This window comes from Zootoca vivipara, chromosome 3, assembly GCF_965207765.1.
Source record: "Zootoca vivipara chromosome 3, rZooViv2.hap1.1, whole genome shotgun sequence".
In the NCBI taxonomy this organism is placed as follows: domain Eukaryota; kingdom Metazoa; phylum Chordata; class Lepidosauria; order Squamata; family Lacertidae; genus Zootoca; species Zootoca vivipara.
This window is the reverse complement of record NC_142586.1, coordinates 29753136-29895521: the sequence shown is the minus strand read 5'-3', so window position 1 is coordinate 29895521 and position 142386 is coordinate 29753136. Positions and strand designations below refer to the sequence as shown.

The 142386-nt window shown below is 42.5% G+C and overlaps 7 protein-coding genes across 16 annotated transcripts in view; 6 read left to right on the top strand and 1 right to left on the bottom strand.

Moving 5' to 3' along the window:
• Positions 1 to 2882: 2882 nt before the first annotated feature.
• GCM1 (GCM transcription factor 1) lies at positions 2883 to 17503 on the top strand. The gene is made up of 5 exons (XM_035110606.3): positions 2883 to 3053; positions 6082 to 6334; positions 7847 to 7959; positions 10094 to 10213; positions 14956 to 17503. Exons 1-5 carry the CDS (start codon positions 2952 to 2954, stop codon positions 15688 to 15690), a joined length of 1323 nt encoding a protein of 440 aa, XP_034966497.1. The 5' UTR covers positions 2883 to 2951; the 3' UTR covers positions 15691 to 17503.
• Positions 17504 to 36056: 18553 nt separating this feature from the next.
• FBXO9 (F-box protein 9) lies at positions 36057 to 57057 on the bottom strand. 5 transcript variants are annotated; one of them, XM_088665754.1, is made up of 15 exons: positions 56521 to 56908; positions 55342 to 55401; positions 54602 to 54679; positions 53286 to 53444; positions 52793 to 52873; positions 51966 to 52023; positions 46391 to 46490; positions 44038 to 44168; positions 43031 to 43145; positions 41184 to 41302; positions 40616 to 40706; positions 39816 to 39911; positions 39446 to 39539; positions 38072 to 38226; positions 36615 to 37191 (listed from the first exon to the last, which is right to left on the bottom strand). In XM_088665754.1, exons 1-15 carry the CDS (start codon positions 56521 to 56523, stop codon positions 37083 to 37085), a joined length of 1449 nt encoding a protein of 482 aa, XP_088521880.1. In that variant the 5' UTR covers positions 56524 to 56908; the 3' UTR covers positions 36615 to 37082. The 5 variants fall into 5 exon arrangements, with proteins under 5 accessions (XP_034965693.1, XP_034965694.1, XP_034965695.1 ...); XM_035109802.3 differs by lacking the exon at positions 52793 to 52873 and having other exon boundaries at positions 36057 to 37191; positions 56521 to 57057; XM_035109803.3 differs by lacking the exons at positions 52793 to 52873; positions 55342 to 55401 and having other exon boundaries at positions 36057 to 37191; positions 56521 to 56970.
• CILK1 (ciliogenesis associated kinase 1) lies at positions 57016 to 86042 on the top strand. Of its 3 annotated transcripts, none has more exons than XM_088665751.1 (14): positions 57016 to 57434; positions 63030 to 63296; positions 67647 to 67701; positions 68052 to 68173; positions 69180 to 69259; positions 71155 to 71287; positions 72657 to 72828; positions 73698 to 73865; positions 75076 to 75378; positions 76599 to 76786; positions 76902 to 77044; positions 78925 to 79053; positions 79890 to 80012; positions 81980 to 86042. In XM_088665751.1, the coding sequence occupies exons 2-14, from the start codon at positions 63196 to 63198 to the stop codon at positions 82132 to 82134; spliced, it is 1872 nt and encodes a 623-aa protein (XP_088521877.1). In that variant the 5' UTR covers positions 57016 to 57434; positions 63030 to 63195; the 3' UTR covers positions 82135 to 86042. The 3 variants fall into 3 exon arrangements, with proteins under 3 accessions (XP_088521877.1, XP_034965690.1, XP_088521878.1); XM_035109799.3 differs by lacking the exon at positions 57016 to 57434 and adding an exon at positions 59024 to 59206; XM_088665752.1 differs by lacking the exons at positions 57016 to 57434; positions 75076 to 75378 and adding an exon at positions 59024 to 59206.
• Positions 86043 to 87910: 1868 nt separating this feature from the next.
• Positions 87911 to 102594, top strand: LOC118082368 (glutathione S-transferase alpha-4). Of its 2 annotated transcripts, none has more exons than XM_035109806.3 (7): positions 87911 to 87943; positions 94306 to 94412; positions 95937 to 95988; positions 97586 to 97718; positions 98933 to 99074; positions 99279 to 99410; positions 100886 to 102594. In XM_035109806.3, the coding sequence occupies exons 2-7, from the start codon at positions 94326 to 94328 to the stop codon at positions 101030 to 101032; spliced, it is 693 nt and encodes a 230-aa protein (XP_034965697.3). In that variant the 5' UTR covers positions 87911 to 87943; positions 94306 to 94325; the 3' UTR covers positions 101033 to 102594. The 2 variants fall into 2 exon arrangements, with proteins under 2 accessions (XP_034965697.3, XP_088521881.1); XM_088665755.1 differs by lacking the exon at positions 87911 to 87943 and adding an exon at positions 92944 to 93160.
• Positions 102595 to 105050: 2456 nt separating this feature from the next.
• On the top strand, positions 105051 to 116503 carry LOC118082369 (glutathione S-transferase A4-like). 2 transcript variants are annotated; one of them, XM_060272484.2, is made up of 7 exons: positions 105051 to 105322; positions 107082 to 107189; positions 108152 to 108203; positions 108748 to 108880; positions 114169 to 114310; positions 115070 to 115201; positions 116079 to 116503. In XM_060272484.2, exons 2-7 carry the CDS (start codon positions 107103 to 107105, stop codon positions 116202 to 116204), a joined length of 672 nt encoding a protein of 223 aa, XP_060128467.2. In that variant the 5' UTR covers positions 105051 to 105322; positions 107082 to 107102; the 3' UTR covers positions 116205 to 116503. The 2 variants fall into 2 exon arrangements, with proteins under 2 accessions (XP_060128467.2, XP_060128468.2); XM_060272485.2 differs by having other exon boundaries at positions 115796 to 116503.
• A 2331-nt stretch (positions 116504 to 118834) lies between these two features.
• On the top strand, positions 118835 to 136326 carry LOC118082370 (glutathione S-transferase 3). Of its 2 annotated transcripts, none has more exons than XM_035109808.3 (7): positions 118835 to 118950; positions 128667 to 128773; positions 129419 to 129470; positions 131391 to 131523; positions 132719 to 132860; positions 133636 to 133767; positions 135992 to 136326. In XM_035109808.3, exons 2-7 carry the CDS (start codon positions 128687 to 128689, stop codon positions 136115 to 136117), a joined length of 672 nt encoding a protein of 223 aa, XP_034965699.1. In that variant the 5' UTR covers positions 118835 to 118950; positions 128667 to 128686; the 3' UTR covers positions 136118 to 136326. The 2 variants fall into 2 exon arrangements, with proteins under 2 accessions (XP_034965699.1, XP_034965700.1); XM_035109809.3 differs by having other exon boundaries at positions 118911 to 119024.
• Positions 136327 to 139081: 2755 nt separating this feature from the next.
• Positions 139082 to 142386, top strand: part of LOC118082859 (glutathione S-transferase-like) — a 10086-nt gene continuing 6781 nt past the window's right edge. Inside the window, exons 1-3 of the mRNA XM_035110693.3 lie at positions 139082 to 139304; positions 140958 to 141053; positions 142212 to 142263. Of these exons, the coding sequence (XP_034966584.3) occupies positions 140967 to 141053; positions 142212 to 142263 (139 nt within the window). The 5' untranslated portion in view covers positions 139082 to 139304; positions 140958 to 140966. The remainder of the gene's footprint in view (positions 139305 to 140957; positions 141054 to 142211; positions 142264 to 142386) is intronic.

Below are 142386 nucleotides of genomic sequence, written 5' to 3'. Positions count from 1 at the left end.
ATCCGCAGGGCAGTAATAGCATTCAGCACTAGTACACCAGGTCACTCGCTTAAGGGTACAGAGTGCCCAAGGCAGTCGCTCTGCTTGCTTGCTTGCTTAAATCTCTTTGAAGTTCCTCTGAGTGCTGGACATAGTTATGCACTACAAGATCGCCAGGCCTGTAGGTTGCTTGTCCTGGATTCCAAAGAGTTTCTGCTTAGAATCATTGACTTGAGCCCATACAAGAAATCTGCTGCAGGAAACCGGAGACGTGGCCACCATCCAGCCTCTGCTTAAATACCTCTAACAAAGGAGAGCCCTCCAATTTCCAAAGCAGGTTGATTCCTATTTTGAAAAGCTTGTACCACCTGGAAATCAAAATCCTTTCCCCTATCATTCCTACCCTGTTGAACAGGCATCCCCAAACTTCGGCCCTCCAGATGTTTTGGACTACAATTCCCATCATCCCTGACCACTGGTCCTGTTAACTAGGGATCATGGGAGTTGTAGGCCAAAACATCTGGAGGGCCACAGTTTGGGGATGCCTGCTGTTGAATAAGAGAGAACGGATTGGTTGGGTCATTTATCTCAGAGGTTGGGGACATCAGGTCCAGGCCTCAGGACTCTCCCAGGGCCCCACCACTTATAGACCAAGTTCCATGCCCTCTAAGAGGACTTTTGCCAAGCTGAACAGAGAGGGGTGTGTGTGTGTGTGTAGAACAGGCATAGGCAAACTCGGCCCTCCAGATGTTTTGGAACTACAACTCCCATCATCCCTAGCTAACAGGACCAGTGGTCAGGGATGATGGGAGTTGTAGTCCCAAAACATTTGGAGGGCCGAGTTTGCCTATGCCTGGTGTAGAAGCATATGACTTTTGTGAGGAACGTCTACTGTACAGAAGTAGGTGCTCATAACCATTATTCCACCTGCTTTTGCCTCTGGCCCCGTCCATCACTAGGCTGCCCAGAACATTGCCCATGAGAAAACACATCGCTCAGGCAGAAGGTTCCCTACTCCATATCTGTTATTAATCATTTATTACCTACCTCTCACAGGGCAGGCCAATCCCAAAATCCAGCATTAAAACCAGTTACACTCATGGGAATAGGGTGGGTCCCTGAAAACACACATCTCAGGCGTCAAAGTCCTCAGTAAACAGATGGGTTTTCAGCCTCTCAAATATTTTAAGATGTCTATCGTTGCCTTTTAATCACTTCATCTCCAGAATTGATCTGTCTAACTCCTTAAGCCGTAAATCATAGGACTCGATCTTCAGATCCCCTCACCATCTTTGTCACCCGAAGGTGAGTGAGACCATCAGAACATCCCTGATGTGATCCAAGGCTGAGGACCCATCTAATCCAGCACTCCGTTCTCACCGTGACCCGTCAGATGGGAAGGCTGCCAGTGGAACTTGAGCAAGACATGGTTCTCCTCACCTGTGACGCCCTGAAACTGGTATTCAGGGGCATGATGCTTCTGACCATGGAGGTGGGTCACTAGTGCACTGGCCAGGCAGGTATGTGGCTGTCACTGGCACTACTGCCAATAGCTTAGCCAAGCAGGAGTCCTCAGCTGACAAAGTCTCCCACTCAGGTGTCCTCAGTGGCTAGGAGTGCCTTTTTACCAACTGGTTGGTTAGACAGCTGTGGCCGTTCCTAGACGAGGACACCTTGGCCATAGTTTGGATTGGATTACCACAGTGCACCCTGTGTAGGGCTACCCTTGTGGTTGGTTTGGGAGGCTACAGCTGGTGCAGAACATACAGTGAGCTTACTACCACCAGCATATAACAACTTGCTTGCAGGATTCACCCGGGCTGCCACTCTCCCTACCAGGCCAAGTTGAAGATTTCGGGACTAATATTGAAGGCCTTTTACAGCTTGGGGCCAACTTACTGCCCTATCTCTCATGCTCCCAGTAGATTGCTGCAATATGTAGGACAGTATTCCCTAAAAGATTCAAAGCCAGCTCAGGGCATTTACTGTGGCTGCTGTTGTTCTGTGGAATAGCATTCCCATCACAATGCGACAGATGCCCGTTATCTGAACTTTCCTGAAGCAACTGAAGACTTTTCTATTGTCATTCCGACAGGCTTTCCCAGATGGTAAACGGGACTTTACCATGAGTTTCTACTTGTTAGGTTCTTAGTCTTCTCTTAAGTATATTTGCTGTATTTGTGTTTTTAACTGCTTGCAATAATCTTATATGTAAATTGCTTTGGAATGATTGCATAGAATACCATTAATAAATCAAAATAAAAAAATCCCTTCCAGTTGCACCTTGGAGACCAACTAAGTTTGTCATTGGTATGAGCTTTCATGTGCATGCACACTTCTTCGGATACACAGATATTACTTCAATGAGTAATAATAACAACAATCATATTGAACTCGACGGGGCTTATCTCCAGGTAAATGCGGTCAGGACTGTAGCCTTAGTCACAATTTTCTTTCGGGACATTGAGGCCAGCATGTGAAACATTTCCTCCCACCCAGAGGGAATGAGTAAATAACTGTTGTTTAAATTCTTACGGTATATTTCTAGCACAGAGCAGAACAACAAATGTCCTTTTATAGTGTACTTTCTTTTGACTACAATGTGAAAGTTTAACTAGAATGAAACAGGTGTGCTTTGGCTCCATAAATTTCAGAACGAGGACAAGGAGTTGCATTTGGGGGGGGGCTTTGCTTTAGTTCTGCTACAGACATCTCCAGAAGGCCACGCTCTTGTTGTCTTGAAGCTATACTTTCCATTATCGTTGCCGCTTGCAAAACTTTGGATGGAACGAGTTTTTCTAGCAAAAGAATACAGATTTTTATCTTTAATGGTGCTTGAGCAGCCTATCATTTGGCTTCAGGAAACAGCTTCCTGGTTCTAAACACTTGCGAGCCGAGTGGCTGCCAGACAGACAGCTTCAAAGGCTGGCAGTAGAGACTGCTGTTGCCAAGTCTAGGGAAGGGATTTTGAAATGCTGAGAGCTGCAGAGGATGTCAGCATGGAACAGGAAGCCTTGGGTTCTCAAAGTGGTGAAATGGTCAGCTGGGACATCAATGACATCAAGCTCCCCAAGGTAGGTATACAGAATTCCAAGAGTTTTGTAGAAATTGCAGCTATTCTAAAAACCATCATATTGTGTCATTATAATATATTATTATATATTATTGATTTGCTTACTTGATCATTCATTTGCATAATTCCATCAGTGTATGCACAACAGATGATACCTCTTTGCTGCTATTGTACTTTATAATTCCCTTGCAGTTGAAAACTCTTGAAACTTAAGTCAGAAGTTCAGCAGTATTAGCTCAGCCTGGATAGCTCAGTTGGTTATAGCATGGTGTTGATAATGCCAAGGTTGCAAGTTCAATCCCTGTGTGGGACAGCTGCATATTCAGGGGGCTGGACTAGTTGATAACAATATTACTTACTGTTTTCATTTCTTTACTATATTATTTATTTCTTTAAGTTATTTGTATACTGCTAAATTATTTGTAACTCCAAGTGGTGTACATTTTTTTAAAATCCACAGACAACGGGATGATGAAACAAAAAAAGAATTATCATAAAACCCAAGAAAAGATTTTTAAAAGATTATATCCACCTTTAAAAAGAAAATCAAGGTGACAAACAAAGCGAAACAACAGCAATTCAATGTTTAAAAGTCATGGGTGGTCATCAACTAAGTTTTACTCAGAGCAGACCCATTGAAATGGATAAGCCTAGCTTAATTGTGTGCATTAGTTTTCATGGGTCTACTCTGAGTGAGTAAAATGTAGTTGCATGCCACCCAGTATGCCACCCACTTTTACTTATTGCAACAGTAATAATAATAATAATAATAATAATAATAATAATAATAATAATAATAATAATAAACCCATGTTACTATAACAGAACATCAACAATGACGATTTCTGGAACCAGTCAAAAGGCAAACTGTGCTTTATAAAAGGCTAGAAAAGGAAAGATTCATGAAAAGTTTTTGAAGATTCAAATTTTTGCCTGTTACCTAAAAGGAAAGAGCAACAAGTCCTAATGGATTCTGGTGGGCAGGTTGTTCTGCTATAGGGTGGGTACAACTGCCTTTCACTGAGTTGAATTCATTTGGTCAAAATGGGTCTGGCGGTAGCTTGAATGAGATTCTCACCAAAGGTTGGTCATTCAGCACATATATCGTGTTACCTTCTTTGACCGCATCCCACCAGGGACTTCTGGACATTGTGGCGCATGAAGCGCATGAAAACCTACCACCCATAACTGCTCATAACTGATGTTATACATGTAACCTTCAGCACAAATCATGCACAATATGCAAATATCCACAAACCACCAACAAGCATTGTTGCTCTCCATATCTGCTCTCCTTTAGAATATATGATCAGCTGTAGCACATTCCTATTGAAGGAAAATCATCAGTTTTGTCCCAGGAGACATCTTTGATGTTCTAGAATTAGGCTTTTGGTTCATTGGCACAAATTGTTGAGAGTGTTATGCAAATGTGCACATCCAAACAGCAAGCATTGCTATTGAAGCACATTCTTTCCCTCAAAGAATTCCGCGCACTGTAGTTTACCCCTCACAGAGTTACAGTTCCCAGCAACCCTCAAGAGTGCCCAGAATTCTTTGATAGAAAGAATTATGCTTTAAAGGTAGAGTGTATACGCAGCCCTTATCTGCCTCAGTTATCCTCCTCCATTCTGTTCTAATTAAAATATGTACCTTCAGCCATTCATCAGCCCTGAACGTTTATAAAGTTTTATTGACATTAGGCAGAGACCCCCATATGTTATTTTAGACATCTTCTGAGACTTTTTTCTAATTTCAGCAAAGTCTACCCAGACATATAATTTAGTGACCTACCTTCGTTTGGAAAGTTTAACTTACTGTGTCTGTCTTTGCATGATAATTATTTTATGTGTAATTGTTTTCTTTATAGTTTTGTGGGTTTCAGTGTTTCGTCTACAGTATTATTATGCACATCTCTTCAAGAGCGGTTTCATTGAGCAGTATAGAAATATTTCCAAATTCATTACAGTGGTACCTTGGTTCTCAAACTTAATCCATTCCAGAAGTCCATTCCAAAACCAAAGCTTTCCAAAACCAAGGCGCACTTTCCCATAGAAAGTAATGCAAAACAGATTAATCCGTTCCAGACTTTTAAAAACAACCCCTAAAACAGAAATTTAGCATGAATTTTACTATCTAATGAGACCATTAATCCATAATACGAAAGCAATAATCGAACTGTACTATAAAATAAAGAAGACAGTATTGTAGATGATAAAAATTAAAAATAAATATTTTTCATACCTGCACCGATGATTGTCATTGTTTGGATGGGGGGCTTTTATACATTTCCGCAGTCACACAATCAGTCAATCAATCAGTAGCTGAACTGGGTTCCACACAGTCACAAAACAAATTAACCAAAAAAGCCTCAAAAACAAAAAAGGAAAATAAATAGCAAAAACAAAAGTGCCAAACTTAGAATCATAGAATCATAGAGTTGGAAGAGACCACAAGGGCCATCCAGTCCAACCCCCTGCCAAGCAGGAAACACCATCAAAGCATTCCTGACAGATGGCTGTCAAGCCTCTGCTTAAACACCTCCAAAGAAGGAGACTCCACCACACTCCTTGGCAGCAAATTCCACTGTCGAACTTAATCTGTTCCGGAAGCCCGTTTGACTTCCGAAATGTTTGAAACGGCTTCTGATTGGTGCAGGCACCCCAGTAACAATCAACCACATTGGATGTTCAGCTTCCGAAAAACACTCAAAACTGGAAATCTTACTTCCAGGTTTTTGGTAACCAAGGCGTTTGTGTACCAAGGTACCACTGTAAATAAATAAGGGTCATGCGCTGTCATGTGGAATCTACCATGAAATATAGAAGAATATTCAGCCAGGTTAATATATTTGCTAGGGTGGAGGGTAGCAGATAATTGTTTCTGCAATAAACGTAAAGTAGACTTAATAAATGCAAACAAATAAGGCAGCTCTGTATTGCAGACTTGATTCAATTGTCTTTGAATTGAGGTGGTGTGGTGGGGACTTGTTTCCTAGGTTTGAAACATCACATTCTTTGGGTTCCTTACAGGACGTGAAACAAACAGATTGGTTTCAGGAATGGCCAGATTCCTATGTGAAATGCATCTATAGCTCTGATGACAAAAATGCTCAGAGGCACCTAAGTAGCTGGGCAATGAGGAACACCAACAATCACAACTCGCGCATCTTAAAAAAGTCCTGCCTCGGAGTCGTGGTCTGCAGCAATGATTGCTCAACTTCGGATGGCGGAAAGATGTATCTGAGGCCGGCTATATGTGACAAGGCCAGGCAAAAACAGCAGAGTAAGTATGCCTCTTTGAAAAGGGCTTACATTAGACTTCTTGCAGTTAAATTTGGGTTTCCGTTTGGAATTGTGCTGCCACAAAAAACATCTACTGGGTAATCCTGGTTCAGAACATGACTTGCATTAGACTAGTACATCTCCAGCCACATGTTGGAAGTATCACATCGTGACATACATATAATTGTAGGGATGGACAGATATGGCCAATTATGTTTCTCTGTTTCTCTTTTTTCCAGTGCACATTTCCCCTAATAAACACATCTTGCAAGTGGTTTTCTTTCACAAATGGATGCATTTTTTAAAGTACACTTTCCCCCATATATAATATATGTGCTTTTTAAAAATTAAAAAAGTACACTGAGTTTACTTTAACGTAAGTGAGCCTAGTTTACAAGCTGATCCTGAGTATTCTTACGTGAGCCCCGTGTAATTCAGTAAAACAGATCTGCAGGTGTGTACAGAATAGAATTTGTACCTGGAAGGTAAGGATTAGGACAAAGATTAGGACAATCATGGAAGAAAGATTGTGACACTCATAGAAGATATATTAATTTCTGGAAGTCTTAATTATTGGATGAAGTTTTGGGGAGAGAATATTCATGCAATCTTTGAAATGGAAACTTTCCCCAAAGAATGCAATTTATTTGGGGTGGAAAGTGAATTACTTCCACTAAGGATAATATTGTATCTACATCTAATGAGAGGGATCATATATTGGTCCTTTACTGAGGAATACCAAAATTATTCAGGCTAAGTGAACATGTATATATTTTTGATGGTGTAATAACAAACATAAGAGGTTACAGTCTAAGGTAATAAGCACACTCAGAAAATCTCAATAAAATCAAATGGGACTTTATTTCAAGTAGAGGTAAGTAAGGTTGATCAAGATATTATATTACAATTTGAAGCTGAGAATCCTACATCGCAATCTAATTTCTACACAGAAATATGTTCCATTGAGTTCAATGGGACTTACAGTGGTACCTCTACTTACGAATTTAATGTGTTCCGAACACACATTTGTAAGTCGAAAAAATTTGTAAGTCGAATCCCATAGGAATGCATTGGGAGAAAAAAAATCGTAAGTCGTAGCAACCCTATCTAAAAATTCGTAAGTAGAAAAAATCCTATCTAAACCGCATCCAAGATGGCGGACGGAGCTCCATTTGTAAGTAGAAAAATTCAAAAGTAGAGTTATTTGTAAGTAGAGGTACCACTGTACTTCCAGGTAAGGGGACATAGGTTCACAGCCTTAGACAGGTTTGGGTTTTATGTTTCATCATTCATTTGTGCCCACAGCACATTTCACTTTCCAAAGATAGTTTACCTGGACACAAGTCCCATTGCTTTTATTGGAAGTCACTTTTGCTACAAAGCAGAGACATCTGCTGTCAATAACCCAACATGAAAAGAGTATATTGTACCCTACACAATGAACATCTAACATGACATAATCTTAAAACTAAGTTCATTTAAAATAAAATATTTAATGGCACACTTGTTTCAGGAAAATCATGTCCCAACTGCTATGGGCCCTTGAAGCTTATTCCCTGTCGAGGTCATGGTGGATACCCTGTAACAAACTTCTGGAGACATGAAGGACCATTCATATTTTTTCAGGTTGGTAACAGTATCTGATCTATTCAAGGCAGGCCTGCTGTTAAAGCTGAACTGTGCTTGGAAGATGAGCAAACCAGGAAATGTTTCACACTGAGCTAAAGAGAGTATTTAAATTGTTAGTGAGGTATGACACCTCAGGTAAGGGGATCCACAAAGGTTATCCAGTTGACCATGCTTATACATAAAAACAAGCCTTCTTTCCACCTCTTAGGTGGGTGCCATTGCCATTCTAAGAGAACACTAAGAGGTGTTCATGATGAGTTACGGCATCTCTAGAAAAATAGCACTGCATAAAAACAACCATTTTAAACCATACCAACTGCAAAAGAACTAAGAAAGAGAAACATGAAAATAGTAGGCACGTAGAACATTCTCAGCTGAATCCAGGAAAACATCTGCCTCAGTTTTTTGAACCAGATGGTCAAGTCCATAGCACATGTCACAATTCCATTCCTTACACATTTACTCAGAAGTAAGTCCCACTGGGTTCAATGGTGTTTACTCTTAAATAAATAAAATAACAACCGTTATTAGGATTATTAGTATTACATATTATTATTTTGTATCCCACCCACCTGACTGGGTTGCCCCAGCCACTCTGGGCGGCTTCCAACAGCATATAAGAAAACATCAAACATTAAAAGCTTTCCAATATAGTCGTACCTTGGAAGTCGAACTTAATCCGTTCCAGAAGTCCGTTCGACTTCCAAAACATTCGGAAATCAAAGCGTGGGTTCTGATTGGCTGCAGGAAACTCCTGCAGCCAATCGGAAACTGCAGGAACCTGGTCGGATGTTTGGCTTCCAAACACAGTTCGTAAACCGGAACAGTCACTTCTGGGTTTGTGGCATTCGGAAGCCAAAATGTTCAAGAATTAAGCTGTCCGAAAGCCAAGGTACGACTGTACAGGGCTGCCTTCAGATATCTACGGAAGGTCATATAATTGTTTATGTCCTTGACATCTGACGGGAGGGTGTTCCATAGCACGGGCATGACTACGGTACCGAGAAGGCCCTCTGCCCGGTTCCCTGCAACTTCACTTCTCACAATGAAGGATCTGTCAGAAAGCCCTTGGAGCTGGACCTCACTGTCCAAGCTGAACAATGGAGGTGGAGACGCTCCTTTAGGTACACAGGGCTGAGGTTGTTTAGAGCTTTAAAGGTCAACACCATGGCATGCAGAGCACTGCAGCCACAAACAGGCAAAAATGAACTATTGATATTTAGAAGGCAACTAAACATCCACATAGGACTCATCATGGGAATCATGATAGCATTTTCCTGCAAGATAGAATTTCAAAAAAAAAAGTTATGTCAGAATTTAGTCACATAACCTTTTGGGGAAAATAGGAGTAAAAAATAGAAATAGAAAACTCAGGTTATCATTCCTGTGCCTTTATAGGTGACCATGCTCTTAATTTTGACTAATTATAAAGTAAAGGTAAAGGGACCCCTGACCATTAGGTCCAGTCATGACCGACTCTGGGGTTGCGCGCTCATCTCGCATTATTGGCCGAGGGAGCCGGTGTATAGCTTCCAGGTCATGTGGCCAGCATGACAAAGCCGCTTCTGGCAAACCAGAGCAGCACATGGAAACGCCGTTTACCTTCCCGCTGTAGCGGTTCCTATTTATCTACTTGCATTTTGATGTGCTTTCGAACTGCTAGGTTGGGCAGGAGCTGGGACCAAGCAACGGGAGCTCACCCCGTCACAGGGATTCGAACCGCCGACCTTCTGATCAGCAAGCCCTAGGCTCAGTGGTTTAACCACAGCGCCACCTGGGTCCCTAATTATAAAGTATAAAGTTGTTTTTATTGCAGTCAATGACCAGTATCAGGATAAAATCACCAATTTTGACTAGTCTATGAAGCCAGATTTTCCCTGCAGAATAACATAGTCTATGCATGGATCTTTTGAGATGGTTTTGCCATTTCAGCAAATTCGGCCATCCACTTCCATTTAACTTGAAATTTTAATCTAAAATGGAATGCGTTGCCTGAAGAAAGACTATGCTATGCATTCCAATGAGACAAGCAAGCCATTTTGGATTTTACACCCCTTGTCTAGCGAGCATTGTGTTGAAAACTACCTTGTGGTTTTATGCCCCTATGCCTTCTTCATTTGCTGTTATAAAGTCCAAGGGGGCTCACGATCATCCAAAGCCGGAAACGAAATCAGAAGCCGAAGCAAGACGATCAATACAAAAAGCACACGCCCCAAGTTCTCCGAGACTTAAACGGAGCAGAGATGCTGAGGTAAATGCTTGGTTTTTTAAAAAACTAGCAGCAAAATGTCTGCCATTATGGCAGGTGGCTTGAAAGAGGGTAATGCAGACTGTAAGAACGCCTGAACCTCACCTGAGGAATCTCTGTCAATGAGGGCTAGGCAGGTTTCTCCCTCACTGAAGCAGTGTTCTCCCAACCCCAGTGGTGTACTATTCCCTCATCTGAATGAATAGTAACCATTCATTCATATGGAAAATAGCAATTTGGGGTAGAGTGAGGGCTCTCTATCCCTAGTGCAGTGATGGCGAACCTATGACACGCGTGTCAGACGTGACACGCAGTACCCTCACTACTGGCACGTGCCCCATCGGCCCATTTGCGCTGTTGTTGTTCCCCCCCACCCATTTGTTCTCCCGCTCCTCCTACAGCTTGTCTCCGCTAGAGACTAAAACCCAGATCCTTTTTTGTTGTTGTTGTTGCTGGTAGCCAGAGATTGGTTTTTTAAACCCTTTCTGTGCTGTTTTATTTTCTGGCGCTTTGGCAGACTATGATTGGGTGTAACAGCATTAATTTTTTAACCCGTTCTGTGCTGGGGGTTTTTGCGCTTTGGCAGACTATGTCGGTGCTGCGTGTTAGTTCCAGCAAAGGTATTATTCATCATTTATTTCTGTTCTCTTCCCCCCCCCCAAAAAAAGCGCAGCAGCTTTGGGGCATCACCCCCCAAAAAGCAAAGCAACTTTTGCACACACACCCCAAAAAAACTCCAAAACTTTGGTCAGCAGCTCTCCCCCAAAAGCTCAACATCTCTGGGCACTTTGTGATAAATAAGGGGTTTTTGGTTTGGTTAGGTTAAATAATTAGTTTTTGGTTTATTGAATACAGTTACATATTACAATTATACATTTTTGTGATTTAAACTATAAATATCGTGAAATTATGGGTTTTTTTCTCGAAGTGACACACCACCCGAGTTATGCTCGGTTTTTTGGTGAATTTTGACACACCAAGCTCAAAAGGTTACCCATCACTGCCCTAGTGACTCTCCATAGGCCTTTCCTGGGTTCTGTTCTTTGGTCACACTGGAGAGTTGTTGTAGATACAGATATATGTTGGGATACTAGCTTTTTTCCTGTATAATAAAAGCCAGTATCCTGCATATATCTGCAATTTCAATTTGTATCTGTGTCTTTTTGTCTTCTAGTTTTATTATTACTTCACTTTTGGGGGTCCTATACTAGTATAGACAGTGCAAGAACTGTGAATCATTGACAGAGTAGAGGAGGACAGTTCCCTGCCCCAAGGGGCTTACACTCTAAAAGAAAAAAGAAGAAAAAAAGAAAAAAGAAAAGAAATCCAGAGAAATACAAAATTAAAAAATTCCTTCCAGTAGCACCTTAGAGACCAACTAAGTTTGTCTGTTTATCTGAAAAAGTGTGTATGCACACGAAAGCTCATACCAATGACAAATCCAAATCCAAATCACTTTATTTCAGCTTTAAGCTCAAAGACATACTAAAACAAGAACAGAAACATGCACGATTTGATTTACAATTAAAAGGTAAAATAGCTTAAAGGGTATACAGAATTAGATAAGGATATAATAAAAGAATTTCAAGTTGTATATAACAGAAGTCAAAAAATTTGCCATTAGTAGAGTTGCAAACGGATTTGTGTCTTGCAATAAAAAAGCAAGGTGAGAATCTTCCAGATGCCCGGGGTGTTTTTTGAATTAGTGGGAGCAATAAATTCTTACGGACAGCACAATATAAAGGACATATAAACACATGACAAACTTAGTTGGTCTCTAAGGTGCTACTGGAAGGAATTTTTTTTTTAAAAAAAATTTGACTCTAAATTCAGACACTGGAGAAACAACGGAGGAAGAGAAGTGATTGGGTAAACAGAGAAGCAATACAGTAGGGGTGGGGAAAGCTGTGGCCCTCCAAATTTTGGTGGTCACCTCCACAACACTCTTGGACAACGTTTAACAGGAATGGAGAATCTTGGGAGCTGTAGTTTGTTATAGGTGCTGGGAATTGTATGTCTAGGAGGCAGCACCCTTAAACTGCAGCCACGACTGTTTCGGTGGTGTAAGAGTGCTTTAAAGATATGGCACGACCCTACCACTTCCATTATCCTTGACCATTGATGATGCTATTGGGGGATCTAGACTCCAACAACATACGGAGGACACCAGCTTGCCGAAGGCTGACCTACATCTAACTAAGCCTACTTGGCTTTTCAGTGACACGGGCTTAGGCGTAGCTATAGGCTGGGTTTGAGAATTCGGTTTTGTGAAAACAGCGTGTCATTTCCAACCTACCAAAGTCTTTCCTTAGACCTGTGACAGACAGTCAGGAGGAGAAGGAAGGAAAATGTTTCTGTATAGCAAATGCCTTGACAAAAAGATATCCGTATCAATGTAGATATGTTGCCTGCAGGTTTTAAGTTATTTTACCTAACTTCAGTCCCGTTGATCTATATTTATGTTGATTTCAATGGGATTTTACTGCACTTTAATGCACCTGCAGCAAGTTGAGCGATCGCTCTGACATCTACCGGTAAATGCTGTCACAGTGAGAGAATACTGACTTCCGATGTGGAGCAACTTAGGAAAGGGAGTGGGGGAAATCACCCCAAAATTATGCACAAGGAAGGCGACTACCCTAGTATGTTTCATGACCTAAAAAAAGAACAGGCTAAAATTAGATGGATTTTCAACATTTTTCTTGGAGTGTCACATTACTTTTTAACTCAGAAAGGGATGGTCTCTAAAGAATTTGCCACTAGCAAAATGTCTTCACAAAGTCCCCATACAGCAGAAGTGTGTTTCGCTATGTCTTCTGCAAGCAGTAGTTTACTACTAATTATCAAAATACACTGATACTGAATAATAATGATAATAAAAATACAAAATAGCCACATGTATCTTAACAGTGGCCCAATGTGTGTGTGTTTTTGGGTGGGGGGGTTAAATTCTCCCCAGTTATAACCCTACAGCTGTGGTGATCAAAGCAAATTCATTGTTCTGTGCCCAAGAGAGGTATTTAGCAAATGACTGGTGTTTGTTGAAACCATATAGACTGCCCTGAAATGTGGAGAACTGAAGATGCAAAATATGTGAAAAATGAGAAAAATGAGAACTGAAATTGATAGGCTTGGCTATCCCTAATCCAGACACGGGTTTCTAGCCGCAGTGAGACATTTGTCTCTTTTCATACATTTAGGTCAAAACGTCTCACACAGAGGATGAACAAGGACCACTGTAGGGAAGAAAGAGCTCAGAGAAAAGGAAAATGAATGAAAGGAATTGGGGGGGGGGTGGCAGTTTGAAGGAAAGAATGAATGAAGCTTAAGGAAAGGGTTTGAAGGCAAGGAAGAACTAATAAAACAGAGAGGTGATGCTGGATAAACATGACTGTGTTAAAAGTGAGAAGGGGCTGCGTGGTTTGGTTGGAGAGAAAACAGAGTGCTAGAAGAACTGGTCAACTGTCCCAGCTACTAAGTGACAGTTGAGCAAAGTAGGCAGTGGCCTGAGGAAAAAAATAGTCAGCAGAGACATGAAATGAAATAAGAGAGGGGCCAAGTAGAAGTGGAGCAAAACTCCCATAGATGAAGACAGGGGTGAGGAGGAACGAGTGGCCCTCCAAATGTTGTTGAATTACATTATCCCTGACTGTTAGCCCTATTGACTGGGGTTGATGGCACTCTTGTGTAACAGCATCTGGAGAGCTACTGCCTACTTTGCTCAGGTTCCCCATCCTTGGCCTAAGAGATAGGAGGAGTTGTGCACTGTTTGCAAGATTGAGAACCATAAGGTTTGCAAGAGAGAAAACCATAAGGACATAGGGACAGGACTGGCCCACCCCTGAGGCTCAGTGAGGCAGTGGCAGGTTAAGGTCAGCTGTGAGGGGTCACAGATCCAGGCCTCTGAGGAGCACACAGCTTGCTAACTCCTGCATTTCTCACCTGCCTCCTCTGCCACTACCTCCCCAGTTCCATTTGCTCCTCTCTGGACTCCTTTTTTCTCCCCCCACCACCTTCAGTTCACCAGGGCTTCCCTGGGCTGCCTCCGGTCGCCTCCAGTGGAGGTGGATGATTCCGGGTAGAGAAGGAAGTAGCGCGGGGGGCGCCATTTTCTATTTTGCCTCAAGTGGTAGAACATCCTGGGATGGCCCTGCATAGGCATGTCAGGCTAAGACAGGGGTCCCCAAACTAAGGCCCGGGGGCCGGATGCAGCCCATGCGAGCCAATTGTGCGTCCCCCGCTGCCCGCTCTTATCGGTGCACCATGGTGCGGTTGCCCATCTCCAGGTCGGCGCAGCACCAGAAATAGCTTGTGCGCACGCACAGACCGGAGGGCGGGGGAACGCGCTCCCACACGCATAAGCTATTTCTGGTGCCGTGCATGCACATGCGCAGAAGCAATTTCTGGCACTGCAGCGCGCCAGAAAAAGCGATTGCACATATGTATGGGAGCGTGTTTCCCCGCCCTCTGGCCTGCCATGCAATCGGCACCGGAGAAAGCGGCCCAAAGCCGGGTAAGTTTGGGGACCCCTGGGCTAAGGGAAGTCTGCTATTTTGTGACCTGGCAACTTCAAGGGGGCAAAAAGGGGGAAGCAAAGAGGAAACAAGGTGGATGGATTTCAGAGTTGAACAACCCAGCTAAAGTCCTTTAGCTGCAGCCTTCTAGTTCAACAGTATCAATCTGAGAAATTAAAAGGGCTTTTTTGTTTGGCTGCATGATATTATGATGCATTTTTCTCTCTTAAGTCCCTGACAGGTGAGAAGCCAAACCAGGACACTTTGCCATTAATAGTCTCCAAACAGGAAGACCTTATGTCACAAAGTACCTTCTTGGGACAAGAGCAGGTGTTGAACGATTGCTTGTCTCTTGCCAAGAGGTACAGTTCGAGAAAATCCTCTTATCTAATAGAGCACACTCCGGACGTAGACTGCAGCAAATACCTGGACAGGTGCAAACAGATCAGAAGCAGAGAATATAGCTACAGAGGCCCAGCTGAACCCTCAGTATTTGCATATTCTGAATACAGAGAGCAACAAACCTGGAATAAGACCATGGGCCTGGGAAGAAACCCATTGGCAGAGAAATGCTGCAGCGCCTCTCCGGCAGCCCTGGCGGGTCTACACTGCGAAACCCTGGCTTCCATAAGTGCGGTTGATGCAGGCATCCAGCATGCCCCAACCAAGTGGGACCCGATGGCAAAAGTTGGCTACCAGTCCTTCAGATCTAACGTGGGCACATTTGGAGGAGAGGGCATGTGTGAAGGAAAGCCGCACCTGCATTATAACAGCAGCCATGCTCCTTCCTCCTGCTGCCCGATCTCTCCAGAGGAGCCCTGCCTCCTTGCAGATGCTGACCACCACTATTACCAGAGTTCCTTGCCCCTGAAAGGAAACGAGTGGCACTTTGAAGAAGAAAGGAAATACACCAATCTGGACCAATGCAACAATGAGATGTTTTTTAACTTATTCCCCTTGCGATGACACCGACACCTTTCCATTGTTGCTCACCTTCTCTGTACCTCTCGGCAGTGCCACGGATTGTCTGCTATCCTGAACCTTGGGTGGTTACTTATGCTTTGCTGTTGCTGTTTAGTCGTTTAGTCGTGTCCGACTCTTCGTGACCCTGTGGACCAGAGCACGCCAGGCACTACCTGTCTTCCACTGCCTCCCGCAGTTTGGTCAAACTCATCCTTATAGTTGAGGCAAATAAAGTTGCTGATGTTGTAGTGCTGTTCCCTTCACTATATAGAAAAGAAGGCGGTTTGGGTTTGTCACATCAGAGAACAGGTCCCCTTTCCTATATAGAGGAAACCTTTTCTCCAAAGGTTGCATAGCAGTGCATAGGCACATTCCTGTTATAAGATGCGTAACACACTCAGAGAGAGTTGCTCTTCTGTATACATTGGCTCTTCAGGTCCTTTTCAGTGGTTCATGTACTGGAGGGCAGGACCAGTGAAGTCCCCCGCTTACATTCCTCTCTTGGGTGCAATGTTTTGCATGGTTTCAGCACATTGGGTCAGCTACTGAAAATGCCGACTGCAGCTCGTAAACAGAGCCATGTAAACCAGTACAATTGTCCTTATTTTGACCTGAGTGGTGATCTTAAAAGAGCTGACCTGGCAACACACTTTACTAAAATAGATATTCTCGCTTCTCAATAATATGCACAGAAAGCACAACTACGCTGAGCGAACAAACGTGTGATGACCTTAAATCAGTTTGGATATATGGAGTGAATGCCTAGACGTGTCTACTGAGACGTAAGTCCCATACTTCAGTCCAAAGAGATTTACGGCCAGGACAGTGAGTTTAGGATTGCAGCCCCTGATTTTAAGAGGCCACAGATCCCACTGCATGAGAGATCCATTCTTTTATTTTTGCCACCAGAGGTTTCTCCTTCCCCGTCATCAGAAACTGCCCTTTCTAGCTGAAATTTCCTTCCAGTTTCAGCTTGACTATGCTCTAGCCCCTTTGTTAGAACAAGATTACATTGAGGGCATTTCCCATACCACTAGTGCATCCATTAAATGCACATTTAATGCACACTACTTTCCCCAGATAATTCTGAGAACTGTTGTTCATTCAAGATGCCAGGAATTGTAGCTCTGTGAGGAATCACTTCTGAGGGTTTGGAAATGCTGCACATTTCAAATCCTGAAGAGATTCAGACTCCCCCAGTTTCTGGAACCATACCTATTTTCAAATAAACTGAGGTGTGCTCACGCTATAAAGTTTTATTAATACAAGTCTGGGATGAGAGTGTTTCAGACCTTGCAGCAGTAAACTACTTTATAGTACCTCACAGGGTGCTATTATTTGGCTGTTCTCAATTGGGCTCAGTCAACTACAATTTGTCTTTTGTTTGCCGGTCTCTGCCTTCTTAGATCCCCTTTGCCTCCCTCCCAAAGTACCTTGTTACTATGGGAACCACGCTGTCAGCAGCAAGAGTAGCATTTAGTGACATTGGCAGGAGCCGGCTAAGTTGGATTTATGGGATATTTCAAAATTTTCACGGCAATTTGCAAGCCTGTAATTGGTTTCACAACTACAACAGGTGCCTCACAGTGTGACAGTGGCTTTTCCTAGCTATAGGTCAACACAGGGAAATGTAGGTTAGTCTGCCAACTTATGCCTCAGCTCCAGATAACCTCACATTTTGTGAAATTTCCTCTGTTCTGTGAAATCTACGAATATGTCCCTTGCCAACACCACCACTCATGAAAACGTTTGCAACTGTGTGGGTCCAAAAATGTTAAAACCTCTTGCACTACCAGAACATGAATGTTGGATACCACTCACAATAATTAAATTGAATAAACAAATTAAAAACACCTTTTTATAACAAATTTTTATTGGTTTTTAGACAAATGCAAGAACCATCAAACACTTATCCAGCAGTACATCTAATACTCTTTGTTAAATGCATTGATGCTACTGATAAGAAAACGAATGCAGTTGTACCTTGGAAGTTGGATGGAATCCGTTCCAGAAGTCCATTCAACTTCTGAAATATTCGAAAACCGAAGTGCGGCTTCTATTTGGCTGCAGGAAGCTCCTGCAGGCATCCGGAAGCCATGGAAGCCCCGTTGGACATTCGGCTTCCAAAAATAGTTCACAAACCGGAACAGTCACTTCTGGGTTTGCAGCGTCCGGGAGCCAAAACGTTTGAGAACTAAGCTGTTCAAAAACCAATGTATTGGGGATTTGTTGGGGGAAGGGATAGGACCCCACCCCACCCCAGCAAATTGTCACGGTCCGGTCGGCGGGCGGTTGAAGCCCTGACTGGGGACGTCAGGACCAGAGGCAAGATGGTGATGTAGAAGCAGGAACAGGTGCAGGGCTAAGGGTCCAGCAGCAGGCAGTCGCAGGGTCAAGGAGCAAGGCAGAGGTGAAGGTCTGGGAGTCAAGGAGCAAGGCGTCGGCAAGGCAAAGGTCCAAGGGTCGAGGAGCAAGGCGTCAGCAGGGCGAAGTCCAAGGGTTGAGGATCAAGGCGTCGGCAAGATGAGGGTACAAGGAGCAAGGCATCGGCAAGGCAAGGGTCCAAGGGTCGAGGATCAAGGCATCGGCAAGGCAAGGGTTCAAGGAGCAAAAGGCCAGAGGCAAGGATAGCATTGCTGTGGCAAAGAGCTGAAGGGAAATGCTGAGCTTTTATCCCTCCCAGCTCCTGCCACCAGGTGCAGTGAGGTATCAAGTGGCCTCACCTGAGTGACCACTCCTTGCCTCTCCAGCACAAGCTGAGGTCTTCACCTGAGTGACCACTCCTTGCTTCTCCAGCACAAGCTGAGGCAGGCCCCAGTCCTGCAAAGCACTACAGGCCCCAGAGCCTGACTCCTGCCCATACTCCTGACACAAATGATATTTCAATTAATGAATACTGAACATAGTTCAACAGCTACCAAGGACACATCTTTGATGACCTTCATCTACACTGAGACACAGCACAAGAGGAAACATCAGTGGGGTGTAGACTATGACCTGGAAGACCAGGGGTCAAATCCTTGCTCAGCCATGAAACTAACTGGCATAGCTGCCAAGTTATCCCTTTTTTACAGGGATTTTCCCTTATGCTGAATAGGCTTCCTCGCGAGAAAAGGGAAAACTTGGCAGCTATGCTAACTGGATAACCTTTGGGCAGTCAGTCTCTCTCTTGGTCTAACCCACTTCATAGGGCTGTTGTGTGGCATAAAGAAGCAGAAGAACACTGTGCGACCTTGAGCTCCAACAGCTGGGCTATAAATAAGAGTGAGATATGAGAAGCCTAAATGTTATCACTGATGGTTTGTAACAGGAATAAGGAAAACTATTCAGTCTCCCACTTAACTCCACAACGAGAAAGCACACACTAAAAATCAGCGTGCAACACAGGGAGCATAGTTTTGAAAAAGGACAACTGCCCTTTAGAGTTCTTTGCCACCACATAGTTGGATCAAATTAATAAAAGACAGTAGTAATATGAGTTGATACTCACAAAGCTGATCAGGTCACTCAATACACTTTTCTGAAAACTGTAAAAGCCTGAAAGGAAATGGTGTGAAAAAGAAGCTTTGCAGAACTCAGTGCATAGTGAAATTTAATAGGTCCAACATGGTGATATTTCTGCCCTTTCTTACAGTCCAGGGTAGACAATGGGATGCATTCTCAATGTTGTTGGACTACAACTCCCATCAGTCCATGGGCAATGGTCAGGGATGATGGGAGGTGGCAGTCCAAAATATTATGAGAGCACCATCTTGGCTACCCTTGTTATAGTCCATCGCACAGACAATCCCAGAGGGAAAAGAGCAAAGTAACATAAGATAACAGGTTCCGGCCCCTTTGAAGAAGACAGGTATGGCTTGTCATGTCATATTGCTGCATGAACAAGTTATAGCTGCTACCATTTTTCTTGTGCACGGCTAGGAAAGGTCTGAGAGTCTCTCACTGTATTTTAAGAAGTACGGTTGTATTTCCCTGGTCTTATTACTTCAGTTTATCTACCTCATTCATCTCTTTTCAAAGACATGGATGTCTGTGAGTTAACTGAAGAATAGGAGGTAGAGCAACAAATTCAAGTCAGTCCAAGCAGGGATGCTAACTTGAATAACATATTGGAGGGGGGGGCAGGTAAGCCCTGCCCTGCAAAATTGACCACATGATGCAGTGCACACACACCATTTGAATGGCAATGCCCATTAATTTGGGGTGCCTGGCCCCCTCTAATATTTTACAGGGGGAGCCGAAGACCCCTCAGCCCCTAGGAGCTGGCTCCTATGAGTCCAGGGTAGTGCTGCTGATTTATTTGGGATATAACCTTTTGAGCCGACGAGCTCAAGACTATCAGTGACAACTAATCTTGATGTCGGAGCCAGGGGCGTAGCGAGGTGCCGCGACACCCGGGGCGGCAAATTGCCATGCCCCCGGGGGGTGCGGCATCGCTACATAACAACGCATGCGTCGCTACGTAGAGGGGGATCACCCCCCCCTGTGAATTCAAAACGGAGCCTAAACGGAGCGTCCAGGCTCCAGGTAGATAGCACCTGCCGCACCATTGGGCTATCTGCCTGGAGCCTGGGCACTCCGGTTAGGCTCAGTTTTGAAGTCACGGGGGGGGGGTGCGATCCCCTCCACGTTGTACGCATATGCATCGGGATGCTGCACATGCATGCCAAGTAGAGGGGGATAGCGGCACACCGTGACTTCCAAACGGAGCCTAAACAGAGCGTCCAGGCTCAGGCGTCAATAGTGGGGCGGGGCGCGGCCCTGAGTGCCACCCCCCCCAGCAGGCACCCACACGGTGCCCAATCACTCGGCTGCCGCACCTGCAGCTTCCCCCCCCCCAGGGCTGCCGTGCAGGGGCGGGGACATGGCCCTGAGTGACACCCCCCTCCAGGGCGGTACCCGGGGCGGACTGCCCCCCACCCCCGTTTGCTCTGTCCCTGGTCAGAGCTCTCTTTCCCACTGTCAGAAGAAAGGACTGCTTCACACAGTCCTCGATTAAACTGCGAAATTCTCTCCCACAAGATGGCCACCAACTTAGATGGTTTTCAAAGAGGAGTCCACAAATTCATGGAGAATAAGGCTATCCAACTCCGCTAGCCTTGAGGGCTACGTTCCACCTCAACTGTTGGTGGCAGCAGGACTCCAGATGTCGGTTTGCGAGTGGAGAGAATGCTGTGGCAGTCAGTTCCTTCTCGCCATCTTAAAACAAGTCACCAAAAAGCAGCTTCCAATTTCTGCTGGCTGCCATGCTTAAATCACAATCTATTCAGGGAGAGTCCAAGAAGCGACATTCAAGGAACTGGTGTTGAAATATGATGGAGCAAAACTGATGGTTGAGGGGCGTGCCTCAAAGACTAGCTGCTTGCTCCTGCTGCACAAATTCACCGGGAGGCCTTAGGTGAGCCACAATATCTTAGCCTCAGGACTCCTTTCGTAACATGGAGATAAGTCACATTGGCCCACTTTATATGGTTGTTGCAGGATTGCTGCCAGAACAAATGTGCAGCCCTTGAAACACTGAAAGAACACTATTTAGTGGTAATTACTATTCTTAGGGTGCCTCCAGACAGTGGTGGCCAGCGGGGCTGTGCGGGTGCGGCTGTGCTGCCCTGCAATCTACCCAATGCCACACGTCCCTCTGTTTCCTGGGAGAGACGGGGGGGAGGGAAAGGGTGCTGGGGTTTGATGCAGTGTAGGCCCAGCGGCAGAGCCAATCCAGCGCTCCTGCCACTGCGCCCACACCACAATGAGCTCGCCCTGCCCCTCTCGGTGAGCAACATCAACACACAACATTAGAAAGAAGGGAGAGCAACACAGCTCTACCTACTGCTAGTGCCTCCAGACTGTCGCTATTTTGCATGAAGGATTCAAGGGCATATAAAAATAATTTAAATTTGCTCTGTCGCCCTACTACAATAAAATAGAAGTAAGAACACCCTGCACAGCAGCGTCCGGGGCAGAGCTTTTTTTAAGGAGATCTGCCAAAGTTGTTGAGCTTCTTTTATGAAATCAACAAAAGTTGCTGTTGAAATTTTTGGGAGCGGCGGACAGTGGCTCTGCAGCCCTGAAGTGCCAGTACCGCCAATCAACTCCCGTGGTGCCCTGGCAGCTCCAGTGCCGCCCATCAGTCTCCCAGAATACCCCGTGGCACCCAGTGCAGCCCCACCCCCCCGCCTGCCCCAGTCTTGCTATGCTACTGATCCTGCAAGCAATTCAGGGTGAATGCTCATTGTCATATGAACAGCCTGCAGACAAATGAGAAGGAATATCCTGTAAGCACGGGGCATAATCTAACCTCTGCAGAATCGTGTAAGCAAACCGGGACGAATGTTTGACAAACAGGCTGTTTGGAGGAGCCTTTAGATTAACCATAATTGCAGGTCATAGCTGGTACCCCTGGAGCACAGGCAGATTTAGAGCAGTGCAAGCGGTGTGGCCGCGCGAAGTGAGCAGCTGAGGAGGGCGCCTTCTCAAAGTGCTTCTCCAGCTTCGAGAAGGAGGCAGGAGGGTTCTGGCAGGGTCCTAGCAGCCTCCTTCCCCCTTGCCAAAGCCAGGCAAGTGCTTACCAGGCTTTGGGAAGGAGGTAGGAGGGCTCTAAGACCCCGCCGGAGCAAATACCACCTTCCCAAAGCCCTGTGTAAGCCAGCGCTGAGATGACTGCGGGGAGGGTGTCAAATGTTGGCCTTGCACAGGGCAGCATATTACCAAGCATATTGCCAAGGTCTGCCCCTGCCTGTAGGTCAACCTGTCCCCTCTTATGGGGAGGGGTCCCACTGCTTCTGGGCTGAATGTACATACCCATTATTGTACTCCCCACAGCAAAAGGAAAAGCTCGTCATTGTGCGGAACCCATAGCTTAAAAATGCTTTGCAATATATCTATCAAAAGGCTTCATTTATATGTCTGGATTGTGTTGTCATAACCAGTCGCACCTTTCCCCCAACCAGCATGTTTATTACTCACATTCATTGCACGCTATAAGGGGATTGTTCTTTATTGTGAAACACAACCTTACACAATGTACTCTTTCCCTGAGGACAACCCATCGTAAACAGAAATTAGTGAGGACATAAAATCATTTGTATTTACAGCCGGTAACTTTCTGTTCTTGACCAACTTACCAAGCATTGGCTGCCATATGTACTACATAGCAAAATGCTGTTCCTCGCACTCGAGCAAAGACGACTAAGGCTGGCTGTTCCACTTCCACCTTGCGATCCCATGTTTGGGATTCACAATGGGAGAAATGCTATGTCAATTTCTTGACTAATCCCTCGTGACATTAAGCCAGCATTATGATCTCTTATGCCATTGCTAAGAATACCAGATGGATGCATGTCAACTCCACGGCTCACAGGTTCTGACAAATAGATGTTGAGAGTTCAGCTCCATTAATCTTTATTATCATCCTACCTTCCCTGTATTACCATGCTATTGATTTTTCCAAAATGTTTCCAATTAAGACTGTGTTCTTCATATCCCAGATGTGATGTCAGACCATGATAGCAAGATTAACAGAAGAACTTGACACATGCAACACATTGAACTGCTAGCTTTTGTACGGAAAGTAATTAATGCAATTAGTAATAGCATGATTAGAAGCATTAGGCCAGTCAACAAATTAAAGGAGTTTGCTTAATTAACTGCTTGACTTAACTCTAAATTGACAGTATTTTCATTAATGATGTCAGGCTTCTCATGTAAGAAGTTACCCAGATACATTTCTGTCTACCAGATTCTATAAAGATCAGAATCTGTATATACTGATATGCAGACATGCTTCATGCCAGTGTCCACTGAGGTCAAAGGCAAAATTTTTACATATCTAAATGGATCTGGATTGTAACATCCATTGCATAAGAAAGCCCTTGTCACCATTACTGAATATACTTTCTCGGTTGACAGCTGTACCTAAACCGGATGTGTCATGAGTGATCTAAAGTTCAATAAATTAACTCTGCTTATTAATCATTTGTATTCCAAAGAATACCACCCATAAAGGAGTCACCAGTAAATGTTGCCAAACAAATGCTTATCGAAGAATTTATTATCTTCCTTATTAAGAAATATTGGGCACAATCCTGCCAAAGGTCAGCATTTTTAGGTTCAATTGATTTTAGTGAGAAATTTAAGTACGCGTTGATGACTGGATATGCACCATACCTTTAAAGCATGTTTGAAGCACATTCTTTCCCTCAAAGAATTCTGGGTACTGTAGTTTACTCCTCACAGAGTTGTGATTTCCGGTGACCCTTCACAAACTACGGTGTCCAGAATTCCTTGAAGGGAGAGGAATGTGCATCAAATGTACATAAAAAGGTCAGAAACTGTCCCATTAGAACCAATGGGCTCTAGGAGTGTCATCCAGAGAGACACTGGGGATGAATGTCCTTGGCAGAACTGCACTTCGACAGCTAATGGATGTCAATTCTTAACTCGGAATAAGTCAAAATGTCAGTTTTTCTCAACTTCAAGATCCCAGTCAGAGAAACATTTTAAAAAAAACTGCCCCGAGGAGGAAATTTTTACACCCAAGAAGCATGTTAATCATATGCATTTACATTTACTATCTAGTTGGTGATCTTTCACTCATAAAAGCTCTTTTAATTAGCACCCCTTCAAAACAAAGAGGAAAAACCAGATTGAGATCTTCCCTGTCCTGCATTCATCTTCTGTCGTCATATTTTCTATAGCTTTTCAGGTTCAACTAGATTTGTCTTTAGAAGGCAATCCTACACACAAGAGGAAAGTAGTTTGGTTATTTTTTTAATTTGATATGTTTTCCATTTAGACTCATCAGAAATCAAGGATAGCAACTCTGTTTTCATTATCTATTACTGTTGATGAAATCAGGGTTGGAGGCAGAGAGGTTTTAACCTATTCTTCTTCACCTTTCTGCATGTTCAGATGTAAGTGGGCATTGCATGGGAGATGCAGGAACAATATCCTCACTTTTAATGCATGTTTAAATATTTAGGCCCTTACAGGAACATCAGCTGCACCTTAAACTTAGTTTCCTATTTGAATTCTTCCCATAGTTAACTTTGGAAGAAGGGCTGAAAGCAGAACCTAGTCAGGACTCAGAAGGAGATTTCCTCACTTCAGCTGAAGTTGACAGTTCCTGAGAAAGCCAGCATCATGGAGAGCCAGGGACAACTGTTGCAGAGTTTTTATTTTCGCTTCCCAAAGGCCCTTTGCATCTATGCTCAAGAATATTCTTTGGGTCACGAGTACTAGTGCTTTGGTGATGCAAACTGGTCCATCAGAGTTCCGGGCAGAGGTTTAGATCTGGGCCGATGAGATCATACAGCAGGGAATTAAATCCTCTGGGGTCCAGATACAGCACAAAAAGAGATGCTTTGCGATATTAAAAAACCTTCAGAGGCTATGTACGATTCTGGGCACAATTCAAAGTGTTGGTGCTGACTTTTAAAGCCCTAAACCAGGCACCCCCAAACTTCGGCCCTCCAGATGTTTTGGACTACAATTCCCATCTTCCCCGACCACTGGTCCTGTTAGTTAGGGATCGTGGGAGTTGTAGGCCAAAACATCTGGAGCGCCGCAGTTTGGGGATGCCTGCCCTAAATGGCCTTGGCCCAGTATACCTGAAGAAGCGTCTCCACCCCCATCGTTCAACCCAGACACTGAGGTCCTGCTCTGAAGGCCTTCTGGCGGTTCCCTCACTGTGAGAAGTGAAATTACAGGGAAGCAGGCAGAGGGCCTTTTCGGTAGTGGCGCCCTCCCTATGGAATGCCCCCATCAGATGTCAAGGAAATAAACAACTATCTGACTTTTAGAAGACGAATTTTTAGATAGGGTTGCTTCGACTTACGAATTTTTTCTCCCAATGCATTCCTATGGGATTCGACTTACAAATTCTCGACTTACGAATGTGCGTTCGGAACACATTTAATTCGTAAGTAGAGGTACCACTGTACTTAAAGGTATCCTATATAATAATATGCAAGTGTCTCTGCGTCCAAGTTTTCCGTGTGTCCCTGGGTTACTGCGCATGTGCCCCAGGGACACAGGGATTGGACAGCAGAGACTGCACGCGCGCACTCTCCCCGCCCCTCTGCCTCCTCCAACCGCCGCTCCCGGCCGGACACCGCCTCACTGCAGGGCACGTCAGGGAAGCGAGGGTGGAGGCCGGCAGAGACCTCCTCCTCACAACCCTCCCTGGCCCGTAAGAGGAACGGCGGGAGGCCGCGAAGCAGCGGCGGCGAGGTAGGCATTTGTGTCCCGCGTCCTTCCTGTCGGTGGCTGGGGGGCAGGAACGGAGAAGGTTCCTGCCCCCCTGCCGCCGACAACAAGGACAGGTCCCAGGGTTCGGAGAAGTGCTGCGCAAGCGCTTCTCCGAACCCCGGGATGTCTCCTTCCTCTCGGTGGCTGGGGGGCAGGAACGGAGGAGGAGAAAGCGCTGCTTTCTCCTCCTCCGTTCTTGCCCCCCTGCCGCCGACAACAAGGACAGGTCCCAGGGTTCGGCTGTGATGATATAATAATACTAGTGTATTTCAGCCCGTTCAATAACGGGCGCTAGAATCCTGGGGTTCGGAGAAGCGCTTGCGCAAGCGCTTCTCCGAACCCTGGGATGTCTCCTTCCTCTCGGCGGCTGGGGGGCAGGAACGGAGGAGGAGAAAGCAGCGCTTTCTCCTCCTCCATTCCTGCCCCCCTGCCGCCGACAACAAGGACAGGTCCCAGGGTTCGGAGAAGCGCTGCGCAAGCGCTTCTCCGAACCCCAGGATTCTAGCGCCCGTTATTGAACGGGCTGAAATACACTAGTATTATTATATCATCACAGCCACCAAACTGCAATGGCTATGATTCTTTGGAGGAAGTAGCAACATTTAAACTGGTATAGAACTAATGTATCACTGTAGCTTCAGGGAAACAATAGCCCCTTTCATCTCCTTCCACACGCCTCAAACTTGCAGAAGGTAAACAAGGCTGTGCCCACTGGTTCTCCTCCCTGTCCTCTGGGTGGTGTCCAATTGCTCTGTCACAACTTGTGTGTGCAGTGCGGATAGGGAGGAAATTCAGTTCAGCTTACATTTAAAGCAGAACATGTCAAATCCACAATTTCTGAAGCAAGGGGAGAACTGAAACACATCCAACCTTTGAAATTCGTACAAATCTGAATTTTGTGATACAATTCTCCAACCAACCAATGTACAGTGGGACCTTGGTTTTCAAACGCCTTGGTACTCAAGCAACTTGGAACCCAAACACTGCAAACCCGGAAGTGTTCCGTTTTGCGAACTATTTTCGGTATCCGAACGTACTTCGTTTTGAGTGTTTTGCTTCCGATTTGAGTGCCACACTTCCGTTTCGAGTGTTACGCAGAGGTCTGTCTGTTTTTGCTATTTATTTTGCGTTTTTGTTTTCCTGGCTTTTTTGTGTGTGACTGTGTGGAACCCAGGTCAGCTCCTGGTGGATAGGGTTGCCAGACTCAATAGAGGACAGGACTTCTGTGCCTTTACTTGCCCTGCTCTCTTTTGAGTCTGGAAACCTTAAAGAGAAACCAGCAGACCATTTGTTTAATTTCCAAGCAAAGGGTCTGCTGGTTTCTCTTTAAGGTTTCCAGACTCAAAAGAGAGCAGGGCAATTAAAGGCACAGAAGTCCTGTCCTCTATTGAGCCTGGCAACCCTACTGATGGATTGATTGTGTGACTGCAGTACATTGTTTATTGCTTTTATTTTATGGATCAATGATCTCGTTAGATAGCAAAATTCATGTTCAGTTGCCATTTTAGGGGTTGTTTTTAAAAGTCTGGAACGGATTAAGTCATTTTGCATTACTTTCTCTTGCGCCTTGGTTTTGGAACGCTTTGATTTTGGAACGGAATTCCGGAACAGATTAAGTTTGAGAACCAAGGTACCACTGAATACACAAATACATATATTAGGGGGAAGGTATGCATAAAAATGAACTCATTGGTAAAAGACAACACACACAAATGCATGGTATTAGGAGAAATGGCTTGCAAATAAAAATATGTTCATCAAAACTGCATATGTGCTCATTAGGAGAAATTTGCTCTAAAAAGCTGGAGGATTCTCATGAGGATTTAAAAAGAAACAAATTGCTGCAGAAATGTGGATAACTGAATGTAAAGTTGGAAAAACGAGAACAGCCACTGGCAGATCCTTCCATCCCTAGTGTGTGGTACAAAAGACTTCTGTCAATCTTCTGCTGAGCTCATGGAGGTGAGGGGACAAGGTCAGCTGATGCAAGAGAATGGAGAGAAGCTCTTGAAAGGGAAGATAGCCAAGGCTAGATTGATGAGGAATAGCTGTGTGGCAAATGCAGATGCTTCTGGACAAAGGAAAATTCGATGGCAGGTCATGTTCCTTCCAGTATCATGCCTTTTAAAGAGAAACTGGATGAAAAGCATCAAGAGCATCAAGGGATATATGCATCAAACCTCTTTGAATATTGAGTACAAAAGAGGAGCATATCTGGAAACTGACAGAGTACCCAAAAATCGCTTGCTGTTATTACACATAGATAGTGACAATGGTTCCATAGTCCTTATCTATTCTTCCTGATTAAAAATATAGGATTGCGGTTTTATTTCCGCCCTCCCCCATTTATATTTGCTCCCTCAAATAATTAGCATAGGAATTCCCAAAGAATGAGGCATGATCGCTTCTGATGAATCTCAGTCTCAAGAAAGATTAAAAGAAAATGTGGGACCAGGGCCAAGAATCTAGTACAGGTGAAACTCGGGAAATTAGAATATCGTCGAAAAGTGCATTTGTTTCAGTAACACAATTTAAAAGCAAATTAAAAAAATTCCTCCAGTAGCACCTTAAAGACCAACTAAGTTTTTATTTTGGTATGAGCTTTCGTGTGCATGCACACTTCTTCAGATGTATTCTTCAGATGTATTCTTCAGATGTATCTGAAGAAGTGTGCATGCACACGAAAGCTCATACCAAAATAAAAACTTAGTTGGTCTTTAAGGTGCTACTGAAGGAATTTTTTTATTTTGCTTCGACTCAGACCAACACGGCTACCTACCTGTAACAATTTAAAAGGTGAAACCAATATATGAGATAGATGCATGACATGCAAAGCAAGGTATGTCAAGCCTTTATTTGTTGTAATTGTAATTATTTGTCATTAGGCGGGTCAATTATAAATGAAATGTAATTAATGAAATGTAATAGTGATGCTTATTTTATTTTATTTTTGTATTATTGTAACTACCGTATTTGTTTTATTACTGTGGAATTTCCAAAAGAAAGCATTTGTAAAAATTAAAAGAAAAATAAAAAATAGTAAGTTGCATTACTGAAATAAATGCACTTTTTTGACAATATTCTAATTTTCCAAGTTTCACCTGTGTGTGTGTGTGTGTAGTCAGTCTGGTTGCACCCAGGATAATACAGTGCATACGGTTTCAATAAGTGCTTGTAGATAGGATCAGAAAGGAAGAGGGGGCAAGCAGATTCACATTTAAGTTGATGTTGTGATATACACAAGTGTGGTAATTGGTGGGATGGACATACCTTTCATATGTAGTTCATTGTATACTTTTCTCCTTTGTGATTAATTAGCACCAATAACCTGGTATCTTGCCTCAAGGCTCTTGAACAATTTAATGGCTTAATGACAGGCAAAAATGAAGAGGAAGAGGAAGAGGAAGAGGAAGAGGAGGAGGGGGAGGGGGAGGAGGAGGGGGAGGGGGAGGAGGAGGAAGAAGAAGAAGAAGAAGAAGAAGAAGAAGAAGAAGAAGAAGAAGAAGAAGAAGAAGAAGAAGAAGAAGAAGAAGAAGAAGAATGTCCTATTCTGTGTATTTCTGTTGAGGAAAGCAGCACCTGCTGAATTTTTACCTCTGATGCAGCTGTTAAATGCAGGTGGTTCTGCCAGGAAAAAAAAGTGGAAATCTTTGTCTTATTTTCAGGGTTTGCTCTTCACGACACTGAGTGCTAGACAAAACAACACCCTGAGTCTATTTCAGTAGGACCCAAGTAAGAATGCTTCAATGTGAGTTTAAAGCAGAAACCAATACTGTCAATTAATTTGCCTAACAAGCAAGAAGTAAGGACAAAGGACAAGATTCTCTGTTTAGTCCCCACCACTCATGATTTTAGGTACCTTTCCATAGGTACCTTTCCATTCCAAATGACTCAGTGTGACTACGTGTGACTATTCAGAAGTCAGTTCAATAGGGGTCACATCCAGGTATGTGTGGATGGCATTGCAACCTTCATTACTTTTTAAACATGTCCCTCCCATTGCAGAAGCACAATGATACAAATCAAGTTGGCCTATTTGCAGTATAGCTGCTTAGTAAATGTTTTACAGTCATACCACGGTTTAAGTACGCTTCGGTTTGAGTACTTTCAGTTTAAGTGCTCTGCAGACCCGTCTGGAACGGATTAATCCACTTTCCATTACTTTCAATGGGAAAGTTCGCTTCAGGTTAAGTACGCTTCAGGTTAAGTACGGACTTCCAGAACCAATTACACTCATACTTCGGGTTAAGTACGCTTCAGGTTGAGTACTCCGCGGACCCGTCTGGAATGGATTAATCCACTTTCCATTACTTTCAATGGGAAAGTTCGCTTCAGGTTAAGTATGCTTCAGTTTAAGTTCTCCACGGACCGTCTGTAATGGATTAATCCACTTTCCATTACGGTACTTTCAATGGGAAAGTTCTTTTTTTTAAAATAAACTTTATTGAAATTCAAATTAAGATAAACACGTACATAAACACATACACACACTTGAAATAATAATAATAACATAAAAAATCATATATAATAAAAAAAATCAAAATAGAACAATACTGACAATAAGGATATAACTTGAAAATTAAATTCATATATTCAACTTAAATCCAACTTAAATTGCAATACCCGTTTGCTTCAGGTTAAGTATGCTTCAGTTTAAGTACTCCACGGACCGTCTGGAACGGATTAATCCACTTTCCATTACTTTCAATGGGAAAGTTCGCTTCAGGTTAAGTACAGACTTTCAGAACCAATTGTGTACTTAAACCGAGGTACCACTGTACTCTGATTCTGCTGTTTCCCTCGCCCCCTCGATAGATTTAAAATATAATGCCCACCCAACAATTGAAATTCTGCTAATTTCACACACACACAAGCATGATTTGCAGAGCTTTCCAAAAATCCCTTTTGTGCTGGGGTATTGAAAAACATTTCCCATTATTCGCTTGTGTCATTTACAGCTATGGAAATGACATTGCTCTTCCTTTCTTTGGGGGGGGGGGTTACGCTTTCCGCAGCCTGAGAAAAGACCCACAGGTAAAACCCACTGGGTGGTGGTGGTGTGTGCTCTGTTTGATGTGACTGAACCAAGGAGGCAATTCCACGTTAAATGTCGATGTCAGCCACCAGAGACAAAAATAAGTCTTCCATTTTCAGTGAGCCAATAAACAAGATATTCAAATCATCAACTGCCACCTAGTGGCAAGGAAGAAGTATTTCCATTTATATCTCAGGTTAAAAGAGACTCAACGTTCAAGACAAAACAGCTCCTCTATGACACCCAAACACATCTGTGCCCCTGTTTTGCTTGCTAGTCTTCCAGTCTCTTTGTTCATATGCATGGCCTCTATTTTCAGCTCTTCTGTTTATGCCATTTTCACTCTTTAATCACCCTTTGAATTATGGTGCTGGAGGAGACTCTTGAGAGTCCCATGGACTGCTAGAAGATCAAACCTATCCATTCTTAAGGAAATCAGCCCTGAGTGCTCCCTGGAAGGACAGATCGTGAAGCTGAGGCTCCAATACTTTGGCCACCTCATGAGAAGAGAAGAATCCTTGGAAAAGACCCTGATGTTGGGAAAGATTGAGGGCACTAGGAGAAGGGGACGAGAGAGGACAAGATGGTTGGACAGTGTTCTCGAAGCTACGAACATGAGTTTGACCAAACTGCGGGAGGCAGTGCAAGACAGGAGTGCCTGGCGTGCTATGGTCCATGGGGTCACGAAGAGTCGGACACGACTAAACGACTAAACAACAACAACAACAACAATCACCCTACACCTCGTTTCTTTCCATCACCTTTATCTGCTGACTGTACTCAAACTTCTTTGAATGACAAAGCCTCTCTCCGATTTTGCCACGTGCTTGTTCACTATTCTTCCTCCTCATTCTGTCTGTTAATCAAATACCTTTCTCTCTCTCTAAATTTCCATTTCCTTGTGCCATTTCTCCTTTGGGGTGCTCTCTCTATTGTAGCTCCTTATACTCTTTTCCTTTATACAGTATTTCCATCAGGCCTCCTCTCTGCCCTCTTTTAGGAAACTATTTTAATCTTCCAAAACTTGCATTTTCCTTTTGACAACATTCTATTTTAAGCTTCTTGTTTTATTTCCCTAATACGTGGGCTTTGTTTTTAAAAACAGATCCTCCGTTGCAGGAGCAGCCAACAGTGTCTGGAACTACAATTCCTACTAGCCCCAGACAGCATAGACAATTGTCAGAGATGATGGGAATTGTAGTCTACAGCTTCTGGAAAACATCCTGTTGCCCCCCCCCCCGTAACTCTTTTTAAGGTTCCTTTTAACGTCACCCACAAAGTGTTAAGGGCTTAGCAAAAATCACCTACCTAAATGGGGCACTTTGCCAAATACTTGTGGTTTGGGAGTGAGATGGAAATCTAGAGTTTTTCCTTAGAAAACTCTCTTTTTGCCCCATGTAACGTTGAATAAAACTATTTTTGGTTCATACTGCTGGATGAACACAGCTAATGGCTAATGGCCCAAAGTCAACTGGTGAACTTCATGGCTGAGTGGGGATTTGAACCCTGGTCTCCCAGTCCAACACTCTATTATGCAACACTGGCTACACCATTATCACTGCTGCCTTGGGGGCAGCACTTGTCATACTTTGTGTTGTATAATCCACTTGTCATGGCAGGGATACAGTGGCTGATCTTGGAAGGTGTTCCTTTTCACATACGAACCACCACCTTTTATACCTTGAATGTTGGCGGTAGATTCTTCATCAGTAAAAACACGTCTTAAGGTTGGAATCTTCACAAAGCCAAAACTTTGTGGAAAAGCTTTGATTTTTCTGGTCTATGACATAGGGAGGATCTACACACAGGGGGGGGAAACCCTCTATAAATAAGTCAGAAATTAGACAGTTATAACAAAATTCAATAAAAAACCCTATGGGAAAATGCATATAGTTTTTTTCCTGCTCTCTGGCCCCACCTGGTGTTGCATGTTTATAGCGCATGCAAATCGTTGTTTCTTTACTAATGTAGCTGAGTCCATAGTTGTAAATGAAGCTTCTTAGTTCTCTTCATAGACCCTTCATTCATTTTCTTATCCTGTAGCCCTTCCGTCATTCAGTAGATACCTTGTCTGTGACTGGGTATACCAAAATTCTTTCTGGCAGGCTTTATCTGCCTCAAGTCTAAAACAAGGATCAGGAACTGGCAGCCTTTTAGTCAGGAGTTCAACTGGTCCTATCAAAGGAGGGTGTGGAAGGGCAAACCCTGGAATATTGAGATGCATTGAGCAGGTCCATCCAAACAATGGAGGTGTGGAGCACGGACTTCCTATTCCCTTGTCACTATGGCCTGCTATCAAAACTAATTGATGAACAGTGCCCTATAATTTTCAAGTAAGCCTAGTATGTTCCACATTGTGTACAGCTTACAAGGACGCCTTTTAAATTATACAGTAGCTTGAAGTTGTTCTTTTTTGCAACCTAGCAAATATATATCCATAAAAATAAATCACAATTTTCCAGGGCAATTTCCCACGATAAAAAGCTTAATCAGGGCATAGTTAACAGCCCTGTGGCTGCATTCTCAATGCAACAATAAATTCTACAGCACAGCATTTATTGGTTTATTTCCTCCAGATAAGGTATTGCACAATGAGTTATTTTATCATCAGAGAGAACCAGACTTATCCCAAGGGCAACGTGCTAGAAAACACTATTAAATGGTAAATACACATTATATCCTATTATGATCCCTTTTCAAAGACTGGTCTACTTGCTTGCTTTTTCAAGTTCTTCAGCTTATGCAATGAAAACAGATGAGTGCCACTACTATTATTCTTGAACGTTAAGAAAGCCTACTTCCAAATGCCATGTTTACTTTTAGGGTGGAATCCAATGTATGAACAGACAGGACTTCCTTCTCCATTCTTTCTTACAAAATCTACTCTAGAAAATGCCCCAACCTGCCTGTTTTGGGGACATGTAAGGAGTGGCTGGGGGAGGAAAAGGAGGAGTCCCATTGCATGAGCAGAAGTCAGTTCCACTCATGCACAATTAAAACGCTCCACTTTAAAGGAATACATTTGTACAACTCAAGTGCTTCAAATTTCTTCTTTAGAACAGGTGTGTTTTTATAACACACTGTGTAGAATTGATCTGATTTCACTTTGATTGCCAGTTGGGCCAGGATTGATGTAGCATGTTTAAACTTTCTTGTTCTGGTGAGCATCCTGGCACAGAATTCTGCACCAGCTGGAATTTCCAGTCTTCACATTGCAGTAATCTAGCCTAGAGGTTAGGTAAAAGGGACCCCTGACCATTAGGTCCAGTCGTGACCGACTCTGGAGTTGCGCGCTCATCTCGCATTATTGGCCGAGGGAGCCGGCGTATAGCTTCCAGGTCATGTGGCCAACATGACAAAGCCGCTTCTGGTGAACCAGAGCAGCACATGGAAACGCCGTTTACCTTCCCGCTGTAGTGGTTCCTATTTATCTACTTGCATTTTGACGTGCTTTCGAACTGCTAGGTTGGCAGGAGCTGGGACCGAGCAACGGGAGCTCACCCCGTCACAGGGATTCGAACCGCCGACCTTCTGATCAGCAAGCCCTAGGCTCAGTGGTTTAACCACAGCGCCACCTGGGTCCCAGCCTAGAGGTTACCTGAGCATAAATAACAGGCTATCCCTGTCCAGACAGGGGTGTAGCAGGACCACCAACTGAAGCTGATGAAAGGCACTCAGTGTCACTGAGGCCACCTGAGCCTCAAGTGACAGCAAAGGATGCAGAAGTACCCACAAGCTGTGCACCCGCTCCTTCAGAGAAAGTGTAACCCCATTCATTTCATTTCATTCCATTATCAGTGCCTAAGCTTTATATGGACTGAGCTTGAATTGGTTGGCTCTCATCCAACCCATGATTGAGGCAAAACAACGGTCCATCACATCCACTGCCTCACCTACAGATGTAAAGTAGAACTTTGTCTCATCAGCATATTGCTGACAACGTACTCCAAACCTCTAGATAACGTCACTCAGTGGGTTTATGTAGGTGTTAAACAGCAGAGGTGATAAACTCGAACCCTGAGGAACCCCCACATTGAAGGCTTCATGGGGCAGAAGGGCATCACCTTCTTGAAACGTCCAAGCAGGAGCAGAACCACCTCAAAGTGGTGTCAGTGCCCGAAACTTGCAGTTGCTCCAGAAGGGTTACCATAGTCGATAATATTGAAAGCCGCTGAGAAGTCAAGGAGAATTAACAGGGATACATTTCCCTTTGTCATGAAATTGGTTCTAAATTAACAACCAAGAGAGCAAAACATTGTTAAAAAATACAGTGACTCCCCCCCCAGTCTGAGCAAATACTTCTGTCTGCTTGGTTTGAATGTGAGGATGGGTCAAAAAAACTGACCCTGAGCACTTCTCCTTGAACGGAGATTGCAGATGTGTGAATGTAAGTTGTGTCAATTTACTCAAGAGTTCAAAAGTGCACTGGCAATTTATGTTTAAAGAAAAAAAACCTGTATTTGCAGTCATATAATTGGACCTTACAACTCTAGCAATTGAATTCAAAATACTGCTAGAATCCAGATCTAAGCAGACTTACTGTATCCAGAGGGACTTTGGACTTATTCTTCTCAAAAAGTCTTCCACAACAGCATAGCAAAGCACTTTTGAAAACAGCACAAGACATCAGCACAAGACATCTGGGGACCCAAGCCATTGTCTCCATGTTTAGGCTGTGATCCCCCAAAACGTTAGTAAAGAATGCATTTAATTTTACTGTATAAAATATTTTGAGATTCTGCCTCGTAGCTATGAACCATAGCCCTATGCTTTGTCCTATAAACTAGCAATTTGTTTTATTTTACAAAGCCTGTCTGGTGTACTGAATAAAAACACGGTATATAGGCTACAGAGACTTGAGTTCAAATCTTGCCTCAACAATGAAGATCACTGGGTGGCCTTCAATAAAACATCCTTCTTGTGTAACTTACTTCATAGGGATGCTGTGTGGATAAAATGACAGCAAAAACAAGCATATTGTTCTGAAGTTCCTGGGAGAAACCTATGATCAATAATATACAGTAAATCGGCATTTTAAAGGGATGTGCTCGAATGTAAATAAATAAATTTAACAAACTGGGAGAAGAAAAACATTTAGAAACTTTAGTTTTATTTTTGTAAGTACATATTTATGATAAGCATCATACAGCAGTTGCATTCAACTCCCAAAGTACATACGCAGGAGAAGCAGCACACAGTACCTGAACATCTATGGGAGTCCCCAAAAGCAAAAAAATCAAGTTTAGTGTGACAAAACACCCAAGGGGTGTGCAGTATTCTTAGCAGTTAGGTGAAGGGTTAAACAAAGAAAAGACAAATGTACTTGAGTACAGCCCTATTCTCATTTGCATAACATAATTCAAACAATGCACTTTTCAAGTTCAGTGCTCCACATTGCTTTCTTGAAATCCTTTCCTGGATCAAGAAGAAGAGAGAGGCAGTCAGTTCCCCAATGTGACTTTTCTCTCATCTTCTACCCCTTGCAATGCAATAACTACTAGTTGTTGAAACAACGAGATGCCAAAACAGATAGCAACAACTGAAGCTGAACTTCTAAACTTTGCTTCCCTTGCTTATTTTTTTTTGTAAGGCTTCAGCTTACAACAAAGTCAATGTCTCTTCTTGAAAGGCAACCCAAATACATGTATTTCAAAGTAAACATTTATTTTACATTTGTGTAGGCCACACACAGATGTAGGACAATTTCTTCACATTTTGAGCCTTCCCCCAATGCACGCACACCATGTCTTATGTACAGCAGTAGTTTATAACGATTCCTGAACTTAAGGTGCATAGGCAGATGAAGCCTTACGCTGGAAAGAGAACAGCTTATAAATTTGCTCATAAAATGACATGGCAAAAATGCCTTTTATGTTATCAAAGTCTTTTCACAACATAAACAAGTTTAAAATAATGTGTAAACTTGACTCCAGAACCAATAAAATAACCCTGCCACCCTAAATCAAATTATTTCCAGTATATATCTTTCAAAAAGATCCCCCATTTTTAAAATAAAATTCATATATATATATATATATGTATATATATACACACATTTATAACTTAAGTGCTGTTTGCTGTAATTTTTCATGCAAGAGTAAGAGATGTGACCTTCTTAGAGAGGTCTTTCTGAAAATGCAGTAAAGCTCTTCACTCGTGCAAAGAACAAAGGGGTGTACATCTTGTCGATGTCAAAAGAAGAGACTGCTGTTTCACCAGTAGACCTATAAAAGATATTACAGAAACACATTAGACCCTGCAATACTGCAGAAAATGGTACTGAAGAAAAAATTCAGCTCCCCAAAATCTTAAGATTTCATTTCATTACATTTCTGTAACTTATGGCTGCAGCTTATAGTTGCAAAAATGAATCTGAAAGCCATGTGGGCCAACACCTTGTAAATGCCCGGGGTGGGGGTGGGGTGGAGTAAGAATTCCAGTAATCTCACGAGGTGCTGAGTAATGCCACCTCATAAAGCAAATAATTATTTGAACCATTACGATTTACAAAAAACAAAACCCTGCAACTGTTAAGCATTAAAATGATTTAATCTCAATTTGTAAAAGCCTGGGGAAGCAAACGTATCTTCAGCTGACATCTGAATACTGTATATAGTTAAGAGAACAAATTTATCTTCAAGGGAATGGCATCTCCAAAACCAGGTGCCACTACCAAGATGACCCTGTTGTGCATTCCTGAAGCATGGATTAATGCAGGGCAACACAAGCAAAGCATCTTCCCCATCTTAAGGACTGAGTTGACTGTACCAAGCCTCATCTATTTACAAATTCTTGTAGTGAAGGAAATCAAATTGTTTTTCTTTCACTAATGCACCCATCAGTGGATTGGGCACAAAGGCAATTTTTAGCAATTCCTCCCCCTGTCCCACAGATTGCTCTAGGACCATCCCTAGGGGCTCCACCATGGCAAAGCCCCCACCATCACCACTCTTCCACACTGCTGGAGGCTGATGGAGGGGCACTGCATCCTCACCTCCTCCAGGCACCAAACATGAGGAGTGGGACAGAAGGACTGACTACTCTCTGTTATCAATCCCAACCAAACAGTATTCTTTCCTCTCCCTTTTGTATCCAAAAACTTACTTGTAAGTAATGTGACAAGAGTGATGAATCCAAACAAGCTTGTTGAATCTCTGGCGGCCACTGGAACACAGCTGTAGCCCTACATGAAAGCTGTGGTCAGTTTCTTGCACAGGGACACGACAGAAATATCTGTACTTGTGGTAGTCAATTGGTTTCTACATGGAAATAGAAACAATATAGTGCTGTCAAGAATAAGTAGCATTAAAGATAGTTGCCAAAGCTGAAAATCAGAATTAAGGCTGCCAAAGAAATGACACTGCCTGTATATTTCCATTTGTGAAAATATGTAGGTTCTATAAATGAAAAGCGATCATTATCATAAAAGAATCACAACATGATGGTCAGAACTGAGAAACTGTAAGCAACAGAAGGCTTTCTGGGTGAAAAATCATCACCCAAAATTTATTTTACAGAAAAATGGATGCTCTTTATATTTAAACAGCTTATAAAGATCAAAGTATCTAAAAACCAGACTTACAATAAAAAGCTCCTATTAAAAACATAGCAGCGGAGGCGTGCAAAAACAATTACTGGAGAAAGACAAACAGAGGAAACAAGGTCCTTCTCGGCACCTCTGCTGCCTTCAGCTTACCTCCCATAAAGTCTTACCTCCACCTGACTTCAACTGATCCTTGACCACTTTCTCTTTCTCCCTGCCCACTAAAATTCTGATCTACTATTTCTTGCCCTTAAGCCCACATTCCTCCCCCTAAACCCGCAGCTAACAATCATTAATTATTTGGTTCAGAGCAGCAGCGAGAACACAGAGATCACAAATGAGGCATAAACCAAAGGCATGAGCAGAAACCATGTATTTGCCCAACCCTTTTCATTTATCTCCCTGAAAACAGATTACAATTTGTTTTTTAACCCCGTCTACATTTAAATAGCATTTTAAGTAATTGGTAATTAGGTGATACCAGAAGGCAGCCTAGCATAGCAATAACAAAAAAACCCCTAAATTTATGGGTTTTAAAAAGGAAATTGAGGGCCTTTGTGGAAGTATTTGGGAGGTGTATGTATCTTCTATTTATTTTGAAAAGTTTTTTGTCTATCTGTTCCCTATGCATCTTGATACCTCTTAAGATATTGTAACCGAATTTCACATAACGGTTCTTGAGATTAAGAAGCAGGTTTTTGTCTATGTTTAGATAAAGTTTGATAACATTTTGAATCAAGATGGCAGGCCGATTTTATCAAAAGTGCACTGATTTTTTTCTGTGTGTCTTGGAATTTCCAAGCAATGCTGGGAACAAGGCTGATAGCTTCTTTTCTACTAAGAAATTGTGTTAAAGAGAGCAATACAAAGCATTTACTGCTTTCCTGCTATCTTAACCAATGTCTCAGTCCTCTAGCATTTTGTTTCATATGTACCTCTTCCTTCTTCTTTGTCATTACAGCAAATACTTTGGTTTGATTGTCCGTATCCTGGGAAAGGCGATAATGGCCAAGCAGGATTGCATCCGTTCTAAGGTTTAGAAGGAAAAGATTCCATTAAAATATACTTCTCAAAGAGCTGACAATACTTCACAGATACTGCTTTCCTCTCTTTAAGTGACAACTTGGGGCTGCAACTCTCAAACCACTTAATTTGTATTTTAGTTTGTCCCTGAATGTTAATGGTACAGTATTTTAGTGCTCACACCTTACTTTAAATCCTGACATCCCCCTTAATTAAAAGATAAGGCGCCAATCCTTTTAATGCATGACAAATAAAATTCTGTGATACATAAACTTAACACACCTTGTGTTTTTAGTTCGTAAACGAGGAACAATAGACTGAGGTTCTTCCGGAGTTGTTAGCATCATTACTTGGCCATCTGGGAAGAATCTCATGTACCTACAAAATTAAGCAACATTAACCCGGGAAGGATGATGATTTTCCTTGTGTAAAAACACGTAAATTTGAAAACAAAACAAAGAAATACAACTTAAACCAAGTTCCCATATATGTTTACATTTTTCCTACTTAAAAACAGGTGATTATGCTGCAAGGGGCTTGTAGCTGCATACAAATGTCTGTGCAGGACCACCATAAGTTGTCTGACCTCCTATTTCAAATAGTTTGTTATGTAACGACAGACTGCTCCCAAATGTTCCCTGTTTGGGGATGTGAGAGTCTTGAGACCAGAAAGAGGCTCACCATACAATGTTTTGGCTCTTGGTGAGGGAATGCAGCAGAAAAGCAAAGGTCCCCATAATTTCACAATCCCAGAGATTCAATGGTGCTACTGGAGCTATAGCAGCAGCAGCAGCAGGGGTATCAGTGTGAAGATTTAGCACTGGGGTGTCATATCCAAGAGCAGTTAATGCTCTGTATGCTCATAGTTTGAGAAACATGGAAGGGTTCACAATGTGAAATACTGAGTCCAAGTGATTTTCAGTGGTTTCCAAATATGTGGAGCACCACTGAAAATAGAACTATGAAGACCTTAATCCTTACGAAATTATACATGAGCATTATTTGTCAAGTTAGGGTCTTATCTGCTCCAGTTATTAATATTAAGAATAACCAAGCTGAACTGCACGAAGAAGCAGTTGTACCTGTAATAGTCCACTTGGTGCCATGCCCTATAGAAGCCATCAAGAGACTGTTCTCCTTGACGTATGTATGTTGTCTTGCTAATGTATACGCCTATCGAATAGGAAGTAAAAAAAAGAGAGAGATATAATCATCCATAAATTTATGAACAATGACCCACTGAGTTCTTAAATGATTCATGCTTATAAAGTGATAATTTTTTTAAAACTTTCAATTATATTATTCCATTAAACAACCTCTTTGAAATCCATTGGATCTCCAATATAGAGGTCACATAGTGATCCTCAACTTTCTCTTCTTAATTTACATGCTGCAGTCCTATCCATTGCAACACAGTTGTTGTTAATCTAGTGGCATGAGGTCAATGCAGCAAGCATGGGATATAGTCACACCAACTCAACCATTTCAGTTTTATCAGTCATTTAACGCCTGGGCAAACTAACACTCAAAACACTTCACATATCAGTAACTGAGCAGCTAATATATTACACTGAGATATATTTAAATAAGAGAGAAAATGCTGCTGCAATTGTCTTAAGTGCTGCTTTTCTTGGTTAATCATTGCCTTACCATCAAATCGAACTCTAGGTCTTTCCAAAAACATTTCCCTCCATGAGGTATAAGGAACAAATTTGTTACAGGTCCTGCCCCAAACCTTCAAACAAGCCTGCCGCCAGATTTCAGGGTCCCTAGTAAAAGAAAAGCATAGGACATAAGGAAACACAAGGAAATTGAAAATACAGGGATGTATTTGGCTGTGATGAGAAGAGACTATTTATAAATGGCATTTATGCTACAGTTTATATTTGTTGACCTGTATTTTCCCCACAGTAACAAAGCCTGTTTGACTAAAGTTTGGTAAAATGAACCCTACACACATTACCTGGGAATAAGCCTCAAAGAACACTGTGGGACTTACTTATGAGTAAACTTGCATAGGGTTGTGATTAGGAAGTTCCACCTGCTCAGAGGTAAAAGAGCAGTGGTGTGGGTTGTTGCTGCGTGTGTGTTTTTTGAGAGGTGTAAGATTCATGACTACTGGGGGACAATGCAGCACAAACCAGAATGGGAGCTAGATGGGACAGCCCCAGTTGCACCTTAAGTCTTAAGACCTGCAAAGCAGGAGAGCCAACCACCCCAGAAGAAATAACAAGAATGTCAGCAGCCAGGTTCATGCTGGAGGGAAAAATCCCCTAAATTTGCTAATAGTCACAAGTGGCACCTTTGCCATAAGCAGTGAAGTGGTCCACTTTTTTGGATCCTCCTCATCCCCACCCCCAAAGGAGGTATTGTAAGGACAGGCAACGATTTTCACTATTTATCTCCCTTCCCTGTTTGCCCCCCAAATACATAAACAAATCTGTAAATAATTTAAATAAACAATGGAGCTGGTTGGCCTCCTCTCTCCCCCACCCCCTCTGTAAATCAAAGACTGTTCTGTTCATGTTCTTCCTGGTTGGTTGGGCTGTCAGAATAGGCAGCTGCTACTGTTGGCATTGAGAGTCATTTGGCTCACATGTGCATTGCAGAAAAGAACTGCTAAATCCAATGCAAAATAGAAAGGATGGAGAACTTCAGGGTAGAAGGCAGCAGGGCAACATACCACAGAGCAAGCAGGCAACAGAGTGATCCCTGTCACTTCATACTTCAAACGGGGGCAAACACAAAAGCACAGTTTCTCCTGCTGGCCATCTCCTATAAATTCAAATAGCTGGCAATCTAGGACTAGTCACTACTCTCATCTTGTTCGTTGCAGGAAACAGGAAGCTGAATGTGACAATAAACTGGTCTGCTCTATACTTAGCAAAACTACCTTTAAAATATGGCTTTTGTTTTTCTGAGTTGCTGTTATTTTGCTTTATTTTTTATTATTATTACTAAATTTGTATAGCGCCCCTCATCCACAAATCCCAGGGCAGTTCACAACATAAAAGCACAAAATATATGACAAAAACAAGCAAACACAAACCAATACTCCTCTCCTATTTTTATTCCAAGATAAAGGTCAAAGAAAGAACTAATCCATGAATCAATCATTACAGAGCCCTTAGCAAGCACTGTTAACACTATAACAAATTATTACCATTTTTAAAGAAGTAAATTTCATGCTTTCACAGTAAGTTCTTAGTCTGTTTTTGTACTTAGCACAAGTTTAAACTCTGTTTTTGATTAAAATATATTATTTGTTGCTCTAATAGTTATAATGTTTCTGAAATTTTCCATTTCTATGTATATTGTCCTGGAATTAATTTATGTGTGAGGGAGGTGACACTATATAATAAACACATGCTTTAAAAATACTTGATCTTTTGCCCAGTCAATTTACCAAATATTTTTAACCAGTCAAATACCCAACCCCAATTTAATCTAGACTACTAAACTATGATAGGTTTCTTAAATGATAGTTGTGTTTGTACCTGGCACAAATGTAGAAACCTCTGCAGACCAATGATAACTGTTCTAAAGACCTCAGGTCCAGATCACTGGAAACCACCCATCGAAAAATATACATCATCAGCTCCATTGGCAACACTTTGGAAAAAAATAGATAAATAGTAATTATATATAATTACCCCAAGCCTATTTTAGTTACTTCCAAAATAAGTGGTTCTTTGGATGTGTCTAAGAATCATTCGCTGTTGATTTAGAATTGTACTATATTTTAATAAAGATATAAATATATAACTATCTTTAGCTACATTAAGCATAGTGTGTTAATTCCAAACAGTTGTTTCTCCAGAGACTGCTTATATCTCTAAGGAAGTTAAAAGTAATGATTCTGCATGTCAACAGTGTACATGAAGCATGCAGCCCTCTTATCACCTGCAACAAAGAATTTCAGCATCTATAACAGGCTTCCTCAACCTCAGCCCTCCAGATGTTTTTGGCCTGCAACACCCATGATCCCTAGCTAGCAGGACCAGTGGTCAGGGATGATGGGAATTGTAGTCTCAAAACATCTGTAGAGCCGAGGTTGAGGAAGCCTGATCTATAAAGTCAACTCTTTTCTTCTGATGACAGCTGTATTGGATGTATCACATACTATCACCACCATACAAGGAGAAAGAATAAGTAACTATCAAGAATACAACCAAGCAAGAAGTCTTTACAGTGTTATTTAAAGGGATACGATTCTTAAAACCAGAAAGAAAAAGATGGCAGTGTAAGTTCTTACAGCGACTACTAACAAGCAGCAGATCATGGCCTTTACAAATAGGCCTCCAATCACTTGGGTCAGAAAGCCTATGAAATTAAATGCAAAAACAAAAGGTAGGATTAAAAAATAACTGTAAACAAATTATAACAACGAAGGGCAGTCCAGACACAGGTTTACCACTTCAGTGATAACTAGGCCAGGCTCAAATGAAAACCCATGTCTACCTTTTTGCTCTGCACACTATTTCAATATGAAAACTTCCCTTACCTGAGATATGAGTTTGATTCATATCAAGCTCAGGCTGACACAGTTTGATGGATGATTCCTGAAGAGTAAATTGCTGTTGAAAGTAGGACAGGAGGTCAGCCACCTTGCTATCATTCTCATTATCTTCAATGCTAGAAAGAGGAAGCATAAAGAGATTAGATTATCATACCTGTAAGGGTGTTGTTGTGGCTACTCTTGAGTAACAACGTCCGAGTCTGCTCTGTCTTTAAGAGTTTTATTGTGCATAGTATTTACAATGCAGATAGCCAAAAAACATGACCTCTCAGTCGCTCGCAGAATCTGGGAGTGGACATTTCCGGCTACGGGACCAGCATGTTTGGGCACCCTGAAACGCCTCCTCCCGACCTTACGTTTGGTGGCACGTCTTAACTCGGGCCCGGAAGGGGCTGCCTGCTCCCCTCCACCTCTTGGTCCTGGTGGCGCAGGGGCTCTCCCACATCGCTGAGCCCTGACATCTCCGTCCCGCTCACTTCCCGATTCCCCTCACCTGACCCACTGCTGCTGCTCTCACTGGGCGAAGTGCTGGTCAGCAAGAGGGGAGGCGGCTCCCTTTAGGAAGGCCCCCTGACAATACCTTAACCATGTTTATGCTGAACCTATTAATTTCAATTAATTTACTTCCATGCGTGTATATATAGAATTTCAGCCTTGTTCCTGAAGGTGATGTCTTTCCTATTTACATCATATTCTAGAAACAACCTTTACAGTATTGGTTTCTGTCACCAATATTCATACTTGCCAATTTAAATGAGGGTTTTTCACCAATACTATTCTATATTTTTCTAAGTAAATTTCCAGACAGGCTCTTAATTCTGGGAACTATTATGATACAGCTCAAACCTACACCTATCTACAGTACTTAGATGTAAGTACAATTGAGCTCAATGGAACATACTGTACTTCCATGAAGATTGACTCTTAAGATTGCACACTGATTTGGGGTCAAGCTGCATCAAACTCAGTGAAATTTATGTTTTGAGTAAACAAACACAGGGTTGTACTGTGCAAACTTAAACAGGATTTCTTGCATATGAAATAACAAATATGCATTCCTTGTACAGACTATGCTTACTAATGAAATGTGTGGAAAATCATGACCATGGACATTAAAAAACTGAGGCACATAATATTTATCAGTACAGCTCTTGGAAAAAGCAGACAAAATGCTTCCAGAAGAGCAACTGAGATCAGAAATCTCTGTTCAAGATTGCTCCATTTCAAGTTTTCTTGCCCTGAATTGACAGATGCGCGTAAACATGTATTTAGAAATTGGGGGTGGGAAGAGGTATTTCAGTTGGATCAGGAAAAAGCACGTAAAGAACATATAAACTACCACCCCTACTTCCGTAATGCAACTGTCCTGAAGTGTTTTTTTTTCTGATTTTATTAAAGAGAGTCACTGGATTATATCACACCTGTCTATGTATCAGGTGCAGTTTGAACCCTAGATACGTCACAGAAAACATGTTAGAATGATAAATACAAACTGTTTGTGAATTCTATGCCCTCTTGGACTCTCAACTTATCATTTGGCTTCTAATTTTTGTTTCAATGTAACTATGTGGGATTGTTGTTTGTTTGGTTACAAGTTGCCTTGAGCAAAATAAAGTGACTACAAAATTTAATAAATAAAACAAAAATAAAAATAAACTTTGATCTAAGGTAAGTGTGCACAGTGCACAACCTTGCAGAATACTTCAGAAGAACAATAAATGAGATCTAAATAAAGGCTAAAAACACACACCAGATTTTCAGTTAATTTATGTCTTGGCATTAAAAAAGAAAAGGAAAAAACAATTTTTTTTGTTTACAATAAACAATGGTTTTTTTGTGATGGGCACAAGCCATAAGGAACCTCAGGCTCATGCTGATAAACCTTGGTTTATCACAATGTGCAAATGTGGGTGATGGCTGTTGTATTTGTATGAAAAATATATTTGTAAATTCTTTTGTTTAAAGATACATTATATGACACCTTTGGAGATCCTTTAGCATGAAGGATTAAAATGATCCAATCATGTCCAAAACACTGCAAAATTATATTTCTTTCAATGGCACTTGGTAGCAGCAACTGTGCATAGACTTGGAACTTTACAGAGTGATTTTACACGTTTACTCAGACATGTAAATGTCTTACTGAGTTTGATAAGAAATTCTCTCTAGTAGCAGCTTAACCCTCTGTAGTTAGGTGTATTTCAACCTACTGGTTTCAGAGCACTTAGGCACATCTCACTACATAGGACTAGGGTTTAAGCGTTGAGAATTGCAGCTATTCGGCATATTCCCTCATCAGCACCTTAAGCTTTCAAAATAATAAATATATTATACTTACTAGCTTTTCCCAATACTGTCACCATCTGGAGATCGGGTGTAGGTGATCTTAAACTCAATATCTGGGACCAGTTGCATAGCCAGACGATAGAACTTAATAGCTAAAAATAAAGTAATGTATACTTAAATGAACTGCACTTACTTTACTGAGCATCTGCATGAAAAGTGTGCTTATTGCACATCTCTCAGAAGGCTGTATCTAACAAGGCTGAAAAAACTGCTCCAAAGGTTTGCACCCCCCCCCCCGAGCACTCATAAAATACCAGGAGGCAGTAGGAGAGGTTGACCAAGATCAATATTTGTTTCTGTAAAATAAATGCATCAATCCAAGTTCATTATCATGAATGGTTACCATGAAATAAGCAGTGTGTAAAACACATCTTGGGGACAGTCTATTCCCATGCACTAAATAAATTCATACAATTGTACCTTGGTTTTCGAACAGAATGCATTCCGGAAGTCCATTCAACTTCTGAAACGTTCGGAAACCAAGGTGTGGCTTCTGATTGGCTGCAGGAGCATCCTGCAGCCAATCAGAAGCCGCAGCGGATGTTCGGCTTCTGAGGCAAAGTTTGCAAACTGGAACACCTACTTCTAGGTTTGCGGTGTTCGAGTTCCAAGTTGTTCGTGAACTAAGCTCTTCGAAAACCAAGGTACGACTGTATACACTTCTAACACCAACAAAGACCTTAAAGCTGAACCCCTGAATCATTAAAACTGTCTAAGGACCTATAAAAGTACTCACAATCAACCAAAGATTAAAATGTCAGCGTGTTGCCTTCTATCAGTCAGGAATAGGCGCTGTGCCCTTATTTTTTCTGGTCCAGTCAAGATCTGGAATAAGGTGAAATGGGAGACCAGAGAGGAGAAACAATTCCCCTGGCAACTGTAACTTCCTAGGGAAGGCTACCTCACACTATTAATCAATGCACTAGTGCATGTTCAGCTATCATTTTTAACTGACATCAATGGAAAAAACCCAAAGAACCATGTAACTAGTCCTACAGGTCTAAGAGGGACCCTAACCCTAACCGCTTTTCAAACTCAAGAAGTTTGCAGTTTGTAACACACAGTAGCAGCTTTGCAAAAACAACCAAGTCTTTGGAAAACAAGCAAAATAGGTGAAACATGGTTTGTGCATAGAAACGCATTACAAGATGGGCAGATAAGTTGGCCGTCCCCCTTAAAAGTTGCAGGTATGCAATATGTCCATGGCCAATGTATAGCATCTATACATAAGCGGTGCTTGGATGGAGTGAAGATTCTAGGGTACAGAGGCAGGCCTGGGTGTGGGTACCATCAGCAAATAGACACTGAAAGCATTTTTCACCACAAGGCCTATTTTTGCTCATATTAGATAATAGTGTTTCTTGAAACCTGTATAAATCCACCAGTTCTTCAATGTATGTTGGTTACTTACTATGTGACTATCCTAAAAAACAAAAAACAGCACTTGGGAGCCACCAGTAAGAACAGGGACAGGGAACCTATGGCGCTCCAGAAGCTAGTGAACTACAACTCCCATCATTCCAGCCCACTGATCATTCTAGCTGCGGCTGATGGGAGTCAGGTGTTAATCCTCTGCAGAACACAGGTTAGTCTTTATAAATTTCATCTAGGCCTCATATATATATCCTGTGACATCTTGTTGGGTTGGCCAGTTGGCACTGACCCATTAAGACATCCTTTGCAATGGTAGTTATTGAGTTGTTGAATGACTTCCTAGTGACAGTCTCCATCATTATTAACCTGCAGAAGGAACTTGAAAACGTTCCAGTTTACAAGGCTCTTGCTGTCTGAAGAATACTGTTCCTGGAAACCCTAAGATCACTGAACGGAAGAATGTTTTAACTGCTTTTAGAATATTTTTCGCTGCAACAGATTTCAGGTTTTTTTTTAAAATGGTAATCATTTTTGCAATGGTTAAATCTGTTTCACAGTGATTCATTTGTTTTTAAATGGTTTATTTCTTTGCAGCCTTGGGCTCTGTGGAAAGACTAGGGCATAAATTCAATAATAATCTGCACTATACAGTACATTTAAAGCAGCGTCACATCACTTTAAACAGTCATGGGATGAGGGACAGATTGCTAAATTACTCTGGAAACTAGCTCTTTGAAGGGAATAGGGGTTTCCTAACAAGTGTTCTCGAAGCTACCAACATGAGTTTGGCCAAACTGCGGGAGGCAGTGGAAGACAGGAGAGCCTGGCGTGCTAGGGTCCATGGGGTCACGAAGAGTCGGACACGACTAAACAACAACAACTACTCTTAAGTGCCCTTAACCACAGTTCCCAAGATTCTTTGGGGGATGTTATGACTGCTTAGAATGATTTAGTATGACTTTAAATCTATAGTGCAGATGGGGCCTTACTGACTGTAAAAGGGAAGTACAGTCGATGTCTCAACATGTCAGTGAAAATTATGTACTCTTATTCTCACTTCTTAACCTTCTGTTTGAACGAGGGGAATGGATCAAATGCAGCTAGATTATAACTATGCTTTATTGGTTAAAGCATGGTACTGATAAGGCAAAGATTGCAGGTTCGATCCCTGTATGGGAAAGCTGCATATTCCTGCATTGCAGGGCGTTACACTAGATTCTATGATATCAAATCCCATTGATTTCAAGGTAATTTATTTCTTGATCAATCAGTTAGGATCCCCGTCTTAGAATGGTAGCTCCATTAGCATCTTTCTCATATTATTCTTACTGAGTAATATAGCATCTTAAGGTCTAGCTTAATTTATTGTAACTTTTATAAAATTTATTACTTTTTTAACCAGGTCATTTAGTAAATGCTAGGACTGATATGGTATTCATTTATTTATTTTAAATGGTAACAGCAGCAGTGATTTTATAATGGGGCAGTTAACAAATGAACTTTTTCAGTTTAGCCATGTCCAAGTCCCAAACCCCACCCCAAAAACCCAGGATCAATTTAGGAGGGGGTTCAATACAATGTGAACTGCCCTGAGACCTGTGGGTATAGGGCAGTATGTAAACTTAATAATAATAACCCTTCCACACTCTTTCCAAAATCTAGACGGGGAAAGAAAAACATAAGCAGTTAAAGCTACACACTCCTCCAACGCTATTGGGAATCATGAGAAAACATACTTCACCAATGCTTCCCAGTTCAATCCATATTGAATTATTTCCCATAATCCCTTACGACAACCAATGAATGATTAGGCTTCTGCTATCAGGTGGCTTCCTTGCCATGGTCCTTGATAGCCTAAGTTTGGGAAGAAGGGTTTGAGGCCTGCAGGCCGCCTATTATTCTCCCACTACCAGCAACAGGTGTAAAATCTGTTTCGTTTTATACTTAGGTCCTTGGAATTCATCAGATGAACTCTAAGTGTGCTGCCTATTGCATATATATCCCACCTCCTATCCAAGGAACTTGGGTTGCAAGGTTCTCCTCCTCTCCATTTTAGTCTCACAACATCCCTATGAGGTAGGTTAGGATGAGAGACTGTGACTGGCCCAAGGTCACCTGGTGAACTTCATGGATGAATGGCCAAGTCTCTCAACATTCTTAACCATGCTGGCTTATAAAGGCCTATTGACATGCAATGTCCCGTACATAAAAGTTGTTATAACATGAAAGAGGCTGTATGATACATGAAAAAGGATATAGTGTGCAAGTCATGACTCACGGAGTGTCCTACAAAAGGGTGCTATGGATATCATCAGAGTTGCAGCAATTAAAGAGATCATTTTTGTGAGCATCTCTTAAAGATTATGCTTCCCTTCCAGGAACCTTCTGTGTTGAGACTGTATTGTAAGGACTGGCACTCTACCATATGTTTATGGTATAGGTGCATCTCATCAATCTCTCTTTTATAGAATGGTACATATTGTTCCAGTGCATCTTCTAGTAATAAATGCACTTTCTCCAATCATCACTCTGTCCCATTTTGCAGAAATACCAAGTTATTCACACACAAGCATTTTATAAAGTTTTTTATTTAAAAGACAAGAAGGGTTAATATCACAGAACCAACAAGACTCAGGTGAACTAACCTGGAGTGTAGAAACCAAAATAGATGAGGCTGAAATATGTGAAGTTGCAAAGTCTTATGCAGCAAATGCAGCACAGCCTAATACAGTCTTAGCACGTCACTGAAACTGGATAAAATTTTATTATACGGGGCAAGTTGCTTTCTTTTTATAATGTGGTATTGGTATATGGCTACTGTTCTAGCAGTATTACATATTAGTGCAGCATCCCAACTGAACAAAGACAATATTCTATTGTATTTTAAAGGGTATACAAACAGTGCAACTCTATGTATATTTACTCTGGACACAGTAAAACTTTAAGAGTTTTACTCACACGTAAGTGGGCATAAGGTTGTAGCCTAATGTTCTTCTTTGACAGGAATATCAATGTTAGGATCATTAGAAGTCATTCTTGAGTATGAACATTTTTATATAAAAGCATAACTTCCTACAGCAATTCACACAAGCAGCATGTTTCAAAGCAAAGCAACTATTTTAAGGTTCTTTTTAAAAATGGAATTTAATAAGCATGGAAACTGGGACAGAAGCTGATTTGTGTTTTTCAATATCAAAGCCTCAGAAAACTAGAGATAAGAACTACCCTCAACAAATAGAATAGTATGCTATTTTGTTCCGGTTAAGTTTAGCAAGATCCTCAAAGACCACCCACTACTGCCTATTCTATATGTCAAGACTACTTCTTGAATCAGAATGCTGGTAAAAATCTGTTTCACACTGAACAATAAAAGTGAAGAGAGGGATCCTTAAGAGAAATCTTATTCAAGTCAAATTAGACATCACTTTGTGCCAATTGGATATCAAGACACTCAAAGGTGAATTTGCATGTGGGAAAGCTTGCTTAGCTATGAAAGCTCAACAGTGTCAATAGCACCTGACACAGACAATGTTGAGTTTCTAAATATAACCAAATTCAGTACTTTATATCATGGTGGCATGTTAGCACACCACAGTTGAGACATTCTTGGATTTAGAATCCTTCCCAAGTAAAGGAACAAGGCTCCTGACAATTAATAATTTTCTGTCAAGGAGTACTTGTCAATTCACACGTGCAGTTCTAATAGAAAAACGTAGCAACAAGTTCTATATATTCCAATACATACTTCAAAATGAAAGTGTCAGTTAAGCTTAAAAGTTCTTAAAAAGAAAAGGGCTTCAGAATCATTTATTAATCCTCACAACACCCCTGTGAGGTAGGGTATTGAGACATCTCTTCCCTCACCCTAAGGCTACCTAATTAAATTAATGACTGAGCAGGGCATTTAACATGGTTCACCCAAGTCAAAATCAATGTTCTAGCCAAGGCACTGGAGGCCCCTGGTCATCTGAACTGTAGTTAGTGGTCCTTCGCTTTTGCAACAGGATTCATAATCAGCAGATGAGAAAACAAAACTGCCTAGCTCTCAGCTGTGTTCACAATTTTCTTTCCTCCCAACAATTACTGTACAAATAGTAGTTTTTGCCCACAGCAGCCTATGAATTCAGTTCATATGCAACAGTTAAGATCCAGAAATTTACTGTATAAATATTAAAACACAAATATTAGATTACCTTCATAAAGAGCCCCATTTTGTTCTTGTTCCACTGCTTTCAGGAACAGTTCTCTTGCCTGTACAAAAATTAGTCAATTGTTTAAGAGTTCCTTGCCAGCAAGCCAAATAAAATTACTACTCAATTATAAAATATGGCATGTTTTATCAGCATTAAATATAAAATTAAGACACACAAAAGTGAAGTTTTTCTTGTCTAACTAAATTTAAATAAATGGATTGTGTTTGTGATAGGTTATTTTCTTAACCTTAAACTTTCGTCACCTCGCAATACCATTCTACTTCTACTATTTGTTTTGCAGTTTTACAATTAAATTGTCCATCTAGTTCTGAAACTGGCAATAATTCCACTCATCTGAAAATATCTCAATACAATGACCACAAGAGGATGTGCCATTGTGGATCTTTACAGCAGTTTTTCCAAGAGTGAGATAAAATTATGATTTGATACTATCATGATGGCTAGCATCTGTTGGAAAAAAAAAAGTAACTCCTTGTAGATTCTACACCTAGAGCAAAAATCTGTGACATATTAAGCAAGAAAGCACCTGCGGGATGATTTCCAAAAGTGATGTCTAAGGCAGTTGTGAGAGAAAGCACAGTTGTCAGAGCACATTACAGCTGCAATATTTCTGCCAAGTCTTGCAATTAAGAACAGAACACACAAATCAGTGAAAGAGCAAGTTTTTCCAAGACGTGTTATTTTTCATAAATAAAATTTGCTCCAAAATTTCCTAGAGCACCAAATGAAAAAGACACAGGAAAAAAGAAATGGGAAAGGCAGATAGTTATTCCACTTTCCTTCAAAAGAAAAGCTGTCTAGCTTACTAGAAAAAAGTGATTGAGGTGAATCAAGTTCTTCATCATTTTCGGTTTTGACATGCATCTTCCTTCTGTTATGAATTCTTCCTATTTACACATGCAAGTTAAATTAGTAGGATTTTTGTCATTTTTATCTTGTTAATTTATCTATCCTAATCAAAATTTGTCCCCATCATCTTACTAATTTACAGTATCTACACTAAACATGGCCGGTCCCTTTCCTTCATTGAACTTGGATCCAGACAAGCATTTTAGGAACTCAGAGCAACATCTTCCAAATAAATATTATAAAGCATCTTTCTGTATTTCCCAGCTTTAAGGGTAATACCTCCATACTGTATTCTGTTAATTCAGAAGATGAAACGGAATGAGAAAGTAGGGAGAGATGGCACAGCGTTAAGAACAGAAATAGAAAAAGTAGCCCATGCTTTTTAAGTGCTTAGCCCGTGGAGATTGCATTCCATTAGCTCACTGAAGATAAGAAGCTCAAGTTCTTTACCTTTTCCTCTTTTGCTAGTTCCAGCTTTCCTTTGGTATCTACAGCCTTTACTGAAGGCCCTCTTGCCGACGTTCTGCGGGATCGAACTTCCAAACCCGTAGAGCTCACCCCTGGGGTAAGTTCAAACATCCACTGTGCTCTGAACATCTGGAGCTCTGCCTAGAAATCCAGAAACTAAATCCAGTATATGGGTAGACGTGTCTACAAGTGCAAGATATTTAGATAATTTCTTCCATTTAATGAAGCAAATGATTCTTGGTATTTTATTTTTTAAAAAAATTGAAGGTATTATTTATTCCAGTCAGTAACTGACATTTTGCTGCTGAATTTTAGTGTATTCATAGCTACTAATTCTAGAGTCTCTATGTGAGAAAGAATCACTTTGCTGTGTGCCTTCCCAGGACAAATTTGCAAGTTTGGAAACAAGCAAAATAGGTTCTGGTACATCTTGTCAAACCCAGTGCAACTGAAACATCACAAAAAACATGGAATGCCAATAAATGGGTTCTGACAATCGTCTAAACAAACTATTTCCTATAGTTAAGCCATCTCAGCAAGTGCTTTCTGAACAAGATTGCAAGGTCATAATTATTAATGAATTTCAATTATTTTCCAAGCCAGTTTCTAAGTAAATATGGTGAAGAACTATTTTGGGATATTTTCATTTTGTGAAAGTAATTGTGCTGGATCATTTAACTTGCTGAAAAATGAAGTGAATTCCTCAATCATTATTGCTGCTGAATTATAAGCTGTCCCATTTCCTATTTATTGTAAGAAAACTAAGAGTTGCAACATTCTTCAAATCCTTCGGATAAGTATGTGGCAGGTGTCACAATAAGATGCCAAGATGTCTCAGTCTACACAAAAAAGATAATACCCTGAAGGAAAAGTCTATTTGCAGAAAGAGCTTACTATACTGTATAGCTCATTCTTCAAAGAGTGACCAATATACACCGTGTCAGTATTTTAAAGCTTGGAAGTTAGAAAGAAGCCAGGAATTACAGCATTTTGTATGAATTAATGTGCTCCCTCAGATTGTGAAGTATTTCTTATCCACAGATAGAACTTACTTCTACTGCCTCTGGAATTACCTATCTTTATGAATATTTTAGCACAATAAAATCCTTAAAACTTTTCAATCCAAAGAAACAAACGAGGCACGTTATCAAATTACCTATCTGTTCAAAGCATTCATATACATTGGCTCTAAAGTGCTGATTGGAACAAGTGTACCAACGAAAGGGGGAAAAATACACGGACCAAAGAACTAAATTAAGCAGGCGAGTCCATGCCCTAAAATACAATAGCATACATACCTGAAGATTTGCTTCCCCAGACCGTTCATTGTCATCTGCTCTTACCATGTCAGAGTGACAATCTTCTTCACCTTCTGCCTGAGAGAATAAATCACATGAAATTAGTATTTAAAGTCACATTTTAAATGAAATTAGTATTGTCCCATAATTTGTTCTTCTCCTACAAAACACGTAATCTAAAATCATACAGAATTTTTAGCAGATGTTATAGATGAGCCACTATTCATACTCAAAGTATACCTTCTGAAATTATTAAATATTATTAATCTTATAATAATAATAATAATAAATGCATGCATGCAGGATTCTATGTCATTGCAACTCTGGGGTTTGTTCACCACTGCTTCATACTAATGAGATGAATATTAATTGGATAGTTTACTAATGGGATTGTTTACTAACTTTAGATCATGCTCGATGGTTGAACTGTCTTCTGAAAGATAACACCTGTAGCTATTTTTAAAACGAGATATCTTCATGCAACAGATCAATAAAAAGAAAAACATAAAACAGGAGACATAAAACCATTTACACAGCCTTGCAGAAGACAACCAAAAACATTTAAAAAACATTTAAAGATATGTTTCCTAAGATAAACTAACTTTTGGAAGAAAAGGTAAGCGTACAAATACTATTATTTACTATTAGAACTAAGACATGTGTAGCTAAGCTCTGAAACAAGAACTTTTCAAGTGAAAATTTAACTATGTGGCATTCTAGGTAAAGAATTTTATATTCACCTCATTTGTATAAAGCAGTGATGAACAAACACCGGAGTCACAGTAACTTGACGTACAATCCTGCATGCAAATACAAAACCTTATCAGACCATGCATGAAGTATTACTGTACTTAATCTGTTCCAGTCTTATACTCAATTTGCTCCAGATGAAAACATAGGGCAGTTTAAAACAACAAAATAAATAATATAAAATATAAACCAAAATGAAGTCATTCATCCATTTAAAAAACAGCAACACTAAGGCTCAACCCCGAACAGTATCAAGAACATCAAGGCTTGGATAAATAAACATGAAAATAGATTGTGTTTATGGAATTAGTGTAGCGGCTGCAACAAAGAGCTGAAGGTGGAAAAATAAAAAAACCATTTCATGAAAGTCTCCTACTTCCTTTCACAGAGCCCTTCAGCCACACTCACAAGAAAGCACAGAATCAAGATTTTTGAAACTAGTTCTTGACAGGAACTAGTGGGATCCTAAAACTAAGAAAAATCTTAATTGCAACCTGCTCAAAAGCAGGTTCATATGCAACTTACTGGCATAACTGATGTGCAACACCACACCCAGCTCAGGAAATGGCTCATTCTTGATAGCTTCAACTAGACCCATCCAATGAACAGATTCAAATTTTGGGACCAAAGTGCTTTCAAAGTGGCTCAAATAACAGATTAAACATTCTAAAAATATCTTAATGCTAATGTTTCCACTACTGTTTCATATACGATCTTCCTCGAGTTCTGTGGGCATTCAAGGCTGCTCCCTGTATGTTTGTATACACAGTAATTCCATATATGTACCTCTATATGCATATATGCACATATTAATATGCATAAATGTGCATATACATGCGCGCACACGCACACAAAATAACAGCGGTCATATGCTTAATTTTGCATCTCTGTGCTCGTATAATCTGCCCCGGACTTCAAACATGATGGGTCACTGGGGAGAACTAAGAATTTTCCCTCCTACATTTCTCCCAATGACAACAGGGCTGCTGGATCAAGTCAGAATCCCGGGATTAAGTCAGAAACCGGGATGGCTTCTGTAAATCCGGGACGGCCCCTGACACCTGGGAGGGTCTGCACACGGGACGAAAAGCAGGCAGGGAGGAGGGAGGCGCGTTCTGCCCCAACGTGCCCCTCCCCCGTCACGCGCCGCCAACGCCCCCCTCCCTTACCATGCTGAGGCCGAGGCAGTTCCTACCCCAGGCCGTCCGCCCGTCCAACGGTCGTTCTCGCGCGGCTGCGGGCGCTGTGGCTGTTTTAAGGCGCGAGCGGCCTCTTCGGCTGGTTCTTCGCGAGCCTCGCTGGCGACCGGCAGCCGCGGGCCCCGACTTTTGGGCCTTTAATAATTTCTGGTTTTTAAAGTTTTCTTCACCCCCTCCTCTAACGAGCGGTTAAACAAGCCGGGAAGGGAATTTAGTAGAGTTCTCGGTCGGAGAAGCGGACCACGCAGCGGGAGTCACTGCGAGCGCGGCGTACGGCAGCCATTTTCTCAAGGAGAGCGAGCGAGAGTGAGTCGCAGGCAGGCAAGCAAGCGCGCGAGCGAGTGTCACCAACTGAGCCGCGTAGCAGACGAGGCGCGCGGTGCCAGATGGGACGCCGCTGTGCGCACGCGCGCAAACCCGGAAGGAAGGGCTCCTTTCCCCTCCTCCCACTCGGGACGCTGAACCAGAGCGGGTGGGTGTGGCGAAGAGGAAGGACCTACTGTACCCAGAAGGCAGTGCTCTAACGGTTTTTTTTTTTGTCTTCCGTTACTGTGTCCTCCCTGCCGGGAAGTGTAGACGGCGCAGTGTATGCCGGGAGCTGCGAAAGCGCTCTTTAAGCATTCAGCTGGGCGGTGATTGGCTGGGATGTGGCTTTCAGACACGTCTCTCCGTGGTGTGCGATGGGGATTGTAGTTCCTGGTAGTTGAGGGCCGTTTAAGCACACGGGGGTGTTGGGGGGTGGGTGTCAAGTTGTAAACCAAAGCAACGATTTGGGCTTTGTGTGGTTTCAAGCCTTTCGCTCTCCCCTTAAACTGAGTAACGTGCGTGACCTAAGTATGGCCCACAAGCAAATCCCAGGGGCCTCGGTAGCACTTCCTTGCCTGGTAAGTGGCGAAAGGAAGGCAGCCTAAGCGACAAGTGTTTGCCAATCTCCAATTGCCTTCCCACCACCCGAGCTACTCCCGTTTCCTATTGCTCCCCCCCCCCTAAAAATGTTTAGGGATACTCTCATTTTCCTACTCATGTTGAAATACTGCCCCTCAATGAGGCCAAACTTAGATTCACCAAATGTTTAAGGCGCCGTGCCGGATTTACGTATAAGCTAAGCAAGCTTTAGTTTAGGACCCCATTCTTTTGGGGGGCCCCCAAAAAAATTAATGGGGAAAAAACACCTGGATGTACATTTCCAAAATATAAGATAAAAAACAAATAAAATAAGACCTACATACAGCAAAAGTGTTTTGTGTAGTCATGTATGGACCTACAGTATTAGGTCCATAAACTACCATATAGCATATATTCAACACAAAAAACTGACAATTTGTTGTTGAGAAAGGACAGCTGGACATATAAAGGGCCCCATTACCTTCAGTAGTTTAGGGCCTCATCAAACCTAAATTCAGCCCTGTTTAGGGGTATGTGTCCGTCCCCCCCTCCCGCCAGGAAAAAAGCACTGGGTGCAACTAGGGAAAGCGGGCTGGCTGCACGAGGAGCCGGCAACAGATTTGGATACAGCATCTCGGGAGACAGAGAGACCCAAATATATATTCCCTTTTTTAAGCCTTTGGACTACATTCATGGAGAGACTGATAAGCCAAACAACTCCCTCTCTTGACAAAAGAGTTTTGCATCCATCTTTCAGTTTCCGTCTCAAGTTCTTTCCCATCGCTTTCTGCTGCTTGCTTCCTGCAATCCTCATAAGCAATGCTGTTAGGTTTAGATCGTCCACCCATCGTGTGGGTGGCCGTTTCCTTGGCCTTTTAACATTGTAGGTAGGGTCTTCCGCAGCGAAATTTATATCTTCCCAATACTATGGCATTCGGCCACAATTCCTGTACAGGCAAGGAAACGATAAGGTTGTTTAAAAAGAAGGCAAAAACTCTCTTAGACTGCAGTGCTAAATATAATTATGTCTGGTTGGGTGCAGTGGGGTTTAGTTCCAAGTAAGCATAGAATTGCACTGTCCAGCCTTCATCCTTTGCTGATACTAGCCTAAAGTACTCTGCCTAACAAGACAGGACTGAACTGAATACCTGCTCATCCCTTGTTCTCCATCTTCCTCATTTTTATTACTTCTCCTGTGTTGAATTTCAGGTTATTCTTCGGGGCATGGGCCTATCATCTTTCCTTGCTCTATGAAGAAGTCATACACATTGATGGCACTAGTGTTGTGCATAGCGATATATGAACAAACACTGTTTATGCTGCGCTTAAGTTCTACAATGATATGTATCAAAGCTCAAGCCTTTCTGTGCATTGCTGACCGATCCTACCACTGTTCCCTCAAAGCCTGCTGTGTTGGTTGATACATTGACATGTTCAACGTTCCCAGTTGTTGCTGCATGTTTGAAAACAAGTCCAGGGGCCAAGCTTTGCTCATCTTAGGCTTGCATGCATTGAACTTGCTGCTTCTCCAGGAAATAGGACAAAAGTTGTGCTTGCCTAACTAAATGCCATATGGGGGAGCTGCTGAGTTGCTTTTACCAGGGAAAGCTCTTGGTTGTCCCTGTTCAGTGGCTGCGTTTTCCTTTTGTGTGTGTACAGTATGTTTTTCTCTTGGTGGGCGGAAAGCTTCCCCTTGCCCATCTGAGTGTGATGAGTCTGCCTCTGCTCTGGTTTCCTTCTGATGGAAGAATCTACGGCTTCCACTAGCAGGGTTTGTACTGGCTATACAACTGTAGTTTTTAATCTTGCAGAAGCGTTATTTCCAGCAATTGCAGGATTTGCTTCTCCTGAAAGGGTGCATGTGAAGCTAACAGACTTCTTTTGGAGCACTGATGTAAATTTTGTGTGTCGGTCCCACAGACATGACAGCTTTGGGGGCTTCAGAAAATCAGGTTAATCCTCAGGTTTTTGTTTATTGACCAGATTCCTGAGATCTTAGCCACCCCTCCATGTCTGACTAAGGAGTAAAATAAGAGTAGAAACTTCATTTGTTGTTTACATTTTGAATTGTTAAAAGATGACTTTTGCTACGATTTTGACATCTCAAGAAGAGGCCTAAAACTTGTCTGTTTGCGAGAATATTCTGATTTGGCCTATTATCTACTGTGGGAAAGGATGTAGAGACATTGATAGTTTTTTGTTTTTGTTTGTAGTGTAGCCTTTTAATGTGATTTGTTGGCAGTATTTTAATACAAAAGCTTATTTTGTGATAATGGTGGATAAAAAATAAAAACTGATCTAAAAAAACCAACTATAATGTAATCACTAATTTTCTCTTAAAGAACAGATTAAATAATAATAAAATCTGTTTTGTTTTTTTAAAAAAACTTTTTAAAAAATAATAATCTGAATGATACAGGTCGCCAGCAAAGTTATATATTGGGCAGTATCATCTGTAAGATGTTCTAAGTTTAGTAAAAATCCAAATAAAATATAGAAAAGCTGTCTATTTACAATACATAAATCATACTATATTTGGTTGTAAATTTACATAGTTTAATAGATATTCACTATTAATTAGGTAATGTGGGGAAAGCATCAATTCAAAACCTTTAAATAGCATTTTCCCTTGCATATTTAAAGCATGATCTCTGAGAGAGGGTGGGTTATACAAGAGAAGGCCTTTTTGTAATGAGTTATCATGGCCCATATACTGCTCACATTTAGCTGTTGCTGTGAATACTGAGATTTTTGTTTTATTCATTGCATTTATATGCTGCCTTTCTGCCAAGGCACCTAAGGTAGTTTACAATTTACTGTACAACTGGGAGGAGAAGCAAGAGAAGGAGACTGTCTGGTTGGAGCAGGCTGCTAATGTTGCCTTTGCCTGCCTCCCTCACATGCTACTTCCTCCTTACTGAGCAGATGGTGTCTGTGGGCCCTTTGGGGACAGGGAAGGGGCAGAAATGTGACCATGCCATCCATTCATTCTCCACTACGAAACCCTCATTGTACTCCCTATGGAAAACTGACTCGGTAACCTCAAATATATCTGGTACATCTTCTTTGCCTATCTATCTGTCTGTCTATCTTGCAATTATGAGTACTGTGTTTTGCTTTGTGGTCACTTTCATTTATGTACTGTACTTAGTTTTCAGGTAGGAGTCACTTTAAAAATAAACAGGAGGTATCCTGCATTTCTCTTGATTTCCCCCTAGTGCAAATTAATCATATTGTCTGTGAAGGGATTGAGCTCATTGTTTTGTTTTTCATTTGCATGACTCTTTGCTGTGGGAATTGCCAGAAAAGTTCAGCTTTCTCATGGTTATCTACTACCGTATATATATTGGAAAGCTTATTGTTTACCAGATCACTATGCATTTGAACACCTTTAGTTATTGTAACCAAGGTTCCTAAGATGAAGGAGCAGGCTTTCATCTGTGCTTGGATAAAATTGGACATGCAAGTTGGTGGACTGAACTTTTCAAAACTGTGCTGATTTGAACCTCTGGTCAGCAGCTCAAATCTGCTCAATGGTGGTGAGCTCCTGTTGCTCTCTCCCAGCTTCTGCCAGCCTAGCAGTTTGAAAGCATACCAGTGCAAGTAGATAAATAGGTACCACTGTGACAGAAAGGTAAATTGTGCTTCCATGTGCTCTGGCTTCCATCACGGTGTCCCATTCCGCCAGAAGCAGTTTAGTCATGTTGGCCACATGACCCGGAAAGCTGTCTGTGGACAAACGCCAGCTCCTTCTACCTGAAAGCGAGATGAGCACTGCACCCCATAGTTGCCTTTGACTGGGCTTAACCGTCCAGGGGTCCTTTGCCTTTTACCTTATGTAGCCATTTTCACTTTCAGATTTGCAAACCAGTTAACTTCAGAATGGTTTGGCTAAGATCCTATTGAAACCTGCAGAAATTTTACACTTGTTTTGAGCGCTTAGACTCAGAAGCCTCATTTCAACAATAGGTCTTATTTTCATGAATATCAATAAACCTAGGACCAGGGATTGAATCATATATGTTTTCATGTTATACACCAAACAAGAAACATTCGTTTTGTATCCTCATCACTGACTTTGCTTTTGCTTGCTACCTTGATGCTCAGCTCTTGATGCAGGTGGGGTTAGAATTAAAATACTAAGATGTCTCCATTACAGCTTTCAAAATGAGTGCTTTTAGACATTAACACAATTTCCATTTGCCAATATGCTATTTGACATTTCTGAAGCAGCATCCATTACATTAAAATGACAAAAGCTTTCTTGGAAAATTAAGAATAATTAAGACCAGGGGATAACTATGTACCTTACCTGGAGTCCTATGTCTGTGCAAAGTGATATATATGTAGTGTGGCCCTCTATTATAGACTGGAGAATCCATGTGTGAGGCAGAACTCCAGGTGTGCATTGCTGGACCAAAAGAATTCCCGCCTGGGTAGCATAGGGAGGATATGAATTACTTTTGTTCTCTGTACATAGAATCAGATGGTCACTTATCACACAGCAGACACTTTAAACCCCTTCCCTACCTCCTTCCCGCTGATGCTTCCAACTGTGCAGAGTGTCAGTCTGTAGCCTCTGGCCATGGATTTGGCATATCACACAATTATGCACAAACATCACATAACAAATGACCATGCTCCACAGTTTCATCAACTTAAGCAGAATTAAAAAGCAGTGAGTGATACCTCTATTAAGAACCATTTTGAACACACTGTTTCATATCAAAAGCACATTTCCAAAGAAAAATGACAATGCGGGTTTTTTTCTTAGAACTTCCTCCTTAAATATGAAGGGCAGGGAACAAATAAATGTTGAAAATTTATTAACATCTTACAAAACGTTTGAGAAGAAAATTTACTGTGCTCTGATTCAGCGACCCATTGCTAATCTTTTAATAATGAAGGCTGACATAGGTTCCTTGTGGCTACAGGAAAACAAACACTGGTGCATGAATTTTCCAAGTGCCCCCCCACTGTTTTTTTTAAAAAAAACACTATGGAGGTATTATTTGAATATGATAAGATGATATTTAGCCTTCCTGTAAGTAAGCTGACCTAATCATAAAGAAAATGATTGACAGATGGTAGACAAGAGGGAATAAGTCTCTTTTTCATCTCTCTTCTGAACCTGAGACAGGGGCAGCTGGTCTTGTTGATAATCCTAGTATAGTAAGCCTTCTGGAATCAGATTAATCATTGGTCTATGTTATGCTGGGATAACATTGTCCATTTATGTCTTGCCTCTGTCTGGTCGATCCATCTAAATATGATTTTGACTATAAGAAATTATTGTAAATTAAAGTGCATGATTTTATCAGAATTTACAGGACTATGTCTTTGTCATTAACAAACTTTCTCTTGAATTCATTATTCCAGTTCATATTTTTGTGCCTATAATTTTGTCAGTTTCTGGAGCTAGTATAAATTGCATTAAGTAGTTCATGTGGGCCATCTTATCAATATTTGATCCCCTGTCTTCAGGCAGACCAGGAAAAACACAGAGAATGATTATGAGCCACATTGCAGGGAAATGAGAATATTCAGACATTTTGGGCTTGGAAAATGGTTAGCATTTCCCTGTATTTTTACAGACGCAAAGCCAATCCTTGAAAATATGAGCCCGGACAACATTCACACTGTTCCAGATGCTTTGTGTTTGTGCTGCCACCGGAAAAACTTCACTCTGAGAGGAAATGCAGCTGTGGAAAACGGCATCCTAGAGACTGAAATGAGTTTGCATTCTGGAGGATCTCCATCATGAATAGATATACAACTATTAAACAGCTGGGAGATGGGACTTACGGTTCTGTTCTCCTGGGAAGAAGTATTGAATCAGGGGAGCTGATCGCCATTAAGAGGTAAGAGGCTCATGTATCTGTTGTTGTACAACTTCAACATTAACTCTTTGTAGACACCGGGCAGCTTAAACAGTACGTGACTACAAGTTGACAACTTCTTTGAAGATTGTGGAATCCAACTTTGCTGGCTTTGAAACTGGGCTGTTGTGCCCAACCACTCAGCTGTCATAGTGAATCTGATCCATTGGATGGGGGAGTCCGAAGCAGTGTGATGTGGTACAAATATCAACGCACAACCAGGCATCTGTGTTTGTTGCTCTTCAGCAGACCTGTAGGATTTGGTATTGAGTTAAACTGCAGCTTCTTGAGAATCTCTACTTTCCAGCCTTTTGTGGCTAGGTCATGCCTGTTGAAATCTCTGAAGTTACTGGAATTTTGCGGTGGGGTTATTCTGCCCCTAATAATAATAATAATAATAATAATAATAATTTATTCTTTATACCCCGCCCATCTGGCTGGGCTTCCCCTGCCCCTCTGGGCGGCTTCCAACAAACATTAAAATACATCAAATATCACAGATTAAAAACTTCCCTAAACAAGGCTGCCTTTAGGTATTTTCTAAATGTCAGGTAGTTGTTTATCTCTCTGACCTCTGATGGGAGGGTGTTCCACAGGGCGGGTGCCACTACCGAGAAGGCCCTCTGCCTGGTTCCCTGTAGCTTTGCTTCTCGCAGTGAGGGAACCGCCAGAAGGCCCTCGGCGCTGGACCTCAGTGTCCGGGCAGAACGATGGGGGTGGAGACGCTCCTTCAGGTATACTAGACCGAGGCTGTTTAGGGCTTTAAAGGTCAGCACCAACACTTTGAATTGTGCTCGGAAACGTACTGGGAGCCAATGTAGGTCTTTCAAGACCGGTGTTATGTGGTCTCGGTGGCCGCTCCCAGTCACCAGTCTAGCTGCCGCATTCTGGATTAGTTGTAGTTTCCGGGTCACCTTCAAAGGTAGCCCCACATAGAGCGCATTGCAGTAATCCAAGTGGGAGATAACCAGAGCATGCACCACTCTGGTGAGGCAGTCCGCAAGCAGGTAGGGTCTCAGCCTGTGTACCAGATGGAGTTGATAGACAGCTGCCCTGGACACAGAATTGACCTGCGCCTCCATGGACAGCTGTGAGTCCAAAATGACTCCCAGGCTGCGCACCTGGTCTTAGCTTCTCATATCACCGCAAGTTAGTGAAACTGGAAATAAATTATGGGAAAAGATAAATTTACAGAATACTTTGTGCAAAATATGTTCAATTTTCCACATTCAGCTTTTCAGTGCAGAATTTGGTTTCCTGGGTGCAAGTTTATTTAGCACAGAATATGGAAAGCCGTGGCTGTAACCAACCAGTATGTTGCAATCACATCTGTCTAGCTGACCAGATGGCTTGTGATGGGATTTTGACTCCCATGTCAATGTGGATATGTTGTCTGTGCATGCATTGTTTATGTACAGCATGCAGTATTTCACAATGTACTTGTTCAGAACCACAATAACAGATGAATAGGCTGGAGAAAAATAGCAGCAATGCATTTGTATTGGGAAAGTCTGCAACAGATTAATCCACAATTCATGCACTGCAGATTAATGCACTGTGCAACCAGGAAGCTTTGTCTTCACATTGAGCTAGTTTCAGGGTTTTGCCACATACTCTTTGCCCAAATGTTATTTAATTTCCTGATCTTCAGCTTTAGTTGGATCACAAGTACTTTTAAAAAAATGTCCTGGCTCTATGATGTTTTGATGGGCAGAGATGACTAGAACTGCAGGCGTGTTCCAAATATAATGTTAGCCACAATCCAGCTATTTTTTGGTTTGTTTTAGGGTGGAAGATTGTCAACAACTGCACATGAACTAGTAGAAGGCATCATATAGTTAGAATATGTTTAGTAGCTGTAGTTTAGGTTGAGGTTTGCTTTGAAATATTTTTTGAACTGCTGCCAGAATGCCTTGTTTCAGCACAAATCAGCAATTTCTCTGGCATTTTTCTACTAGAGAGAGAAAGAGGTTCTGGTTTTTCCCCCTTCATTGAGAAAAATATTCCATATTTTTTCTTGTGCTAGAGGGTGAGAAGGAGCCACTGACCCAGTTATATTTATGGGTTTGGGAGTATGTGGCACTTACATCACCATAAGGATTGCCTGATCATCATTTCACAGGCTTGTTTGAATAAGATGCTGTTCTTTCAAGTCTCATTTTGATTGAGCAGCAGTGGGAAACCTGTGACCCTCAAGATGTTGATGAATTACCACCATCCCTTACCATTGGTCATGCTGGAGTCCAACCACATTGGGGGGTGCACAGGTTCCCAGACTCTGTGCTAAAGGGTGTTTGGCTTATTTTCCAGCTAGAAGTGGAAATTTGTGGATAGGGAGAACATTTTGCTTGCATTAAATGAACTAGCTGGCCCGGCCATGTGTTACTGTGGGTTTTTGTGTTAAATGGACCTTTTCCTGTTAAATTGACCTTCAGAGTCTCCCTTCAGAGTCTCCTCACCTGCCCCGTCCCAATCCTGACTCCCCTACTGTAAGTTTCAAAAATAAGACTCCCCCACCCACGCATGTTCCTGAAAATGTCCCCACCCCCCACTGCTTTGGCTGACTCAGGGTCCTACCTCCCCCCCCCCCATGGCTATATGTCCCCCCCTTTGTTGTGCCTCATCCCTGTGAGCCCCCTCTCCCATTGTTGTGCCTCATCCCTGTGAAAGGCCCATATTCTGTTTGTTTTTGCCTGTGGCCTACAGGGCAATGGTGAGACCTACTCAGTTTTACCTTTACCAACCTACCCCCTACTGCTTTGGCTGACTCAGGGTTCTTCCTCCCCACCCCTTGGCTATGTGTTTCCCCCCTCCCTTTGTTGTGCCTCATCCCTGTGGACCCCCCCCGGTTGTGAAAGCCCCATATTCTGTTTGTTTTTGCCTGTGGCCTACCGGGCAAAGGTGAGGCCTACTCAGTTTTCCCTGCTGGGCAATGCTGCGGCCTACTCAGTTTTCCCTGTCCTAACCCACCCACCCCCCACTGCTTTGGCTGACTCGAGGTTCTCCCTCCCCCCCATGGCTATGTTTTTCCACCCCTTTGTTTTTGCCTGTGACCTACTGAATGGTGCGTCCTACTCAGTTTTCCCTGCTTGGCAATACTGCAGCCTATTGAAAAAGCTGGGCCTTGTTGCTGCAAAAGGACTGTTTTCAGTTGGTTGCTGTGGAATTTTGTAATGTCATCTGGCGGCGCAACTTTGGAGGCGGCAGGGTGCAATCTGTCTTTCTATTGGATGCTGCTGGAGTTTTCAGAGCCTCTGGTGGTGGCGTCTAATTTGGGTGCCACTTTTTTGTGTGTTTAATCATTATTTTAGGCGTGAAAGGTGTGGTTTTTTTGGGGGGGAAATAATGCCAGATCACTCCCTTATGGGCATGGAACGTTGTGGGCAAATTTGTTACATTACGGTTCAGCAATTATGGAGAAAGGCTGTGACCTCCGTGCACGCAATGCCTACATATATATATATATATATATATATATATATATATATATATATATATACCCGATAGCTTGCATCTGGTGATGGGCAATGCTGAGGAGATGGTACAGTATATTTGTATACATGTTATAGAACTGAAGTATCATATAAGAAAATACTAACACTTTAGACAAAACCTCCAGATCTCCAGAATGTGGAATGGACAGGATCATCTGATCAAACCCTTTACCCTGAAGATAAAACAGCCAAGACCTCAAGACCCTTATGCTGAAAACCTCATTATAAATTGCAGTATAAAACAATGCTTATTTAGAAAAAAAATCAACAACAACAAACTTTAAGAAATAGGGTTGTGTGTTTTTAAAAAATGCAGCAAGCTGACCTAAATCACATGCAAAGAAGAATACCATGTTCTCATTTTGCGTAATTCTACTTCTGCAAGTCATGAGTGGCAAGCAGCTATGCCTCAATGATCTTACCAGAGGTTTGCATGCTGATGTTTAAACCTCTCTAAAGCCAAAAGTAGCAAAACTACAGATTAATTAATAAAACCAAAATTTAAAAAATGTGCTGGCCTAGCATATGGGTGGAGTGCCAAAGAGCTACCATTTAGACCTGTGCACAGTGGGATTTTTTTTTCCTCCCACCACCACCACCATATGTGCTTTAAAAATCCTCTTAATATTGTAAATGTGTTTCCATGTGACAGTGGCAGTGTTCAAGAAACACAAGCCCAAAGACCCTGTTGGGCATGCCAAACTAGGGCGGTTGTTGGATCCCAGCCACAAAAGAAGCACAGCTCTGAGTGTTGTAAGCTTCCATTTATTCCTTCATGGACCTAGAACATGAGTAGTATCAGATTGTGATACTGACTTCCTTACTTTGTGCTTCACAGGATGAAGAGGAAATTCTACTCCTGGGAAGAATGTATGAATCTTCGAGAAGTTAAGGTGCGCTAAACTGAAATTTGCACAGGATTCCTTCAGCTTCGGGTAGAGCTGTGGTTGAAAGTCCATGGTCAGATGCTGTCTTGGGCAGCATTGCACATTCCTCCGGGGAACTGGAGTGCCTCTCGGATGAAGAACGGATTGTGCAAATGTGCCCCACTATCAGCATTCATCTTTACAAGGCCAGAGAAACATTGGTCATATCTGACTCTAAGAGTCTGAGCACTTTTTAACAGCCAGGCGTGTAAATTTAGCAGTATCTCAATTTATGTTTCTGGGACAAGCATTCATTGTCACTTATCTTAAAGCCCTGTTTCAACAGTGTCTGTAATTGTCTTATCTTGCATTCCCAGTCCTTGAAGAAACTCAACCATGCCAATGTGGTGAAACTGAAAGAAGTTATCAGAGAAAATGATAATCTGTACTTTGTGTTTGAATACATGAAGGAGAACCTTTATCAGTTAATGAAAGAAAGGTATGTTGATTCCCCCCCCCCAAAAAAACCCACCATCCAGTATACCGGTAGCTTACCAAAACTAACCAAAACACCAAGCACTATAACTATGCAACCATAATTCATCGTAGCGAAATCACATCAAATACATTATAAGCATGATATTTAGGTTTTTGAACTGAGATTGCTCAGCTCCCACTCTCTTATCTTGGAGGTCCTTGATTGGCAACTTCTGATAAGTAGGCCATGATCCAGTGACAATGCCCAGAAGGACCAAGGATGGGGGACAGGAAACGCTGCCTGAATAATCCTGGCACCACATGTATAGCATGTAATTTTGTTCTGGTACTCTTAGACTTGAGTGGTTTTATTGTGAAAATCTTTTATAAGATGCTTCTAAGAGCCTCTTGGTGCTATGAAGTAGAATTTTGAGCAGAGCAATTCAAAAGTGGGGAGGAACAGGAGGACGAATCAAAGGCAGACAAGGTGCCAGAGCTGATTAAGGCTGAAGGCAATGATGGGTCACTTTTCCTTTTCTGGTTCCCCATCAGCATTGCAATTTACAACAACAAAAATCCCTTCCCATTGCTATCAATGGGAGAGAAAATAAATATGCTAGTTCCAGGTGGGGTGTACTTTTCTCCTCAAACCGGGATTGTGTTAGAGGAATGGGAAGCCATTAGATCCAGTGGAGCCCACCCATATCCACTCCTGGCATACTCTTTTTTGCCTTCTCTGCCATTGCAGCAGTGGTGGCAGAGGAGGAACCACAGATCCTTCCATGGGTGCAATGAGGATGCCTCCTTCTTGGGCACAACACCTCTGCCTGCAGATTTCCTGCTCTGTGCACTATCCTGTGGCACCCAGAATGTCCTCCTCCAGTAAGGGATATATAAAAGCATGCTTATTACTGCTTGTATGACACTATCTATTCTAGCCTTCAACTATATATCCAGTAGATAAAGAAGTACAGCTAAGAAATCCTGCATGTGAACATAAATCCCCCTCCTCTACTTTTACCTTACAGAAACAAATTATTTCCCGAATCTACTGTCAGGAATATTATGTATCAGATTCTTCAAGGGCTTGCATTCATACATAAACATGGTAAGGCCAAATTGGATGAGTATCTGTGACTGTATTGATGGCGTGGTAGGAAGTGATATTAACAAATACTTAAGAAATATTTGAGCAGGCACTAAAGGTTTTTTGTTTGTGTTCAGGAAGGTAAACATGACTTGTTGAGAGTGGTATGAGTGAGGCTGAAAACACACTCTTCTCCAGTGTGCTCCACAAAGGCTAATGTTCATTAAACAAAATATATTTATTGTAGAATTATAGCATTTAATGCAATTCCTAATTGAGGCTGCAGCTGGAAACACCCTTGCTGTTGGGGTGTAGCCCCCAGTGAAGTCAACAGGACTTGCCTTTAGGTAAACATGCAACAAGTCTGAGCTGCACAAAATGTATCTGTAAAGCCTGGTTATTTGAATGAACAGTTCTATTGTTAAACTGACCTCCTACCCCTGTTAGAGGATTATGGGTTGATCATGGGATGTCATCCCAGGCAGGAGCTGCTGGGTCCAAGGAAAGCTGCCAAGACTGTTTTGCTGGAAAAGAAGATAGAAAGTTGTGTGGCCAGATGCCGTTTCTGAAGCCAATGCAGACCACAGTAGTTCTGTGTAGTTCTGGCAGTAATAATACTGACCTTGTATTCCATCTTGTTGTTAAGTCGCTTTGAGACTTTTGTTTGTATAAAGTGATAAACAAATGCAATAAATAATAGTACTGTTAGTAATAATACAGTTGCATGGTTTACTGATACAGTATGTTTGAAATGTCTTGAACATTTGCACAATAGTAATGCCAAGTGTGATTATCATTGTTTTCTTCATGTTTAGTGAGTGTGAGAGAGAAATTCTTACCTTTCACCCCCCCTTTTTTTTTAAAGAAAGAGAAGATATTTTACCTGCTCAGATCTTCACCTCAAAATATAAAGCAGTATTAGGGGAGAACATTTTGTGGTTCAAAATAGCTCAATTTACTCTCTTGGCACCTTCTCTTAATAAAGTGTTATAATGGCAGCAATGAAAGGAGATGGGGTCAGATATTATGTAACCAGAGTGAGAGCTTGTTATTTCCTGAATAAGCTCATTCCTTGTAACTTCCAAAGCACTGCAGTTTCTGAAACATGAAACAGTTTCATAAAGTGAAAAAGAAGTGGATGATTTGATAGAACAGCTTTGTATAATTAATTGCTGCTGTGTTAACTAGATTGTAAAGCAATTCAAGTGTGCCTTGATAGCTCTTTTTGGACTGTGCCACTTGGTTTGACCCTTTCCGGTGGCATGGAAGAGTTTTTAATGTTTGATTAATGAATTTCTAGCAGGGGGTCTTTTGAGCAGGGACCTGACTGCGGATTCTGTTTGCTGTGCCAGGAATCAGCCCTGGAAGATTAAGTAATAATAAAATACAGAACCTCATGGCATATACAGAGTACACTGAGTCACCTTTGCCAGGTGCCACATTTTGGGGTTAGGAAACAGACCATCCAAACACGTCTGAGCAGTAGCACCCCTCTCTCAAAATTAACCACTGATGATTAGGGTTTCTAGATCTTTATTTCCCCCACCTCGGCTCCAACATTCTATGCTTTAACTGCTTTTGCTCTGTGGACATGAGCAAATTATAGCATTTGAGTGATTCCCCCACTATAAGTCAGAGTGGGCCCACTGAAATCAATTAATTTAAGCCTCTCAATTTCAATGGGTTTGCTCTGTGTATGACTAACATTGACTATCACCCTTTATCTCCATGCCATAAAAAGCTTCCATCTACAGTACTGGTTTTCTTCCACTATTTGAAGAGGAGTGGGAAAGCCAGATATTTTTTTTTCCGGTCAGTCGACAAGCCTGCTGGTAACTAACCACACAAACATGCACAATGAAATGAAAATGTGGGCGGCAGAACAGACTGACTAATGTTTGTTTTCACAATTACAGGGTTTTTCCATAGGGACCTGAAACCTGAAAACCTCCTTTGCATGGGACCGGAACTTGTGAAAATCGCAGACTTTGGCCTTGCACGGGAAATCAGATCCAGACCTCCCTACACAGATTACGTATCCACAAGATGGTAAACACTTGAGCTTATATGCTTTGAGCTGTGTTCACGTTACTCATGCTCAGAGTAGATCAAATGAAATTAATGAACATTTCTCATTTAGGTCCATTAATGTCAGTGGGTCTACACTGAGTAGGCTATGGCTCTGTATGTGGAGTTAAAGATTACTTCTATTCCTACTATGATTGTGATTTTGGGAATACAGTAATCAAGAGCCATCTGACACTTAACAACTTTTCAGTGCCAGGTTAAGACTTTTCTCTTTAGCCAGGCATTTGATGGAATTTGAGTTCAATGCTTTATGTTACTGCCAATGTGGATTACTGATAAATTCACCCACACGCCTGGAAGTTGGTATTTCATGTTTTAAGTTACTGGTTTTATTGCTCACATTTTGATGGCGGTGGTTTCTAACAATTTTGGACACTTTAAAACTTGATTGTAAGTTTTCATGTTGGTGACATACTTTTTAGACGTGCATCAATTCTCAACAGTAATTCAGTTATACTAGCAAGACGGAGGTTAAACTAACCCCTGTCCAGCCCTGGGAGGAGCATGGGGTAAGGTAAAAGGTAGGTAAAGGACCCCTGGACAGTTCAGTCAAAGGTGACTATGGGGTGCGGCGCTCATCTTGCTTTTAAGGCCGAGGGAGCCGGCATTTGTCCATAGCTTTCCAGGTCATGTGGCCAGCATGAGTAAACCGCTTCTGGCACAACAGAACACCGTGTTGGAAGCCAGAGTGCACAGAAACGCCGTTTACTTTCCCGCCACAGCAATACCTATTTATCTACTTGCACTGGTATGTTTTCAAACTGCTAGGTTCACCGGAGCTGGGACAGAGCAACGGGAGCTCAGCCCGTCGTGCAGATTCAAGCTGCCGACCTTCCAATCGGCAAGCCCAAGAGGCTATGGGGTCTTAGACCACAGCACCACCCGTATGCGACACACCTACACATTGCTGCCAGTACACTAGTGTGTCACAACACACAGTTTGGAAAGCTCTATCCTAGAGAATGTCCTGTGTTAGGTGATTTACAAATAAAATAACAATTGCTCGGCACCTCACCACTTTGATTATAGTTTAGAATTTCAAGGGTTAATTATCCCTGCAAGACAGAGGATATATTGGGGAAGATCTAAGCCCTAGACAGGACAAGCAACCCTTGAATAAAATTGTTTCAGCTTCTTACCTTGAGCAGTGCTCAGGGAGGGAGGTTGGGTTGGGAAGTATTTTAGAGGGCTCTTGTTTCCATGCTGGCAGAGAGAAAGGGACCTTTTGCAATTGCTGTCCAGTGCAAATGTACTAGTCTGGTGTAAGGTTCTGCTTGGCATATTTTGTAAACGAACCCCACTGTGTTTCCCCCTTGCTTTTGGCTTTCAGGTACAGAGCTCCTGAAGTGCTTTTGAGATCCACGAACTATAGTTCTCCCATTGATATCTGGGCTGTTGGTTGTATCATGGCAGAGGTTTACACACTCCGGCCGCTCTTCCCAGGAGCTAGTGAAATTGATACTATTTTCAAGATTTGCCAAGTGCTGGGGACGCCAAAAAAGGTAACTGTGAGCCTGTCTTCAGTGTGCATGAAGGAGTATAACTCTGAATATGTTCTGTTCTCTCATCCCCGCTACTACTCTACTTCTTTTCTGCTATTGACACTGGATAGCTGATTGCTAAGATGTCTCCAGCTTTATACAGTCTCGATAGAGAAAATAGCAACTTGTACTAAAAAGGAGACATTGTATGGGATGGTGGGGAGCAAAGGGAAGAAAAAATTGCTGCCTTGGAATTAATTCCAGTGGAATTCAGCATGCGTGAGAGGAAGCTGTGACCGCTCAAACTTTAGGAGAGCATTCTGCAAAAGCTTAGAGTCATTCTTTATTGTTAAGTTGCTGTCCATAAGAATTCTATGCCAGGGACCAGCTGACATTATTACTGTGCCTTGGTGCTGCAAAAGAGAACACACATTGCTTAAACGGTGTACAAGCATATACTGTACTGCATATTGATATGAGAAAGAAAGATACAATAAAGGTACAATGAATACAGTAGAATAACAGAAACAAAATGCCTGACAACGGTCTACCTATTGAGTGGCCTGGCCAAAATATGGTGATGATCAGCTAACCTAGGACTGCCTGTCTTTGCCTTCACTTCACCCTTCAGCTATCTAGTTATGAGTTAGGACTCCCTGGTCTTATCATGTGCTCTTGATTCTCTGGGATCACTTCAGCCTCTTACCTGCCCCTTGAATTGTGTGAGCTGATCCGCTTGCTTCAGTTATCCCAGGATCAGTTCACTAGTCAGCCAGACCTTTATGCAATGTTGGAAATGTTGCTTATGAAGGCATGAGGGTGGCATCTTGGGCAAGGCTGCACCAGCTACACGTTCATGTCCTGACCAGGCATGCTTCCGTCCTTTTCAGAATGACTGGCCCGAAGGCTACCAGCTTGCTGGCACTATGAATTTCCGCTGGCCTCAGTGCGTCCCAAACAACCTGAAGACCCTCATCCCTAACGCAAGCAGCGAGTCAATACAGCTCATGAGAGACATGTTGCAGTGGGACCCCAAAAAGCGGCCAACGGCAAGCCAGGTTTGCTCTTCTTTCATGGATCTGTCTTTACAACTCTCTGCCTTGCTGACAGCTCACTCTCTCAGAGGAACAGAGGAACTTCCAAAGGTTATAAGGAGGAGTGGGTTCAAAACATGTGTTGCAGACTGTTGGTTCTGACCACTGTTTCCCATCACCAGCCCCAACTCAGTGGAATATTTTTCTGATTCAGGGAAGTCTCAAGTCTCTTCATCCACTGCTGACACATCTCTGCTTTTCTCTTATTTCTTATTGCAGTTTCTATCTCTATACCTCGCTTTGTTTCTTCTATGCATTCCCATCCTTGCTAATCAGAAAAGGAGCACAGGGAATTGGATTTGTATTCACATCAGGACCTCTTAAAAACTGCAGCAGGGTGGACAGCTTTATCTGATCCTTTATTCGTTTTCAGTGGAAATAAAGCAGTGAGAACAAAACTCACACTTTGAGAATAAAGGCTGCCTGGCCCTAATTGATTAGCATGCACTACCAATTGGTTTAATCAAAGGGCCCCAATAAAGTGAGATAAGTTGTCTATTATGTTTATGATTTCTTACCTGCCCTTCACCATAAGGTCCCAGGGCAGGTTACAGCAATTTAAAAAACTGTGTTAAAAATAAATTGCAGTCAATAAATTGCACAGCATGTATCCTGAAAATATATACAGTATCTCAGATGTCAAATACCATGGTAAAAAGGTAGCCCAACAGATGAGTTATGCCAGAGAGAAGTCTCTGGGCATACAGCCTGTGTGGGAAGGGTTGTGTACAACACCATTAAAAAAAATTAAATTAAAATTTTCACCCAGACATCCCAGATTTTGCCTATGATTTGTAAATTGTGCAGATTAAACACATTATGCAAACTACAAAATTGTTTGTGGCATGGATGAGTTGCTTTTCATTTTTGCATAATTCTGGCTTTGTTGTGGAGGGGGGGGAGGGTTGCAGAATATGGAAGACCCACCCGTTTGGCTTTTAAGATTTCAACAGGAATATATTTGTAGCATTAAGAAACCTACTTTTATATATATATATATAAAACGAAAGCAGCAACTACTAGAAAGTTGAATTTTGCATGTGCTATCATATTTTGGCTCTTCCCTGCCCTTGAGTGGTATTGTGGCATGCACAGAACCCTAGATATTGGGACTGAGAAACTGGCTGTTGCTTGACTCCCTGGGTTAAAAAAAATTCTCTCCCTTGACTTTTAGGCTCTTCGATATCCTTACTTCCAGGTTGGCCAATTACTGGGCACCTCTCGCTCTACTCAGGAGCTGGGAAAGCAACAGAGAGACCTTCCTGATAAAGCACAAGTCCACATGAAACCCATTCCACCAGCACAGCCTCCTCCTAAAGCACAAGTTCGCCTTTCCTTCAGACCATTCCAGCAGAACCAGTCCTCCCACTCCCTGATATACCCTTACAAAACAGACACCACCGTGAGTGACCATTTAAGAGAAGACAAGCCTAGCCAGGTGGCTTTGCCAGAAATTCACAATAAGATTCCTCAGCAGGTAAGGCACAGTCTTGGATGAGATTTTTGCCCTTCTAAAATGTGGACATTATCTCACTCTTGTATTTTAAATAGGATTGGCTGTGTGGTTTTAAGGGCAAATGCAAAAAAGAATTCTACTTTTCTTTTTTGTTTCTGGATGCTAGGAGCTTGTTTCTGTTGAGCTGATATTTCCACAGTTGCTCTCAATACAGAGGCTACATGAATGCAGCATCTATTTTGCATTAGTCTTGGGAACTCTTGACTTGGTCTCCAGTGAATTGTTCCTTAGTGTAGAGCAGGCAGGCGGGACAGACCTTGGCTCCAGTGATACATGGGGAATAGTTATTGAAAGATAGGAAGGAGTCAAAGTTCTACTCATTTGAACATCTGGGTACGGATGGTTATACATGACCTTCTTGGGGAGGAGGTATGATACAACCATCAAGTGAAGTTGGAGGTCTCCCCATTTGGATGACGCATGCAGACCCAGCTTCTCAAGATACATGCTACACCTTGCTCTGAGCGGGCAGTTATGTCTCTCCTGCCCATGGTGAGGCAGTAAGAGCATACCTTCCCTCTGCCTGCCCTGTCTGTTTCCAAGCCTACTTGGGCGTCCAAGGAGGGCCATGACATTTGGAAAGGGCATCACACCACTCAGGCATATTGGAGTTTATGCCCATATGAAAGCGTGGCTATCCCTGGATGTCCAAAGAACTGAGTGTATACGTAGCCAGGGAGGGAAGACCCAGTGTCACTTACCCACCATGTGTGAGACAGCGTCTTCTGAACTAAGCCATTCATATAATGGAAGCATTGGTAGGACTGTATTTGCTTCCTCCTCAAACCCAACATGAACCTCCTGGGCCCCATCCTTCCCTGCCTCTTTTCTGTAAGCTGCTTCTGCATAAACACTTTTCTATTTTTCCTTTCAATTCTCTCCCCTCAACCTCTGCTTTAGTCCTATTAATGTTTGTTTGTAATTCAAGTTGCTTAGCTGCCGTGTATGTTTGTGAGACAACCATCTCTTAAATTTAAATTCATTTGGAGTAATTTTGCTTGACCACATGTTGGAGTAAGTACACACAAATTGTGAAATTTTGGCAGTAAAATCACAGCCCTGTTGCCAAAGGCCCATTCTCTGCCCATTGGAAGCACTTCCAATATTTATTTTGCTTATACCGCAGTTCTGATCTTCACATGCTTTTCTTCTGTTTTCTTATTTTCCTCCCGCAATGTCAGAAAGCAGACATTGGTACAGAGAAGACAAATGGGGAACTCAAACCAAAGAGCCGTCGTAGATGGGGACACATTCCCGGGACACTAAAAGACACTGAGGATTGGGAAGATCTGGAAGATGGAGGTGTTAACTCCTCATTTGCCAGAAAAGAACTTAAAAACAAAGGACAGAGTGATGAAGCTCTTTGTGGGCAAGTTACTGGCCTTATTTTTCTTGATTTGCCCATAAAAGTATTTCTGTACTGCTGTATCATACATACTGCTGTATCCGGCAGTATAAACATGGCTGGTTGATTTTGGTTTCAGATTTGAAAGTATCTCGGATCTCAAGCCGTCAGCCTGCTTAGGAACTGGGAACAGCGCACCTTCCTACCTTCGGCAGGACACACCAACATTGCAAGTTTCTGCAGCCAAACAACATTACTTGAAACATTCTAGGTATTTACCTGGTTAGTAAAAAATAAATATTTACTATGATGCTTCGTAAAATATGATAATCCGCTTTTGACCTGAGTGAGTAACCTCTAGTCCCAGACGTCCTGCTGATTATTAGCTGCAATCCTAACCCCACTTACAGGGACTTCAGTGGGATTTGCTTCCCAGAAGACATATTTTGTTTTCATTAAGCCATTTCCCTTAAATTGGCTACAAAATGCATTTTTGGAAACTTTCTATTCAGCAACAAAATAACTTTTTTATTACTGACTGTTGATTAGGTGTTGATCAAACTGTCTTCAGTTTATGACTGGTTGTAAAATAATGTTACATTTGTATACCAAGTTGCTCAGAGCGCGTTTTATTTGTGTTTTAGCTTCAAACAGTCCTGTGAAGTAAGCTGAACTGTGGCGTAGTGAATTGCTCAAGGCCATATATTGAATTTCATTGCCTAGCGTAGGTTTGTCCCCGAGTTTCCCATATCCAAACCCATCAAGTATTGCAGCTGGTTCTTTTCTGGTCTCTCACTAGAACATGCTCAACTTACATTCTACGTGGACAGCAACCACAATCGAATGCATGTTTAACCTAATTGTGTGGAATACCTATGAAATTAACTTACAAAAGCAAGGTATAATACAACCCCCTTGGACACTGCAAAACACTTGATCAATGGGCAACTGAGGAGAGGAACAGGAAGGCCTCTTATACTTCCTGGAGGGTGTACATGTTTGTGGGTCAGTTTGTACACAGCACTACTTGGACATGGTGGGCTACAACTTCCATTAGCCCCAGAGGATGGCTAATGGTCATGGATGATGGGCGTTGTAGTCCAGCAACATTTGGAGGGCACCCTGTTGGCAGCCTACATGACTCAGTAGCTAGATATTTGTGGCATCCAGTTGCCTAAAGTGGCATTGTGATACAGAAAAGCCTTTTGCCACTCTAGTTCATCACTCCTTCAGGGGCCCCTGTTTCCTTCCTCCCTTTACAATTACAGACTTGCCTAGATCAGTGGTTCCCAACAGGTGGTCCGGGGACCCCCAGGGGTCCGCGAGCTATGCCAGAGGGGTCCGCAAGATGCTATTAGAATAAAATAAAAAAAATATATATTTCGTATGATAACAGATTTTTTGTTTTGGCCGCTTCCTGCATGAGCAGAGTCTAGCGCAAAACTAGAATTAGATAGAGGCAGTAGTTCTGCTGTATGCCATTAGGTGGCGCTTTACAAACACTACTGTTTTGCAAAGAGGCAGCGTGCGCATTCTACTAACGCTCACCTCCCCAAGATGCTTTGCGCGCGTCGGCTTCATTTGTGCGCTACTGTGCAGGTACCCTGTCTTCTCCATTCCCCTCCCTCCTCCCTGGCGCCCGCTGCCTCTTTGCAAAACAGTAGTGTTTGTAAACAAAGCGTTGTTTTTCGCGGAAGCTACAGTTCGCGTAGTTAAAAATGGACCGTTGGTTAAAAAGTGGTTCGTTAAAACGACAAAGGCCTACAGATGAAGAGGAAGATAATGCATTTGATGTTCAAGCAAGTAAGTCAGTGACTCTCGAACCAATTATAAAATATAAAAAGACTCTTAATTTGGCTATCACTTTTTAATTTTAGGATTAGGAATTAATGGGGGTCCTTGTCACAATAGCGGCTCGATGAGGGGTCCTCGAGAAAATTTTGTTGGGAACCCCTGGCCTAGATTAACCGTCCTAAACATCATGACAGCCCTATAGGGGGTGTCTTCCTGTACCCCTGTTGCCTAATCTAGCACTGACATTTGCAGGTAATTATGCTAGTAGATGGGAATTACTGCATGATAGAAACAGAAGGGGAGCAAGATATGTATATAAATAAATGTATTCCTGCTGCATTTTTACAGCATCTCACTTCTTACTCTAGGAATAAGCACAAGAAATAATTTAGTCTCAAGTTCAAGCAAAGATTCCACCCCGTCCAATCCATGGCCCAGTTTTAATTTACCTGGAAAGACATCGGTGGTAGCAGGAGGGATCACCAGGCTGAACTCCAGTAAGGAAAAGAAAATTTGTCTTCTTTTTTAGACCTGTTTGCTGACTGCACTTTGTGATAGTGAACCAGTGTTTGATGTATTGACATCATTTACTGCATAAGACAGACAAAATAGGATAAAGTGGATGTGATCCTAAGTTTATTCACAGCTTTGATCCATGCACATTTACTTGGAAGTAAGTCCCACTGAGTTGAATGACATTTCTTCCTTAATACTTCTGCATAGATTAAAGTCAATTCCTGCTGGTTTTACACTGAAGATCATGAAGTCATATACGTAAAATATCAGATTTTTTCGAAGATAAAAGTCTTTGAAAGATTGATTCAGGTACTCGGGATTCATCCCACTGCTTTCCCCTGGGGAAAGCCACTCTTTAGTGCTCAGTGAGAGCAAAGGACAATCCAGGTTTTCTCTGGATTGACATTTGCTCCGATTTAGCAGTAAGCAGTGGGTTTTCCCTGGTAAAGGAGCGGGGCAAGAGGGAAACTGCTGGGACCTGTGCCTAGAAAGTGCAGGTCAAGCAGAAAGCCACTTGGACTCTAGGCACAGGACAAGAGGAAGTGTAGACTCCGTTGCTGGTGCAGTTTCAACTCTTTCTGGTGACAGCACCATCTTATCACAGAAAAAGAAGCTGTCACATGGGGTGGGACTTTAAGGCAATAACTGGATTAAGCATTGGCTGGATTATTAACTGGATTGTTTTGTTTTTAAGGAAAATTATTGGATTGATTTTTAAAGGAAAAAAATAAAGGTTGTTTGTGGTGCATTGTGAAATTTTGTACTGGTCTACTGCATTGACCTCAATTATGTCCTCCGCTCTCTGATTTTCTTTCAGGCAACACAGGAGCGAGTGGGCTAAGGGGTGCTTACATCCCTTCGTTTCTGAAGAAAGAAGTTGGCTCTGCTGGCCAGAGGGTTCAGTTAGCGCCGATTATTGATGCATCTTCAGACCCATCTCGTAAGCTCTTTCTGTTTCTGGGGAGCACAGCAAGAATGCCACTGCACTGCAAAATGGGGGACGCTGCCTGGGCTTCAGCCTTTATCTTGTTTGTATGACTAGGGCTGCATACACACCCAACATTGAAAGTGCGCGTGCACACACACACACACACACACACACACATCCCAAGAATGCCAGGAACTGAAGTTTGTGAAGGCTGCTGGGAATTGTAGCACTGTGAGGGGTAAACTACAGTTCCCAATGCTGCTTTGGGGTGGTGCTTTAAATGTATGGTGTGCATACAAAGCCCAAGAGGGGCAATTGTTCAACCAGCTTTCCCACCATTGATTAAAGAGTGACGCCAGAAAGAGAGGCACGCTTTCTGGGATGCTTCCCACGTTTTGCTTTCCAGTACCCAGTCAGATACATGGAGTTGTACCCCACACTGTGTGATCAGCGAACCACTCACACACTGGGAGTTCCCCTTCCTCTCCTCTTCCTACTCCCCCCCCAAAAAAAAAACCTGCTCCAGAAAATCCTCCAACACTCTGGAGCTGATTTTGAGAGTATACAGAAAGCTGCAGGGGAGATCAGAGGAAGGGGAAGTTCCATGGCAACCGAGGGACAGGGCCTATAGTTGCTAATATTTCAAATCTAATCTTTTTTCAGTAGTTAAAAATGGCTGATACAAAAGAGCCACTGTTTGTCCGAATACCAGCAGACTGAATTTTCTCTAGGACTACAGACCCTGTTTGTTCTGCAGTTGTATACCTCTCACACAATAATTCAGTGTCCTAAGGATTTTGGATTTATTATTATTATTATTATTATTATTATTATTATTATTATTATTATTATTATTTCTCCTGGTAATCCTATTTCTAGACCTTGTGATGGCAACAATGTTAGACTGTAACTCCCATCATCCCTGATAATTGACCATGCTGGTTAGGGCAGATGGGAGCTGAAGTCCAGTAAAATCTAGAGGGCACCATGTTGGTTACCTCTAGCACAGACAGTACTTGGGTTAAACTTTAGGATTCAATAACATAAGCAGGGAATTGAGAGCATCTCAAAGCTCTGTGTTCCTACCCACAACTAGTGGTAGCAGAAAATAAGCCACTTCAGTAAAAAAAAAACCACCCAAAAATACTCCTTTCTTTGGCCCTTTGACAGAACCTAGAGCAGTAGCTCAAAAACACCGTAACTTATTATTCCAGAGAGGCAACTCTTTGTCCTATTTTATTTTTTTATATGTGAAGTGAGAGAGCAGGTCTTACAGTATCTCAGTTGACTTCTTCAGAAGCATTCAACCAAGATAGTTTAAAAACATCTGCATAGAAAGTTGTGGATTGGATTCTGCATGCTAGTTAAAGTATATTATTATTATTATTATTATTATTATTATTATTATTATTATGCTTATCATATTGGTATACAGTGGTACCTTGGTTTAAGAACAGCTTAGTTTATGAACAACTTGGATTAAGAACGCTGCAAACCCGGAAGTAGGTGTTTTGGTTTGTGAACTTTGCCTTGGAAGCAGAATATGTTCCGCTTCCTGTCGAGTGTGTTCCATTTGTAAATTGAGTCCCTTGCTGCTATGGGAAAGCACGCCTTGGTTTAAGAACGCTTTGGTTTAAGAATGGACTTCCAGAATGGATTAAGTTCATAAACCAAGGTACCACTGTATTCATTCAGATTCAGAATTGGTGACAATGGTTTGGATGCAGAAAAGCTTTCCCTTAATGGAAGGGTCAAGTGGAGCGTTCTGCAATCACAATTTTTTTCTGATTCCCTGCATTCCTCACGCTACTCTGGACAGCCTCCTAACTTCTCAGAGCAAGGGAACAGAGGAGCTCTGAATCACCCCTCTTATTTGAAATTTTCTCAGGATCCTTTGGTCAAAGTCACCAGATTCTGTATCTGAATTTAACCCCTGATCCATTTTCTCCTTTCACACTTCTTCTCTTTTTCCTTTGTAGAATACACTTCTCTGAAGTCTGTCAGACCTCATATTGGGAGGCCGTCATTTAACATACCTATGAAAAGCACACCAGGGCTGCTGCCCCACCCACCTCCAGTTCAACCAGTCCATGGACGAATTGACTGGTCTTCAAAATATGGCGCTCACCATTGAACTCTTGAGCTGCAGTATGCATTTCACGAACAGTGACCAATGATAAGACTGTCTCCAGCAATATTTTATACGCTGGCAGTTCTGCCGATCTTTTTTTGTATGACCAAGAAATTTCAAGACCGCCGAAGAGGGTTTATTTTTAGTTGTATGTATTTGAAAGCAAATCTTGGACCTTTTTTCTATCATTTTTATTATGTGATTGGGGCAATTATTTTCATAGAACCAATACACATTTGTATATCAGGTTTAGTATTGTGGGTCCCTTGCTTTATTTGGCATTTTTATATGACGAACTTGTAACTTTTAAAAAGAAAACTATTTTTCCTTTTTTGGCCTTTTTTAATATAAGTGAATAAATGTAGCAGGTTGAAGCAGTATTTAATATAAATAAGGTGCAGATAGACATAAGGGCATTTACCAAATACTTTATAAAGTTAAATTTTCAACCTGGTATGTTGGAAAAATAATCTGTTAAGCTTAGTATCCAGAGCCGCCTTTCAACTTCATAATTCAGCAGCCACAGTCATGTTACTGGTCTCGTCTTTGCAGAAGCAAAACATAAAAACAAGTGGGGCATGAACTCCTTGTTCTTCATGTGACTGAGAATTGTTAGGGCTAGTTGATCAGCAAGAATAGTAAAGCTTTTCCTTCAGGCTGCAGATAAGAGTTTTGTATGTTCTGAACAAACTTGAAAAAACAAACCCTTGCATGTAAAATTTGGCAGAGGAAAAGATCCAGCCTATTTTTTCAGTGTTCATGCTGGTTTATTTGTTCCCTACATACAGCTCATATTGGTTTGGTCCAGGATAAGCTTCTCTCTGCTGACTATGTAAACTGGAAAAGGGAAAGACGTGTGACAGCAGGAAATTGACTTGACCACATGCTTCTTCATTCTAGCCTCTTTCCACAATGGAAACTAAACCATCTACAGATGGAATCATCCTGCAGTGGGGAGCAATATGGGTTGCAAGAGTAGCGAGGCCCTTGGATAATATTTAAAGCAATATTAAGTATGACAAAGCTGGTTTGTAGAGTAATATAAATGGAGTATTAAGATAAACACCAGCAGCAAAGTTAAAATATTTTTTTAATATTCCGCACAGCCTACATTTCATTTTTATGGCTTGCCTTTTTGCAAACGCAGCTCAGCGACTTCTGTTACAGGGTTGACAAAATTTATCCTTTATATAATTTGAGGTTTACATTAAGAAATGAGTTGACATGCATATTTATATACTGTAATTTTAGGATCGAGTTCCAGCCTTTCTAGAATGGCCAGATTTTAGCAGATGTCAGTAAGCCAGAATTTTAAAGATTGAAGCTATACAGCAGAACATAGTATAGAAAATGGCAGATTCAAACATATGCATTGGTTTAAAAAAAAATGAAAACAAAGAGTTGAAAAAGTTTTAAGGAGACTGCCTTGCCTGGCAAGTGTTCAGCTGAAATGATATATCATTTTTAAATTGAGGTGGGAGGAATGGGGATTAAGATCTCAGCTCACAGAAAAGGCTCAAGTCAAGACGGTCTTTTACTCAGGGAGAAATAATTACCCAAAGCCAGTAGCTGGGTGTTTCTGTCTAGGCAGTTTTTGAGTATAGAATGAGCATCTTTTCTACGTCTTTGTTTCCAATCTGTGGTGGGAATCACGCTGTGTCTTGAGCCATATTCTGCCATTGCATCTTCTCTGTCATTCATGAGGGCAGGGCATGCTAAAATTGTGTGTCAACATCTTCCCAGCATTTCCACACAGCCAGCGAAAGAGGTGGGCAGATAACAGAACAGCAGAGGGAATTTGAAAGCAGAGCTGTGGATGATTCTCTCACAGAAAGCATAGGGTGCATAGGGTAGAGTTGGCAGTCACAACAGCTGGGATGGCAACAAAGGTGCTGTCAATTTTTTAAAAAAGCATAACAGCTGCATTGTTCTTTAAATGCATGGATGTGAGACCTACAGCCCTTCAGATGTGGCAGAACTCCAGTTCCCATCAACACCTGCCAGCATGGTGGTCAGTAATGGTGTAACATGCATTCCCCAGGTTGCCTACCTCTGCTCTAACCCGTCACAGGCAACATCCCAACTCCATAACTTTTGGGAAATTAGCATCCCCCCCCAGAAGGTAATAGGATATGAACTCATCACCTATAACACCATTTGGGTGTTATCCCACCAACTGTTTCAATTTTCCCTATTTCCTTTGTTATTGAGGGAAAGTATGTAGTTTTGGTTTCAGCAACCATGGAAACACAAGACTAACAGCTATTTCCCTCTCTCCTGTACATGAGCTATATTTGACCAGTATTTCCTATTTGTAGTGAAGCACAAAATGGACCAAGAAGTCGTTATAATCTCTTATCACAAAGCCTACACAAAGCCTTGCTCTGTTTATTGCAGTCCTCAGTGGCTGCTATATGAGACAGATGAATTAGGAAGGAGATAAATTTGATCTATTTTTAATTCTGCAGTGACAACGTAATTTTCAAAATTCATTTATCAATGAGATAACTATAACCTGTTAAATCAGTTTACTACTGACATGGTATTTGTAAATTCTCTGTTGTGGTATTTGTATACCCCTCCAACAAAAAGCAAAATTGCCAGTATTTAATGGAGGATTATTTCATTTAGAACTTTTTTTAAAAAGGAGGACACTAGAGTTACTAATTATTAAATGGTTTAGCTTGTCTTTAATTTTGCTAATATGTTTTCCTTATTAAGCTGCAATTTTCAGCACAGTTCCTAAGGAACCAACCACACCGGCATTTACTTTTGAATAACTGCTTAGGCTGTAATCCTGTTAGCTCCCTTACCTGAAAGTCCTTTTTAGTTCAGTACATGTATAGGATGTTCAGGCATGTAAAGGATTGCAATGTAAGAATCATGATTGATAATAGCCCAGAAATATTGTCTGATTCCTTAACTCTGCAGTCCTGTGCAAAATTACCTGGCAGTAAGGACCACTGAATTCAGTGGATCTTACTTCTGAGTAAGCACATATAACATTGCACTGCAAGTTTAACAGATCAGTCTGGAGTAGTTTATAGTGACACATCTGTCACTGAATTCATATGGAGTACCTCTGCTTGAAGTACCTTTTCATGAATTCTTACTCTTATAATTTGAATTGACAACGTAATTCCCTGGAGAGCAATAAAATGGCCTTATTTCCACTTCTCTTTGGTTTGTCACAAAAAATGATTAAAACCACAAGCCATAATCTTACCCCGAGATCTGACCAAAAGCAACATCTCTGCCAAATATGCCACATATTAAATGTTTTCCCTTAGTGATGTTTGTGGCCTCTTCATGTTTGAACCATTTGTTTTGCATGCTGTTAGAGTAACTGGTGGGTGAGAAGAGCATGAAAGACACTTTATTCTGAAGTAAGATACACTCACCTGTTCCATTTCTGTACTACAGGTTTGTTTTAAATTTTCTGCACTTAAATGAATGGGCACCTCGACCACATTGAATTCGTTTTTCTTCAGGTGATTAAGGCTTGAAGAGTAAACGTACAGTTTCCTACATTCAACACCACTACACTGGCTTATAAAGCTGTTGAGGGTTATAAAAAACGGTTATTGGTTTATATTTGTGATGATTAGTCAATAATGTATCAGTGTTGAATAGCTCCACTCTACTCACACGGTGACTCTAGCACAGTTTGTGGATCACTACAGCCAAGGAACGCTTTAGTAAAAACACGAAACATTGTGTGTCCTGTAGCCGAGAAAAAATATGTATGGAGAATAAGTACAAAGTTAAATGTGAGTCAACGGGTATAATTGGGTATTGAAAACCTAACATGTTTTCTACTTGGGGGTCTTTTGTGGGTTTTTTAAACAAATGCTTGTTTCCTTTTGTGTCATGAGAGGCTCCTTCCCGAAATAAAGTGTTTCAAAAAATCATGTTTTTGAGTAGTGGATTCACTGAAATTTGGTTGTGCCCAGTGCTTTTTTTTTCCAGCTAAATGTAGCACCTCTCAATGGGTGCCATGGTCATTCAAAGAGAATGAGGGAAGTGTTCATGGTGAGTTCTGGCACCTCTTTTCCTAGAAAAATACCACTGGTTATCCCCTCTAGTGTTCAGTGCCTTTCCTCTTCTACCTTTACACATACTGAAACTGGTAAAAGGCACAAGTATCTAGCCAACATTCAACTCTTAATGGCACCATTGAGACTATTAAATAATAAAATAATAATCTGGATAGCACTCAAGGGCCAGATCACCTCTCACCAGCTTTGAACATGTACCACAGTCATGTTCTACATTCAGCACGCAGCTGACATTGTATTATTATTATTATTTTATACCCCACCCATTTGGCTGGGTTTCCCCAGCCACTCTGTGTGGCTCTCCACAGAATATTTTAAACACGATAAAACATCCAACATTAAAAATTTCCCAAAACAGGGCTGCCTTCAGATGTATTCTAAAAGTCAGGTAGTTGTTCATTTCCTTGACATCTGATGGGAGGGCGTTCCACAGGGCAGGCATCACCATAGCTGCCAAGTTTTCCCTTTTCTCGCGAGGAAGCCTATTCAGCATAAGGGAATTTCCCTTAAAAAAAGGGAGAACTTGGCAGCTATGGGCATCACTACCGAGAAGGCCCCTCTGCCTGGTTTCCTGTAACCTCACTTCTCACAGTAAGGGAGCCACCAGAAGGCCCTTGGTGCTGGACCTCAGTGTCCGGGCTGAATGATGGGGGTGGACGCTCCTTCAGTATAAGCTCTCCTCAAGCAGTTGGGATGAATCCTCAGTAAGTAGGCTGTCAGGAACAGATCTGAAACACTCATCCCAGTGACTGAGAAGAAAATCCCTAGTCCCACCCCTAACTAAGACTTCTGTGGACTCTTCTTCCTTGGAGTTTTTTTTAAAGCAGAGATTGGATGGCTGCCTGTCGTGGGCGCTTTAGTTGAGATCCCCTGCTTTTCTGGTCCCTTCCAACTCTATTAACACATTTATTTGGAAAACTACAGGCAGATCTATGCATATTGTGCTTCATAAAATGCTTGTGTTTCTCTTCCCGTTTTGAACATACAGGAATGGGGAGGGGGAAATAGGATGGTATATGCTGTGTACATTTCTAAAATCCCATTTTAAAATGTGAAAAGAATGGCAAACTGCCACATGCAGCGCCTTACTTGGATGTGTCTGGAGTCTTGGAAGCTTGACTACCCTACGTTCTCCTACAAATGGACCTTGAGCTTGTTTGGAGGTTCTAGCAGGGGAGCGCAGCTATCGTATACCCTTGACCGAAGAACGGTACACTCCTTCTATCTGGGAAGGTCGTCCTCTTCCACCGAGCGCGCAGCTTCGGGAGGGACGCACATGGAGCGGTGAGGGAGGAAGGGGACACCCGCCTAGCCAGCCAGATCAGCCGAATCAACCCTGGCGATCAATGGGGTGACAGATGTCGCAGCCAGATCGCCCTCACATCCAGAGAAGAAGGAGTCCTAATATCTATATATACCTCTCAGAAGACTGTTGCTCTCAAGTCATAGTGACTCTAGTCAGTGTGTCTCGCTATGCAAAAGTGAAATTCTTGCTCGAACGCTGAACAGAAAGAGGACATAAAAGAGCGTTCCGTAAAATCGGGTTGGCTTTACTTATTATATGATTATTTTGGCCCCAAACCTCCTTCCCAGATCGCACTGAGCGACATGCAAATTAAATATCTTGCTACTGGCTGGGCCCTCTCGGCTTGTCCACGCCCTCTTGCCTGCCGTGCACAAAACGGCGAGGGAGGCGTTGCCTGCTCCTGGACTTGCGGGCGCCTTCAGCATTTGCAGCTACCGTATCACCGAAGGTAGGGTTCCTTGTTCGCAGTTGCAGCAACCATGCACGTGCGCAGGCGTGCATCGTGTGATGCTGCAAGGGGGGTTGGCACGGGACGAGAGGCGCAAAAAAAATTCCCGGTGTATGATCGTGATGGAGAGTGGTTAGCAGCAGTAGCCTGTTGTGTATCCATTCATCGGGGGTTGCCTTTGCCTTTGAAAGGCACCGTGAACAGAGGGATGGGAGCTAAGCTGCAGTTTGCCCCAGCGCTGCTTTTGCTTTGCGGATTTGCTTTGCTAGATTGCAGGTTTGGAACGTGCAGAGCCATTCCGGGCAGGGCGGGTCCGGGTGGGAATTGGGCGTTCGAAGTTCGAAGACTTGGATGTGCCCAGATCAAAGTGCTCCACTCCGCTGGAAGTGGGTTGCTAACATGGGTTGGTGGACTTCGCGATCCAGCGCTTAAGCAGCAGCCCCAAGTCAGAGTGGCAGTGAGTGCCCTTTTATTTCCCTCCTGCTTTCAGCTTACCCATATGAGCGGGAGAATCTGTAGAAGATCCACAGGGCTTCTCACCTGTATGCAGCGGCGCCTGCGACGGGGGGTAGCCAATGTGTCGCCCTCCAGGTGTCGCTGGACTACAATGAAAGGTTTATTAGACTAAAAACCCATATTTGTGTTACATTTGTAAAATAAATAAATAAATGTGCAGCCTGCTTTGAGGGGCGCATTCATGGCGCCCTGCAAACCAAGCACAGAGTGGGGATGGCATGCCTGTTGCATCATTCTCAAGCTGCCCTCCAGCTAGAGGGCGCGTGAGAAGGGCGCAACAGGGCAGGCCGCAAAGCTGGGCTTGCAGGGTGCCATGAGGAATGTGCCTTTCAAAAAAAAACAACTGTGCCCAGGGCAAGATCTGGGCACAAGATTCCTGCATTTGCCAGGGGTTGAACTAGATGACCTTCATGGTCCCTTCCAATTCTACAATTTGATGATTCGATTATTCCTGTAGGGACGACACAATTCCCTCTAGTTCAACAGATTTCCCCAACCCTCCATACTTCAATCAATAATTGCCTTCCAGGGTTTTCTACATGGTGGAAATGAGCTGTTTTTCCTACAACCCATCTGCTCTGGGTGACATCTCCCATGGATGCTGAAAAGCATGGGAGACAAAATGGAGCTTTGAGGCACCCCCAAGAACCAAGGGCCAAGGGGTAGATCAAAAGTCCCCTGGAACAGGAGAGAGCCCTTTTAGAAAAACTAGAGTTGTTTGAGGACAAAACAAGAGACAAATTATCTTTGATGTTATTGTGTATATAGAAAATGCTACACACCATCTAACTCTTCCTCCAGCATTTGAATGGCTCAAGTAGGTTCAATGAATTGGAGTGCTGGCAGCATATCTGTGTCCTTTCTTTATCGTCCCTTCTTTCTGATGCTAGATCCCCATCTGTAACATACTATTGGTGCCCTATCTTCTGTTTGCTGGTGTTTCTAGCATTCTGACATTTATCTCTTCCTTAACATTTCACTTGGAGTGTAAGTTGACTTGACTGTATTGTGTATTGTTTTGGATGTCCTTTGTATCTACTAAATTTAAAAAATAAATTAAAAAATAGTCCCCCAGCCCAGCACTACTTTTTAGAATTGCCCCCTCCCCTGAACAAAGGATTGGCACCACCGTAACACCAGCCCTCCAAGTCCCATCTCAGGGACAGTCCATAATAATACCATGGTCAGTAGTATTGAAAGCCGCTGAGAAGTCCAGGAGAATGAAAAGGGAGAACTCTGCCTCCCAAATTGCACTTCCCAGCATCAGTCATCTGCTAGAATGACTTAACACCAAAAGAATTAAAAAAAAACAATAAATCACTGCTTATCAGTTTGTTTCTCCTTGTCCTTTCTGACAACCATGATGCCAAACTAATGATATTCAGGGAGCAGTAAATATTGCCAAATGTGGGGGCTTAGTTAACCTTCAAACACTTGTTTCTATTGTTGGCTTTCAAAACCATGTTTTTCTTGTGAAAACCCACTTGAGATCTTTATATTTGAAGAACAATCTGTTCCAGGACCTTTGCTTTTATGCACCTACTAGGTGGGCGAGTTCAGTTTCTTCAGTCTGACCCTTCTAAAAAAAACCAGAATTTGAACTAAGAATGGGGAGATAAGAGTACAACCAGTGGTATTGATTTTATGTCCCATATTTGTTGGCATGATGTCTAAGATATATAGGAAAGGGTAATATTTTTTCACTAGTACTTTTTCCAAAACTGGTATAATATGGGTATAGTGGGTTGGTTTGTTTTGTTTCATCACTGGATACTTTATTAGCAATCATCTTCATTTCAGTGTTTCCTTCTTCCCTCCTTGTCGCCCTTTCTTCCAACCTTTCTGTGAAAGTTTCTCTCTCCAATTAACACTTATTTTTTTCCCTAATTCTTTTTTTTTATAAAATAAACTTTATTGAATTGCACATTAAAAAATACACTCACAATCACACCAAAAAATAAACAAAAAAAAATCCAAAACATAACATACAGCAACAAAACTTTGAATAGAACAAAAATAGAAAAACAGACATCTCATAAACATAACCATAATCATAACCATAAATCATAATCATAAATTAAATCATGAATTGTAAATTATAAATTAAATCATAAAGAACATAAATATAATCATAAATTAAATCATAAAAAACTTCAACTAATTCTCTCATTCATTCTCTCTTTCATACCCAAAAAAATTTCATACCCCAAAATACTTCTTTATCCCCCTTCCCCCCTTACTTCCAGCCATTCCTATATATTGAGTTGTTCTGTTCTTGATTGATGCATACTTATTTTCAATTTCTCTCTTTATTTAATTTCTTCACCCTTCATAAATCTGCCACAAGATTCACTTTTTCTACCTTATTTTCCAGATATATCTCAAAGGATTTCCAGTCTTTCTCTGCTTTCTCTTTCCCTATTCCTTTTGAAATCCCATATTTTATGGCCAAATTTTTATATCCCATTAATTTCATTTGCCAATCTTCTATCTTTGGAATCTTTTCGCTTTTCCAATTTTGCACAATTAGAATTCTGGTGGCTACTGTTGCATACAATAACACACATCTATTTTTTCCCCATGATTTCTTCATTTAGCATGCTTAGGAGAAAAATTTCTGGTTCCTTCCTGAATGATATTCTAACTATTTTCTTTAACTCTCTGTAGACTTCATCCCAGAATTTTCTTATTTTTTTACACCACCACCAAATATGCATAAAAGTTCCAGTTTGTGTCACTGAACATTTATTCCTTAACGGTCAGATGAAAGTGGCAAGACTTTAGCTCTATGCCTGTGCACAAGTGCAAGGTTTTTCTACACAAAAATGGTCAGTGTGGGAGAATCCTTATATGTAGCTTGGTGGGAGGGGGGAAATTTAACCCTTTGCCTGATCTGATGCCCCGTGTCATCAGGTGGCATAGGAGACAAACCTTCAATCGAAGCAAATGTGAGGTTCCCCCCTTCCCTATTCACATTTCTGGTGTGTGGCATTCAGACAGGGACCCTAGTGTCAAATGGTTAAAGCCCACTAACACTCTACCATGGTCCTGATCCAGATTTTGTGGGTGTGCACTGGCAATTTGTGTAAGTAATAAACTGCACTCAAGAGAAACAAAATAAAAAATTCCTTCCAGCAGCACCTTAGGGACCAACTAAATTTGTCATTGGTATGCACACTTCTTCAGATACTTAAGAGCACACACCTAGTTAATGTATCATCTAGTATGGCCCTAAGTCACAACCAGCATTCCAGGTGGTATGATCCTGAAACCCCATAGGAGCAGCCCTGGTGGATCCTACTCAATGCCCATCTAGCCCAGCATCCTCTTTCTGACAGTGGCCAATCAGAAGCCTTCAGGAATCCCACAAGGCATTCTGTTCTTGCCCCTTGGCAACTGATGTTTGGAGAAATACTGGCATGCAACATGGCTGTTCTTTACCTTCCAGGGCTAATAACTGTTAATAGACCTATTCCTATTATTTGTTTGTTACAAGGCAGTGTATGTGGTCGTCCCGCCACATTATAGCCTCACAACAACCCTTAAAGGTGGAGAGGGAGTGGCCTATCCAAGGTAGTGGGAGATTTAACTCTAGGTCTCTCTGATCCTAGTCCAACCCTAGCTCTAACCCCGTATAAAGCTGTGTAGGCAAGACTTTTTTTTTGTCTGACTTGAATCTGCAAGAATTAATTCCACCTGCTTCATGTCATATATAACTTTTGCATGAAGAACTCCATCTTATTCTGAAGCACACCAGTTGTCTAAGTAGGAGGATCCTGTACAGATCATGCTTTGATTTTCTGGTACAAGGTGTGCTTTTTGTGCATAAGGAAAGGGTTGATACATATTGTCCATCTCTGGTTCACTCTGCCCTTTGCTGCCCATCTGCCTCTGTTTCCAGTTCCCTCCTCCTCCTCATTTGTCATCATACTGTAGCTTGCAGTGCCACCTGAACTGCGGCATGACAACATCCTTAGAGTATTATTATATGTCCTTTCTCTTCCTTGTTTGGACTGATACATCTTTTCCTTCTCACACCTCTCTTTTGGACCTCAGAATAAGGTGTTACTTTTGAATTATCCTCTGAGAGAAGAAAGGAGCAAACATGTCTGCCTTCTCCTCCTCTAGACTAGTTACACTAGAAACCTTTTCTATCCAAGGCGTTTATTTCCTACCCTACAATAAACAACTTTATTATTTTCTTACCTACAATCATCTGTGTTGTGTGTGTGATTGCAGCAGTCAGGTGTACTCTTTAATGCAAATGCAGTAGTATCAATAGTAGCACTACTACTACTACTACTAGTTTATTATTACTACTACTAGTAATTTTTATTTTATTTACTACTAGTAGTAGTGGTAGTAATACTCTGCATCATAAGGGGCTTCAATGGGTTATTGGTCCAGCTACCCCACTACAAATAGCTGTTGTTTCATTTTCCTGTTCTAACGGTGCTGTGATGTGAAGGACTTGCTCTTATTACAGGTTTTCTCAATTCACCATCTTCATGTTAGAAGTGGGATCTGAAATAATTCCTCCAGTGATCAGTATGAGCCTATAAAATAGAATACGGTGGTACCTTGGTTTACAAACTTAATCTGTTCCGGAAGTCTGTTCTTAAACCGAAAGGCGCGCTTTCCCTAGTGAGGCCTCCCACCGCCAGTGCCCTTCCACCGTTCGGCTTCCGTTCTTAGACTGAGGTAAAGTTCGCAAACCAGGGCACTACTTCCAGTTTTGTGGAGTTCATAAACTGAATCATTTGTAAACAGGACTGTTCTTAAACCGATGTACCACTGTAGATTGAATTTACAGACGGCAGTTGGCTAGCCTTCACCCACATTCTTGGATCCTCAATGAGCAGCTGAAATCTGAGTGGTTTTGTTTCCTTTCTGTCTTTTTATTTATGTCTCTTAGCCTAATATATAGCTGTTCTCTCCAATGATGCAGCTGTCTTCCACAGCCATTGCTTCCCCCCTCCTTATTAAGGGACGCAGCAACATTGAGAACTGTGGGCTATTGTTTATGTGCCAGCACATAATTTCCCCAGGATGCTTTCTGCTGAAGACTAGAGAAAGTAACAGACTGGATGCTTTTCCTACTTCCAAAAATTCAACTAGTTTGACTTGAATGGATTGCAAATTGTGCCCTCTTCTTGCCTTGTGGGTTGCAGAATAGAATAGCTTTCTTTTTGAGTTCTTCTAGTAACCTGTTCAGGCCTGAGAGCTGTTTCCTTTCCTTTATTTCTTTTAAAATAAAGTTTCATTAAAGTTTTTCACAATACAATAGAAGACAAGCTAATCTACACAAAGAATAATAAAAGGGGACAAAGTAAGAGAAACGAAAATAGATAGAAGAATACTAGACCTTTTCACACAAGTGTATCTTAATTTTTGTCCCCTACTACGGTAGTGTGGGGAGGTAACCTGGCCATTGGACTGACAGACGTAATATTTGTTCCAGTTGGTACCATTGGAAAGGGATTTTATTAAGGAGGGTGGTGGGGTGCCCTGCCCACCTTCTGCCTTGCCAGTGCAAGTCCAGAAAAGCTCTGAATTTGGTGGTCCATCCACCCAAAAAACTGTTTGGGCAGTTTTTATTAACATGCCAGGGAAACGAGTGGAAAGTACTTTGCATGTTGGCAATGTATCAATAAGCAAACCATAACAAAAATTTGCCGAACGATGGCCTTTTGTAGTATATCTCAATGTGCCAAGAGACCATTGTGACCTCTCTGTATTGCTTAATTGTTAGTTTCAGATCTGTATTTGGTGAAATGTTTTTGCTCAAGCAAGTTTGCTGTGCGCCAAGAATGATGCCTTTGTGTTTCTTTTCTTGTTTTCATCAGGCAATCAAGAAGCTGAAATCATGTCTGGAAAGCCCAGACTGTACTACTTCGATGGAAGAGGCAAGATGGAGTCAATACGATGGCTGTTAGCAGCAGCTGGGGTGGAGGTCTGTGTTTCCTTGTCTGCCAGCTTTTGTACAGAGATGTTATCATGGTATTGGTTATGGGATACGCCATGTACAATGTGGGATGCAGTTAATGGGGCACGTTACATACTGTAGCCAAAAGAGATGAGAATCAGTGGGATATTCCTATTTCTTACAGCATGAACAGATTTTGTTTCTTGATGTGTTGGAACTTTGAAGCAACTTTTTTTTTTTTTGCATACCTTGATGGAAAATATGATAAAGCCATCAAGCCAGATAAAGTTGTCCTGGGGTTGGATAAGCCACCCTTTGGCCTTGGGAAGGTCCCCCCTTCCATTTCTTTTTTGATATCCCATTCATACCATGCACAACATACAGAATTGTTGAGAATGAATGCATATGCAACCTGCTACACTTAAATTATTTTCATTATTTACTTATTTTGAAGCCACACGGGCATTTAGCTTTGGTATGTCAGTACTGCAGAGAGCAAATATAGAAAAACGTTCTGCTGTACTGTATGTCCAAATTGTTGGCAAAAGTCATGAGAACTAGAAACATGACTTTAAAAATCTGGAGTGGTATCAAACAAAGTGCTTCCTTTAGTCTCAGGACTTCTCACTGCAGAATGGGGCTTCTTCTCCGTAGCCTCTCGCCAGTTGCCCCCTTAATCTGTTATGGAGGTTCCTCCAACCTTCTGGAGCAGATTTGGGGGGAGTGTGGGGTGAAAGGAGAGGAAGGGGAAGTTTCGCAGTGAAAGTGGAAATCTTTGCATTAGCAGAAGCACTTAGTTGGAGTCTGCCTCAGATTCCTCAGAATTCTATTGGAAACTTATGGACCACCCAAAAGAGACAGGGAGGATTTGATGTTTTATGAAAAAGTTTAATGCTGGTTTTTATTTATTTTTTTATTACAAGCTGCTTTGATGACCCTGTTAGGCCAGGATATATATATATTTAAAAATCAAGTAAGTAGTACTTTCTTAGATGTGCCAACATAACATGAAGAAAGGTTGCTTTTTGTCTTAGAGTGCTCCTATTTTACTCAACTTTTACCCAGCACGAATCACTAATCCAAAACAGTTTATCAGAAATGGTCAACTGCAGTACAAGGGGAGAGGAATTAAAAATATGATTTCAAGGCACTTAAACTTGAGCAACTGGACATGTATTTTTTCTGTGTATCTGCTTGTGGTTTTTCCTTTTTTTTTGTTTTCTTTCATCCTCATGCTATTGCATTGTGTGATTCAGTTGAAATCCACTCGGTACCACAGTGATGTAGGAGGAAAGGAAAATCTTATCGGAAGTGAAGAAAGCAGCTGTTTCTTGCATTTCACTGGTTTTGGAAACCTGATTCAGTGCTGGAAATGCCCACATTTTGATAAGAAATGGTTTGGTTAAGTTATGAAAGGCTCATTGCTTAGTTGTGACTTTTCAGAAGCAACAAACTCAAGGAGGATGCTTGTCTTTGGATGATGTTCAATGATGAGTGTGCTTCTCAAGCCCTGCAGCAATTCATGACACTTCTTTCCCCCCCATCTGGTAGTTTGAAGAGGAATTTCTGGAGACCAGAGAGCAATACGAGAAGCTGCTTCAAGGTAATTTGGTGATTTTGAAAATATTTGGCCAGGCAAGTCAAACAAAGTACCATACTTTTCCATGTATAAGGCTAGGGTTTTTTTTTTTTACTTTAAAATTACTGTATTTTCCTGCGTATGAGACTACTTTTTAACCCAGGAAAATCTTCTCCAAAGTTGGGGGTCGTCTTATACACCAGGTCATCTTATACGCAGCCGCAGAAGTGATTTCTGGCGCTGCAGACATTTTGGAAATGGGCAGTGCGGTGCTGGAAATCGTTTCTGTGCATGTCCAGACACGATTTTCGGCTTCCGGACATGCGCATAAGCGATTTCTGGCGCTGCAGACATTTTGGATATGGGCAGCACGGGCATGTCCGGCCCACGGACGATCGTAGGAAGAGGGGTAGTCTTATACGGCGAGTATATCCCAAACTCTATATTTTAACTGGAAGAGTTGGGGGTCGTCTTATACGCCTGTGGGTCGACTTTTACACAATTTTCTTTTCTTTAATTTTCCAATTTTCTTAAATTGGAGTCCCTAATTTTCTTAAATTGGAGTCCCTAAAAATAGGGGGTATCTTATATACATGGGGGCATCTTATACACAGAAAAAATACAGTATCTTCTTGGGTAGGAGCAAAGGGAAGGCAAAGACTTTTGAGTGCCAGAGAAGAATTGTACTCTTGCATTTCAAGGAAGCAACACAGTCTAGTGGCAGAAGGGAGAGATGTTGATTTTAATTGATCTCCTCATTCCCCAGCACCACCTCCTTTGCTATTCAGGAAAGTTCAGTATTGAAAGTTATGAATGCATACCTAGCTACAGAGGACACTGTCCCCATTTTCTTAATTTAGAACCCCCCAAAATAGGTATCATGTTACATGGGGGCGTGTTAGACACTGAAAAATACAGTACGGTTCTCTTGAAACCTGTTCTAATGGTCACTGTTTCCATGACTTGAAAACAATGTTGCTAGCTGACTGCAAGCTTGCAAGATACAGTGGTACCTCGGTTTATGAACACAATTGGTTCCGGAAGTCTGTTCATAAACTGAAGCGTTCATAAACTGAAGCGAACCTTCCCATTGAAAGTAATGGAAAGTGGATTAATCCGTTCCAGACGGTCCGCGGAGTACTTAAACTGAAGCGTTCATAAACTGAAGCGAACTTTCCCATTGAAAGTAATGGAAAGTGGATTAATCCATTCCAGACAGGTCCGCGGAGTACTCAACCTGAAGCGTACTTAACCCGAAGCATGGGTGTAATTGGTTCCGGAAGTCTGTTCATAAACCGAAGCGTTCATAAACTGAAGCAAACTTTCCCATTGAAAGTAATGGAAAGTGAATTAATCCGTTCCAGATGGGTCCGCAGTGTTCGTAAACCGAAAATTCGTAAACCGAGGTGTTCGTAAACCGAGGTTCCACTGTAGTTTTGTGTGTGTTGTTTGGCCAGTGTAGAATAATAGTCTCCACGTTGCTGTAGCCAACCATTTCCTCATTTGGTCTCTGCAGTCCTTCTGAGCACCAGTACAATGCTTTGGGATTTTACTGACTTTCATTTCTAGAAGGAACATTTTGACCTTTCACTGTTTTTTCCCCCCTTTATCCTCTCAAAAGATGGATTCCTCCTCTTTCAGCAAGTGCCCTTTGTGGAAATGGATGGGATGAAGATGGTTCAGACGCGAGCTATCCTCAGCTACATCGCAGCAAAGCACAACCTCTACGGGAAGGACCTGAAGGAGAGAGCACTGTACAGTACCAAAAACATTTAGCTACCTTTAAGTTATACTTTGGGTCCTGTATTTCACTCTTGTTTCTGGCTTCTGAGACCTATTCCATCCTGGGGCCGTTCAGATAGGGTGGACTACAAATCCCATCAGCCCCTGCTCAGAGCTGCCTGTGAAGAGGGATTGACAGTTAAACCAACTCTGAGAATTGTAGCTCTATGAGGGCAGTAGGCAGAGGGCCTTTTGGGTGGTGGTGCCTGCCCTGTGGAACACCCTCCCATCAGATGTCAAGGAAATAAACGACAATCTGACTTTGATGTTTCATTCCGTTTTTTAATCTGTTGGGAGCTGCCCAGAGTGGCTGGGGAAACCCAGCCAGATAGGCAGGGTATAATGAATAATAATAATAATAATAATAATAATAATAATAATAATAATATTTTTTTTAAAAAAATATATCTTAACAACTCTCTGGACCCTTAACAAACTACAGCTTCCAGAATTCTTTTTTTTTGGGGGGGGGGGAGAGCCATGACTGTTTAAAGTGGCATTGCAGGGTTTTAAATGTATGGTAGAAATGTGGCCTGAGTCAAAGGGCTTGTCCACCACAATTCCACTTAACCTGCGACTTTCCCCCAGGGAATCCCACTCTTTACTGCTGAATCGGAGCAAACATCAGTCATATTCTCCATGGAAAAGAGTGATTGAAAAGCAGGTTTTTCTAGGGAAAGTGGAGGGGCAAACTTTTACCTGTGCTTTCTAAGCATGGGAAAAGTTGAAAAGTTGTTGGTGATGGATGATTCATTAACCAGCCTTCATGAAAAGCAAATGATGGGATGGAAAACAATCATAGCATTTCCATGTGGACTAGCACTGGGCACTTTCTCCCTCAGTCGCCTGCAGACCCAGTTGTCCTCTCATTCTGACCGTTTACAAAGTGGTGCCTTCCAGATATTTTGGGGGAACAACTCCCATCATCCCTGGCCTTGGGCTGTCTTAGTTGAGAGTTGGAACCTAGCACATCTGGAGGGCACCATGTTGCCACATCCCTGGGTTGCAACAACATGGAGAAAACCATCACCAAGCAGCTGGAATTGCAATGTCTTGTCTGCCTCAACACAGAGTAGTTGGCGGCCTCTTTTCTGCACAGCAGGAAAGAGCTGAAATTCTGTTTTGTGTGTGCATGTCGTAAACAAGATGGGCCCCTTAACAGATATGTGAATATATGTCTCTTTAGAATTGACATGTATGCAGAAGGAACAACGGACCTAATGGTCTTGATTATGATGACCCCTTTCATAGCACCTGAGGACAAGGAGAAGCAACTGGCTACAATCATCAAAAAAGCAACACAAAGATATTTCCCTGTTTATGAAAAGGTGCGTTTCAGTAACCTGCTGTTATAAGAAAGGCTTGTGATCTGGGCTGCTTCTCAAATTTAATGTGTAAAAATGTAACACGGAAAGAACAAATGTGTGGTGTGTTGTTGTTTTTTTAAAAGGACACGTCTAGTGATGAGAAAGATGCTTATGTGTGCTTGGGAAGTTGTTCTTAGGCGTTGGGCTAACATTGGTGTATTGCAGGTGCTGAAGGAACATGGAGAAGATTTCCTTGTTGGCAACCAGTTCAGCTGGGCAGATGTCCAGCTGCTTGAAGCTATTCTGATGGTGGAGGAAAAATCCTCCAGTGTTCTGGCCGACTTCCCTCACTTGCAGGTACGGCAAACAGACACAATATGAGTGGTGTTAGAAACTCAGATCTATAAGTTGGCACCAAATGCCTCCTTATACCAAGGTTGCAGTTGCCAAAACGGAATGTCTAAAGTCTTATTTTTCGAACGATGGACTGACTGTGTTTGGTTTTCAGTTAAGCATCTGGCTAGCTCAGATGACAACCCTGACCTCGGTGAAGAGCTTTAAGAACTTAAAGAAGAAATAATCACTTGATTCAGGGACAGCCCACATATACTGTATATTGGCCGATTCCGACTTCTTTTTCTTAATGGTGACACAGGCCATTCATAATGTAGGAATATTCTCCACAACTGTGAGCAGGGCAGTGGGGTGGGGTGGGGTAAGTTCACTGCTCCTGCTCAGAAAAAGTGTCTTGATTCATGAGATTCATTCTGATTGTGCAGATAAAATATAACTGATAGAATTCTACAGGAAGGGATATTAGTGTGTGAAAACAATCAAGATCCAATGATCCCCAGATGGTGGAAATGTCAAGCACCATCCTGGCACTTGGTTGCAAGTGGTTGAAAACCAGGTGCAAAATGCGCCTGGCTCCTGGCTAATTTCAAACACTGAATATGAGTTATGTTGTTTCTTCCTTTTTAAAAAAGAATTCCTTTCTCATCTGTTCCAGACCTGAAAGCAGATGGGTTTCTGTAGAAACCCCTTCTAGAAAACTAAGTTAGACCTTAGGGTAATGTGATGATGATGATGATGCTTACTAGCTCTGCATGATGAGTGGCTTAATGTTGCCTCCCATTACAGAATTCTGAATTGGCAAAAATGCTTAGATGCCCATGCTACCTGAAGCCACTCTCCTTAATTCAAACCAGAGTGAACATGGGAAGCATGTGCATGTTAAAAATTCACTCTAGATCAGTGTTTCCCAAACTTTGGTTTCCAGCTGTTTTTGGACTACAACTCCCATCATCCCTAGCTGGCAGGACCAGTGGTCAGGGATGGTTGGAATTGTTGTCCCCAAACAGCCGGAGATCCAAGTTAGGGAAACCCTGCTCTAGATCATGGGTTGGGGGAGATGTGGCCTTGCAGATGATTCCACCTCCCATCTGCCTCAGCCAGCACAAGGATGATGGAAGTTGTAGTCCAGTTACACCTGCAGCTCTAAAAGTTTTTAGCCTATGCTCTAGAGCAGGCATCCTCAACCTTCGTCCCTCGAGATGTTTTGGACTACAATTCCATCATCCCTGACCACTGGTCCTGTTAGCTAGGGATCATGGGAGTTGTAGTCCCAAAACATCTGGAGGGCCGCAGGTTGGGGATGCCTGCTCTAGAGATTGATTGGCTTGTTGGGCCATCTGTTTTAATAGACTCTACCAAATGGATTGAAGGTGATGGGTGCAGCATGCAAGTTTGTTATTTTAGTGCCATAGTTCAGGTTCTTTGATTCTGAGTCTTCTTGCTCTTGGTTTTTTTTCTTCCTTTCCACTTGTTTGCAGGCTTTTAAAGAAAGGATCAGCAACATCCCCACAATTAAGAAATTTTTGGAGCCAGGAAGCCAGAGGAAACCTGCGCCTGACGAGAGATATGTGGAGACTGTGAGAAGAGTCCTCCAGATGCATCATAATCTGTCTGCAAATCCTTAGGCAGTATTTCTGCTGAGCTCCAGAGAATCACTAGTACTAATACCTAATAACAATAGCTGTCATAAAACTCATGGCATTGTGTTAGAGACTAGACTGCTGTATGACACTTGATAGCTGCTAAACAGGCTTCTCAATGGGGATGTGCATTCATTCTATCCACGTAGAAAAAACAATATGCCTACATCTAAAACACATTTAAATTGCACAATTTCAGCTATATGCTGGCAAGGTGGGAATGTTCTTGTGAGATCTGGCGGGAAGTTGGATTGTCCAGCAGGATCTTGTGAGAGCAGTCCTATCAGTCCCAGAGATGGCACACTGAAATTTGAGGTGCCAAGGTCCACCACTGGTCATGGCTACCTGCAAAGAACCCTGGGAACTGTAGTTTGTTGAAGGTTCTGAGAGCTGTTAGGAGACCCCTATTCTCCCCACAGAGCTACAACTCCCAGAATTCCTTGGGAAGAGGGATTGGTTTTTACAAAGCACTCTGGGACAGACTAATTACCCCGCTGAATATTTGAGCCTGGCAAGATTTCAAATTCAGAGACATTTTTTAAAGGCAATATTCCCCCCCCCCCGGGCTCAAAAATAGGCGCCTTTGATCTCTTTGAATCCTGGCAGATCTGATGCCTTTGCGGAGTCGTACTATAGCCTGTAAATTCGAAGCCAATTGGCTGCCCCACTTCAGGCTAAAAGGTGGAAGAAGACTGGCTGGTCTTCACTGGAAATTCATGGAAGATTGATTATCAGACTTAAGGGATCTTTCTCAAGTATCCCTGGCATCTAGCAAAAAGTTAAAAGTTAGATGGCAAAAGACAGGATATGTCTCCTTCTGAACAGAAACCCAACAAACAAATGAATGGATTTTGAATTAACTAAACATGAAAAGCTTCCAAAATAAATCATATAAACACCTTTTAAATTCAGAAAGCAAAACAAAACCAAAATTTCTCATGCACAGCCCTACTTCTTGTGATACTTGCTAGTAGTAGCATATGTAGCAAAGGGAGAGTGCCATATACACTGCCTTAATTATAAACAGATATATTGATCCATCTTCCTACTCTTTTTGGAATGCAACTTTCTTTATTAAATATATTTTGCGTATCCTGTTTCACTGGGTGAAGCAATATTTTAATTCAGCGGGACGGATAAAAGAAACACTATTAGAAGGGAAGCTCAGACAATCCTTTTCTGCCTACCAGTGTGTTCTGCCAATGGAAGGGGTTTGCTGCAAAGCTGGACAAAATGTCGAAAGAGATTCTGTTTCAGTCTTTCTGCCTTTCATTGCTGGTATTTCTGAGCTCAGACGGCCAAGGTTATGCGATACGCATGAAGACATTCAAAGTGACACTCATTTGCAAATTCCTGTGAAATCAAAATACACTTAACTTGCTAAGCCTTCAATATATTTTATCTATCTCCTACAACTTTTGCGTTCTGTTATTATACTAAGCTGACATTTGATTTGACATGTTCAGTTTATGTAGTGTTTTCCTTCCTGTTGCTGCTACAATCTGGAATAAACTACCTTCTAATAAACTACCTTGATTCCTGAGTAACGAAGCATTTGCTTTTCCTTTTTGTGTAAATATTGTGTAGAAGCTATGCTTCTGGATCAGTGCCGGATTTACGTATAAGCTAAACAAGCTATAGCTTAGGGCCCCACTCTCTTGGGGGCCCCCCAAAAAATTAAAGGGAGAAAAAACTGGATATACATTTCCAAAGTATAAGATTAAAAACAAACAAAATAAAACCTACATACAGCAACAGTGTTTTGTGTTGTGTAGGCTCCTATGATGTAAACAATGGCCCCCGCCTGCTAGCCTGCTCCCTAAAATATCACTGGTTTGCTCATTTCTATATACAGTGGTACCTTGGTTCTCAAACTTCATCCGTTCCAATTTCAGTTCAACAATTACTTTGAAAAAATACATATTTTGTTATGTGCAAATGGCTTTAGATATCTATTAGGTCCATAGTTCTAGTTACAGGTAGGCAGCTGTGTTGATCTGCCATCGAAACAAAATAAAAATAAAATAGAAAAATTCCTTCCAGTAGCACCTTAGAGACCAACTAAGTTTGTCATTGGTATGAGCTTTCGTGTGCATGCACACTTCTTCAGATACATGCACACGAAAGCTCATATCAATGACAAACTTAGTTGGTCTCTAAGGTGCTACTGGAAGGAATTTTTCTATTTTATTTTATTAGGTCCATAAATTACCATATAGCATATATTCAACACAAAAGCAGCAGCAATTTGTTGTTGACAAAGGACAGCTGGACCCATTACCTTCAGTAGCTTAGGGCCTCATCAAACCTAAATCCGGCCCTGTTCTAGATCCTTTATTGATACTGCAATCTTCTATTTGTCTACCCACACATATGATTGTGGTTGCTGTTGCTGCTTTCTCACTTAATACATTTATTGAAACATAGAATTGTAGAGTTGGAAGGGACCCTGAGGATCATCTAGTCCAACCCCCTGCAGTGCAGGAATATGCAACTGTCCCACATGGGGATTGAACTGGCAACCGTATGATTCCCTAGCCCCAGCTTGACGTGGCTGAGAAAACACGCCACGGAAGGCAGTCTGGGATAGCTTTTTCAGAACCTTCTTTCAGATAACCTATCAGTGGCTATTTTTAGACTGAAGCTGAACCTCAGTTGGATAATGACTAATATTAGGGCTATTACCTTACTGGCTAAGGTTACAGTTGGTGGACGATAGGAGACTACCAAAATGCTATGTTTCAAAGGCTATGGCTATAGCTAACTCAAATTCCTGGTCAGTTCATAAGGCACAAATTACTAAAATAGTATGTGTTTTCTGAAGACACCCTTTTTTTTTTGCTAATAAACCTGTTTTTCAAAAGCTACATTTCTGATAAGTTTTCCTAGGTGGAAGCTACCTGCCAGGTAGAGGAAATGAATCAAATTCAATTCCTTGCTGCCATTGCCACCTGCTGGCTACTGCCTTGTTTTCTAATCTTGCCAGTTAAAAGCATCAACAGAAAGATTTTGTTGCTCACAATTCCCAAAAAAGTGATTCTGGATGATGATGATGATTTATTAAATTTGTATACCATCCTTCATCCAAAGATCTCAGGGCGGTTCACAGCATAACAATGCAAAAGGAAAACAAAATTATGGGGCATTAGAGGCAATTAAAAGCTGGCACTGCTCAGAATGGTGGACTAAGTTAGAGGAAGCAAGGGAGACAGAGTCTAGGTCAGGGGTCGGCAAACTTTTTCAGCAGGGGGCCGGTCCACTGTCCCTCAGGCCTTGTGGGGGGGCAGACTATATTTTGGGGGGGGGATATATGCCCCACAAATAACCCAGAGATGCATTTTAAATAAAAGCACACATTCTACTCATGTGAAAACACACTGATTCCTGGACCATCCACAGGCCGGATTTAGAAGGTGATTGGGCAGATCCGGCCCCGGAGCCTTAGTTTGCCTACCCACATGGTCTAAGTGTCAACAGTGGGGCCTGTCAGGACCTCCTCCTCTGGCCAAAGATGTCAATGAACAAATTGACGATAATATCCCGGCTCAAGCTCTCATGGTCCACATCCAACTTTTACAGACAAGCTTGGCCCACAACAGCTTATGCCAGTGTTTTTCAACCACTGTTCCGCGGCACACTAGTGTGCTGCGAGATGTTGCCTGGTGTGCCGTGGGAGAATTACTTTATATATAGTCAATATAGGCACAGAGTTAATTTTTTTTAACATTTTCTAATGGTGGTGTGCCTCGTGATTTTTTTCATGAAACAAGTGTGCCTTTGCCCAAAAAAGGTTGAAAAACACTGGCTTATGCCACACTATTTATTAACAAGGTTGTTGATCTTTTCAGAGTTGTTCAACTGGATTTGCCAAAAAGGATTAACATGGCTAACTCTCTGGAATTTATCACACACTAACTTATCCACACAGATCTGAAAGTGCCGGGTGTTTTCACGCATGACATTAAAAATAATCTTTGACCCCCTGTGCGCACGTTAGAGAGAATATCACTAATCCGGGGCAGAAAACAGACACTTTAGAACCGAGACGTGGCAAAGTAGTCAGTACTAGTGCAGGAAGGAACTGCAAATCCTTGTTGAGCTTGTAAACGTGGCTTTAGGTTCACTCAAACAGAGGCTGGAACATTATCTTTATTGTTTGAGTGGGAAAGTCACCTCTGTGGGAGGAGTTCCAGGATTTACCGGTAATTGCTTTAGGCAAAGCTTTTTGTGCCACAGCAGGAAGAACCGCCTGACACTCACACCAAAGGCTCAGAGGTCAGTTCCTGGTGCACATCCATGTCTTTAATAACTAAGTTAAGGCTATACAAAGAAAGCAGGGACAGCAATCATAAAAAAATGTTGGCGTGGTTGCATTTAATCTATGTGTTCTGAGGAATGGTTGAACACGCAAAAAGGAAATGCCTGTGTGCATGAGTTTGCATGCCACTTGCCATGACGAGAGCAAACATTCAGCAAATGAAGCATTTGTGGTCATTTCCTCCATGCTTAGAGAAGGTTCGCCTTCCACCTGCTGCCTTTTCCCTTGTGATGCCAGGCAACGGTCGGAGGCACATGAACGCTGGCAGAAAGCATGGCAAAGGCAGAAGTTGTGTGCTTGCCAGCTAACTCAGAGTTTGGGTGGAGTTATACTGCGCTTTTGGATTCCTGTGATAGAACCTTAATTTTAAGCCAATTTTAAGGCTTTGCAGCTTCAACTATTATTGAATTTACAGCTGCATATTAATTTGGCACCCGAGGTGAAAACAAACATGTCCCATTGGAGAGATCAGAACCGAATGAACCGGTAGAACAAGCTTCTAAGGAAGGTTGTGTCTCCTGATTTTTCAAAAGCAATGTAAAACAAGCTTGTTTCATAAGGTATTTGGCCACAGAGTGGTGCTTTTCTAGGATTTGTGGTTTTACTGTTGTCGTGCTCTCATTGGAGAGTTGGCAACCAGCTGGATGCTGAAAGCTTTTGTCATGTCATGGAGTATTTCAGTTTAATTGTTGGTTCTGTGTGACTTCATATCACTCATAATAGGCTGCCCTGTGCGTGAAAAGGCAAGTGTGTTTCAATAAAGACATGAATAATAAATAAAACCTATCAAAGAAAACAAAGATCTGCATTTAGTGCCCAGACTTCAGATGAATATTGTAAAACGTACCTCCTGCAGAATATTGTTATCCCTGCCAAGCTGTGCACAGGATTGCATAGCTGCCAAGTTTTCCCTTTTCTCGCGAGGAAGCCTATTCAGCATAAGGGAAAATCCCTTTAAAAAAGGGATAACTTGGCAGCTATGCTATGGGGTTGCGCTGCTCATCTCGCTTTCAGGCTGAGGGAGCCGGCATTTGTCCACAGACAGCTTTCCGGGTCATGTGGCCAGCATGACTAAACTGCTTCTGGTGCCGTGATGGAAACCAGAGCACACGGAACCACCGTTTACCTTCCCGCCGCAGTGATATCTATTTATCTACTCGCACTGTTGTGCTTTCAAACTTCTAGGTTGGCAGGAGCTGGGACAGAGCAACGGAAGCTCACTCAGTTGCGGGGATTCAAACCGCTGACCTTCCGATCGGCAAGCCCAAGAGGCTCAGTGGTTTAGACCACAGCGCCAGCACTGGAGTCCAAGGCATCTCCCCCCACCCACCCACAACTGCCTTCAGTCAGCCTGCCCAAGATGGATCTCTGTCTTTGTTCTCCCTTCTCCTCAGTACACCTTGCCAAAACACCCTTTTCCTGTCACCTCACACCCAGTTACCTGGCCAACCTTCCAAATCCCCTCTGTTCACATCTCAGGGCAGGGGTGGGGAAGGACAGTTCTCTTGCTTTGCCAGTAGTTTTCAATGGTCCTCGCTTGGCCAGGCCATTTTTGCATTGGCCAGCCCAGGAATTCCTCTGCAGCTGGTATATTCCCTTCATATCCCAACTAATAAAAATCCTAACATTTATTAATTTTCCTCCCCAAACCTAGACTGTTTGCATTGCTTTCAGCCTCCCCATAAACGCTTCCATCTTTCCGCTCTTTCCTTCCAGAATACCCAGCACCTGAACACCATGGCTGGGAAACCCAAGCTTTATTATTTCAATGGAAGAGGGAGGATGGAATCCGTTCGCTGGCTGTTAGCTGCTGCAGGTGTCGAGGTTTGCGCCTTTGTTTTCTTCCAGAAGGAGATCTGCATATGAGTTGCTTGTTTGAAGTCATGCCAGGATGACCGCGGGAATCATTGCCACAGCTAGAGCATCATTAGGGACATATCAGCAGACAGGAGACCCGGTTTCTGATCTAGATGGTATGGCAGGGAAGCCGCAGACACATAACCCATTACTGTATTTCACAACGATATGAGTAAGATCCTTGGCTCTCACCCAACATCATGGAAGCATTTCCTTTCAATGCAATATTTTTTATTTTAGAAACCAAGGAAAGCATAACCAAGGCAGCCACAAGGCTTCCTTTCTTCTTCTTCTTCTTTTTTGCAGGAGGATATCACATATCCCACAAGCCACACTCCTGTCTGTAATGTTGAAATTCTCAATAAAGCTGTCAGGCTATAGGGCCACTTGGAAATCAGGAAAGAACTGTATGCTGGGATGCTGCCTCCGACTCCCTCACATTACTCCCACATTTTCCAGGTTAAGCAGGCTGCAAATACAATAACTGCTGGAATACAATAACATGGAAATGAGCTCTCAACATGATAGACAAGTGTGTGTTCTTGTTTGAAATTAACAGAACCACTTAACAGAACAACAGTTGGCATGCCGGGGACTAGGAAAAGATTAATCTAGCTTCTACATGAATTAAAGTCCTGTATCAACCAATTATGTTTATTCACTCAATATCCCTGATCCATAATAATCCATTCATGCTCTGTATAGATCCATGGCTGGTTCGTATGTTGCTTAGCCTTTGGACCTCTATTTAAAAGTTTCATTCTTTCTATTCTCAGGTTATATAAATTGTCCACTTAGCTGGTCACTAATGCAGTAAGCTATGACCCATCAAGGCATATGCTGTAATAAATTTATTGGCTAACGTGCCATAGCACTCTGGGTTGATTATTTAACGAAAGAAATGAAATGTTAGTCCTCTCATTTTTCAGTTTGAAGAAGAGTTTTTGGAAACGAGAGAGCAATATGAAAAGTTAATAAAAGGTAAGGCTACAGATTTAATAACTTCATCCAGATCCACCACTCTGTGTGTGTGTGCCAAGAAATTCTAATGCAAGTGTGTTTGGGCAGGGTGTGTGTGAACAAATACTCAGTCACGTTGATTCTGCTTCACCATTGGAAATGGTGCTACAAGTATGACTAGGGCTGCCAGACTCAATAGAGGACAGGACTTCTGTGCCTTTAATTGCCCTGCTCTCTTTTGAGTCTGGAAACCTTAAAGAGAAACCAGCAGACCCTTTGTTTAATTTCCAAGCAAAGGGTCTGCACTCTGCTGGTTTCTCTTTAAGGTTTCCAGGCTCAAAAGAGAGCAGGGCAATTAAAGGCCACAGAAGTCCTGTCCACTATTGAGTCTGGCAACCCTAAATATGACCAATCTCTGCTCTCACTATGGAATGTGGGCAGAGGTTCAACCCACGAAGCTCCCCCCCTTTTTTCTTTAAATGCTTCCTTTCCCATTGTAGGAAGCTCACCATGCAAAGTGATACAGGAACTTGCCAGGGCTGACATGATGATTCTCTTTCAACAGATGGATTTCTGCTCTTTCAGCAAGTCCCCATGGTTGAAATTGACGGAATGAAGCTAGTGCAGACACGAGCTATCCTCTACTACATTGCTGCAAAACACAACCTCTATGGGAAAAACCTGAAGGAGAGAGCACAGTATGCTATTTGGCAGCCATATTACACTAATATGCAAGGTTTTTTTCTGGTCTAAGTGTCTGCTTTTTTAATATAATGAAACAATACACTAGACTTGAGGAGAAATAAAGGCAGGAACTGGTGATTGAACAGCAATAACTTAGAAAGGGGGATACCCTCTGAGCTCAGCTTCAGGTAGCAAACAGGTATTGGAACAGCAGTGAAGATATATAGCAGTTTTGCATATACACTTCTTCCATATTTATAGCAATGATGTAAGAAAATTTTGGGGTTGGATTTTACAGCCCCACTCCTGTCAAGGTCCACTGTTGGTCAGAGAAAACAAAACTGAGATGGAACCTAGTAACAGGAAGCAAGGCGGGCTGTTCTTTATGGCATATTTGTTGCAACAGAGTCTACACACACACACACGTAAGGAGGTCAGGAACGCAGAGCAGAATGTGCAGACCCTTTTAAAGCTTCAGAAATTGTAACAGAAAGATTACCCCAAATTGTAATACAGATGCCATAAAAATGGGTTCTACACTCTACAATTCTATGATTCTATGTACAGCCTGCTCAGTGTTCGTGTTTCTCTGACATATTTACAAGTCAGGCATCAGATTGAGGTTGAATCCTGACAAGACAGAAGTACTGTTTGTGGGGGACAGGAGGCGGGCAGGTGTGGAGGACTCCCTGGTTCTGAATGGGGTAACTGTGCCCCTGAAGGACCAGGTGCGCAGCCTGGGAGTCATTCTGGACTCACAGCTGTCCATGGAGGCGCAGGTCAATTCTGTGTCCAGGGCAGCTGTCTATCAGCTCCATCTGCTACGCGGGCTGAGACCCTACCTGCCTGCAGACTGTCTCACCAGAGTGGTGCATGCTCTGGTTATCTCCCGCTTGGACTACTGCAATGCGCTCTACGTGGGGCTACCTTTGAAGGTGACCCGGAAACTACAACTAATCCAGAATGCGGCAGCTAGACTGGTGACTGGGAGCGGCCGCCAAGACCATATAACACCGGTCTTGAAAGATCTACATTGGCTCCCAGTACGTTTCCGAGCACAGTTCAAAGTGTTGGTGCTGACCTTTAATGCCCTAAATGGCCTTGGTCCAGTATACCTGAAGGAGCATCTCCACCCCCATCATTCTGCCCGGACACTGAGGTCCAGTACCGAGGGCCTTCTGGCAGTTCCCTCGTTGTGAGAAGCCAAGTTGCAGGGAACTAGGCAGAGGGCCTTCTCGGTGGTGGCGCCCGCCCTGTGGAACACCCTCCCATCAGATGTCAAAGAGAAAAACAGCTACTAGATTTTTAGAAGACATCTGAAGGCAGCCCTGTTTAGGGAGGCTTTTAATGTTTAATAGATTATTGTACCATATATTCCGGCGTGTAAGACGACTGGGCGTATAAGACGACCCCCAACTTTTCCAGTTAAAATATAGAGTTTGGGATATACTCACTGTATAAGAAATACGACCCAGCGTATAAGACGACCCCTGACTTTTGAGAAGATTTCCCGGGTTAAAAAGTAGTCTTATACGCAGGAATATACTGTATTTTATTTTTCTGTTGGAAGCCGCCCAGAGTGGCTGGGGAAACCCAGCCAGATGGGTGGGGTATAAATAGGATGTTGTTGTTGTTGTTGTTGTTGTTGTTGTTGTTGTTGTTGTTGTTGTTGTTGTTATCTTGATTGACAGTCATTACCTGATAACAGCCCTCCCTTTTGAAATGGTGAATACCTTGACTCCAGAATCCATTGACAAGGACCAGTTTCACTCATACACAGACCTGCCTTTTTGACAGGTCTGCTTAGATAGTTTCTTGTTAAACCAGTTTCACAGGTGGAAGGCTCAGGAAGAGTTTCCTGCTTCATGGATGGAGGGGTCTCTGAGGTTGACTAGAGGCTAAACATGGTCTCAGTCTTGCTCAGTGTATTTGTTTGGTTCATGTTTTATTCAAATAGAGTATGATTTCTACACGGTAGGTAGCCGTGTTGGTCTGCCTTAGTCGAAACAATTTTTTTAAAAAAATCCTTCCAGTAGCACCTTAGAGACCAACTAAGTTTGTTATTGGTATGAGCTTTTGTGTGCATGCACACTGCTTCTCTGCGGAGCGATTGGCAGATGAAGGGTTAACAATTTGGCCTGCGGTTCCTCTGAGACTCCTGTAGTAGCTGCTGTTGTGCAAAGGGATTGAGACTTTGGAAGACTTAGAATCACATAATTGATTAAACCTGCAACCTTGGCATTATCTCTACCCAACTGAGCTTTCCAGGGTGTGTTTTAGCATGTTTCTTAGTATTTTTGAACTTTCACGTTTTATGTGTTTTATACACATGCATGCTTCAGGGGCGCTTATTAGGAGCACCCTAATACGATTACAGTGTAACAGCAAGAAACAGGAGGTGGGGGGGTGGAAGGCATGTGTGAATTTACACATTCAAGCAGTTGGTATAAGTCAGGCACCCCCAAACTAAGCCCTCCAGATGTTTTGGGACTACAACTCCCATCATCCCTGACCACTGGTCCTGTTAGCTAGGGATGATGGGAGTTGTAGTCCCAAAACATCTGGAGGGCTGAGTTTGGGGATGCCTGGTATAAGTTATGACATAGCTTCTAGTCAACAGGTGACTTGACTCTTTTGGTGTGAATGTATTACACTGGGGTGACTCCCATGGATGGGGAACTGATGGTGTCAACTGTGCTTCATCAGGTGGTAATTTTTCATTTATTTTCTTCCATTTATGTCCTACCTTTATTCCAGCCAGGAACTGAAGGTGGTTGATATATGCTTCCTGAGGCTCATCCATTCAGCCACTGACCAGGCTGAGACCTGCTTACCTTTAGCAAGGTGTTGACCTCATGTGCCTTCAGGCCATACCTCTAAGACCTTCTGAACCATATCCTAGGATGTTCACATTTTCAAAATGCTAACTTCAATTTGCATTCCGTCCTTTTACTCTGGTTAGTGTGGAAGACTGAAATTTCCAGGTGTTAAAAAAGGTTATTTATGTATGCCACTACTACGTTTGTTTTGTTACCCACAAAATGGAAAATTAGCGAGGTCCCAACCAAAGAAGAATGGCAACTTGCCGATGTAACATATAGAATAAGAGAACAAGAAGAACATACGTTTAGAGAAGATTGGAAAACGTTTATTGAATATATGGGAAATAACTGTGTACAGCTGAAAACGCTGGCAGCATTAAGATAAATTCAACAGTGTAAATAAGTGTTGGTGGATGTAATAATGGAATACAGTACTGAATGGTATAGTTTTTTGTAAAATATGCAGGGGTTTATGATATGCAAAACGAACCATGGAAGGAGAAGAAGGGAAGTCATTGATAACTTAAGGATGTAAAAAGGAGTACTTTAAATTGTAAAACAGAAAATTTTAATTTTTATATCTATGTGGAACTTAGCAAGAGGACAGCAATCAGGGAGAGAAACTTAGCGCAGATTCAGGAAACAGCTACCAGGAAGTGTCTTAGCAAAAACTGCTGGAGGGTCAGAGAGAGTTAGGCGTTGAATGCAAGCTTGCTGAAATCAACTTCTTTGTTTTATATTACCCTTGCGTGATTTGTTAATATTACAAACACCACTTGAAGCAAGGCATGGAAGGCGTGGGAGGGAAGGCAGAACAAACAGAGATAGGAAGGGATTTGGTTTACAATGCAGTTTTATAAGCAGGTTGCACCCAGTACTTATTGACAGTACTGTAAAGGTGTTCCTAAATAGGAGGTGTGTGTATGTGGTAGGAGCAGATTCCCCCCCCCCCGAATTCAAGGCTATGCATGTTTCCTTGGAAGTAAATTCTTCTGTGGCCTATGAGGCTTGTTCCAGGTACATAGGAATGCCACCTCAGTACACCTGCTAGCCTGTAAACCCCACACTGAGTGTGTAGATTTCTGTGTTGATCCTTGACCATTTGAATGGTGGCCTTGGGACTAGTGGGATCAGCATGCATCCAAGTATGCATTGCACAGATGCTCAGCTCCACCTGCTTCCATCTCCACCACATTTCCTTTTGCATCCTATCAAGTGCTGGAGCCTGTTGTGTTATATGTATCAAAACACTTGGAAGATCCATGATCTATGCTGATGTTGTTGCTTTTATGAAATAGCCAAATGCACATCCGTTTCGGTTTGGGAATCCTAAATCCCTCCATAGAATTATCAGGCCATCCCTCCTGTGTTCCATGGACCCTCTTCTTCATTTCAGACCATAAACATTGACCTGATCGCGGGAGTTGTACGAGGGAGTCTTTCTTCCGCTTTGCTGCAAGTTTGTTTATTAATTCTTTGATTACAAATATTTTTATAGCAATTGACATGCAAGCATTAAAATGTGGTGTGCAATAGCAATATATAATATAGTAGCATAATAATAATAATAATAATAATAATAATAATAATAAATATAATAATAAATATAATAATAAATTTTATTTATACCCCGCCCTCCCCAGCCGAGACTGGGCTCAGGGCTGCTAACACCAAATATATAATACATTAAAAACACAAAATCAAAGGATTAGTTTAAAATACAATTCGAATCACATTTAAAATCGAAATCAAATTAAGTGGGAACCCACAAATCATAACCGTATGGGTAAGGAATTAAAAGTTCACCAGCCTGGCCACTCATGTTGGTTCCATATGGGCTGATAGAAAGAGCCATGGAGGCTCATAGACTTACATACAGGGTCCCATAGAAAGAAGGGGGTCAGACTGAGCCCGGACCAAATAACACTGAAACTGAAATACAATCCATATTCCAAATGAATTTACTTATAACAGCAAGATGCTGAAATCAGGAACCAACAAAAGTGGCAGTATTAGTATTAATAGCATTAATAAACCTGGAGCCAGCAACAATCGGAAGAAGTTACAACTGTATGTCAACGTACTCTGACTGGATGTAGAAAGCACCTTTTTCTTTATGTGCCATGTAAGTCTAAGAACATGGCTATATAAAATGACACACTGTGAATGTCTTAGGTATAAAGGGAGCTTTATTGTCCTAGAACTGTAACATCAATACAGGTGACTATGCAGAATAACAAGAAAAGCATTGCATATATTCCTAAGATTCTCCATAATCTTAGGTGATTATTTATCTTTAAGTGATCCTATTCAGTGTATTTGACCAAACTGCGGGAGGCAGTGGAAGATAGGGGTGCCTGGCGTGCTATGGTCCATGGGGTCACGAAGAGTTGGACACGACTAAACGACTAAACAACAACAATTCAGTGTAAGCAGTTTATTTAGTATGACATTGCCTCTCTCTCTCTCCCCCACCTTAGAATTGATATGTACGTGGAAGGAACAACCGATCTGATGGGAATGATCAGGGTTCACCACAAATCACCTCCTGGAGAAAAAGAGAAGAATCTTACTTTAATCATTGAACGAGCCACGAAAAGATACTTCCCAGTTTATGAGAAGGTACTGTATATAACATGCTGGCACCACGTTCTGCTATGTCACCATAGCTGTCAAGTTATCCCTTTTTTTAAGGGATTTTCCCTTATGCTGAATAGGCTTCCTCGCGAGAAAAGGGAAAACTTGGCAGCTATGTATGTCACATTTTGTTGAAAATGAAAGGCCATAGATTTTGGTGCTAGTTAGGGTTTGGCAGAACCACATGCATTACCTTAAAGGTAAAGGGACCCCTGACGTAGGTCCAGTCGTGACCGACTCTGGGGTTGCGGCACTCATATCGCGTTATTGGCTGAGGGAGCCGGCGTACAGCTTCCAGGTCATGTGGCCAGCATGACTAAGCCACTTCTGGAGAACCAGAGCAGCACACGGAAACACCGTTTAGCTTCCCGCCAGAGCGGTACCTATTTATCTACTTGCACTTCGAGGTGCTTTCGAATTGCTAGGTTGGCAGGAGCTGGGACCGAGCAACGGGAGCTCACCTCGTCGCGGGGATTCGATCCGCCAACCTTCTGACCAGCAAGCCCTAGGCTCTGTGGTTTAACCTACAGCGCCACAGCTTCGGTAAAAAGTGGAGTGTAAATGCATAAAACCTAAAAGGCCTGGGAATAACAAAATGGTCCTTGCCTGGTGCCTTAGTGACAAATGCATATGTGAAGGACCTTCTAGAAATGAGTGCCATCTTGAAAAGGCCCTCTCACCTTGTACCTACCTCCTCGCTTCGTACTGCCATGTACATGCATGCAATGAACTTTTCTTCCGTAGGTTTTAAAAGAGAATGGGCAACCTTTCCTTCTTGGCAACCAGTTGACCTGGGCTGACGTCCAACTGATTGAGACCCTGTTAATGGCAGAAGAGAAGGAGCCCACCATTCTCTCACAGTTTCCTTTGTTGCAGGTAAAAGAAGTAGCTGAATTAACAATGACCGTGTACTCAGTACTGTAATATAAACCTTCAGTTGAAGTGAATAGGCATTTAACTGATTGTGTCCTCAACATTTTCCAAACACATGTATAGCCAATTAGATGCCGATACTCCTGAGAACAAGGAAGTATGTTAAGCAACACAACACCATTCTAATGAAAGCTAGAGTTTCCATAGGATTGCCATATTTCAAACAGTGAAAATCCGGACAAAAATGGTATTTTGAGGCCAAAGCTGTTGAGCTTTTTATAGCAAAATCACAATAATAATAATAATAAAAGTAAATAAATGCTGTTAGGGGCTATTTTTAAGGAAAATAGCCGAAAATAGCACTGCCTGCATGAGCTGTCATATGTCTGGATTTTCCACACATTTTTTGCTGATTTCCACCTGGACACTGATAGAGACATATGGCAACCCAAGTTTCTATCTTAGATTACGTTGAACGCCCAAGTCCCTGCAGCAAAGTATCCTAAACCTTTATCTCTTGCTTTCCATTTGAGCTATCCATTTTATGTACATTTCTCCCTAATATACACATTTTTGTATACATTTTTTTCATTGCAGAACTGCATTGCAAAATTCAGAGAAGTGCCTATTTCCAAGGGGTAGCTGTGTTTCGGTTAGCATTTTGGTTTGGAAAGTATGAATTATTGGATTACTGTTGCGGCTTTCCCCAAGAGACTTCAGGAACTGACAGTCGTTGTTTGGGGCTGCAGTCAGCAAACTCTCACTTCTCAGGATTCGGGCCTGACACTTACACTGGCTTCAAATTTGTTCAGCACTGTAATTTTTAGATTCCAGACCTAACTTCCTTGCTCTGAATGATTTGCAACATTTGCAATTTTAGGCTTTTAAAGCAAGAATGTGTGATGTCCCTACGATTAAGAAGTTCCTTCAGCCTGGAAGCCCAAGGAAGCCTCCGCCCGATGAAAAATTTGTAACAACAGCAAACAGGGTTTTCAACAGGAAATGAAAACTGGGCATAAGTTGCACTGCATTAACCCCTATCTGGGAAGCAGCTGTCTTTAACAATGCTTTGCAAATGCTTCTTAATGCTAGTGGGCTGCTTCTAAATAATAATCCAGTTGGCTTCTGGCTGACTAATAAAGTTTCGAGATAAATGTGAATGCAAAACTCTTCAGCGGGCTGCATTTGGGGGGTAGGGGTGGAGATTCCAAATCTTGATTGGGGCAATATATTAAGACAGACAATATTATTGACAATAATATTATATAAAATTATACAAAGCAATAAAAACGATGCTATAATAAATAATTCTGTGTTTTTCTCCAGTTTAAACACTTAGGCTGGGGGCACAAACATGATGTATAAAATGGCACCCTTGAATTACCCCTGGTGCTCATGAAGCCTATGAAACCCAGGTCCTCTTTGTCATGAGACATGGGCATACCCAGCATGGGGCGGGGGGGGGGGGGCAGCCGCCCCCCTAGAAGCAGGGCTGCCCAGCTGTGGGAGAGAGTGGTGCTGCTGGTGGGCAGAGGTGGAGGCGTAGCACAGCCCGGCAGAGCGCGAGTTCGGCGTTCCCACCCACCACGCCACGCCTTCCCTCCAGCTCCCCATCACGGCCTCCGGCAAGGCCAAGCACGACGGGGAACCAGAGAGCGCAACGGGAAGCTGGAGTGGGCAGGAACGCCAAACTCACGCTCCGCTGGCCTGTGCTCTGCCTCCGCCTCTGCCCACCAGCCCCACTGGCAGCGCCGCTCTCGCCCATGGCTCCGCGCTCCGCCGGGGTCCTGGCCATAGTGCACCGGGGGCAGCCCAGCGGGCCAGAGTGAGCGCCCTGGCTGCGTGCTGTCAGTGGAGCCCCGGTGCATCTGACTGCAAAAAGCTTCGCGGCACCTAGGTGAGACCGGAGTCAGTTTCACCTGGGCTCCGTAGCCCCGCCCACGTCCCCACTTTGTGGCCCCTCCCCTCCCGCCCCTTGCCCCCGCCCCTTGCCCCCCAGTTTTGATCCTGGGTACGCCCCTGTCATGAGATAATCTTTTCCCCTCTTGAACAAATACCACACACAGAGCTGAAGGGGGAAATTGGAAGAGTGGTGCTCTTTTGCATTTCCTCTTTCAGCTGTATGTGCTTTTCAAATTTTAGGTTGGCACCTTGGGGGAAAAATCGAATGGCTGGCAGTCCATTCTTGCTCTTTCTCCTTATTCCTGTGGCACCCCACTTTCTGCTCCCCGTCATCAGCTTCCTTTCCCCTTCCACTCTCTTGGTCACTCCAGTTTCTGTTCAGCGGCTCATGTGCCAACCCAAACCCTGAAAAGAACATAGAGCTGAAAGAGGAAGTGGGAAAGAGCACTTCTCTCCCAACTCCCCCCTTCAGCTCTATGTCCTTTTCCAGTGGGAGTAGCCAGAGGGCAGAAAGTGAGGTACTGCAGGAATCAGGAGAGATAGCAAGCATGGCTTGCCAGAAAACTATATATATATGCACATGGATAGGTAAAGCTGATCCTCTTGAAAATGCAGACTAAAAATGGCTGTTCAGATGACTGTATTAACCAGAGCTGTCAGCTGTTGGAAACCTCTCCGGGACCTGATGATAGGTAAAGGTAAAGGACCCCTGGGTGGTTAAGTCCAGTCATTGGCGACTATGGGGTTGTGGTGCTCATCTCGCTTTCAGGCTGAGGGAGCCAGCGTTTTTCCATGGACAGCTTTCCAGGTCATGTTCCCAGCATGACTACTAAACCACTTCTGGCACAACTGAACACCGTGACGGAAACCAGAGTGCATGGAAATGCTGTTTGCCTTCTTGCCAGAGCGGTGCCTATTCATCTACTTGCACTGGTGTGCTTTTGAACTGCTAGGTTGGCAGGAGCTGGGACAGACCAACAGGGGCTCACCCCATTGTGGGGATTCAAACCGCCAACCTTTGGATGGGCAAGCCTAAGAGGCTCAGACCGCAGCGCCACCCTCGCCCTACAGGGCCACCTCAGACCAGGAGCTGGTCCTCCTATTCTCTCATCAGGAATTCAAGCAAATGGAAAATTAAGGTTGCCTCATGCATGATGTGACAGGAAGTGTATGGCTTTACACCTGACAGGAAGCCACTGGCCCTGTCAGTCTGAGATGCATAGGGCAGCTGCGGTAGGGAGTTGCATTAGGTCCTGGCTCACCAGAGGTGGAAATACATATTTTGCTGCAGGTTTAATTCTGTTTGGTGGTTGTGGTGGTGCAGTACCTTTGGAATCATAGCAGATTCATACCTTAATGGATCCATTAAGACCCATTTTGCTCAGTGAGGTCATGTGGACTCCAATCCCAAGCACTGCTTGCTCAGATGCATTTTACGGCTTTTCTCCCAGGTAAGTGTGAAGCCTTTGATCAGCATGTGATGAATATCATGCATTGTAAATCCATGAAAAATGTGCAGCTCTGCACACAGGATTCCCTCAAATACAAAGCATAACGGACCCTTTCTCACCTGTTTGAATGCGTGATACGGTACATTTTGATTCACCTTCAAAAAACAGTAAATCCAGCCGTTTCAGATAGAACATCATTTATTCGTGCATGCCCACATAAGTTTAGTAATGTTAACCAAGCCCAAGTTTCTGCTTTTTGTTTTGTTTTTTAACTGAATGGTAAGACAAGAGGAAGAGACTCCCCCAAAGTAGGTGGAGTTTCCTGGGCTGCAGGACTTTTGAAGGCACAATTTATCTGCGTGTGGAGAAAGAGATCAGCTAAGTTCGGCTTTGCAAAAGGTTAGTACTGGAGGTTGGAAATAAGCAACTTTTCCAGCCTTAACAGGTGCAATCCTATACAGGTCTACTCAGAGGTAAGCCCCATTGAGTTCAGTTGAACTTGCTCCCAGGTTAAGAGGGGATAGGATTGCAGTCTAAGAGACTTTAAATTTGCTGCTGTGTGGATATTGGGTTAAATATCCACCCCAGAAAGCTGCATGCAGCAAGGCAAGAGTATTTTACCTTGCCTTTGACATGAGGAAGGAGGGGATAAATAATTGTATTTTAATTGATGAAAGCAAAGAAAGTGGGACTAAAGCATGGGGTGGATTAGCCAGGGCAAAAAGGGAAAGTGTGGGGTTGGTTAAAGGATGCTAAGATAAAGAGTGGCTGACGTTCAGTTAGATGAAAGCAATCTCAGAGTCATGATGGGTTTGACCCCCATGCTGGGCAAAAGATTCCTGCACTGCAAGGAGTTGGACTAGATGACCCTCGTGATCCCTTCCAACTCTAAAAGGCTGTGATTCTGTGTTTCGCTTTGAAGCACAGCAAGAGGTTGAAGAGCGTTCCCTCTTGCTGTGAGAAATGGGGATTTCACATGGTTTTCCTGCATATATTCCTGAATGTTGCTGGAGGGAAGGGGAACATTGTTGAGGCTCTTCTTTTAAAAGAACAAATAGATTTCCGGGGGGGGGGGAGCCAGTGGGGAATGAAGTACCATCATTTTAAGGGGCAAAACAAAGCCTGTAATCTCTGAGCATACTGCCCTGGCACTTATTTCTGTAATGGCACTTATTCAATGGCACTTATTTCCCTAAGCACACTTTCCTGGAAGTAAGTACCAGCAAGACTTACTTCGAAACCAACATTTTGTTTTAAAAAAATGGGAGGGTGGGAGCTGAGTTTTAATAATATTTATTATGCACATTTTTTCTTTTAAACTATTGCAAAACATCCCTCAACTTTAGGATTGGTTTAGGCATACAACAGCACCTGTTGATTTGATGGCCATATACATTGCAACAACAACAAAAAAAAAACCCCCAGAATATGTTGCTTTTCTGCATACTTTTAGGTGTAGAGAGGGCTGTACAGAGCTGAAGGCAGCTGGGTACACTAGACCCAGGTATTTGGGGGGGGGGCTAAGGCTGGGGAGGGGGCACTAGGGACCAGCTGCTTTTCTGTTTGAGTTCATAACTTTATTCTTACAAGTCTCCTGTCCTGAGTCTCATGCAAGCTCTGCATGGGCCTGGGTGCAGATAATACAAGAGTGAAACATGTGCAGTTAAGATGATAGCCTATCCAACAGTACAGGTGATTCCTGATAGGCTGTTTACCCATAAGAGTGCCTCTTTAGCAGGGTTGTTTTTGCGTGAAAATATGAAAAAATGCTTTGCTGCTGGCATCTGCCTCAACTATACACACCAAATAACTTGTACAGTATAGGCTGCAGAATCTGCATGTGGCTGCACAAAATGAAACAGTGATGACATCACTTTCCTGTTTCTACATTGAGAAGTGGTCACCATTGAACCACACCAATGCAAAACGGCTCATCTTCTCATTTCTTTGGAAGAATTACTCAAACCCCACCTTTGTTAGTCTAAAGATTGCCCCGTTTCTCTTTACTGTATTCCTGTTTCTTACCGGTACCTACCAGAGAACCTCCATTGGGCACGGGAGAGAGTCAGACCTGGATGGAGATGCTTGGGTTTTGCATTTCCAGAGATGGGGAATAAGCTTATCCACATTTCCCCTTGTCCCTCCTGCTGCTCCCCACTCCTCCCATGGGGAAAACTGCTCTTTAGAGCTCAATCTAAGCAAATGGCACTTTGGGTTTTCTGTGGACTGCCATTTTCCCCAATTTAGAGCCAAAGAGCGGGTTTTCTCTGGGAAAGGAGGAGAATACTGCTCCGACCCATCTTTTCTAGGCACAAGAGAAGCAGAAGTGTGGGTGAGCCCTGTGTGTTTCTCCCTCCTGATAGGCCTTGTGCGAACCTGGAACCTGCACGGCTCCTGACAGAGCATCACTTGAGTATCTGTTACCTTCTCCCACCTTCCATCTGAAGGCTCCTTAATAGATGCAGGCATGCAGAGCCATACTTTGGGGCAATTGTTCTTTCTTCCCTTCGCCTTGCTTAGTTGGCCAACTAGGCTGATAAAGGGTTCTGGAGAACAAGAAACTCTGCACAATATTTTGTGACATTTTGGTTGGCCTAATAAATACTATGGATTTTGGAATTTTTAAAATGTGGGCCAATACTTTCCTGCTGTAGACGAATGTCCCCTGATAATAACTTGATTCGTCCCTCAAGGAAATACCCTTTCCCCCTTTTAGTTGTCTCTAGCTGGAAAATTCAATTGTCTTCTGTGACGACCCGGGTCCCACTCTACCTTACTATCACTGCGACACAGGAATCCAGAGGGGAAAACACCCACCCTCTTCTCCTGCCGCCTCAAAAATAAACCCCTTTTCCTGATGGGTTTCTAAGTAAGTAGAGCCTTCCAGCCTACGTGGCCTGGTACCTTAAGAAACTCTAGGCTGTCCCCCAGGAATAACCTCTTGCCTCCTGTAAAGGGTCTCCCTCAGTTGGATTCCCCCACTGTAGAAGTTTGCCCTAGGCACTCTGGCAACTTCTTGGCACCTCAGGTTACCCTTCTAAGCCTCCTCCGTGTAACTTCAGGACACAAACCACCACCTCCCTGCCTGAGGTGAGTTTGGCCCTCTCTTGAGTCACCACGGCTGTGAGTCCTGGTACCTCGCTGGAAAAATACAAACGGACCTCTTGTTGGCAAAAACAGAGATGAAGTTTTATTGTGTTAAAAACATAAGTGATTCTTTAACGTGTCATTTATTAATTAGCTTTGTTCCAGTTGTACAAAATAAACTCAGTCAAACATTTAACTTTAAGTTTTCCTAGCCTCTTAACTGTCTTCATATAAGCCACCACATAACATCACACCACACCTTCCTCCCTCTCCCTCCTAACTCACCAAACCGACTCTCCCTCCTTTCAAACCGGGCACAGTCCCGCCCCCATCAGAGTTCTATGCCAGTCAGGCTGGAGGTGGGTTAACTCTTTGCCAGCCGGGCAGAAATAAACATTTTAAAAGTGCTTCAATTTGTCACATATCTCCCCCACCACAAAGACATTGCGTCGGCTTGCTCTTAACTAACTAGAGCAATGCCAAAGCAATGGGCTTGGGGTCCAAAATACTTCAAGGCATTCTATAACATTCATATTACAAAGTCAACTAAATTAACATCTCATAAACTTGTACACAGATAAACCATGTTTGGCATGTGTCAGACTATAATGCCTAAGCACAAATGTTCTGCTAGGGTTATTACCGTTTCATATAATAATTTGCACCATCCTATACCTCTCAAAAATACCTGGATAAGGCGTCCGCTATGATGTTTTCCTTCCCACTTATGTGCTTACCCTGTGTCTATTACATGAGTTGCTAGGCTGGTCCTCCCTGGGATGTTTGAGAAGATCTGGGCAAACTGAGCAAGGACTATTTTTAACTGCTCCTTTTTCTCTGGGGTCAGACTTTCATCGAATGACGCCTCTGCTAGAGTTGTGCCATTCCTCAGCTCTCCCCACCCAGTTAAATGAATTCCTTGGGTCATCTTCCCCTTTACTTGTAACACCAACTTATTTCTGTCAAAATAAGGCTTAAGTAAATTTACATGAAAGTTTTTACATCGGTTCCCTTCCCCATCTAACTCTACCAAATAGTTCACCGCTGATATCCTCTCGACCACTTTGAAGGGACCGTCCCACGACATCTCCAACTTCTTTCGACGTCTTGTTCTTAACACGAGCACACTGTCACCAGGCTGGAAAGTTCTGTCTCTTGCGTGTGCATCATACCACTGCTTCTGTCGACGCTGTGCCTGCTGCAAGTTGTGAGCAGCTTGCTCCCGTAGCTCTTGAAGGTCGCTCTGCAGCTCCTGTAGATACGTCACAACATCAGGGCTGTCGATCTGCTCCTCCCCTGACCACGCTGCTTTCATCAAGTCTAGGGGTCCTCGTGGCTGTCGACCAAATAGGAGTTCAAAAGGACTGAACCCTGTGCTCTCCTGCGGCACTTCGCGATAACCAAATAGGAAGTGTTGCAGCCTCTCATCCCAGTCGTTAGGATGATTGATGGAATAGGTTTTTAGCATCCGGCTCAGGGTCGAATTAAATTTCTCCGTCAAGCCATTCGACTGTGGATGATAAGCCGTAGTTTTAACATGCTTAATTCCACAAAGAGTTAAAAGCTCTTCCATGGTCTTGGACGTGAAGGATGTCCCTAAATCTGTTATAATTTCTTTGGGGAATCCCAGCCTTAAGAATACCGACATGAGGGCTTTTGCTACAGTCTTGGAATCAATGTCCTTTAGAGGTATTGCTTCTGGATAGCACGTAGCATAATCCACTAGGCATAAAATAAACTTATTCCCCCTTTTAGTAACTCTGGAGATAGGCCCGAGGATGTCCACTCCTACTCTGGAAAAGGGCTCAGTAATTACGGGAATAGACTGTAACAAGCCTCGCGTTTTGTCCGCTCTTTTGCCTGCTTTTTGGCAGATCACACAGGACTTGCAATACTCTTTGATGTCTTTGCCCATCCCAGGCCAGTAAAATCTTGCTTGGATTCTATCACTAGTCTTTCTAATGCCTAGATGCGCTGCTGAGGGTGCGTCGTGTGCCATTTGTAGCACTTGCAACCGGTATGCTCTTGGCAACACTAACTGTTTCTTCCTTTCCCAAACAGCAGCAGTTTTCCTCCTCCTAGAAATTCTATACAGTCTTCCCTCAATGGTGGTAAATAAGCAGGGGTTCTCCACAGTTACTTCTGCAGTAGGACTTTGTGCTTTATCCCACAGCTCTTTTATAGTTTCATCCTCTTTTTGATCACTCAAGAATTGGGCACCGTGCTCCTGGACCACGGGCACGCTAATCAGCCCTTCATCCTCACCAGGCTCTATGGGTGACTCTATAACTGCAGGAGGATTACTCTCAGTGACTTGAGACTGTGACCTAGTTATCACTTGAATACGGTGCTTCTGACTAGCTAGGTCATTCCCTATTAAAAAGGGTACCTCCAATTCATTTAGGATTCCTACTCTCCATTTGCCACAAAATCCTTTGTAGGTAATATCAACTTCAGCTAATGGTACTTCAAAATGTGGGCCCCATATGCCTTTTAAACTATAGGACTGACCCTTGAGGTACTGCTCCTTTGGAACAAATTGGGATTTAACAAGTGAGACTTCTGCTCCTGTGTCCCTCAAACCTAAAAAAGACTGACCATTTAATTCAATAGGCTCCATGTAATCTTGGTTGCACTCCTGCTCAGCCCTCCAGACCTGTAAGACCTTAGAAGTAGTCTCAGCTGGACTGTCTGATTTCTCTGAGCCTTCTGTCTGAGGCGAGCTATTTTCCTGTGACTGCATTACCAGTTTTACTTGTTTAGCTGCAGTAGGTGTAGTTTGCGACTTAACCAGCAGGGGGCACCTGGCACGTACATGGCCCTCACGATTACAGAAAAAACAAGTGATTTTCTTAGACCCTGTCTTGTCAGAAACTGATTCCCTGACAGGAAAATTTTCTTGCCTGTCTTTATTTTCTCTGTTTCTCCATGGAGTACCCTTCTGTGAGTGTTTTGGGAATGCTATTTCATTGAAATCTCCTTGTAGTTCGTCTAAGACCTCAGCAACCTGTGCCACAGTTTTCAGTTTTTTATCCCTCAAGAACCAACGTAAATTGCTAGGGATTTGCTTAAAAAATTGTTCTAAACAAATTAATTGTTTTAACTCATCAAAGTCCTTCACTCCACTCCCTTGAATCCATCTGTCAAGTAATTTATCTAAGCGGCTAGCTAGTTGGGCATAAGTCTCTTTATGTTCCTTTTTTGCCTCACGAAAAGCCTTTCTGCTTTGTTCAGCCGTGAGTCCACATCGAACCCTGACCCTTTGCTTAAATACTTGGTAACTTGACAGCTCTTCTTCCCTCAGGTCAGCATAAATTTCACTTAGTATCCCACAAATTTGAGGTCTTAAATAAAGCATCCAGTTCTCCTCAGGTATTTGAAATTCCACACAAACGCGTTCGAAGGTAAATAGAAACGATTCGACATTATCGTCTTTTCCAAATTTGGGGAACCTTTTTAAATTAATTGCGATACTATCATTATTAACTGGGCTACTAGTTAATTCTGATCGCAAACGTATCTCTTCAAGCTTCATTCTGTCCTGTTCTAATTGAACCCTTAACCTCTCGGACTGCATTCTCTCCTCAGCTTCCATTCTAGCTTTTTCCCTCTCACTTTCAGCTTCAATCCTAGCTCTTTCTCTCTCACTTTCAATTCTGGCTTTTTCCCTCTCACTTTCAGCTGCTATCTTTTCCCTCTCAGCTTCAATTCTGGCTTTTTCTCTCTCACTTTCAATCCTGGCTTTTTCCCTCTCACTTTCAGCTGCTATCTTTTCCCTCTCAGCTTCAATTCTGGCTTTTTCTCTCTCACTTTCAATTCTGGCTTTTTCCCTCTCACTTTCAGCTGCTATCTTTTCCCTCTCAGCTTCAATTCGGGCCATCTCAATTCGTAGTTTCATCAGTTCTACCTCAGAACCTGGGCTTCCCTCAGCCCCTTCCGTTCTTTCATCTCCTTTTGCCTCTCTGGGTTTTCTTACGTGAGTCATTTTCCTCACAGGAAAATCCTGACAGACTCAAACCAAACTAGGCGCGTGAGCTTTGAATTTCGATCACGACGCTGCCACCAAAAATGTGACGACCCGGGTCCCACTCTACCTTACTATCACTGCGACACAGGAATCCAGAGGGGAAAACACCCACCCTCTTCTCCTGCCGCCTCAAAAATAAACCCCTTTTCCTGATGGGTTTCTAAGTAAGTAGAGCCTTCCAGCCTACGTGGCCTGGTACCTTAAGAAACTCTAGGCTGTCCCCCAGGAATAACCTCTTGCCTCCTGTAAAGGGTCTCCCTCAGTTGGATTCCCCCACTGTAGAAGTTTGCCCTAGGCACTCTGGCAACTTCTTGGCACCTCAGGTTACCCTTCTAAGCCTCCTCCGTGTAACTTCAGGACACAAACCACCACCTCCCTGCCTGAGGTGAGTTTGGCCCTCTCTTGAGTCACCACGGCTGTGAGTCCTGGTACCTCGCTGGAAAAATACAAACGGACCTCTTGTTGGCAAAAACAGAGATGAAGTTTTATTGTGTTAAAAACATAAGTGATTCTTTAACGTGTCATTTATTAATTAGCTTTGTTCCAGTTGTACAAAATAAACTCAGTCAAACATTTAACTTTAAGTTTTCCTAGCCTCTTAACTGTCTTCATATAAGCCACCACATAACATCACACCACACCTTCCTCCCTCTCCCTCCTAACTCACCAAACCGACTCTCCCTCCTTTCAAACCGGGCACAGTCCCGCCCCCATCAGAGTTCTATGCCAGTCAGGCTGGAGGTGGGTTAACTCTTTGCCAGCCGGGCAGAAATAAACATTTTAAAAGTGCTTCAATTTGTCACATCTTCCCACCACCCATCCTGGTCCAATTGCAAACCTCTGAACCTCATGATCTGCCATGAAGGCATCAGCATGTGAAAACAGCTAAGGGGTGTGTGTGGTATTTATTTCAGGTGAAATAATTTGATCACCTTATTAATTAGAATGAAACAACTACTTTACATATTTACATATGCAATTTTTGCAGCCAGCATACTGTATCTTGATTTTAACAAGTCCTAAGTTTCCTGGAAGCTCTTTGCTTCCCCCCCCTCTTGCAATTACATTCAACATCTCTGATGTGCTGTGGATTTCATTCCAGTCTTAAAATATACGCTACCGAGGCTGATATAGAGCTTTTGAGCTATGCATTGTTTACAGAAAAATGATCTTACAGCAGCGTCCAATCCACCAATATTTTACGGACAATTGAAATTTGAGTGTTTGCTTTAAATCAAGTTTTCACCCACCTTTGAGCACTAATGCTCATAACTCGGCTTGGGTTGAGTTACTTCATAGTAACTACAACACTGCTTCTCTTTCCACCCCTCTCCTTTGTGTCAGGTATTGCCAAGAAAAGCAGGATGACCTGGCTCAGTCAGACATAATGATCTTGAGCTGAGAAACTATCCTGGTTTCATATTGTGTTTTGTAAACAGAAATTAAAGCACAGTTTCCCAGTTCAGACCTCATGAGAAATGTGGTCTAACTAGCCAGGATATAAGCACTGAAGTTGGACATGTGAAGAGAGGAGTGAATGTGCATTGCACATGCACATTGCTCATTATCGGGCCAGTAAACAATGGCTTGTTGAACCATTCTTCAATGAACTGGATTGAGGAGGATGGAGACTCAAGCAGGGGTGTATTCAGATTGGGGGATTACTGTATTTGTTTTCCTGATTATAATGCTAGCACGGCTATCTTAGATTCTAAACTTTCCTTTTTACTGCATTACCTGTTGTGTTGTGTAACTGCGGCTTTTTGATTGTTATATCGCCATGTGTGCTAAATTTTAAATGGTGGGGGGAAACTGTATGCTAGAATGCTGTCCTAAATTTCATCATGTGAAAATCTGGGTGGTTCCCCCCCCCCGGGAAGTAATTAACATGGAAATGAGCATTGACCATCAGCTAGATTATGCTAGTTTTCAAGAAGTGGCTTTTACGCCCTATGGAAGATCACATAAAACATGGACACCCTCAGGTAAGGAAATGTTGGGACAATGGAAGAAAGAGCTGCTTGAATGGAGCCCAAGTTCCATCTTAATGTACCTATTATATTGTGGTGAGTATTGTGGGTAGCTATGTGGTTTAACCCATGTGGGTGGCGCTGTGGGTTAAACCACAGAGCCTAGGGCTTGCCGATCAGAGGTCGGCAGTCCGAATCCCTGCGACAGGGTGAGCTCCCATTGCTCGGTCCCAGCTCCTGCCAACCTAGCAGTTCGAAAGTATGTCAAAGTGCAAGTAGATAAATAGGTACTACTCCGGCAGGAAGGTAAACGGCATTTCCGTGTGCTGCTCTGGTTCGCCAGAAGCGGCTTAGTCATGCTGGCCACATGACCTAGAAGCTGTACGCCGGCTCCCTCGGCCAATAGAGCGAGATGAGTGCCACAACTCCAGAGTCGGTCACGACTGCACCTAATGGTCAGGGGTCCCTTTACCTTTACCTTTATGCACTCAGTAAGCCACACCTTTGAGGGACTGGAGGCCTATTGTATGTGCATGCCTATTGTAATTTCATCCACCCTGCTAAAGAACAAGAGCTCACTCATGTGCCTTGACTGAGTAGAGGGGGAAAGGCTGTGTGGGAATAATGGGAGGCATGCACAGCGTGTTTATGCGCCGAAGGGGATGAGAAAACTAGAAATTGTGTAGATGCTGACTTTCGGCTCCAGCCCAGCATCCAGGAATTGTACCATTCTGTATGCCTGGAAATCAGCACGAGCCTAAGCATGTTTTAACTCAGGTGTGAGTTCAACTGTGTTCGCTGGAGTTTGTTCGTCGCCTTAAGCGTGCTTGGGACTGCAGTCTTTGGAAATCAGACAATCCTTCTAGATCCTTTTCCCTGTTGTAACCACAATAATGCTCAGCTTTTCATAATACATATTCTCTTCATTTTGCTCCACCTAATTGAGCTGTTCTGCAAAATTGTACCTGCATGGTTGTGTGCACAATTGCTGGTTTAACTTTCTCTTCTCCCCATTAAATGGCACTCATCAGGAAACCACCAGCTTAGAAACATGTCTGGGAAACCAAAACTGACGTACTTTGAAGGCAGAGGAAGAATGGAATCCATCAGGTGGCTTTTAGCAGCAGCTGGAGTGGAGGTTGGTTGCTTCTGTTTGGAAAGCTCCCCTCGCACTGGATTGCTCGTGAAATTTGCACAATTGTGTGCTCAGAGCTTTGAACAGGAGATTTTCCAATTCACAGCTCACACTCTTTGCTATTTCTGTATCTACAGAAGAGCCACACAGTAACTTTATGCACTGCAAGGGGTTGGACTAGATGACCCTCGTGATCCCTTCCAACTCTAAAATGCTGTGATTCTGTGTTTCGCTTTGAAGCACAGCAAGAGGTTGAAGAGCGTTCCCTCTTGCTGTGAGAAATGGGGATTTCACATGGTTTTCCTGCATATATTCCTGAATGTGGCTGGAGGGAAGGGGAACATTGTTGAGGCTCTTATTTTAAAAGAACAAATAGATTTCTGGGGGGGGGGAGACAGTGGGGAATGAAGTACCATCATTTTAAGGGGCAAAACAAAGCCTGTAATCTCTGAGCATACTGCCCTGGCACTTATTTCTGTAATGGCACTTATTCAATGGCACTTATTTCTGTAATGGGATTCCCTAAGCACACTCTTTGCTATTTCTGTATCTACAGAAGAGCCACGCAGTAACTTTATGCAATAAAAAGAACTGGCATGACATCGGAATGAAAAATCACTTGATCTGTTTTCCTGTCTTTTTTTCCAGTTTGAAGAAACATTTTTGAAAACAAGAGAACAGTATTTGAAGTTAATCAAAGGTAAACTCACAGTGCAAACCTATATATGCCTATTCAGAAAGGAACCCCACTAAATTCAGTGGGGCTTAAGCCCAGACAAGTGAGCAGCTTTTTTCTACCCATGTATATTTCTGAAACCACAAAATGTTTACCAGAGAACAAAAGTGGAATGTCTGCGTGCAATAAGCAGCAAAAGAAGCAGAATCTTTTTTTTGCTCCAGCCAAGGGTGTTTTCACACATAAAGCACAAATCATGCTGTTGCCCCTTCGCCCTCTGCATTTCCCACATATAAAATGTAAATGTAAAATCTATATTGATATAAATATATTTTAAAATATTTCTATCCTGCCTTTCTGCCCCACAAAATAAAACAAAAGATGCCCAAATGTGTGTCATGAGTGTGTCGTGTAGATGACAAATACAACATGCATTACTGAAGATCTGCATGGGGGGAAAACGTAATTAACATTCTCCCAAAAATGTGTAATATTCCTCAGTGCAAAAGATCTTTCTAATTTTACTGCATGTCATATAATCTAGGCTGCAATATACAATTTCTTCCTTGAAGGCAATTATAGATGGGCTTGAGTAGCTGGGTTATAGGACAGATTATTGTAACGCACCTCCTTGGAACAATAAGTTTATTTCCCTTTAGTTTCCTTGGTGTATTCTTTGGGGGTGGTGGATTATAAATTGGCCCCAAGATCTGACACTCATATGACCTCAGCATGTAGAAATCTGTCCAGATTTAAAGGTGTGGTTGATTCTCAGAATGCTGCAGAACCCATGGGAGGCTGGAGGTTTGAATCCTATGTAAAACAGGGCTTGGGATATAAAGTTTACTGCTCAGCAATGTTTTCTTGGGCTTGCCAATCAGAAGGTCGGTGGTTCGAATCCCCATGACGGGGTGAGCTCCCGTTGCTCTGTCCCAGCTCCTGCCAACCTAGAAGATCGAAAGCACACCAGTGCAAGTAGATAAACAGGTACCGCTGCGGCGGGAAGGTAAACAGCATTTCCGTCCACTCTGGTTCCATTACGGTGTTCTGTTGCACCAGAAGTGGTTTAGTCATGCTGGCCACATGACCCAGAAAGCTGTCTGTGGAAAAACGCTGGCTCCCTTGGCTTGAAAGCAAGATGAACGGCACAACCCCATAGTTGCCTTTGACTGGACTTAACCATCCGGGGGTCCTTTACCTTTACCCTTTTTCACCCAAGCCTTTTAATTATTTTAAGCATCGTTACCCTACTTTTTAGACAAAAAGCTTCCCAGAATGGCTTGCAGAGCATAAAAAAAACAAGACAGTTCCTGCTCTCAGGCTAGCAGTCTAAAGATGTGGCTCAAAAGGAAAGGGTGTTGGGCAGAGAAGAGGAAAATAAGCAAAAGCAAACACCATCACATAAAAACCAGCAGAGGGGAGGGAGAAACACACCAGAGAAAGGAGGAGCCAAAAGGGGTTGGTTTCTTTGCAGAGCTAACGTTGTGGTCCTTGCACAGCACTTTGTTTCTATATGCTGAGCTGATTTTTCCCATCCTTGCAAGCAAACCATGTAAATAATTTGTTGTGGTTTTCTATCTCAAGTTGTGAGCTTGATGGCACCTAGGAAAGATAGGAGAGCTTATTCAATGTGTCAAATGTTGGACTCATTGGTCATAATAGCAGGGAGAAGCTAGCTTTTCTTCTCTGACACCGGAAGAGCCTCCAGTCTATTTGGAAAGTGCCCACACATTCAGAGTATGAGATGTGTTGCAAAATGATAGATTGACTACTTGATCAAAAATTCGCTTGGCTGTTTGCTTTCTGGCAGAAAGTGAGGCCACATGCTAGCTTTGAAAGTGCTTCACTGTGGCAGAATCTTGCCACATTTCTTTAATCTCACAGAATAACGATTTTGGACTGATCAATGACTTTGTTTTGGGTTTTTCCTTTGTTTTCCTAAAGATGGATACTTGCTGTTTGATCAAGTCCCTCTGGTCGAGATGGATGGGCTGAAGCTGGTCCAGACCAAGGCCATCCTCAACTACATCGCGGGGAAATATAACCTCCATGGGAAGGACCTGAAAGAAAGAGCATAGTACTTATCACGATTCACCATACTGTACTTGATAGCTGCATTAAAAGACTCTAGTGGTATTAACAGTATTTGCACATACTCACAAATTTGCATTGCCTAGGAAAGAGAAAAAAAGCTGTGAGAGGCCAGGGAAAATATATTCTGGAAGATTTGGGCTTCTGGTTTGGTGTCTAACTTGTTCTAATACCCAACCCATATGTGTGTGCATGTGCTTGTCCTGTGTGTGATGTCCAATGTTGTTGATCACACTCAGAATAGATCCACTGAAATCAATGGGCAAAGGGGCACTTCTTCTTCTTCTTCTTCTTCTTCTTCTTCTTCTTCTTCTTCTTCTTCTTCTTCTTCTTCTTCTTCTTCTTCTTCTTCTTCCCAAACATCCTACAATTATGTGGTCTCACTTTGGCGTGTCAACGAGTAGTATTTAGAACTTCAGCTTACTTTTGGATGACAGAGGGAGAACCCTGGAGACTGGTGGTGCCTTTGTAAATAATGGCATTATTTACATATCTACAGGTAGGATACACTGGAAGCGAAGAGTCTTTCCATCAGCCGGTAGCAAGTCCCTAGGCAGCTATTTGTGCAGTTCTCCTCCTCCTAAAATAGGGGGACCCAGGTGGCGCTGGGGACCCAGGTGGCGCTGTGGTTAAACCACTGAGCCTAGGGCTTGCTGATCAGAAGGTCGGCGGTTCGAATCCCTGTGACGGGGTGAGCTCCCGTTGCTTGGTCCCAGCTCCTGCCAACCTAGCAGTTCGAAAGCACGTCAAAATGCAAGTAGATAAATAGGAACCGCTACAGCGGGAAGGTAAACGGCGTTTCCATGTGCTGCTCTGGTTTGCCAGAAGCGGCTTTGTCATGCTGGCCACATGACCTGGAAGCTATACGCCGGCTCCCTCGGCCAATAATGCGAGATGAGCGCGCAACCCCAGAGTCGGTCACGACTGGACCTAATGGTCAGGGGTACCTTTACCTTTACCTTTACCTCCTCCTAAAATAGCACTCCCAGGCTCAGCTAATTCTGCTTAGAAACTTCCAGTTCTCTCTTCCTAAGGTGGTTCAGAGCATTGAAATAATACATGAGGATAGATCGACAGGCCACATGAGTTAGACCCACCTCCCGTTTTTATGTTCCTATTTTCCCAATGAGTTCAATTTAACAGATGAATTTTCTTTACCCTTGCCTGCCTTGTCCTCACAGCATTGACATGTATGTGGAAGGAACCATGGACCTGATGGGGATGTTTATGATGTATCCCTTTTCTCCACCTGAGCAAAAGGAGAAGCAGCTTGCTTCCATCCTGGAGAAGGCCACTACCAGGTACTTTCCAGTCTACGAAAAGGTATGGCACCAAAGATTCCTACATGTAGCTACATCAGGGATGGGGGTACCCAAAGATGAGCTACTTGGGATCAGCCTGTGCCAACTCGGTGTCCTCCAGAATTTTTGGACTACAATTCCTATCAGCCTCTGCCATCATCACCAATGGTCAAAGATGTTGGGAGCTGTAGCCAAACAATATCTGAAAGGTTCCTCATTGGAGAATGATGACTTGGACTAATGGCACAGGTCATATTTTTTGTAGCTCTTTGAAGATATCAGACAGGTTTTACTATGTGACCTGAGACTTCTTTGACTATAGAGTGAGGCTTCATCTGTGCTATACAATTAAGGCAGCATTGTGCAACTTTAAACAGTCATGCCTTCTCCCAAAGTTTCCTGGGGTCCAGGTGCACCAACTCTAGGGGGCGGATGAGTTTTGCGCCCCCTCAATATTTTTTGGAAAGGGGTCAATGTTGAGGGGGCCCAGCATGCATCGTAGCTTCAGCAGCCAGCTCCTCCAGAGCATTTGCCCTCTTCCAGACGTTGTGATGTCATGCAACAGCTTGCATTGCACGCACGATGTCACACACACACAATGTGTGCCGGGCACCCTCAGTGTTAGTTTATTAAAGGTGCTTGGAGCGGTTATCATCTTATTTGGCTTATATGATATTTAAATTTAAGTCCCCCAAATGTCCCACACTGTCCCCATTTCTCAGCAGTTAAAAGTACATTTTAAGGTAAGAGAGTACCTTTTACCCAAACCAAGCACGTTCTTTATTGTTGTTTTCTAGGCCCTGAAACAGGATGGACAAGAGTTTCTTGTTGGCAATTGCCTCAGCTGGGCAGACATACAGCTGCTTGAGGCAATCTTAATGGCAGAGGAGAAGAAAGCTGAGGTTCTTGAATCCTTCCCTCAACTGCAGGTAAACTGTTGGTAGAGTGCATCATGCAGAATTCTGCTCTCAGTATATTTCAGAATGACCATTCCCCACATAAAAGGGGAGGCGCATTTTGTGCGATCACGCGCAGCCCCCTGGGATCCCTGGGGCAGCCCTGGAAGTTCGGAGGCCAGTGCTGCCTTCCTGGGCTGGATCCTGGTGGTCTCCACCCACGCAGTTACCTGTCCAATCCAGCTCGGGGAGGCATTGCCGGGGGGGGGGGGATTGGATAGGTAGGAGGAGGTAACCTTACCTTGAACACGGCTGAAGCAGAGACATTCTTGGGAAGCAGTTGATGGCTCCAGAGCTTTCCCACCATCCACTACCAAAAAATTAATGATTGCATTACAGGTTATTTTCTTCCACAGGTGTACACGCACACAGGCACTGCTACGACAAGGCTGCTGTTGAAGGGCCGGAAAGGAATTTCCCCTGCATTGACAGGTTTCGCCTTTCCCGTAGCAATTCGTCACAACTTTGGCGGATGCAGGCCTTGGGCAGAATCCTTTAGTCATCTACATAAATAGGGGTGGGGTGGGGCGGTGACCCCCTGCCCCCATTGCGGTGGCGATAACAGGGTTCCTGTAAATGGGGCTAAGGGGTAGGCATTGACCATACGCAATAGGCTGGCATTGCCCTCCCTCTCCAGCGGCTGCAATCGAGGGGGGGCAGGCTATATGCTTGAACATATGTTCTCCAGAGCTAGCCCAACCCCCACACATGCTGGATAACCCTGAAATTACCCAGATCTGGGGGCTGGGGGCTGGGAAGCATATACGCCCAATGCCTGAGCCAAGGTCTCCCTACATCTGAATGCTTAATAAAGTTGTGGCCAATTTTAATCCCATAGAACGTGGTCTTGTGTCATCATTCCGCTCGGGGGCTGCCTGGGGCTTTGGGGGACTCTGCTTGACCGCACAATGTGTTTGTTCAGACCTCTGGAGTGAGGTGCATAGAGTTCAGTTAAGGCTAAGCTATTGTTAAGGGACTATAATGATTCCATTTCTGGGCAATTGATTCTAGAAAGCTGCCTTATAGGAAGTCAGACCTTTGGTACATCTAGCTCAGTATTCTCTACACCGAATGGCCATTTCTCCATGATTTCAGACAGGGGAACCAATCATTGTATCCAATTTAGCCTAACCTTTGCAAGTAGGGACGCAGGTGGCGCTGTGGTCTAAACCACAGAGCCTAGGGCTTGCCAATCAGGAGATCAGCGGTTCGAATCCCTGCAATGGGGTGAGCTCCCATTGTTCGGTCCCAGCCCCTGCCCACCTAGCAGTTCGAAAGCACGTCAAAATGCAAGTAGATAAATAGGTACCACTCTGGCGGGAAGGTAAACAGCGTTTCTGTGCACTGCTCTGGTTCGCCAGAAGTGGCTTAGTCATGCTGGGCACATGACCTGGAAGCTGTCTGCGGAAAAACGCCAGCTCCCTCGGCCTATAGAGCGAGATGAGTGCCCCAACCCCAGAGTCCTCCGCGAGTGGACCTAACGGTCAGGGGTATCTTTAGCTTTACCTTGCAAGTAATCTGCCCTAATATAAATCGTTTGGGGGAAGTCATTTTCACTTATAGGAGATTTTTGTGCCCTTTCTCCTAATATACATTTTTGTGGAAAAGGTTAATTTGGAGAACTGGGGAGCAAAATGCAGGGAAGTGCAAATGTTGAAGGATAGCTGTGTTTCAGTTTCCTGCTTCATGAAACGTGAATCATGCACTTTCTTCGTAAAATGCAAATCGAACCAAATTTCTCCCCCATCTTTACAATAAATGGGAAGTTGGGGGTTGAGGAAAAACATGTACTCAAGAAGATGTACCCTAGGGAAATCCCCACATAGCTCCAGCAATGCCCAGAGGCTTCCACCTATGCAGCTGCAGCTGATTCCAGCATCTGTTTTCCATATAATAGGAGTGAACCTGTTTGCCATATTTAGATGCTAGCGCCACAGAGTGGCATCCATTCAGGGGGAAGCAGCAATCAGACTATGTGGATCAGATATTAGCTTTTTATGTGCAGGACAATGAGTCTCTCTTTCTGATGGTTGGTTAACGTATATTGGCCTAATTCCTTACTAAATAACTCTTCAGGTTGTATTTTCAAATATCCTTTAGAAGGATGTTAGTCTATACACTACAAGCTATTCTGTTGATATATATATATATATAAACATTTCTTCATTTTTGTCTTGTTTTGTAATTTTTGCCCTAGGCTTTTAAAGCAAAGGTGAGCAATCTTCCCACTATAAAGAGGTTCCTGCAGCCTGGAAGCCAAAGGAAACCACCCCCTGATGACGCATATGTCGCAACTGTGCTGAAGGTTCTCACAAGTGACTAAGAAGCTTTGCATCAGATTTCAAGGCTGCTTGCCAGAGTCACTATGAATGCTGAAAACCAGGGGGTCTTTAAATGAATTGATTGTTACCTGTCATGAAAAGCAAAAAGTGGCAATATGGAATGCTGAGCAGATGTTGTTTCTGTGCATGGGGGCATATTGATTTAAAGTGTATAAAGTGCTTGCATTAAAATATTCAACAAAAAGAAGAAGAGTTTGGATTTGATATCCCGCTTTATCACTACCTGAAGGAGTCTCAAAGTGGCTAACATTCTCCTTTCCCTTCCTCCCCCACAACAAACTGTGAGGTGAGTGGGGCTGAGAGACTTCAGAGAAGTGTGACTAGCCCAAGGTCACCCAGCAGCTGCATGTGGAGGAGCGGGGATGCGAACCTGGTTCCCCAGATTAGGAGTCTACTGCTCTTAACCACTACACCACACTGGCTCCACTACACCACAAGAGTGTATTTTCTTTCATACTGCAAAATGACAAGGCTATTTATGCATCCTTTCATTCACATATTTATAACCTCCCATCTAATGCATTCTTATTAACCAGAGTGACTTACAATAATAATTTTTTTTATTAAAAAAACCCACAATCCATAATCAAACACACACACGTAATGTATTGTAAAACAACACTGTTCACATGGCTTCTCCAAAGCTAATGGAACAGGCAGTACGGTTAGCTAAAAAATGCTTATTTTTTGTAACATCTGATATAAGGACACTATTTTTTATCCAAGGGTCAACAGAAGGACAGAGTCACACACTGGGTTCAATATGGTTTCCATACAATGGCCAAAAGGAGTTTAAAGAGTTGGACAAATTTAAGGTGGATTGTCTCATCAAGAGAGGGAATTTCAATGAATTTATGTACCCTCGAGTGGATAGTGGTATGGCTGGTCCCAGTAAACAGTGGTCTTCAACATTCCTACCAGCAGTACTCTGCAACAATGGTTTATTAGATGCATGGTGGCTCTATAATCTAATCCTAAGAGATTATTCTTTCTAATCATTTGAGCCACAATATTTTGGAATAGATCATGTAGTTCAGACATCCCCAAACTTTGACCCTCCAGATGTTTTGGACTACAATTCCCATCGTCCCTGACCACTGGTCCTGTTAGCTTGGGATCATGGGAGTTGTAGGCCAAAACATCTGGAGGGCCGAAGTCTGGGGATGCCTGATGTAGTTCTTTAAAAATCCCTGTCTGATAAAATAACAATTTGATAATGGATTTCATACATGCATCAGACCATGCTCCAGTCATTGTTGATTTCAACGCTACGAGAGGGGGTTCCGAGATCCTTCTTTTGGTGCCTCCCAATAACTCTCTTAACACATACAGAAATTAGGAACAGACTAACAGAATTGATAGCCTATTTTGAACCGAACCAGTTTAGGCCATAATCTGGGATGCTATGAAAGCAGTATTGAGGAGACATTGCCTAAAGTCCATCATTTTGAAGAAGCAGAAATCAGCATTTCAAATTGAGATGGTAAAAGACATATCGGCCTTAGCAGACACAAGGACTGAACTGAAAACTTTATGCCAATTCATTGCGTAAGCATTGTGAGCTTCTAAGCACTAGATGCTGAGTATATAAGCACCTCCATGCAAAAAGTAACAGTGTATATTATGAGCTTGGAAATAAATGCTCTAAAATGATAGGGAGAGCTTTTAAGTCCAGAAGGAACAAAACCATATACGCCATGTTGCTTAGGAGCCAATTCCTAGGGGCTGAGGTCCCTTTGCCCCCCCCATAAAATATCTGAAGGGACTGGGCCCCCACAAAGCTGGTGGGCATTGCCATTCAAATGGTGTGCATGTGCCACATATTGTGATCTGACCCCCCCCCCATATTTTATTCAAGTTGGCATGGCACCCTGTCATATTGTGACAGACGACAGTTCCCTTTTCACTACTAATGACATTCATCTCACTTTTAGAGATGTTTTATAGGTTTCTACTATTCCACTAGTTCTCCATCATAAATGAGTATAGCACCTTTTTTGTTTTGGAGAAAGCTGTAGATAAAAAGTACCCACATGTCCATAAATATATATAGAATAGTGGATAATGGCAGAGGAATTACAGTGAGTCTTCAAATTTTTTGAAATGGGATGGATAAACCCCAGTATAGTATTAGATGGGAATAATCTACTCTGGTCTAATATCATGCAGAAACATTTCTGGCTTAATAATAATAATAATAATAATAATAATAATAATAATAATAATTTATTTATACCCCGCCCATCTGGCTGGGTTTCCTCAGACACTCTGGGCGGCTCCCAACAGAATATTAAAAACACGATGAAACATCAAACATTAAAAACTTACCTAAACAGGGCTGCCTTCAGATGTCTTCTAAAAGTCAGATAGTTGTTTATTTCCTTGACATCATGGGAGGGCGTTCCACAGAGCAGGTGCCTGGTTCCCTGTAACCTCACTTCTCGCAGTGAAGGAACTGCCAGAAGGCCCTCGGAGCTGGACCTCGGTGTTTTACTCTATAACCCTATATGTAAAAAGAAGTTCACGCTATGCAAAACTTGCTTATTCTACCAGATTCTTATCAGGCTATGATATCTCATTTTCCCTTTGCTCTAGTACCAATGTTTGGTTTCATGGATATTGTGGTATGGAATGTATTGCACCTTATGGGAAAAAAGCCTTTCAATAAGAATTTACTCTTCAAAGAGAAGCAGCGTCCAGACTCCTTGACCAAAAGCAGTTCTCATGGTTTTCCTCACCAGCATAAATTAATCGCAGCCATCTAAATACCCCAAACCTCTCAAAAGGTGGGTGCCACCAGCAGGGAAGTCCTTTGTAGTTGACCTTTGTCCATATTTCCTAGCCAGCAGCTGCAGCCAGAGATTGCGGTGGCCTCCTGCCCAGTGATACAAGAGCTTGGATTGATCAATGACTGGGACATTAACGTTTGCCCTCAATGCAGCTGCACAGATTTACACTAAACTGAGTTGCATCACGTTATGTACCTGTGAGAGAACCTTTCCCATTGTGGATTAACTTTGTGCAAGTGATTTGACCCTAGGTGAAAAGTCTCACAAAAGGCAGAGCTGGAAGGTGGAGCTTCTGAGCTTTTATAAACTTGATGCACACAAGTTCAGCCTTTGCTCTGTCTCATAAGAAGTTTCACTCGCCCAGCAGAACTTACCGCAGGTTAGTATTCAAAGGTAGGCAATTCCTTTGGAGAGTCATAGCTCAAGAGTGACACCCTTTGGACAATTCCCAAAGACCTCACCTCTGCCCAAAGATTTTCTTCTTTTTACCAGAAGAGGACTGAAGGTGGTAGTAGGATTTTCTGGAGACCTGTAATCTTGTCAAAGAAGCTTTTCTGTCTGGATAGACCAAAGGCAGGAGCTGGGCAGTGGCAGAGCTCTAAAAATCAATTGGTGGTGGGTTGAGGGTCTTGGTGGCACCTCAAAGGAGTGTTGGGTAGAGATGGGAAAGAAATGTGATTCTTTAAAAAAATATTTATACTTTTCAAATATTCATTAATTTTACAATCATTTTAACATTTCAAAGTCTGTCTTCCTTTCCCCTCTTTCTGCGGTTCCTTAAATTAATTTTTTTAATATACTCTGTATATCCAAATTCATTTAATTTGCTCATTTAATTATCTACTTTAAATATATACTCTTATGAAACTGTAAACTATTACAATAATCCTGCCAATGTTTATATCTGTTTGCAATTTATCTGCGAATATTCAATAAACCATTTCCATTCTTTTATAAAAGGTTTGTTATCTTGATTTCTTATTCTTGATTTCAAGAAATCGAGAGAAGTTTGATTCAGTTTGCATTTTTACGTGCCAAAATTGCCATTTCTGAAATAATATGCCACCTGAAACATAGCTCTCGTTTGAGATTTGCAAATACCTGACAAATACCCCCAGACAAATAGTGCATAAAAATGCACAAAGTGTGCATATAAATGCATTTATTAGTGAAAACAATGTACCATGTAGTTGTCCAGAGAAATAGATCCATTACATTATTGGGAGCGAGGTCCCTATGCCAGTATCCTGCGAACTCAGCTCTCCAACAAGGAAGGCTGACTTTGGTTTATTGCGTTGCAAAGTTCTAGTGTAAATTGCCACCTAGGTAGCTAAAGGATGAGTTTTATGGGTCCATTCTGCAGCACCTGCTGTTGTCCAAATAGTGCCATGAAGTGGATACAAAGGCAAGGGCCAAACAGGATTCAAAACCACAAGAAGAGGGGGCAAGGAAGGCAAGCCAAAGTTTATTTGCCAAGAGCAGGCAAATCTTTTGCTTTTTGGTAAATTGGCAATTTGCAGATGGTGGAGACTGGGGCAAATTGGTTGAGAGAAGGGGGATATCTCTGTGAGGAAATCTGAAATAGTTTAAGGATGGAGGTGGGGTCTAGATGTGATCCATCACCTTAAACTCCCATCATCCCTGATAGCTATCCATGCTGGAGAGCCAGGTTTCCAGACCTGTTTAAGGAGATACAAGACAGATCGTGACAATGGCAACAGTGCAGAAATGAGGAGGGAATTTACTACCGGTATTTTGTGCCTCTATGAGCAAGGACCATGGCCTTGGCCATCTAATGAGGGTTAAACATTCATTATTTTTAAAAACTCATTTTCAATTTTATCTGTACTATGATATGCCATATCTGCTTGTGCATCATGATTATGAAACTGATTTTTTTTAAACAGACAAGAAGCCTTTAATCTGAAATCCTGCTACAAGCAATCACCAACAAGTATTTTGAAAGGTTGTCCTTCTCTAGCAGTAGTTATTTCTCTATTAAACATCATCTTTCTCTCTGTTATCACAACAGAAAAGTAACATGGCTGGGAAACCAAAGCTTTACTACATCAATGGAAGAGGCCGGATGGAAACCGTAAGGTGGCTGTTGGCTGCAGCTGGGGTCGAGGTTTGTCTTCAGAATTTATCTAAAAGCCACCATTTATTTAAGGCTGTGAATGTACCACATATTTGAAGCATATCCCTCTCCTCCCCAACAAGAAAAAGAATATGGGGAAATGTACTTTGTTCAAGGCTGTTATGTGCATAGATAAGTGAGGGTGCTGGGAATTGTAGCTCTGTGGGGATAAACCAGATTTCCCAGGATTCCTTGGGAGAAATCATGTGCTTTCAAAGTGCTTTGGAGGTATGCGGTGCTTGCAGATTAGGAATCCATTTCAGGCAGTTGGGTCCAGTCCTACCATGTGGCAGAGCAAGGCACCTGCCTCAGGTGACTGATTTTAGTTATCCTGGGAGGGTAGCAAATTGTCGCATTGCAGTGTTTTCATTCACTATTGTTGCACCTTTATTGTCAGGGACAGGGATTTTCTGTGTCATGTGCCGAAATAAATTGACTTGTGCAGGGGAACCATTTGCTGTCCTGTCTCAGACAGAGAAAAGTCTTGGGCTGGCCTTGCTTTCACACCAAGACATCCATTTTTGTGACTTCCCTGCTTCAGTGAGAGCCACTGTGGTGTAGTGGTTAAGAGTGGTAGACTCCTAATCTGGGAAACCAGGTTCGCTTCCTCGCTCCTCCACATGCAGCTGCTGGGTGACCTTGGGCTAGTCACACTTCTCTGAAGTCTCTCAGCCTCACTCACCTCACAGAGTGTTTGTTGTGGGGGAGGAAGGGAAAGGAGAATGTTAGCCGCTTTGAGACTCCTTTGGGTAGTGATAAAGCGGGATATCAAATCCAAACTCCTCCTCCTCCTCCTCCTCCTCCTCCTCCTCCTCCTCCTCTTCTACTTCTACTTCTACTTCTACTTCTACTTCTTCTTGGCATGAACTGCTTTCAGACTCACACCACTTTTAATATCATATCCCCACTTCAACCATTAATGACATTAGCAGTGGAATTAATATTGTCCCAGCCCTTATAATCCCCTCCCATGCTTAGTGGCGCTTTCCTGTCTCGTATTGCTTTCCCAAAAAATTGACAACAGAAGAGGAGATTACTTAGGGGGTTTCCGTGAAATTTCCTCCAGTGCTTGAAAAACGCTGGGCCATTTATGGCAGCTGAAATTATTTCATGAGACCCTTGAAATCTTCTGCATCTTTTATTTTCTAGTTTGAAGAACAATTTATTGAGGCAAATGAACATCTGGAAAAGTTAAGGAAGGGTGAGTATGCCATCTGAATATCTTATAATTCTGTTTTCGAGAACTGTGAATCAATTTTCATAGGTTCTGATCCAATTATGTCATACTTGGAGTGGACCTATTGAAATCAATAGGCACCGCTAA

Bases quoted from the DNA above. Each gene is read 5' to 3' on its own strand.
- FBXO9 (XM_088665754.1), bottom strand. The intron at 52,874-53,285 runs GTAAAGAACTTG...ATGTGTAAATAG, and splicing joins AACTAGCAAAAGAGGAAAAG to GAAGAATTCATAACAGAAGG. The intron at 44,169-46,390 runs GTAAGTATAATA...TCCTCTTTCTAG, and splicing joins GACAGTATTGGGAAAAGCTA to CATTGAAGATAATGAGAATG.
- LOC118082368 (XM_035109806.3), top strand. From the start codon at position 94,326: ATGTCTGGAAAGCCCAGACTGTACTACTTCGATGGAAGAGGCAAGATG. The intron at 95,989-97,585 runs GTAATTTGGTGA...TCCTCTCAAAAG, and splicing joins ATACGAGAAGCTGCTTCAAG to ATGGATTCCTCCTCTTTCAG. The intron at 99,411-100,885 runs GTACGGCAAACA...ACTTGTTTGCAG, and splicing joins CCGACTTCCCTCACTTGCAG to GCTTTTAAAGAAAGGATCAG.
- CILK1 (XM_088665751.1), top strand. From the start codon at position 63,196: ATGAATAGATATACAACTATTAAACAGCTGGGAGATGGGACTTACGGT. The intron at 72,829-73,697 runs GTAACTGTGAGC...CGTCCTTTTCAG, and splicing joins TGCTGGGGACGCCAAAAAAG to AATGACTGGCCCGAAGGCTA. The intron at 79,054-79,889 runs GTAAGGAAAAGA...ATTTTCTTTCAG, and splicing joins GATCACCAGGCTGAACTCCA to GCAACACAGGAGCGAGTGGG.
- LOC118082370 (XM_035109808.3), top strand. From the start codon at position 128,687: ATGTCTGGGAAACCAAAACTGACGTACTTTGAAGGCAGAGGAAGAATG. The intron at 131,524-132,718 runs GTACTTATCACG...TTGTCCTCACAG, and splicing joins GACCTGAAAGAAAGAGCATA to CATTGACATGTATGTGGAAG. The intron at 133,768-135,991 runs GTAAACTGTTGG...TTTTTGCCCTAG, and splicing joins AATCCTTCCCTCAACTGCAG to GCTTTTAAAGCAAAGGTGAG.
- GCM1 (XM_035110606.3), top strand. From the start codon at position 2,952: ATGCTGAGAGCTGCAGAGGATGTCAGCATGGAACAGGAAGCCTTGGGT. The intron at 3,054-6,081 runs GTAGGTATACAG...GGTTCCTTACAG, and splicing joins ATGACATCAAGCTCCCCAAG to GACGTGAAACAAACAGATTG. The intron at 10,214-14,955 runs GTAAATGCTTGG...TTCTCTCTTAAG, and splicing joins AACGGAGCAGAGATGCTGAG to TCCCTGACAGGTGAGAAGCC.
- LOC118082369 (XM_060272484.2), top strand. From the start codon at position 107,103: ATGGCTGGGAAACCCAAGCTTTATTATTTCAATGGAAGAGGGAGGATG. The intron at 107,190-108,151 runs GTTTGCGCCTTT...CTCATTTTTCAG, and splicing joins TAGCTGCTGCAGGTGTCGAG to TTTGAAGAAGAGTTTTTGGA. The intron at 114,311-115,069 runs GTACTGTATATA...TTTCTTCCGTAG, and splicing joins ACTTCCCAGTTTATGAGAAG to GTTTTAAAAGAGAATGGGCA.